At 41.8% G+C, this 141,172-nt stretch overlaps 2 protein-coding genes and 2 pseudogenes across 4 annotated transcripts; 2 read left to right on the forward strand and 2 right to left on the reverse strand.

Moving 5' to 3' along the window:
• Positions 1 to 1,000: 1,000 nt before the first annotated feature.
• On the reverse strand, positions 1,001 to 3,420 carry LOC116470991 (putative uncharacterized protein encoded by LINC01554; annotated as a pseudogene).
• A 21,601-nt stretch (positions 3,421 to 25,021) lies between these two features.
• LOC116470993 (gamma-glutamylcyclotransferase-like) lies at positions 25,022 to 25,668 on the forward strand (annotated as a pseudogene).
• Positions 25,669 to 36,105: 10,437 nt separating this feature from the next.
• On the forward strand, positions 36,106 to 45,958 carry GLRX (glutaredoxin). Its single transcript, XM_032156805.2, has 3 exons — positions 36,106 to 36,579; positions 42,406 to 42,525; positions 44,652 to 45,958. The coding sequence occupies exons 1-2, from the start codon at positions 36,373 to 36,375 to the stop codon at positions 42,517 to 42,519; spliced, it is 321 nt and encodes a 106-aa protein (XP_032012696.1). The 5' UTR covers positions 36,106 to 36,372; the 3' UTR covers positions 42,520 to 42,525; positions 44,652 to 45,958.
• On the reverse strand, positions 42,564 to 121,605 carry RHOBTB3 (Rho related BTB domain containing 3). Of its 3 annotated transcripts, none has more exons than XM_032156795.2 (12): positions 120,869 to 121,605; positions 120,469 to 120,694; positions 115,464 to 115,650; positions 103,924 to 104,078; positions 99,798 to 99,909; positions 96,384 to 96,749; positions 88,183 to 88,295; positions 83,630 to 83,750; positions 70,672 to 70,845; positions 67,159 to 67,325; positions 62,270 to 62,366; positions 42,564 to 42,611 (listed from the first exon to the last, which is right to left on the reverse strand). In XM_032156795.2, coding segments are annotated over exons 1-12 (1,740 nt in total). In that variant the 5' UTR covers positions 120,871 to 121,605; the 3' UTR covers positions 42,564 to 42,591. The 3 variants fall into 3 exon arrangements, with proteins under 3 accessions (XP_032012686.1, XP_032012687.1, XP_032012684.1); XM_032156796.2 differs by lacking the exon at positions 42,564 to 42,611 and adding an exon at positions 49,181 to 49,318; XM_032156793.2 differs by lacking the exon at positions 42,564 to 42,611 and adding an exon at positions 54,818 to 58,122 and having other exon boundaries at positions 120,869 to 121,603.
• Between the last annotated feature and the right edge of the window lie 19,567 nt (positions 121,606 to 141,172).

A 141,172-nucleotide genomic window follows, 5' to 3' on the forward strand; every position in this document is an offset into this window, starting at 1 on the left:
AGGGCAGCCAGAGAGCCCACACCAGTGAGGCCAGGAAAGAAAACAGAGCTCAAGAGGGTCCACATGAGGGTTTCCTTCCTTATCTAGTCCCCAGAGGCTTTTTTTCTAAGTAAAACTCCCAAAGAACTAAAAACAAAGGAAACACAAAAAATTCAACGTGGTATAGAAATTTCGATAGAACTTTTATTGAACAGTAAGATTTAAGATTTCACCAGGTGAGAAGGGGAATTGAAAATTAGTAGAAAAATTCCTAGGGGACCAGTTAGCCACAACAAAGAATGGGGTGCAGGGAACTTCTTAGGGATGTATCTTCCCCTCAATACGGGTAGAGGAGCAGCATCAGAAGCAGGGCTTTGGAGAGAGGCATAGAAGAGAATCACCTTCTCCCGGCCCAGGCAAGCTACCTGGTGTACCTTCAAGTTCAGGCCAGCTGCTGTTCCTGCCCGCTCTTGGAGATGAAAAGGTTTCCCATGCTCCCACCGCCTCCCGAGTTAATTCTCTCCAGGTGCTTCTCTTGATGTAAACCCAGGGTGCTATTAGCAGGCTCCTTCTTGTTCTCTTGCTCAAATCCTTTCCAACCTTTCCAACCTGTGGAGCTCTGCTGTTTCTAATTTCTAATTTCTAACCCCCATCTTGTTTCTTTCCCCCAATATTGAATTCTGCCATAATCTTCAGATCACCTCTAGTTGTCTCCATTTTTTTTCTGAATGCTAAAACCTTCCAGCTGTCTTCTCTTCCACTCCCTGCCCACCCACGAGTCACCTGCATTTCTTACCCCAGTCGTCATCCTTGTTTCCATGAGCGATCCTCCCCAGGGCTTCGTGCCAGAAAAGTATTTTACAAGTTTCACTTGAACTTCTACACAGTATAATTCTGAATATGTTAATAATATATAAAGCCAACCTATGTTTGGAGCTAAGAGTGACAACAATCTCTCACACTACAGATCAGTCCCAAATTGGTAATGCCCTAAAAATACTAATAAAAATAAGGTGCTTGTGAAATACTCAAATCCCTTCAGTTAGTACAAAAACAACTGGTGACCTAAAAATTCAAGGAATGGCCCAGAGTAAAGGGAAATGTAATGTTGACTCTGGTTTACAGAAAGTGAATCTGAGTCATGGCAGATCCTGAAATTTCACATGAACTCATTCTGCCTGTAAATGCCCCGGCATCAATAGTGAGCAAACGTGCATTCTGGCCAGCCAGGCAGAAGCAGTTTGTTTTCCATTGTGCGATGACGCCAGATCCCCATTGCTTCTGACAAAGGCCCTCGTCAAGCCTGTGTGTCATCATTTGCGTTTGCCACAGCTGCAGCGGGGTGCGCGCAGACCCACTTCCCGACTGCGCATCAACCGACCTCCCTGGGGCCAAGACAGGCAAGCCGGGTCCGCGCGGGGTGCAGCGCCACCTGCTGGACTTCCTGCGATGGAGCAGCAGCCTGGGGTGGCTGCGGAGTCCAAGAAGTCCTGTCCTTGAGGTTTGCTTTCAGACAAGGGCCAGTCCTGACTGCAAGAACAAAAACACTAGCAGAAATATGCACCCGTTACGCAAACCAGTCCTTAAGGCTGCATGTGATCGTTTCCTCACTACAGAATGTGGTGTGGCGTGTATGTGTGCACCAGTGAGTATGTGGTTGGGGGAGAGGGGTGCACCCATTTGTGGTGGGGGGGTATAATGTGGTGTGTGCATGTGCGTGTGTCTGTGCATGACCTCTCAAAGGTAGGAAAAGTGGCATCGTCATCATACTCCTTGTTGGATTGGTAAGGAATTGTTCAGTCGACAGAGATTTTTATATAACTTGTTCCATTTATTTCCTCCCTATGCCGTGCAAGTAGATAAAACGTTCTCGACCAAATGAATTGCCAGTGCTCTGGCTCTCTAGAAGAATTACTCATGACCTAACCATGCTGGAGGCTGACAGCTAACTAATGATCTTTCCCTCTTTTCAAAAGACTTTGCCCATATGGGAACAAAGACTGTCATGATCCCCCAGCCAGGCAGGGCTGGCCCTAGGCTTGGAGGAGGCGATGAAGTAAGACACAGCCAGCTATGGGAAGAAGTCAACCGCTTCCATGAGGCCAATTGTGGGTGTCTCAGGAAACAGACAAGTTGCGAGTCTATGTTTTTGCCAGATCCTCTGCCCCTTTAGAGACGTGCTCGCATGTCACATGCGTGAGGCAACTTTCCCTGCCTAGGAGGTTACTGACTTAAACCCAGGGACACTTGTTGAAGTGGGAGGCCTGACAGACAAAAGCAAAGGTGTTTGAGGAATGGCCCTGCTGGTTGGTGATGTGGAAGTGTTTGCTGACAGTTCTAGAAACACCAGGGAGCCAACAGATTGAGTGTTCTGTATTTTCCTGGCTACTAAATAATAACAACTACAGTTTCCTGAGGGCTTACTCATGCCAGGCAGAAGGCTAAGCGCTTTACCTTTGTTTTTTTGTTCATGAAATCCTCAAAACTGCTCTATAAGCCATGCACTATGATCAGCCCTGCTTTCCCGATGATGAAACTGAGGCCCAGAGGGGTAAGTTCCCTGCCTAAGCTTACACAGCTCAGGAGTAAGGGGAGGACTCAGGTCTCTGCAGGCCAAAGGCCAGGCTCCTGATGCTGACCCTCCTGCTTCCCTGCCGTTAGTGCCCTCCGAGGCCCGGACCTGCCCTCTATCTTCCTGCTCATTTCAGGGCCACAGCGACTCACCAGCCACATGCCCATACCACTCATTTTCATGGAGCCCTTGAGTATGAGAGCAGGGCTTGAGGAAAGAGCTTTCGTTCACTTTGTTTTGAGCCAGGACAACAGACTGGGAAGTGGTTGAAACACACAGTTCTGGGTCAGAGGTCAGAGAACAGACAGGACTCCAAAGGCTAAAACAAACAAGACTTCTCACAGCCGCTCTGGCCGTGTTGAGACCCACGGGCTGGGGCTGGCCAGTCTGTCCCCACGTGGGATAGACTGTGTCCAGAAGGGTGGCCTGGCCTGCTCCTGGCTAGAGCAGATAAGGAAACCACTGTCCTGGATTCAGCTCCCAGTTCTGTCACATTCCAGCTGAGGGCCTGTAGGACAGTCGTGAAGAACCACATATGGCAACATCATCTCTCCGGAACCCGAGATGCCAAGGCTCCTCACTGTAACATGGCAATAATGCCAGCTAGCATGCAGAACTGTTGTGGGGTAATGAATGGAAGCTAATGTATGAGAAGGAGCTGTTACACTCCAGGACTCTAGATATCGAATTTTATGGTTATCCGTTTCACAGCAAAAAAAAAAAAAAAAAAAAAAAAAAAAAAAAGAAAGTACTCTTATTCTCATATTATTCTTATTAGTTCTGGTGTGCAATTAACATGAGAAATGGCAAAGGGATATTCTGCTTCAGTCTTTTGCCCTCTGGCAAAAACTTTCCAGACAGGGTGTCATCGTGTGCAGCTTCCGTGATGCAGTTTGATCCTGATAGGTAACAAGAGTGACACGTTTTATCAAAATCTTCCTACATGGCTCAAGGTCACTTCCACTGACACCAGTGCTATTAATACTTCCCCCATTAAGCCAACCTGTCCTAAGAGCCAAAGAGAATACCATAGTTCCAGGTTTCAGTTTGAAGGCACTGATGGATGAGAGTAGAAGGGAGTGAATGAGGAAGCCCAGACCTTCCTGCAGGAGCAGGGAAGCTAAGACCCAGGCCAGCACCGTCCCCCCCCACAGCCTTCCTAAGGGTGCGGGGCAGCCACGCGGAAACTGGCACTCACTAGGCCAAGACAGCACAGGCCTCCAACCTTTAGACAAAAGCCTTTTGTCTAGGAGGTGCTGGGGGACACCATACAATGCTGTTTCTTTCTAAATTACTTTCTTCCCCGAATGCTATCTAGATCCTGGAAACCTATTTCCATGAAATGATTTTAAAATATCCTATATGATAAATGAACGCTTGTCATCGACATGAATGTCCAACATTAGGGGCATGGTTAAGTATAGAATGGTGTATCCCATGATGTTTATGAGAGTTTATAAACATGTGGAGGAAGGGTACAATAGCATAAAGGAAGGCTTGTGTTAGGCTCACATATGAAAAATAAAGAAACAAGAAAACAAGCTGCAGGCAGGAGTGTATGATGGTAGGGGCTGACAGTACAAAAGATAAATGCTGAAACTATTCTGTAGGATACTGAAATGATGGATACTGACCTGCATTCGTCAAAACCCACAGAACTGTACAACACAGAGAATAAACCTTAAAGTAAATGATAGACTTTATTTAATAATAATGTATGAATATTGGTTCACTAATTGTAACAAATATATGGCACTAATATGTTAATAATAGGGGGAACTATGTGCAGGGAAGGAGGGCAGAGGGAAACAGCTGTCCTAGCTGCTCAATTTTACTATAAACCTTAAACTGTTCTAAAAAATGAAGTGTATTAATTTTCTTAAAACTAAAAATAAAGAAATAACCAGAAGGCAATAAATCAAAATGTGAATAGCACCATTTTTGGACAGAGATTATGACTAGCTGCTTTTTTGTTTTTTACTTTTCTGATTTTCTGCATTCTAATTTTATCAATCAGGTAAAACTAATGAAAAGTTTTAAAATCTTGTCTGGATGACTATTCTCTGAGGCAGGAACTGTGTTGGCTCACAGTGCTCCGTGGTCTAGTTCCCTAAACACATCAGGAATTTAGTAAGTTTTGCTAATAGAGCATAAGCACTTTTAAATACATCTTCAACCCTGTCTGCCTTGCAGCCTACAAGCTTGTCGCCTCACAGCCCGAGAGAGGACAGCAAATTAAAGTAATAATTGTGAGAGGAACAGATCAGTGCATCTAACGAGTGGTTGGTTGGGTCACTGTAAATTGAAAATCTCTCCTTAAGTGGCTAGAGCCCTGCGTGGGCATGTCGAGAAGCATCTATTAAGTGGCATCGACGGGTAGAGTGGTGGGTGCTGATATAAGACCAAACCCAAGATATCATGTCATCAAACAAGGAGCATGGGCAAGGCTTTGGCATGTAGAAGTTGCTGCAGTAGGCTGGGCACGGTGGCTCACACCTGTAATCCCAGCACTTTGGGAGGCTGGGGCAGGCGGATCATGAGGTCAGGAAATTGAGACCATCCTGGCCAACACGGTGAAACCCCGTCTCTCCTAAAAGTACAAAAAATTAGCCAGGCATGGTAGCGGGCGCCTGTAATCCCAGCTACTCGGGAGGCTGAGGCAGGAGAACGGCGTGAACCTGGGAGGCGGAGCTTGCAATGAGCTGAGATCGAGCCACTGCACCCCAGCCTGGGAGACAGAGCGAGACTCCGTCTCAAAAAAAAAAAAAAAAGAAAAAAAAGAAATTGCTGCAGTGGGATTGGTTTGAGAATTGGGAAGAATTATACCAAAAGAATTCCTAGCTGAGTGCCTGATTCTTGATGAACAGTCAACAAATAGTAACTGATACTTGAGAGCATTAGAGGGATTTGTTAGATCCTGGTTTTAGGATTATTTAGGAATAAAGCTCAGAGATAAAGCAATCCTTCATATTAAAATTGTTTTACAATTTACAATGCTTCTTGACACTGATCTCATTAACTGCCTTCATTTGTAACCTTGTATGACTGCAAGCTCCTTGAAGACAGGGCCATGTCTTGGTTTCGTATCTCCCCCTCTTAACACTATGTCTGGCACATAGTTGGTTCTTATAGTGGATTAAAGGCTCTTAACCGCAAATTCACTGATGCCTCCCATCCAGAGGTGATGTCTATGTATTTTATTTCCCCTTTTGAATCTGGGCTAACCTGTGACTGCTTTGACCAACTGAGTGTGGTGGAAGTGACATTATGACACCTCTAAACCTAGCCTTAAGGCAAACCTGGTCTCTTGGAGCCCTGAGCTTTCGTGTAAGAAGCCCAGCTACCCTGCTGATGAGTCCATGTGGAAAGGCCTAAGACCACATGGAGAGGGAGTGGAGCCCAGTGGAGTCCAGCCTTCCAGCCATCCCGGTCAAGGGATCAGATAAGGCGGCAAAGCCATTTTGACAAGTCCAGATGAGATCAGCTGCTACTTGAATATCTCAAAGGACTCCAGCTGACTCTACAGGGAGCAGAATCACCCAGCAGAGTCCTGTGTGAGTTCCTTACCAACAAAAGTCATGAGATACCTTGAAATGATTGTTTCAGCCACTAAGCTGGGGTCATTTATTATGAAACAATAGATAGCTGGAACAGCTGTTACTAAATGTTTGCTGTGGATGGATAAACGGATGGATGGATGGATGGATGGATGGGTGGATGGATGGATGGACGGACGACTTAGAAGGGCCATTATTTTTCCTAGAGGAATAATGCTCAGAGATAAAGCAATTTGCCAAAGTTCCTGTAGTAAGCATTTGTCATTATTTCCTCCTCCCTTAGTATCTGAACCTCCTTCTCCTTTTGGAGAATTTTCTGTCTTATTAGGTAGAGCTACTTCAAATTACAGAAACAAAAATGCCATATATGCCTTTCCACAGCCTTCTTTAAAGCTAAGGTACAGGCCCGTGGTGCAAGATCTTCCAGTGAGACACTCCTGCCTCAAACCATGAATCAGAAACTGGGGCAGGCTCCATTCCTGTGGGTGGGGGCAGCAGTTGGAGTCTCAGCAACACAGACCCTCCAGAAGCCCTGCAGCCACAGCCCCAGCAGCAGGGTCCCGTGTCCAGGCTCCCTGGTACGAGTCCCCCAGCCGGGTCCCATGTCTAGTGATATGAGCCAGAGCTGCTGTGCCCGGCAGCAGCAGTATCTTCACTGCATTGTGAATCCAGGCCGTTCTCCCTACCTCCAAGCTTGTCATCTCTCCCTCTCAGGGGTGGGGTGAGCTATGCTATCCTATCTATTTTTAATAATTCCCTCTCTGCTGAAAGCTAGGAACCCTGGCTGACAGTACCAGATGTGGATTTCTCATTCTAGGATGCCATGTTCTCCATAATTTTCAAATGGTGTCCTGAAGGTCCTCGGGTTCTGCTGGGCATGGTCTGTAGTCCCAGCTACTTGGGAGGCGGAGGCATGAGAATCGCTTGAACCTGGGAGGCAGAGGTTGCAGTGAGCCGAGATCACACCACTGCACACCAGCCTAAACGACAGAGCAAGACTCCGTCTCAAAAAAAAAAAAAAAAATCCTTGGTCTGTTTGCTCTAATATTTTTGCTTTGGGTGCTATGTATTGTTGTCTTGTGCAGTTTTAATCTTTCTTTTAATGTAATTTTCCTCCTTAAGTATTGACTGTGAGCTCCTGTTGAAAGGGGGTATTGGCTACTCTGGCACTCTGCATCAGGAAAGGAGTATAAGGGAGGGAAGGTGGTGAGCCCCAAGCATTAGAACCACCATTCCTATTGCCATTTGCTAACATTCCCATTTGCAACTCCAGCCAGAATTTACCTTTAGCTTTAGGAAGAAGAGCAATAGGGGTAAGTGGTTTGTTGTCAGTTTTTAGAATCCATGCTTCCTTCTTGCTTCCATAGCTTCTTCAACATTGCTTTGCAGGAAGGAGCTACAGCCACGCCAGCTGGACAACTAGCAGGAAGTGGAGATTCTGAATAAATGATTAATTTCACCTAGCGGGACAATTAGAAGACGAATAACTTACATGTGAAGCAGAGCTGGGTCCCAGCTTGTCATGGCCTGGACTTCTGGCTCTCTCTAAGTGATCCCACTGTGTCAGGAATTGGTGGGTTCTTGGTCTCACTGACTTCAAGAATGAAGCCGCGGACCCTCGCGGTGAGTATTACAGTTCTTAAAGGCAGCGTGTCCGGAATTTGTTCCTTTTGATATTCAGATGTGTTCGGAGTTTCTTCCTTCTGGTGGGTTCGTGGGCTCGTGGTCTCGCTGGCTCAGGAGTGAAGCTGCAGACCTTCACGGTGAGTGTTACAGCTCTTAAGGCAGCGCATCTGGAGTTGTTCGTTCCTCCCCGTGGGCTCGTGGTCTCGCTGGCTTCAGGAGTGAAGCTGCAGACCTTCGCGGTGAGCGTTACAGCTCATAAAGGCAGTGTGGACCCAAAGAGTGAGCAGTAGTGAGATTTATTGCAAAGAGCGAAAGAACAAAGCTTCCACATCGTGGAAGGGGACCGGAGCGGGTTGCCACTGCTGGCTCTGGCAGCCTGCTTTTATTCTCTTATCTGGCCCCACCCACATCCTGCTGATTGGTAGAGCCTAGTGGTCTGTTTTGACAGGGCGCTGATTGGTGCATTTACAATCCCTGAGCTAGACACAAAGGTTCTCCAAGTACCCACCAGAGTAGCTAGATACAGAGTGTCCATTGGTGCATTCACAAACCCTGAGCTAGACATAGGGTGCTGAATGGTGTGTTTACAAACCTTGAGCTACATACAGAGTTCTGACTGGTGTATTTACAATCCCTGAGCTAGACATAAAGGTTCTCCAAGGCCCCACCAGAGTAGCTAGATACAGAGTGTTCATTGGTGTATTTACAATCCCTGAGCTAGACTAATAAAGGTTCCCCACGTCCCCACCAGACTCAGGAGCCCAGCTCGCTTCACCCAGTGGATTCCGCACCAGGGCTGCAGGTGGAGCTGCCTGCCAGTCCCGCGCTGGGCGCCCGCACTCCTCAGCCCTTGGGTGGTCGATGGGACTGGGCGCAGTAGAGCAAGGGGCGGCGCTCGTCGGGGAGGCTCGGGCCGCACAGGAGCCCACGGAGGGGGTGGGAGGCTCAGGCATGGCGGGCTGCAGGTCCCGAGCCCTGCCCGGCAGGAAGGCAGCTAAGGCCCGGCGAGAAATCGAGAGCGGCGCCGGTGGGCCAGCACTGTTGGGGGACCCAGTACACCCTCCGCAGCCGCTGGCCCAGGTGCTAAGCCCCTCACTGCCTGGCCGGCTGCTCCGAGTGCAGGGCCCGCCAAGCCCACGCCCACCCAGAACTCCAGCTGGCCCGCAAGCGCCGCGCAGCACAGGTTCCCGCTCGCACCTCTCCCTCCACACCTCCCTGCAAGCTGAGAGAGCCGGCTCCGGCCTTGGCCAGCCCGGAAAGGGACTCCCACAGTGCAGCGGTGGGCTGAAGGACTCTTCAAGTGCCACCAAAGTGGGAGCCCAGGCAGAAGAGGTGCTGAGAGCGAGCGAGGGCTGTGAGGACTGCCAGCACGCTGTCACCTCTCACCACTATCATCTTCGTCATGTAGCCCCTGATAGTCCTACCCTTGACCTCCAGAAGCTGATGCTCCAAGCATGAGGCAGGGGCGCCTGGAGTTCCTGACCTCAGTGACCTCATTCATTCCTGTGTTTAAAGTTTCTGAGGAACCTGAAGGCTGACTCAAAACTGCCTGAGATCTTTCTTCATCGTTCAGTTCAAACACAAGCCACAATTGCCTGGGCAAGTAGAAAGGGAAGGCAGATGTCAGCAAAAGCCTGGCTTGCCTGCTGCCACTGTAATGAAGACTGGCCAGAGAGGCACAGACAGGACCGAAGAGCTTCACGTTGTACAGAACAGCAGGTCTGGGAAACAATATGGCCTTGCTCGGTGATCACTTACAGAGAAGTGTCCTCAATATCTCCTTCCTCAGAGAAACAAAGCCATTTCCTTGGCAACAAAACCCCATACTTGTGTACTTTGCTAAAAATTTACAGTGCAAGGCCAAGGCTGAGTGCATGTGTGCACTCATGCTGAGCTTTCGAAACAGGCTTTGCTGATGCCCATCTGCCAACAAACCACCTTTTAACCCTGTGTCCTTAAAAAGCTCAGAGTTATAATTTTCAAAAGTTCTTAAGTGCGGCTGGGCATGGTATCTCACGCCTGTAATCCCAGCATTTTGGGAGGCCAAGGCGGGTGGATCACCTGAGGTCAGGAGTTCAGGACCAGTCTGGCTAACATGGTGAAACCCCGTTTATACAAAAATACAAAAATTAGCTGGACATGGTGGTGGGTGCCTGTAATCCTAGCTACTCGGGAGGTGGAGGCAGGAGAATCGCTTGAATCTGGGAGGAGGAGGTTATAGTGAGTCAAGATCACGCCATTGCTCTCCAGCCCGGGCGACAGAGCGAGACTCTGTCTCAAAAAAAAAAAAAAAAAAAAAGTTCATAAGTTGGAGAGAATCAGAATAAACAGTCTTTCTTCAAACTAAAAAAAATAGTTTTTATTTTATTCAAAATTAAAAACTCTTTATTTATTAACTTCAAAGACTTTGACTCTGAAGTTAGACCTGAATATGCCAGCCTTTTTCCCACTGGAGAAGCTCAAAATCTTCCCAACCATTCCCTTAGATGCCAGATGAAGTATTCCTGAACATACATCATTACTTAAAACTTGGGTTAGAAACATTCTGATATTGAGATTTATATATTATCATTTATGTATGCTCTTATAGAGATATAATTAAAATATTTCAGAGATACATTGTTCTAATACACGCAAGATACTGGTGAGTTACTAGATCATAAGGGCTATCACATATTATGCTTACCATGTGCTAAGCACTGTTTTAAGTGAGTTTTACACATACTAATTTACTTAGGCCTATCAACAAATAAAATAAAGACCAGAGCTAATAAACAAAAAAAAAGCATGGGCAGATGGATGCATGGATGAATGGATGGATGGGTAGGTAAGTAGCAGGTAATAATAGACTAGATCGATAGATAAAAATTAAAAGTTGAGGTCAGGAGCAGTGGCTCATGCCTGTAATCCCAGCACTTTGGGAGGCCGAGGCGGGTGGATCACTTGAGGTCAGGAGTTCAAGACCAGCCTGGCCAACATGGTGAAACCCCATCTCTACTAAAAATGCAAAAATTAGGTGGACATGGTGGCACATGCCTGTAGTCCTAGCTACCCAGGAGGCTGAGGCAAGAGAATCGTTGAACGCGGGAGGCAGAGGTTGCAGTGAGCCAAAATGAAGCTACTGCACTCTAGCCTGAATGACAGAGCGAGACTCTGTCTCAAAATAAAATAAATTAAAAGCTGAGTCTATTGACTTGCTAGCCACAGGAATACAGGATAGGGAGAAATTTACTGAATTAAGTAGTAGCTCACTGAGAGGGAAAATTCAGAGTTGTTCAAGGGCTTGCCAGAGTAGGTTCAAGTGGTTATTGCTAATTAAGTGTTGAAATCCAGTACTTTGGAAAGAACGGAATGAATCTAAAGTTGTAAATAGAGTTGGTTAAAAGAAGCCCCATTGCTCGCTGTTGGGAAAAACTCTTCAGTTAGGACCAGTAAGAGCCTAGCATCCCACAGTCATTCCAAGTTCACGGTTCTTTATTCAGCTTCTGCTGGTTTGGAGCCAACCTTTAGAAACACAATAGTCAGTTATGATCCATCCTTGAGAAATGCTCCTGTACGGAGAAAATGTTCTTTTACATTCCTCACAACAACTTTTTAAGGGGGTGCAATTATTATCATCCTCATTTTCCAGAGCTGGAGACTAAGGCACTGAAATATTATGTAATTTGCCCAAGGTCAAGCTAGAATTCAATCCTGGGAAGTCAGAGCTCACACTCTTAACCCCTCTTCTCAGCCAGCAAGCACAGATTTGAAACCAATTGTTGATATGTATGTTGCCTATTTAAAATAATTCATTATTAAAATTATACTTATAAAGTTGTTTTTAATTTCAACTAAATTAAATGAACAAAGAGTACTCTGTATGATTAGTAGTATGGCTACACACCAGGTTTAACCTGAGATCCGACTTTAACCTTTGCAAACTGCTGTGAAATTTTGGATATTTTATGAAAAAAATAGGAATATTTGCCTCTTTTTTTTTTTACATCTGTTGTCGTAGGAACCAAGTCTGTCTCTACAATCATACACATTATACCAAAGCCATCCCGAAGGAGTGAGTCTTTTAATAGTCCCCCTGTTAAAGACTTCCTCATTCTCATTACCCTCACTCACCCTAGTCTTACCTTCTTCATCACTTTAAAACTTTTCTAATTAGAATTAGAGGAATATTTTCTAATTGAAAATGAATTGCACTTCTTTGCCCATCTATCTCTCTCCTTGTATCTGCAAACCATTTAAAGGTCATCACCTTGAGCTCTTTCAAGGGTAAATCATCTCCCAGAGTTTGAGAGGCACAGAGATGTACTGCAAAATCCGCGACCATCATCTTCTTACCTTTTGGAAAGATTTCGTTTTGAGAAATACAGGATATCTGATCAATTTGATAATTAAGAAAGTTGACTGAGCTGTGTAATGCAGTTTTTTGTTCCAAACAAGTAGGACCCAAAGTAATGTAATACGATTTTCATGTCACCAGTATAAACTAATACAAAGGCAATTTTAAAAGAGAAGTCCCCAAATTGTCTCAATCAGTTGTGGTTCTATTGGCATAAAAGTACTGCCTCTGAAGATGACGCCTTTAGTGGTGATAATTTTTTTGTACATGTTTTAGTAGGTTTGTGGAAAAGCTCAGTATGACCACAGCATAAGCTGTACCTCATATGTACATCAAATTCGAACATATAGACAACTGCATGGCTTCCCTTGTTGACAGTTCTAGAGTTTGAAGGTAATACAGGTGGCAGAATAAGATTTTATTAGAAGAAAGAGTTCCATGGCTAAGAAAATGTTCAGCACAGGGCTAGTGTATCCTTGAGATTTTTCACAACACAAAGGTTCTAAGATTCAATATTCCAAAAGATCTGTGGCAAACTGAATAATTTTCAGAAGTGAGTTTCCACTGAATTAGCCACATTCTTTCTTCTAATTCCTCTTTAAATGATAGCAATCATTTACAGGCTAATATTAAGCATCTTATCACTGAGAACTCTATAATAATTAGTCTTCATTATGACGACACTGATATATTTGGAATAATTAATAAAAGACTAAAAATTATGTCCAGTATAGTTTTTTCTTTAAAGTATATTTTAAATGGGATTGTTTTTGGAGAAAGGGAATCCCCGAAAGCGATTTAACTTAATATTTACCCATTTGCACTTCATTGGGAAGATCATTGGTTCATCACACGCACTGTTCCTCACTGCCACTAGGTGGTGCTCCAGCCATAATGTCTCTTCCTGAGCCTCCAGAACCTGTTCACTACATACTGTCCTAGGGTAGGTCCCGCTGAACATGGCTGGTCTTGCAAAATCTTAAAAAAAAAAAAAACAAAAAACAAAAAACAAAAAAAAAACCAGTGTGAGGTATGTTTCTAAGCTCCCTAAAGTTTACACATAACCCCAGAGTGAGGATGACAGTAAAAAAGCCCGCTATTCAGGAAAGCAGAACTCGACCCACAGTAGAAAGAAAACAACTAAGGCAGGTGGGGTAGTAGAGACAAGCCCAGGCTTTTCCCCCGACGGCGTCTTTAGCAGTAACCTTAACCACCTACTGCAGTGGCTGTTCCAGTGACGCTGAAAGGTGAGGCCATGCAAACATCTTCCGTGGACTTCCAACTACCACAGCTTGGCCAACACGAGCACCAGGAAAAAAAGATCTGGGAGACGGACCAATTATGGGGACCTTAGGTCTGTGCCCACCCAGCTGTGCCTGGTACCCATGCTTCATATCTATCCAGATTTTATTTGCTTGGGGCTAGCAGCTCAGCATTTGCCAGCACAGGCGACTTGCCCCAGGAGGACAGACCTTTCCCTGGACTCTGAACAAAATTTATCTCCCCGTTTCCTTACTAGTCAGTTTTGAGTCAGTTTCCAAAGGAAACGCATAGAGGTACAAACTTCAAAGAAAGACAATCTCCATACGTGGTTCAGTGTACAAACACGCGCAGTGTGTGTGCATAGTCACAAATGCAAAGTGGCACAGAAAAAGACACAATCTTCATGAGCCAGGGTATTAAAAAGGCTTCACAGAAGATGTGGCACTTAAAAACAGGACTGCATTGTTTGGAGATGGAAAAGATCTTGGAGAACATCTGGTCTGAGGCTCTGAAATAGTTCATCTGAGTCTTTTTTTTTTTTTGAGATGGAGTCTCTCTCTGTTGCCCAGGCTGGAGTGCAGTGGTGCAATCTCAGCTCACTGCAACCTCTACCTCCCGAGATCAAGAGATTCTCCTGCCTCAGCCTCCCGAGTAGCTGGGACTACAGGTGCCCGCCACTGCACCTGGCTAATTTTTGTATTTTTAGTAGAGACTAGGTTTTGCCAAGTTGGCCAGGCTGGTCTCGAACTCCTGACCTCAGGTCATCCGCCCTCCTTGGCCTCCCAAAGTGCTAGGATTACAGGCATGAGCCACCGGGCCTGGCCATTCATCTGAGTCTTAAAGGCTCTTGAAGTTACCTCAAGAGCCATCCTTGAGGCCAACCAAGGAGGCTTCCAGGTCCCACCCACATTTCAATAGCTCCAGTTTTTATCTGTTTACTTTATGGGGGTTCGGTGTAAGCTCTGTTTGAACAAAGAATTCTACTCCTTTTTTATAAGTTGGAACCATTGATCTAGTCCAAGCTGCTCATTTTACAGATAAGATCACTGAAGCACATTGAGAACTTTCCCAATCTCACACATGGCTTGAATTGAAAAGGTAGGGAACATTTTGGATATGTAGAAGAAGGATGATATGGTTTGGCTTTCTGTTCCCACCCAAATCTCATCTTGAATTATAATCCCTAAATGTTGAGGGAGGAACTGGTGGGAGGTGATTGGATAATGGGCATGGTTTCCCCCATGCTGTTCTTGTGATAGTGAGAGAGTTCTCATGAGATCTGATGGTTTAAAAGTGTAGCATGTCCCCTTCACTTGCTGTCTCTCTCTCCTGCCACCATGTAAGACACGCCTTGCTTCCCCCTTTGCCTTCCACCATTATTGTAAATTTCTTGCAGCCTCTCCAGCCATGCTGAACTGTGAGTCAATTAAACCTCTTTTTTTTAAATAAATTACCCAGTCTCAGGTATTCTTTATAGCAGTGTGAAAATGGACTAATACAAAGGGAGACCAGGGTGTCTGCAGGGAACAAGAAAGAACCACATCTCCATCTGACCCACAGGTTAGAAAAGCATGTTTGTCAAACTACATGAACCTAAAGGCAGTTTCTATTTGCTGCCCAGGTTCTATTCAGAGATATATATCCTCTTGCCAGAGACACAGACATGCAAACTGTATTTACTACTTACTAAACCCCAAACCCATACTCATCAAACTTGAAAGGTAATAGAATACTAATTTCCATTGTCCAGATGACTCTTCTCCATCTTTTAACAAAGTTATTTCCTGCTGTGTCTCAGAATGGCTCCCATGCAGTTAAGAAGAAGACAGTACTCCATGCTGGAGATGATAATCCAGGCTCGGCAGTGGATACACTGGTGGATGTTTAGCAAATTTTATATAAATCGATCTTATTGTAAAATGTTGATGCTTCCTCACCAACTCCTGTTTCCTCCTTATTTTACAAAATGTGGAATTAATTTCAGACTAGACCTTGAGTCAAGCACCTGAGTTGGGAAGACCAAAAGTCAACACAGAGGCTAACCCTTGAAAAGAGCTGTGAAATCTATAATTCGGGTCACAAGGAGGACTCTGTTGCCTTTCCACTCTGCTGGTGAAGAGATAACAGAAGGTATCCTCTCAGTTTCCCACTGTATTTAGGGGAAAGATGCCCACCTCAAACCCACTTAAGCACAAAGAGAATTTACAAGCCCATGCAATGGGAAAATGCAGGGCTAGCTCACACTCAGCTGGAGAAGGAGGAGCTCAAATGGTGTCAGGAGGAATCCATCTTTCCCTTTCTTGTTTCTGCTTTATCCTGTTGTCTTCATCCTCACTCAGGCTTTCTTGGAGAGAAGGCAAAACCCCAACAGTTGCAGATATACAAACTCCAAGTCTCTGGCCCAGGGGCTCCAGGTATTTAGTTGCATCTCATTGGCTCAAATTGCCTCCCATACCCCTCCTTGGATACATCGCCTTGATTGCATGCCTAACCCTGGCACTGGGATTTGAGAATTTACCAGAGGTTACCTCCTGGTAGAACTGAGTCTTAAAAGAGGAACCTAAGCCAAGGGCTACAAGTAAGGGAGGAGTGGCTCCCCAAGAAGAAAAGATAGATTCTGTTTCAGGAAGAAGAGATATCGAGCAGGTCAAACCACAGCAGTGTACTCCCTTCACCTGCTCAGCCCTGTGCCTTTCTGTGCTAATGGATAAGGCACACCTGATACCTTTGGAGGGCTCTGGAGTAGCTAAATCATAGATACTATTAGCCAAGCTAGCCTGCGCATTCAGTTGTGTTCATTGAACAAATATTTATTTATAGTAAGCCACAAACTGAAACTGAGCCCATGCAGGGAGAGTTATTGGGTAAATCAACTTCCCAGAACTACCGTGTCAGGAATTGCCACAGGTTTCTTGTTGGCCAAGCCCCTGGGGCCACACTTTGAGTCTTCGCTGACTGTCAGCTACTATTTTTTTTTTGCCTCTGGTTCCTAGGTGTTTTCTCTTCTCCTAACTTTGGCTAGGCACAGGACACATCTTTCCAGCTACTTCTGACACTCTCAAAAACAAGAAACAAGATTTTTTTCTTCATCAGGACTGGAGATTTACTGGGGACAGGGAAATCTTCGAGGATTCAGAAGACTTCCTGCTTCCTTAGGATCATTATTCCTGATCATCACCCTTTTCCAGTTCTCAACCTTCATGGCATTTCTGCCTCCTCTTCTGTGGCTGAAGTGGAACTCACAAGCTCTCTCACTCCTGTGCACTGGCAGTGCCAGCTACCACTTACTAAGCACCTACTCTAGGCCAGGCCCTGTGGAAAACACATTATCAGTATATCATCTCAAATGCTCCTCCTCTCTCCTCTGCGGTGAGTCCTATGACCCTCACCAAAGAGGAAACTGGGGGGCAGACAGATTAAGTCACTCGCTTGCATTCTGTGGCCAGTGAGTGGCAGCCGAGGAACCGGGACTGGGTCTGCCTGGGACTGAAACCACGCTCTTCACCACCACACTGTAGTGCCTTCTGTGGGCCTCTACTTCAGGAAGCCCTTTTCCAGCACGTGAGCCTGAAATCACAGAATGGTGAGAACAAACCAGGGTGCCTGGAATACTGCTCAGGAGCCCCCAAAGACTCGGGAAGGCCATTGGCACGCCTCATGACCACAAGGCTGAGTGATTTCAATCTCTATGTCTGACAATGCACCACCCCGCAATGGCATGCACAGAAGATTTATAACAGGGGTTTTCTTCGTGTATCCCCCCTGCTGGTATCAAACCAGAACCACCTCTATTTTATATAGTGTTTCTCAACCATATTTTACTCATGTGCCCTTCTGATACGTGCAAAATTCTTACTACCACCGTCCCAAATGCTGGGATGGTCCCCAGGAATTTCTTTCCTCCCACCGTGATTTTTGCATTTCTCCATCTCACCTACCAATTCCTGTAGTTTGAATTACAAAATTCCCTTCCTTTATTTTCCACATATAAAATGTTTATATAATATTAAATATCAGAATACACCTAGACATATTTAAAATATTAACGCCCCAGATCACGTTGGCCCCAACCAATCAGAACTGCTACTGGTCCTTGCCGCATGCTGCTGAACTGCAGCCCAGCATTAGCCCTGTGTATACTTCCAGGAGTCCTGCAATACTTCCTGGGGGCACCTTTCCCACCACCGCAACTGGGAATCATGAGCTAGGACCTAGCGTTTCTGCTAATATTGCTATAGAATTCAACTAGGTGAGGAAGAAACAAAAATGGAGATTGCATCATTCTCTTTCTCCTTTTATGTAAACCTTCCTTCCAACCAATTGCTTCATCATGGTGGGGCTGGCCTTGCTCTCAGTACAAGGGATGGAATAATCCAAGAGGAGTAACAACAGCCAGGTGTGTCACTGTGTGTCTGAATAATGCCTCATGTGCATTAAGTTGCTATCAAGGGGCATCACCCTTTCCTCATCTCAAACTCCGGCTGTGAGGATATCCAGCTGGTGTCTATATGGCAGCCACCCACTTGTTCCTCCTGAGGGAATTGCCTTTGGTTTTTCAGATCATGAGGAAATGAGGCACCTAGTTTCATAATTCCTGAATGTTGACCCAGTCCTGGAAGAAGCCAACACCCAACTGGAACATTACTGCTCTTGCCTGTGTCAGAAGAGGAACAGGATGACATGGCAGGAATCTTAAAGTGCCTCCAACACCGCCTGTGAATCAGTGCTCACAGGTCAGAGCCTTCAGGATGACATCGAAAGGCAGGAATACTGCTCAGCCCAGCAAAACAGCAGGGCCTAAAAAAGACAGGGCCAGAGTTGGGGGGAAGGAAAAAACAAATTAAGTGCATGTCGGACACCATCTGCTGATTCCCAAAACTAATAGGAAGGCCTTTGCAAGGATTGCCATTCTCTACTGGAAGATTCAGAAGAGAAAAAAAAAACTGTGCAACAAATGCTATATTTTTGTTCACAAAAGATAAGGTATATTCAATTCAATCCAGTTTTATGAAGAGCCTCTGGGTCAGACTGCAGGGCATGTAAAGGTGCATTCTCTTCATCCCTCCACTAATGCACATAAGGGAGCTTAGTCCAGAAATTTCTGGGATTCAGAGAAGGGAAAAAACTGAAATATCAACCCTTGAGATATTTTTAGTATCGCCTCAAATCTCCAATGCCTTGGCTGGGGAAACCCCAAAGTTCCCCAATATTAGCAATCCCCCAGGATTTCAACTCTCTGGGTCCTCTGACCTCAAGCTCCTGAGTCCCCCCCAGGTACCTCTGAGTTCTCCAAAAGAAAACACTCACACAGAAAGGAAAGTCATGCTGGAAACTCCAATAACAGGAGACTGGTTGAATGTATGAGGGTACATTCACAAAATGGAATCGTGAGTAGCATTCTAAAAATGAGTTAGGGGTACATCCGCTCAAGGTCAATTGTGAAGTGACCAGGGCTGGGGCGGAACAGCAGCAGAAATGATACTGTTTAATAAAAACTACATGAAGGGCATCGCCAGAAGGAGACACGAGAAACTGGTAACAGTGGTTGCTTTTGGTGAGAGGAACTGAAGCTAGGGGTCAGGAATGAGAGGAAGTACACATTTTCATAGGAGTTTTTGTAACAATAAATCACAGTTACTTTAAAAAATTTCCAAGGAGGAATTGGGGTAAGAGAAGCCATCACGTGTAAACGTTAGGGAACCAGGTTCAACTTCACTGAAGATGCCCTAGAGGAGGAAGAGAAGAGCCTTAGATCCATATTCCACAGAAAATGCCAGTTATTGCTGGTTCCAAAGTTCCTTTTAGAACACCTCTATCAGGATCTCCTCCCCTGGCTTTCCTGCATCACCCCTTTGGCTCTGTTGGGTTTTTTCATGCCATACACCAGACTTTAATTCTACCCTCTTCTTCAAAGCCACTGGATGGAAACTCCCTCCCTCAATGATCTGCTTAAACCAACAAATCTATATAGGTCGTGTGAATCACTCCACTACCCTAGAGCATAAGAATTGCCACATTTCAGCTGGGCGCGGTAGCTCACGCCTGTAATCTCAGCACTTTGGGAGGCTGAGGTGGGCGGATCATGAGGTCAAGAGATCGAGACCACCCTGGGCAACATGGTGAAACCCCGTCTCTACCAAAAATACAAAAATTAGTTGGGCGTGGTGGCGGAGGCCTGTAGTCCCAGCTACTCAGGAGGCTGAGGCAGGAGAATCACTTGAACTCGGGAGGCGGAGATTGCAGTGAGCTGAGATCACGCCACTGCACTCCAGCCTGGCCACAGAGTGAGACTCTGTCTCAAAAAAAAAAAAAAAAAAAAAAAAGAATTGCCACCTTTCTTAATTTCTCTAAAGAAAATTAAATCTGGCCCGGTCCCCAATCACCTTGTGCTTATCCCTCCCTTGGGAAGATCAAAGAAGTCTAGAGTCCTAGAGTTTCCACCATTCAGGAACATTGGGCAGAGGCCTTTTAGTGCAGCATGGTAGCCAGTGAGCTGCTCATTGTCCAGGCCCCCAGGACGATGCCCCCATCTGCAGGCTCCTCTGGTGGCCCCCACCATCTCCAGGTCAGGCGAGGTCCTTGACCCTTTCACTTGGCTCCAGTTCCTGAGACTCCAGGTCTCATCCCCAGGTATCCATGGCCTCAGTTCACTCAGTTCACCTAAGATGTATATCTCAACTTGGGTGCTGGATGGTGAGTGGCATGCAAGTCCCCACCACTCAAGACTGGCCACCCTCTCTCTACCATCAGAGCCAGGCTACTCCCTTCTTCTTCTCAAAGCCTAGTTGCCATCCCCTACCTCTCTCCACCTTACATTTCAAAACAACATCTCCATTCTAAAAAGCAAAAGAGCTTAGCATTTGCCCATTCCATACCCAGGACAAGGCAATCAAGAACTCAGAACACAAAGGCCTGTCTGTTCATGCCGTAAGGGGGAAGAGGAAGTTACCTGCACAGCAAAGCAACTCCACTCGGGATTAACCCACCACTCTGCTACACCCTCCTCTCGGTAAATCTTTGTGCTTCACGTGGCAGAAAATACTTTCCATAAATAAATGGGGATACACCCAAAGGGAGGTGAGGGCTATTGTTAGCCAGGGTCCCTGCGACTCAGTTTCCTGGATTGAATGTCACAGGGGAGTAAATTTCATAGTGAAACAGCACCTCACAGAGTAGGTAAACTTCCCAAGACTTGGCAGAGAAGCCTGTGTGCCAAGTGAATTTTCTGCCTCCCAGCAAAGATGGAAAAGACACCTCTGAGTGGGTTTTCCTCTGAGGAAGAAAGGTCTCTGGAAGGAGTGTAAGTCCAAGAGGACCCCCGGGGTTCCAATTTAGTTGTTCTGGGTTGGGGCCCAGACATGTATTTTTAAAGCTTCCCAGGAGACTCTCCTGTGCAGACAGATTGAAAGCTGGTTATGTAAAGGCCTAAGGCGTTGTGTTTCCTCTGTTCCATGGGTTGGTTTCCCAATCCCAGTCTCCATTTCCCCATCGCCCAGCCTCACATCAACACCTGCTGTGTGTTCTCCAAGCTTCTATGCTCCCCACAGTCTCCAGGCCAACACATTTGGATGCCAAAATCCCCTGCTCATGTTTAGGGCCCCTTCTCCTCCTGGGTCCCCCTTGTGGTATCCCAGATGCTGAAGTGGAGGCCTCAGAACCCTCACTTAGGCATTAGAGGGAGCATGGCTGGCACTAGCCTAAACAGCTGAGACCCTTTCGCCTTGGCAGCCAGACAGGATGCAGAGGGCAGCCACAGAGTACCACAGCAGGCTTTGGGGACGCTGCAGAGTAGTGGCCTAGGGTTTCCACAGCTGTGCCTTATGTCCCCATCTCCTCAGCTGGCAGGGCCTGGACTCCCTCTTCCATGCTGTCCGCCCCTCATTGTGGAGATGGACCCATTCTCACCTCTCTTCTGTTCCTTCACCAGCTTCACTTGCTGTGAGGTCAAAGATTTCATTCCTGCTACTGAGACATGTGACTGATTACTCTTGGAGCAGTGAAGGCCTGGGAAGGACACGGAGATCAGTCAGGCTGGTTTAGATTAGCCTATGTGACTCCAGGTTGCCCTGTTGGTTCTATTGTAACGGACAGGCCTGGTCCCATGGTTGGCTCCAAACCTCCCCAGTCAGCATCCTCTGTATCAGTGTTTCCAACCCTCATTGTAAAAAGCTACCTTTCCCAGATTTTTGATAGGGGATTCAGAAGACTGACTTGTTGCTACCACCCCGCCCCACACCACCCCTTCCTCAGCTTGCCCTGTGCCTGAGTGTTTTCAGGAACCCAGATAGAGCCAGGCAAGCAGGGCTCTCACCTTGAGCAGAAGGACCTCGGAGGCTGCGTCGTGAACTTTCCATCGGGGGCTGTTGTTTTGCCCTTTGAGACCAGCCGCTCTGGCAGCACCTTAGTGTGAGCCAAGAGTCAGATGTTCCTTCCCTGTGGGATGATGGTGTCATTGTCAGAGAGCGCCCTCCATTTCTGATCATCTGCTGCTTCTGTCACATGCAGACTGGCTCTCACCAGTGCCAACGCCTCTTCCTGCATGTCAGCTATGGCACAGGGCCTGGGGACCATCTCACGCTCCAGCACTTAGGCATCACCAGCCACACGAAGACAGCCTGTTTTCTTCCTTCCTCCCCACTGCCATGTCACTGCTGAAGGGCAAAGACCTTTTGAGATGGACTTTCAAGCTCAGTCTCTTCACAGTTCTCTGGTATTCCTCAAATATGCAGAAGTAAGATACTTGGGTCTGCCATGACTACCAAATTCTCTGTCCCCTCTTTCCCAGTGTGGTCATGATTAGTAGACCTGGATGTGTCATTTCATGTTTGTATTAACTCCTGTCTGGTTCTCCAGTTTCCCAAGAAGGCCTCAAAGAGTTGATTACACACTTTTCATTGTTGGTGCTTACTGTTTCTCTTTATTTTCTTACATAAGTCATATAGGAATATATCCTGATTGTATAAGTTTCAAATAATATAGAAGTTTACAGAGCAAACTGAAAACCTGCACCATCCCGCTCCAGTTCACTCCTCCTCAAGGTCGCACTGCCCATGGCTGGCTGTGCCTCCTCCTAGTCCCCTGTCTAGGCACCCACACTGCACAGCACATGCGTCTATGCATGTGTCATTTTTTTATTTTTCATCATTTAGATGTAGACATTACTTTGCAAAGTAACAAATTTAGTATGTTTTTCGCTTGGAAATGTTTCATGTTAGGATATACAGCTCTATCTCATTCCTATATAACCATATACACACACATATAATGCTTTCATACCCTAGATTTTTATATTCATAAAAAAGAGATTGTCCTATACACATGGTTCTGCACTTTGTTTTTTGTTTTCTGTGAGTGGTTTTTTGTTGTTTTTTTTGGCGGGGGGGGGGGGTTTGAGATGGAGTCTCACTCTATCGCCCAGGCTGGAGTGCAGTGCTGTGATAGTTCACTGCAACCTACACCTCCTGGATTCAAGCGATTCTCTTGCCTCAGCCTCCCAAGTAGCTGGGATTACAGGCACATGCCACCATACCCAGCTAAGTTTTGTGTTTTTGGTAGAGATGGGGTTTCACCATGTTGGCCAGGCTGATCTCGAACTCCTAACCTCAAATGATCCACCCACCTCGGTTCCCCAAAGTGCTGGGATTACAGGCGTGAGCCACTGCGCCCAGCCTACTTTGATTTTAGACACAGAATACTCAGCACATACATGCCTTCCTTGGTTTTATCAACAATTGTGTCCTCTTTCATAATTTGGATGTGCCAAAAATACATTAGCCAGAAGCCCACTGGAGAACATTTTGTCACAAGTACACTTCTCATCTATCTGTGTGAGAGTCCTGTAATTGAACCTCATATTCTGTGGAGGAGTAATGAAATATGAAAGCCAAAAGTTATTAAACACAGAAAAAGTGCTGGATGGAAAGGAATGGCAGAGAGGATTCTTGGGTGAGGAAGGGCTAAGCGGCTGTTGTTTCCTCTTGATTCGTTTCCAAAACTTTCTGGTGATGTGGGTCAATAGTTATTATTAGCTCAGAGTTTTATCTTTCAGTTTCAACTTTAGTTTTACCTGAAGCCCTTTTGACAAGTCATTCCAAGTGACAGTTCCATCTACACATGAGCCCAGAGATTGTTTCTGCGTGGGACAAACTGTCCTTTCTAATTAGAGATGCTCTATCCCTAAGTGATTCATTTCCTTTGAGCATCTCAGCTCATGTTTAATTTCTTTGCAACCAGGTGTGTGAAGGTAGCTCTTACTTCTGTATAAGACAGGTGTATACCCATACATCTGATATTAATAAACTATTGATTTCATGTTTTGTTGCATTGCTAAATTGACAGCCTAGGCAATTTGTTTTCCTCCAGAAGTACTGCCTCCCTAATTAAATAGACCTCATTTCATTGTGAGGTCTTGTTAACAAAAATTATATTTCCCAAAACCTTGAAAGTATTTTTTAAAAAACTTTTATTGTTTTGTTTCAGCATTCGACATTGCTACACAAATTTAGTCATGTAGCCCAGCAGCCACCGAGTGCCTACTGAATTTCCTGTCACCCAGAGCCTGAATTTCCTGTCACTGGGCATAACGTTTTAAAAATATTATTGTTTCTTTAAACCCTGGCACTGAACCAGTTTTTATTCTTCATCTTGACTTAATGCCTCTCCATTCTGCTCTCTTATCTTCTTCTCCTGGCTCCACTCACATCCTCTGTAGCCAGGAACCCACAGTTGGCTATTTCGGCCATGTGTCCAGAGTGTGGAATCCCTCGTCCCCTTGGGCTTGCACTGTGGCCAGTTAGCTTGCCCATCCTCAGCCTCAGCATCCTCCTTGTCTGTCCCCTCCCCCCCCGGGTGCACCCTCCAAAGGTGCACCCCTCTTCTCTGAGGTCAGCCCCACTGCCTGGCCCTCTGTCCCCTCCTCCAGTGCTGTTGGTGACTTTGCTCCATCAAGCAACCTCTTTCTCTCTCTCTGTCTCTCTCTCTCTCATATTTTCCCCCTCCAACTAGTTGCTTCCTCTGCAAAAGGAATAAAATAAAACAAACATAGTCAAGGTTCCCTTAAATGAAAGATGCTATTTCTCAATCCTGCTATTCCCTCAAGCTATTATTGTATCTCATACCCTTCTGCCACAGTTCCTTAAAGTCTAGTCCAAACGGGTTTCTCCACTTCCCTACATCCTAGTACCTACTTTAAATAAATAAAAAGATTAAACAGACAAGTGAAAGTGCATATGGTAAATATTCAATGAAGAAAGATGGAAAATAAAAAGCCCCTTCCCCATCTGACTGATGGGGAAATTATTAATTAATTAATAGAGTCATCAGCCCCTTTTTAGAAAAAATAATATATATTGCTTTTATATATTGTGTATATGTATAACATATTATATATATTGTACACATACCCACACCTGCAAATATATATGTAATCTTCTAAATTTTACACATATGGAATCATATGCTGGTCTGACCTTTTTAAAAAAATTTAATAACATATCCTAGCACAAGAATCCAAAAATAGGGGTTGCCCCTGGTGAGAGGATCTGAACTGTTGAGGGATGAGGTAAAAGCGCAACTTCCTGGAGGCGGCGGCGAGGCAGTCACTGGGCCTGGGTCCCGGGCCGCCGCACTGCGCTCTCTGGCGGCTCCTCACAGCTCTGCTCCAGGCTCCCGTGCAGGCAGCAATGGGACATGGCGAACTCGGGCTGCAGGGACGTCCCGGGCCCGGATGAGGACAGTTTTCTGTATTTCGCCTACGGTAGCAACCTGCTGACGAGAGTATCCACCTGCGAAACCCCTCGGCGGCGGGCTTCTGTGTGGCCCGCCTGCAGATCGAGACCATCCTGGCCAACATGGTGAAACCCCGTCTCTACTAAAAATACAAAACAGCCGGGCGTGGTGGCGGGAGCCTGTAGTCCCGCTACCCAGGAGGCTGAGGCAGGAGAATTGCTTGAACCCGGAAGGCGGAGCTTGCAGTGAGCCGAGATTTCGCCACTGCACTCCAGCCTGGCGACAGAGTGAGACTCCCTCCCAAAAAAAAAAAAAAAAAAAAAAAAAGGAACATATGTTGTAATAGAAGTTAAAGTTTCAACTCAAGAAGGAAGAGAAATAACCTGTCAAAGTTATCTGATGACAAATTACGAAAGTGCTCCTCAGTCTTCACAGTATAAAAAGATTATTTGCATGGGTGCAAAAATAAAAATGGTTTGCCACTGGAGTATCAAGAGAAGTTAAAAGCAATAGAACCAAATGACTATACAGGAAAGGTCTCAGAAGAAATTGAAGACATCATCAAAAGGAAGAAACACAAACTCTTTAGAACAAAACAGTATATCTAATGATGCTCTATGTGCTAATATAAAATATTTTTAACACTTGAGAACAGGGATCTGGAGAATCTCCACGTTTGATCCATTTTCAACAGTGCTCTGAAGGAATATCTCACTTGGGTGACTTCTTGTTTTCAGACTATAAAAATAAACTGGGTTAGGAATTAGACCGTTTAGAAGGGGGAAATGGGGCCCTGAAATGTGTGACAAATGGATGTGAGTACCCCTTCTGTAAACACTGAAAGCTCTTCTCTTGACTTGATCTTAAGTGTCTCCTTGCTTTGGTAAAGGATAGATTTGTAGCTTGCTTGATGATGGTGCTGGTGAATTGCTCTGCTCTATCTGAGATTTTAAAAAATTAGATTAATGAGAGTAATCTGCAGAAAATTGATAATAACATTTTGGAAACTGGAAAGATGGTATACTGTTTTTAGAGGAATAAACATATTTGTGGTTTTTAAAAAAAGAGCAACTTCCTTTGCACTGTATACCCTTTTGTATTATTAGGATTTTATACTATGTTTATATGTTGCCTATTTAATAAATCACTTAAAGTTATATATCTTGAATATCTTTCCATATTAGCATGTACAGACAGAACTCATGATTTTGTGGTTATGGGCAGACTATCTCTGGAAGGATACAGAAGAAATGAGGAAATGCCTCTTGAAGAATGACTTGCAGACTGACCCCAGGTCAGGTATACTTCCTGCATACTTTTTGTGCTGGTTTTTGTTTGCTTGTTATCACGTACAAATATTACACAAAATAGGCTTCAAAAGAACTACTTATATAGATGTACCATGATTCGTATAATTAGTTCCTTATTCGTGGATATTTAGGCCATTCTCAAGTTTTAAAGTTATTATTATTATTATCGTTATTACAAACAGCGTCACAGGGAGAATCCTGTACATATGTCTGTAATACCGTGGTGATGTTTCTTCTCTCCCTGTCCCAGACCCCTTTCCTCTGTTATTATCTGTACACAGATCTCGTGATGGCGCTTTCTGACTACTCGTCCTTGAATGAAGTGAGTTTTCCTTCGCAGGCAGTCTGGTGGGGAAGGCCAGGGTCAAGTTCCACTTTCTGGAATGTTCTCATGACCCAGGACGTGGGTAGGAGACTCCTTTAGGCAGAGAACAGGCAGGTGGAGGGCTGTGTGCATCCCAGCGTCTCTTCTGTCTCCTGCCACCTGGATAGGCCAATTCTAGCATGCAACTTGTCTGTGAGTATCCTCATTTATTCTCACTTCATCTGCCCCTCAGGAGCAAACCATGTGCAGAGTAGCTTCCATCACCCCAGCACCCACTCCTTCTGGGGCAAATAATAGATTTGAGTTTTGCACCTCAGTGTGAACCTGTTACCTCAAAGTGATAAATTTGGTTGATTTTTTCTGAGATATAAGGGTCCTGTCTCCATTCTTCCATCCTCCCTGTTCCCTCTCACTGCTTTGGCATGCCTTCTGCCTGTTTTGTGTAATATTTGTATGTGATAACAAGCAAACAAAAACCAGCACAAAAGATATGCAGGAAGTATACCTGGCCTGGGGTCAGTCTGCAAGTCATTCTTCAAGAGGCGTTTCCTCATTTCTTCTCTATCCTTCCAGAGACAGTCTGCCCATAACCACATATATGGAGCTGTGGGAAACTAACCTAAAATGTGGGGCGGTGGGGGGGGTTTAACTGATCACAACTTACAACTGTGCTCTGTCCAATCTCCCATCCCTACAAGGGAGGCAGAAAATGAAGGGGTCCCATAGCTTTCTTCTCACTTTTAGCTGTTAAAAATTCTGGTCTAATCTAGTCTAAAATTATAATCATATCTACTCAAACCACCCACCCCCATCATGACCTGGGGGCACCTGCAGTGGGCAGGGGGCATATATGTCTTTTACACCTGTCCCTTCACTTTTCCTCTTGGAGTAGAGAGGGATGGGTCATGATCAGGTTCAATGACAGCTCCTGCCTCTCCTTTATCAAAGTTGGGGACTGGGAGAGGCAATGGAGAGGGAGGGTAACTTTCCTTACTGAACTTCCCATGTTATGGTTCTTTCTCTGTGAATGCTCATGGCCTCACTGGCCAACACTAACCATCTTAATGGCTGGCACCCTAAAACAGGCTGTTTGAGGCTGCCAGATAAGTTCTTCAAAGAGGCTCTCTCACATACATGGCTTCCCCAATGTGGCAGATCCAGCTGCAGGTTGACCTCCTCCAGCCCCTTCAGCCTCTGCCTCTGTGTACACCCCACAGCCTCTTATGCTGGGCTCTCCTTGCCCAGTGATAGGAAACAAGACAACTCAAGGCTGTCACCTTCCATGTGCACTTGCCCATGGGAGACTCACATGTCCCTTTCAAGCCAGACTCTGCGATTTCTCCCAAGGCTCTTTGCCCCTGGTCAGGAGGCACAGGGCAGATCAATGCGTCAACTATACCTAAGCAGCTGACCAACTGGTAAATGAGGCACCAGCCTCCTCTTCTTGCAAGTAAACTCCAATCTTTAATGATGTTTCTCTTGGGGTCCATTTCATGTGGCTTGCAGGGGGGCGTGGTGGGAAAGGAAAAATTCCAACACTCCTTACTAGGCCAACTAGGGTGGGAAGGTGGGGAGTGTGTGCTGATAGCTGTAAGGTCAGTTGTTTCATCTTTAAGAAAGCCCTAGAAAGGAATTCTGGCCTGTTGTTGGTGGCTTTCTATACAAGGTGCATTATTTATCCTTCATAATCCTCAGCTTTCCCCTTCCAATTCTACTCTAACAAGCAAGAAAGTCCCACTCAATATACCATTTTTTAAACATAAATGGTAGCTAGCATACTGATGCCACTGTGCTGCATCTTAATAACATATCTTAGAGATTATTTCATATCAACTGACTTAATTCTGCCTCTTTAAAAAAAATTTTTTAAGTATTTAATTATATTGATATATTTCTAAATTAGTGCCCCTTTAAGGAGTATTTAAGCTGAACACTTGTCAATGCTTTATTTTTTTATTTACAACAAAAAGATATCCAGTTCATAGATTGTTTGGGGGTTGGACGTGTATAGACAAAAAGAATTATCCAGATAAAAGTTAGACTAGGAATAAGATAACAGGAATGTCTCATTTTAGTTGTGGGTCGAGTTCATGACAGGCCTAGTTAAGCTTTGCTGAGCCTCTATCTGCTGTGTGGAGTAAGCCTAGCTTAGGATGGAGCTGGTGCTCAGATAGACCACCAGCTGGTAGAAACATCACCAATAGATTTCAAACAGAAATGTGCTCAGGTGTGTTTTCAGAAAAACCTTGCCATGTGAATTTAAATTCACTTCTGTTTGGGACCACTCTTTTTCTTTCTCACAAGCAAGGCTGGGATTCTATCTCACATGCTGTCGTGCACACAGGTGCTGCCTCTCCCTGATCCTGGATCTGAGATCCTGAATGACACTATGACATGTTCCCTCTAACTTGAAAGTTGTGTGTGCCTTGGGTGCAGGCACTCAGTTTCCCTGAGGAGTGGGCTCCTGCTCCATGAGGGACACTCAGCATTCTTTTCATAGATATGAATTCCTGCCTGTTCCATGGAGGGGTTCAAGGGGAGGCTGGACAAGCGCCTAGTGGGAAAAATGCCATGGCATGGAGGCAAGCTCACGAGGGGGTTAGAATAGATGGTCTTTGGGACCCCTTTCAGGCTTGTGTTATCCTTCCTTTAAGACCTTGGAATTTGCTCTGTAGAGCAGCAGAGAGAGCATCTGCTTTGGACCCAACACCTGAGCTTGAATCCCACATCTGCTGCTTTCCTTGCTGGGAAGCCCGGGACAAAGTCTCCTAACCTTCCTGGGTCTGTTTTCTTACCTGCAAATGGCAGGTACTGATACCTACTGTAATGGGATACTTATTTGTTAAATAAATATCATTTCGATAACCTCATTGAAAAACGTTTAGGCCCGGAGTAGATAAAACCTTCTTCCCAACAGCACAAGCCCCACCTTTTATTTCAGTGTTTTCAATTTTGTCTGTCTAAGCAAGATAAAGTTCCTACTGGTGGCTCGCTGGTTCTAAGAAGTTTGTGCTAGGAGTTGGCAATGAACACTGTTGGTTGCCTACCCCACAACCATTTTTCTCTTCTTCCTTCCTAGGGAACTCCTGTTTGCTAAGGAATCTACTTCTCCCCATCAGAGCTCTCCCTTTAGAAGTCAAACCATTTCTAATCCAGCAATGGGCCTCATTTTCTCCAAAAGTGGTGGTCACTCCATTCCTTTTGCTAGTCTCTGGGTTAGGAATGAGCCTGTGATGCAATTTAACCAAGAACACAAGGTGAGGTTTGCTGTGGGAAAACTTTAGAATAACACTTTCCCATTTCCTCTGACATGGTTCTTTGCAGAGTCGGGGCAGCACCATGCATACTTTCCAAATGTACGGCAGAACCTGTAGGGAGGCAGCCCGTACTCCTGACCTTGGCTGAATTTCAAGTCCCTCAAGTTAGAAAGATTTTCCTTATTCTTCTAGTCAGTTTGGGATCCAAAATACCAACTTTTCAAAGTTGCTGTGATGATTAGAGATCATGCATATAAAGCTCTTAGCACTGAGCCCAGCACACAGTAGGTACATAGTAAATGGTAGCTGTCAGTGTTACTGAGTTCAGTATCACACAGCCCTGCATAGAGGTAGAAGGCAAGGAAACATCTGTCCAGAGAGACTGCAGTTAGAGCCAGAGTCAGTGTCCCCCGCAGTCAAATCTGGAGAGGGCCAGAGAGAGCTTCTTAAAGAATTAGACTCTGAAAACAAGGCACGGCCCCAAACCAAAAAACTTCATTCTCTGAGGTTGAAAAGGGCGGCTGGTACCAAGGCTCTCTCACCTGAGCCCCCACAGCAGCATGCCTAAGGGGCCACGTGGGCAGCCATGCTTAGTGTAGCAGCCTTAAGGGCAGCTGGAGCAATGGCAGCCCACCACCCCCTGAGCCGCCCCTTCGTGCCACTTCAAGCCTTGTGGAAGCCAGGACTGGTCCCACGGTGAACACAGAGGGACCCTGAAAGTTTTGCCAGCTCCAAAGCATTGCTGTCACTCATTAGAGCCCTTCTGTGTTCAAACTGCATTTAGGTACTCATTGTGTGTCTTGGGAGATGTGACACCATCATTAATACATCAAACGTTTGACTACAAATCTATCCATGTGTAAAGTATACCTGTTCCAGCTCCTCGGTGCCTGTGTGTGAACTCCTCTCTCTGCAGTGTATGGTGAAGTTCCCCTATTCTCTGCCTGCTCTCCAGTTGTCTCTCCTCTCCCAACTCAAACCCCCAATGCTCTATCCATGTCAATGTCGAGCACCGTTTATGTTGTTCTTCCTCTTCCTACTCCTTCTGCCTGCAATGCCCTTCCCTTCCTTGTACACTCAGAAGCTTCTTCTTATCCCTCAAGATTCAGCCTAGCTCTCCTTTGATATGGGCCCTTTCCCCAGCCACCCTCCAGGTGGGAGTGAACCTAATGCCCGTACACACTTCTGTTAACTAGAACACTTTCTAACACTTGTGTCCATTTTCCTTGTTTATATTGCCCACGAAACTATAAACTCTTAAGACCTGGGGCTGTATCATGGATGTTTGTGTTTGGCTGAGAGTAGTTGATTAATAAATGTTTGTTGGATGGATGGGTGGATGGATAAGAACCAGTGTGTATCTGTTGGGCTCTGGTAATGCAGAGATAACAGCCCTTTCCCTGCCCTCAAGGAACTCACTGTAGATGACAGAAAATTAATACAAAGGAACAATGACATGTGATGAGTCAGGGCGCAGTATGACATGTGAGCTCCATGGAGGGGCACCCATCCCATGGGGGAAAGAGGTGTGTGTTTTGGGGTACTTCCTAGAGGTGCTAACACACCATCCTGATCTGGATCCCTTTGGGCCAGCAGGAGTCAGCCACACGGAAACAAGAGGAAGGACACCCTGGGCACAGGGAGCAGCAGGTCCAAAGTGTGAGTGGCAGCAGTGAGGAAATGGCTCAGAGTCCACACAGTTGGAGCAAAGCAGAAATTGTTGCAGAACTTTCCCGTTAGTTCAGGTAAAACTGGGCTCTTGTCACACGACCAGGAAAGATTAGGCTTGCGGACACATAGAAGGGTGAGGAAAATGGAATTTACTGGATGAAAAGGAAAAAGGAAAAGTAATTCTCAGCAAAGCAAGAGAGAATCCTGATAGCAGGTTTCCCGGCTCACAGATTGAGTTCCAGGTCAGCACATAGGAACAGGAGAGGCCAGGCTCCTCCTTGCTGCAAACGGTGCAAACTTCCCAAATTTCCATTCTGCCTTCCCAGTGCACAGGTGGGCATTATTCAGAAAGAATCATTCGGGAAAGGGCGGGCCTCATCCAGGACCAGCAGTCCAATTTTTGTCTTTGTTTCTGGTATTTTCTGAGACAGAATTTTGCTCTTATTGCCCGGGCTGGAGTGCAATGGCACGATCTCGGCTCACTGCAACCTCTGCCTTCCGGGTTCAAGCAATTCTCCTGCCTCAGCCTCCCAAGTAGCTGGGATTACAGGCACCTGCCACCACGCCCAGCTAATTTTTTTTTTTGTATTTTTAGTAGAGATAGGGTTTCACCATGTTGGCCAGGCTGATCTTGAACTCCTGACCTCAGGTGATCCACCCGCCTTGGCCTGCCAAAGTGCTAGGACAGCAGTCCAGTTTTTCAGCCTTCAGGTTGTTTTAGACTTGGAGGCAGGGTTTCACCAGGGACCCTTGGCTGCCTCCTGTCTCTAAAATGTTGTGGGGGAGGCTGGGATACGACGAACAAGGCAGGGAGGACCCATCACACAGGGCCACATCCCCACAAGGAAATCTGGATTTTGTCCTGGGGAAACATGGACTAGTTTTTTGTTTGTTTGTTTGTTTTTTGAGATGGAGTCTTGCTCTGTCATCCAGGCTGGAGTGCAGTGGCACAATCTGGGCTCACTGCAAACCTCCGCCTCCCGGGTTCAAGAGATTCTCCTGTTTCAGCCTCCCAAAGAGCTGGGACTACAGGCACACGCCACCATGCCCAGCTAATTTTTTAATTTTTAGTAGAGATGGGGTTTCACCATATTGGCCAGGCTGGTCTCAAACTCCTGACCTCATGGTCTGCTCGCCTCAGCCTCCCAAAGTGCTGGGATTACAGGCGTGAGCCACCGCGCCCAGCCCATGGACTAGTTTTAAGAGGGAACAAGATAGGTTCTGTATTTTTAAAGATTGCCCCAGCAGCAGTGTGGAGTAGGCAGTGAGGCGAAGGTGGAGGTGCTACAAGAGGGAGTGAAGAACTAATGAGGGCTGGACCAGCAGGAGCAGTCAAGTGTTCAGACTAGGGAGGCACTCGGGGCAAACTTGGTAGGGTTTGGCCACTATGCATAAGTGAAAGCAGAGGCCAGCACAGATACCTGCCGGGTTTCCGCCCTGGCCAAAAAGGTACATGAAGGTGCATACGGGCTCAATGAGCAGGTGTGGAGGAAAGAGGGTGGCTTCAGGGGAGATTCGGTTTTGGTTTCCTAGAGGCTGAGAGGCCTAAGGAATCCCCAGGTGAGTCTTTTCAGTAGGCAATGAGATAGCCATCCCTGAAGCTTAGGAGACAGGTCCGGATAAGGAAAAACATGTGATGCTCATCAGTAAAAAGCTGACAGCCGGAGTCATGTGTGGAGCTACGACCTCTCAAGGAGTGGGTGTGTACACAATGAGAAGATCAAGCCCCAAGATAGACCATATGTGTAGGCAAAATTCTTAACAAAGAGACTGAGACAATATCCAATAGAAAGAGCAAAAAGATCATGCTGCAATGGGCACTGGGAAGAGAACTTCCAGAGGCCTTCAGCGATCTACAGGTCAAACCCTGCACAGTGGGTAAGTAAGGAAAAACCTGAAGAATGTTCATTTGTGGCCACATGTTTTGCAGCCCTCATCAGCCTGCGAGTACAAATGAAGTCACATTGGCCAGGCGCAGTGGCTCACGCCTGTAATCCCAGCACTTTGGGAGGCCGAGGCGGGCAGATCACGAGGTCAGGAGATCGAGACCATCCTGGCTAACACGGTGAAACCCCATCTCTACTAAAAATACAAAAATTTAGCCGGGTATAGTGGCGGGCACCTGTAGTCCCAGCTACTGTGGAGGCTGAGGCAGGAGAATGGTGTGAACCCGGGAGGCGGAGCTTGCAGCGAGCGGAGATCGTGCCACTGCACTCCAGCCTGGGCGACAGAGTGAGACTCCATCTCAAAAAAAAAAAAAAGAGAGTAACCACACATATTTCACTAGCTTGTTGCCAACCATCTGTACAGCAGGACTGATTCTCCCCTAAAAAATGCCCTTACTTCCCACCCTCCAAGGTGTATTTTCTGAGAGTGCTTGGGAGTGTCTCACACAAGCCAAAGGAGAGTCCACATGTGTTACTCCACACACACACCCTCTTTCCATCCACAGCACTTGAGGCATCTGCAGCCCCCATGGCAGCTTCCCATTGAGACGCCCTGAGGTCCGTGCTGGGTTTCAGCTCCTGCTGTACAATGCAGCAGAGGCTTCTATGCTCGTCATTTTTCACTGAGTTGAAGCCACAGCATTTTCTGAGAAAGGGAGAGGACACCCCCTCTTTGCCATCTCTTTGTCTCCCATTTTCCACATGGTGCCTCACAAAAAAAATGCCTTTAGCTTGTGCCTTATGGCCATCTATCCTAAGGCTTCAGACACCAGGCAGTCCCTGGGACTGAGTGAGAGGCAGACAATAGTCTCCCTGGATCCCAGCCTCTTGGGGCAGATGACTAATTTGCAAAAGGTCAGGATACCTAGCTAAATGGTTATTTGGCGACATAGAGGCCATGATTGGTGTCGGCCGACAATTCAGCAGAATGGTTGACAAGGTCAGATCGCAATAAGATGAGAGAATGGAGGTGAGAAAGGTACAGACAGTAAATTTCATGAAAGGGCAGAGGCAGGAAAGCAGGAAATGGGAGAGTGGTGGTGGTGGTGGTGGCTTTTAACTTGAACACAGTGGCAGGCTGAGGAAGATGCAGCAGGAAGGGAGGAGCCACCAACAGACCGGAGAAGAGAAAGGCTCTGAGTGATCAGCAGCTGCAAGTCGTGTGGATAAACCTCAGGCTGAGGGAACCTAAGGCAACAGCCTGAGGGCCCTGAAAGAGATCCTGGACCTCCTGGCAGGGGCCTCTGGAAGGAGCCTGGCCACAGGGTTCTGAGGTAAAAGAATAAAAAAAGAGAGGAGGCTCAGACTCTGTGGCAGAGCCTACTTTGGAGGGAAGTGGGAAGTCCGGAGCCCTGACCCTGTAAGGGGCCTCCCAGCCCCGCCACATCCTTTTCTCTGGACAGAGCTGTCACTTAGCCCCTCCTCTGTGACTCAGAATCTGACTTTCTCATTTTGCCATTTTAATTTTAGTAACGATGAGAGTCACAGTAAAAAGCTGCTTCTGGGAGTGGATTTTCTTCCCTTCCCTTGATCGCAGTATGCTTGGGATTCCTCTTATGTGGCAGTGGTGGTGTCCAGCTCTGGCCTTGGCCCCGCCTCTTTGAAGATACTCTGGTTTCACCGTAAAACTTCCTGGGGAAAGGATGATTCACGTTTAAAGGACATAGTTTTTCCTTGATTTGTTTATTTAAGCTACCATACACTAGAGGGGGCCGGAACTAGACCCAGTAGTAGAAGACTTTGCTTCACGGGATAAGGAGAATGGGCACCCTGGGGAATAGCGAAAGATTTCCTACTGTTAGAACCCGTGTCTTATAACACTTGAAGTGAATGTGGTGTCTGAGTTACAACACTACTTCCCCTCACAAACAGTTAAAAGCAGAGGGTCACAAACAGAGGCTCAACCAGAAAAAAAGATTCTCATTTCATCTGTAGTTTTGTATCAGGGATTGTGTTGGAATTTGCCTCCATATTAAACTGCCGTTCAAGGGTTACCAACTCAAAGGGTTATGGAGTGAAGCAGGTGTCTCAGGCATGGGCCTGTCGTTGGGACCTGTGGCAAACCAAAGCCACTACTTGCCCTATGCAAAGGGGGCAACAGCTGTCAGCCCCAGCAGCTTCCACTAAAAGGTGCAAGCTCTGTATTGCCTGACCTGACTTTTCAGAGAGAAGTTGTGAGTCCAAATTGTTTTGTGAGACCTCCAGATTTTTAAATACTGAGAATGAATTCCATCAAAAAGATCACAACAAACACCCACCACACAGTCCAAGCAAAACGCTCTGACAGCAACCTTCCTGAGGACTGCAAATTCACAGTTTCAATTTCACTTCCTCTAAAGAGATTTCAAAGTGTCCTGTTTCTTAAGTGATTCTGTTTGCATTTTAAAATACAACTCTAGCTCCTAAAGGGAAAACAAGAATTTGCTCTAAGAAGTCACTGCCTCCGCAGCCCCTTTGTGAGTAAGCACTTTATGCTTCCCCAGAGGTGACTAAACTCTGATCATTGCCAATGGGCAGGCAATCCCCAAATGTCCAAGGACAACAAAGATACCCAGAGTGTCTTTCATAGCTACCAATGATTAAATAGCAAGTATTGCATTCCTAGGCATTGCTAACTAGTGAAGTATACCAGATGGAAATGTCTTCGAAGCTGTCCCTTTAAAACTCGAGCAAGCTACCAGGCAAACTCCGCCTCCGGGGAGGTTCCTTATTAAATAGAAGCCAACTGGCTGGGTCAGGGCTCAGTACCCCAAGCAATACCTGCAACTGAGGATTCTTCTCGGGGAGATCGCAGCCCATCGGCATGGCTCAAGAGTTTGTGAACTGCAAAATCCAGCCTGGGAAGGTGGTTGTGTTCATCAAGCCCACCTGCCCGTACTGCAGGAGGGCCCAAGAGATCCTCAGTCAATTGCCCATCAAACAAGGGCTTCTGGAATTTGTCGATATCACAGCCACCAACCACACTAATGAGATTCAAGATTATTTGCAACAGCTCACGGGAGCAAGAACGGTGAGTTTCATTTTAAACGGCTAGGGAAAGGCTCCCGGATTGCCTTTTCTTGTCAGAGCTGTGCCTTTCTTTAGGATAAGGCTGTGGCTCCGTCCTTCAAGGCGTCCAGAGGGCTGTGCGGGGCGGGGGGTGTGGGGGAGGGCGCCTTAGAGAGGATCTCGGTCACTTGAATGAGCGGCGGCACTGCAGCCAAAGGTCTTCACAGAGCAGAAGAGGGAGTACAGCTGATGTCTGCTGTGCAGCAGGGTAAGTGGGACCAGCAGCTTGCCAGTGAGTCCCTGGGGAATTATCTAGAGTCTTTGTTTTAAGCACTGCCAGGAAATGACAGTTTTCAGCTGGCAGGGCTGGAGGTGGAAGCTGGGGTAGAGGGCCGGGTGTGATGTGTTTGTTGTTTAACATGAGATTCATGTCCTTCATTCTTTTCTCTAGGCTTTCTTTTTCTAATTTACTCATTCTTCCTTATCTAATTCCTCCCACTGGAAAACTCTACCATTATCTGCCCCTTGTTCTAAATTAATTATGGATGTTTCCAGGCCCCACATTGTAGGGAATCATAGCCTGGAGTTCTGGCCTGGCTCTTATAATGGCTGGCTGTGTGATCCTGGGCAAGTCATCACCCCAGTAGTCCTCAAAGATCCCAGTTGCAAGACCAGATTAGGAGACCTCAAAGTCTCATTTGCTACGAATAGACTGTGGGACCCTCTAAAAGTTGCTCTCCTCCATCTGAAAGACTTCCTCTCTTCACCATCCTTGGCTTTGCATCCTGGGCTTCAGGAGGGACGCCAGCCACATCACCTGTATCAGTTCTGCTGTGAGGTGGGATGAGAAATGTCACACCAGCTCAGCTAAGTTCCCTTTTAAGATGCACATTCTACAGCACAGTGTTGGGCCAAGCACATACCCTGTTTCAGTTTTAGTTTGACTTACAAGGTTCTCTCTGGGTTCTGAGTATAAAGCATTGGAGGTTGTTTCTCCCCTTCTCTCTAATAAGAAGTCAGCATTTTGGTGCAGAGGGGGGCTTAGTGTGTTACCCTACTGCTGTGTGCTGAGGTCCTGGAGTATACACAATGACTAGAGAGGCTCTTGCTGCCTAGTGGGACCACCAGCTGCATAGGATGCCCAGGCCCTGAGAGGTGTAAAGGGCAGTGCAAACACTACTACGGGCCCCACTGTGGCTGCCACCCTGAGGACCTTTTAGCCATTGGTTCCCAAACTTTGCTGCACATTAGTATCACCTAGAGAGCTTTTAAAACAATCCTTATGCCCAAATTATGCCCCTCAATAACTAAATCACAATGTCAGAGGTGGGAGCCAAGCATTAGTTTTTTTGTTTGTTTGTTTTGAGACAGTTTCACTCTTGTCACCCAGGCTGGAGTGCAATGGTGCAATCTTGGCTCACTGCAACCTCTGCCTCCTGGGTTCTCCTCAACCTCCCAAGTAGCTGGGATTATAGGCGCCCACCACCATGCCCAGCTAATTTTTGTATTTTTAGTAGAGACGGGGTTTCACCATGTTGGCCAGGCTGGTCTCAAACTCCTGACCTCAGGCGATCCACCTACCTCGGCCTCCCAAAGTGCTGGGATTACATGGGTGAGCCACCACACCTGGCCAGCATTACGATTTGGAAAAATCCCTTGGGGATTCCAATGTGCAACATAATTTGGGATTATTGTTCTCAGCCCAACAGCATCTATTCTCCAGTAGGTAAAGCAAACCTCTTCATGTGTTCATTTAACAATTGCTTTTTTTTTTTTTTTTGAGATGGAATTTCGCTCTTGTCGCCCAGGCTGGAGTGCAGTGGTGTGAGTTTGGCTTACTGCAACCTCCACCACCCAGGTTCAAGCAATCAAGTAGCTGGGATTACAGGCACCGCCACCACACCTAGCTAATTTTTGTATTTTTATTAGAGATGGGGTTTCACCATGCTGGCCAACCTGGTCTCAAACTCCTGACCTCAGGTGATCCACCCACCTCAGCCTCCCAAAGTTCAGGCATGAGCCACCACACCTGGTCAACAATTGCTTTTTCATTTCTTTGTAGAACAACAATATTTCTTGTAGTGATCTTTTAAGGTTTTTTTTTTTTTTTTTTTTTTTTTTTTTTTTTTTTTTTTTAAGAGAGTCTTGCTCTGTCACCCAGGCTGGAGTGCAGTGGTGCAATGATAGCTGACTGCAGCCTTGAACTCCTGGGCTCAAGTGACCCTCCCACCTCAGCCTCCCGTGGCTGGGACTACAGGCATGAGCCATCGTACCCAGCTAATTTTTTAAGTTTTTTGTACAGATGGGGGTCTTGTTATGTTACCCAGGCTGATCTTGAACTCCTGGCCTCAAGCTATCCACCCACCTCAGCCTCCCAAAGTGCTGGGATTACAGATGTGATCTACCTCAACAAGCCTGTTTTTCATTTTTAGAAAAATGTTTTTCACAGATTCTTGAATCCTGAGTCCATTCCTCCTAGGGGAAGAACAAGTCTTTTAAAGCTGCATGTTTGATCCCCAACAGGGAAGTGTTTGTATTCAAAGGGTCTGAAAGCTCCTGAGGGTTTTTTTTGAGACAGAGTCTCCCTCTGTCACCCAGGCTGGAGTGCAGTGGTGCAATCTCAGCTCACTGCAAGCTCTGCCTCCCCGGTTCACGCCATTCTCCTGTCTCAGCCTCCCAAGTAGCTGGGACTACAGGTGCCCACCACCATGCCTGGCTAATTTTTTGTATGTTTAGTAGAGACAGGTTTTCACCGTGTTAGCCAGGATGGTCTCGATCTCCTGACCTCGTGATCCACCGGCCTCAGCCTCCCAAAGTTCTGGGATTACAGGCATGAGCCGCTGCGCCCGGCCTGAACCTGCAGTCTTAATTGTTCTATAAAGTAGCTGTATCTAGTAAGTAATCAGCAGGACATGATTATGGAAAGTTAGTGCCTTCAATCAAGCCATGTACTTCGTAAAACCTGTTTTTGTTTTGCTATAGTCACAGCTCCTAAATTAGTGTCTTCATTTATTTCTCCTCTAAGGCACTTTTCTTTACATAGATCTGAGTTTCTGACCTATATCATTTCCCTTCTCTCTGAAGAACTTCTTTGGGCATTTCTTGCAAGGTGATTCCATTGGTAACACATTCCCTCAAGTTTTGTTTATCTTAGAAAGTATTTCTCCTTCACATTTGAATGAGGATTTTACTGGATGCAACAAATATTTTTAAGCACCTACTATGTACCAAACACTTTTATAGACAGTGGGGAAAAATTTCTGCCTTTTCTGCCATAAAAAAAACCTTCTGCCTTTGTTGAACCTATATTCTAGTGGGGGAGACAAACAAATACAGTAATAAAACAGTATGTTGGGAGGTGGTAAGTGGCACATGCTATGAGGAAAAGTAGAAAAGGTAGGGAGGAAGCAGCAGGGTCCAGTTTTAAATGGAGCCATTGGGTCTCACTGAGAAGGGAACATTCGAGCAGATATCTATAGGAGCTGAGGGAGATGGGTGTACACAATTTACAGGTAGAGTGAATGCAAAGGTCCTGGGGTAGACGTTTGCCTGGCAGGTTTGTGGAATAGTAAGGAAGCCAGTATGGTTGCAGCACTGTGAGCCTGTAGGAGAGTTAGTGGAGGTGAGGTCTGAGAGCTAATGGGAGCTTGGAAGAATTGTGACCGGTACTCAGTGTGAGATGAGATGCCCCTGGTGGATGCGGAGCAGACGAGTCACTTGATCTGACCCCATTTTGAAAGGGCCACTCTGACAGCTGTGGGGAGAAGAGCCAGTAGGGCAAGGGTGAAGGTTGAAGCTGGGAGACATTGGGAGGCTATAGCAGTTATTCAGGTGACAAATGAAGGAGGCTTATACCAGGGAGGTACCCGAGGAGTGTTGAGAAATCGCTTTTGAGTAGTTGCATTTGTGTAACCCTAGCTAGCGTGCGGGAGATGCTGCCTGACTGAGGCTGGGGAAACCTACTCCAGGAGAATAAGAACCACAGGATTACCAAACTCGTTTTGGGGTTGCAGTTCCTTCCTCTGCTTGACAGTAGTGGACTCTCAAGTTCCTCTAAAGAGGAGGCTTGGACAGGAAGGGACAGGAGGGGAAGCAGCACAGGGTATTTCCTCTTCTTTGCTCAGCTTTATCAACAGTACTTCTTGCTTTGGTTTCACTGCCACAGCCCCCCGTGCCGTCCTGTATAGCCTGCCATTCAGCTCCGGTTAGGGGTACCATTCACTGATACGATTTAAGGCAGTTTTGCAGTTGCCCAGACTAGAGGATGGGTGTGAGGGTAAAGGAGCCTTTCGCTTCTTTGCCAGACACTGAGCACAAAACTCCACGCTGGGAGCAGCCTGGTCACATTTCAGGGTCTCCTCAGGAGGCTGGGGGGCAGCTCCAGGGCTGTGGGTTTTCAAAGCCTCAGTTATCCTGTGAGAGCACAGGAAATAGCCATGGAAATGTGCAAGATTTGTTTTTAATTTTTAGACTTTATTTTTAATGCCTACTTTCACCCAGACCCCCTTTTTAATAAAAGTGCTGTAAGAACTTATCCACAATAATTAAGCCCCTTTTCTCATCTTTCTCACTTTTTGGACAATTTGCTCCAATTATTATGCTTTCTGAGGAAAGCCCAAAGCTTTGAAAAGTAGTCTCACTGCTTTCTGCCTCCACCTCTCCCTCCCCTCCAGTGTGTTCCTGGTACTCGGGGAGAGGCCCGCTGGCTCTGATGACGCCGTGACCTCCATGGGGCTAGTTTCTTCACTGCCAGGCAGCCTTGGTGGAACACCCTTGGCCTAGAAATTCAGCCACGTTGAGGGTATTTCCTCCTCCCTCGCGATTCTAAAAGCCCTCTGGAATTCTGGAATGTGTCTGCTGCTAGCAGCAGGGAGGAAGCGTGTAACTAGAGAGGAGCCTATTCAGCAGGTGTCATGACTGTGGCTTGGCGTGCGTGGGTGACGCACCCACGTCCGGGGTGACTTAACCGTCTTATGATGACCAGCGATTAAAGGAGACTCAAACACCACTACACCTCCCTGGTCGAGGACAGAGCTCACCTGTGTTGTTTTGTTTTGCTTTCTTTGGTTTGCTCTGTCGTCCAGGTGTGAGTGCAATGGCACCATCACAGCTTACTGCAGCCTCGACCTCCCGGGCCAAAGCAATCCTTCCACTTCAGCTTCCTGAGTAGCTGGGACTACAGGCATGCACTGCCATGCCTGGCTAATTTTTGTATTTTTTGTAGAGACGGGGTCTCACTATGTTACCTAGGCTGGTCTTGAACTCCTGGGCTCAAGCGACCCTCCCACCTCAGCCTCGCAAAAGTAGTAGGATTACAGTCATGAGCCACCGTGCCTGGCCCTCACCTGTGTTCTAACAACATAGAGAGATGATTATATTTAATAAACCGTGGACCTGAAAAATCAGAGACCTAATGCAAATACTTTTCCAGCTGTATTTAGAAACGAACTCCTTCCTTCCTGATTGCTGTGACCCAGTTTACAATCTTAGGTGTGGTCCCTGATGCAGAGAAAGCAGAGTTCAAGCTAGGTGGTCTGACTGCAGCCAATCAGAATTCTCCTTCTAAAACATGTTTCTGTAGAGTGAAATTTTTAAATCCCTTTGACAAGTTAGACAAGCTCATGCATAGCACACTCAACTTGAAAACTCTTCTGGCATAAAAACATTCTTGAGTTAATAATGTTACCCCTTATAACAGTAAGGAAGTCCTGTCCTGTAAGCATATACATGAGGAGGTTGTAAAGTGATTTGAAAAGTTTGGAATCACGGGAAATATTCAGTGGTAGGATAGAAATGTTTTTTTCTAATCTAGTAATGTAGTAATGTCCTGGGTCGTGTGCTTTTTTAGGTGCCTCGAGTCTTTATCGGTAAAGATTGTATAGGCGGATGCAGTGATCTAGTCTCTTTGCAACAGAGTGGGGAACTGCTGACATGGCTAAAGCAGATTGGAGCTCTGCAGTAACCACAGGTGAGTGGCAGGTGAGGTGCTGGGCCAGGAACATGGGAGACCGTGGAATTCTTCTGTTATGGTTTGTTATACTGTAGGACAGCATTCTGGCTGGGGAAAAAACGATTTGGGGTGAGTTGAGGAACAGTGATGTCAATCGCTTATGAATTTTACACTTTACAAAGAGATAGTGTCAATGGGAGAAATCCTTTCACTCAACCTTCATTTAACAAATATTTATTGAGCATGTGCCAGACACATGAGAATGTAATGCATAAAATGATAACCTGGAACTTATATTCTAGAGAGGTAGACAGATCAAAAACAAGCAAATCCTGGAATAGAATAGAATAATGTGATAGAATATGTCAGGGGGTGGGGAGAAAATTGAGCTAACATGGTAAGGGAGGGCCTTTCCCAGGAAGGGTTGAGCTGAGACCTGGTTGACAAGGAGACTGCTATGCAGAGATGAAGCAGAAGAGCTTTTCAGGTAGAGGGAATAGCAAGCGCAAAGGCTCTGAGGTGGCAACAGGTAAGGGATGTTCGTGGAACAGAAAGAAAGCAGGAATAGAGTGAATGAAGTGCAGCGAGAAGGAAGAATAGCGAGAAAGGTGGGCAGGGGCCAGAGCACCCAGGCCATGGTAAGCAATTTGGATTTATTCAAAATGCAATGTGAAACTGAGGTCATTTTGGCTTTACCTGTGTTCACTTGTCAAATCAACTCTATTTAATTGGCTTCCCAAAAGCCAAAACAAAGTTTTCTAAAATCAGTAACCTAAAGGAGATCTTTGGCTCTGTAGAAAACCACAGGGCGATGAACATTTTAGAAAGGAACCGTGATGGTTTTGGAGTCTGAGCTCCTCCCTCCCCCAGTTCTCCAGCACAGCTAGCACTAGCTAGCTCCCAAGCACGCCAATTCAGAGACCTGTACACAGAGAGACGTAAATGCTGCTTTAGTTGACGGAGAAATGAATGGTTCTTTAAGCAAAATGTTCTTGGAGGGGTATCTATTGCCTGCTGATTAATAACTCATCTCTTGGGCAATGAGTATACATTATTTGTGATGGTTACTCAACATAGCAACAGAAGGGGGAAAAGGTCTGAAAAAATACCACTGATTTCCCTGAAATGAAATAGTCAATGCTATAAATCTTCTAATCAGAATTCTATGCTATCATCACAGCAGGTGCACCCTATGTCTGTCTGAGTTCACTTCCTGGCCTTACCACTGGTACTAAATGCCCTCAAACCCAATTAATGGTGGTACCAAATGTTTCCTATTCTGGGACATGTTTAGCAATTTAGGCTTAGATTAAGAATGAGAGAAGATGGGAAATGTTATTTCTCCAACTGGTTCTATTTTGGCGTGGGCATTAGAGTCCCCCATATTCAGAAAGTCTCCTTATTTGCATTTGGCCTTTTCCTTCAGTGTTCTATGCTGTCAGTATTTTACTGGCAGCTGCATCTCAAGACCATGTGCAACAGAGTGTGTTTATATGGCAGGTGTAAGTGTTCTGGTAATGAGAGAAAGGAAGGATTTTGCCTTACAAGGAGATCCCATTCTTTCTTTCCTGGCAGAGCAGGCCCCATGCTGACATCCCTCCTCAAGAGCTGGATGGCATTGCAAATGATGACAGCACTTCCTGGTGGATGAATTTGGGGGCACAAACAGCTTTTTTCCTCTTTTGGCTCAGTATTTAAAAGTGGACCAACTTGCTCTTAAGCACAGGGCCAAGAAGGTTGACGGGCCATCTTGGTTTTCTTCTGGATGTGCTCTTTGGTTTTCAGAAGACTGTGACAAGTTCTGGCCCAGGATTCTCTCACTGACCCTCAATTGTTCTCTTTGGCATGCATTTCTTACTGTTCTCCATGTGTCAGCATGCCTCTACCTCTAAGCCAGTGTTTTTCAACTATGTTTATCCAGACTCCTTCTCCACAATGATGAATCCACAGTTGGTTATCTGCTACTGCTCATTAGCTGAAATCATTTTGCTGCTTGACTTTATGGAGTTTGTATTATGAAATCAGTGGGTATTTTGAATGTGTTCTTTCTAACTACATACATCTCTCCACTCAACTCCACCCCATCCCATCCCACCTTGAAAATCACTGCTCTGAACCAGTGTTCTCCACCTTGTCCTCCACAGATCTCATAGGAAATGTTCAACAATTCTGTGAAAGGTCACAGGACCCAATTGGAGAAATCATATGAAAAGCATAGTTGGTCTTGGTGTCATATGGATCAGAGGCACAAGTGCAGAGGCTGTGGTCATGCAGAACACTCTGTTATTTAAGATGGCTATCCAGATATTCCTGAACACTGTGTATTTATTTGATTTAGACTACCAGCGAAGATTAAAGCATGAAATGTAAAACATCTGAGAAAACTTACAGCCCCCTACACCAACAGTGTATCTGTGAAACAGCTCCTACACTTTGAAAACTTAAGAATCCCTTATCATGAAGTTTGCCTGTTCTAGAATTGTAAGATTGTTAATTTCCTTCAGTCTCTAGTGACAACACTTAATTTCTTTTCTAATAAAAAAATACCTATAGATGATTCAGTGATTTTTGTCCAATTCGTTTCCATGTTCTCAAGACATTAAGGAATGTTATGTGAAATACACTAACTTAAAAGTGTGTTTATGTTTGGCCCTGCCATTATAAATAAAGACACGTGTTGCTGTCACTGAGTACAAATGGTTGATATAATTTTGAAATTTCATATTGAAATAAATGCCAGCCCCGGCTTACTGAATAATGCTTAGGGTTTAATAACAGTCTTTTTTCATTTCATATTCCTTTTTGCCATTTCCCACTCAAGGCCCTTGTACTTCTCGCTTCTTTCTTTTGTGGGCTGTAACCACTCCCTTCAACCAGGATTGCCATGGATAATTTTTCCGTTTACACACTGCACAATATGAAAGCCCCCCCCACCAGAGGTTATAGTATCTGATCCACTCTGGACCACTTGCCTGCACTTTCACACTTGTCAGTGTTCATTGTGTTTCTTTCTCCTGAGATGGCTTTTCTTCTTTGTTTTACTTTGAAACTCCTCCTCGTTCAAGGCCTGATTTACAAATCATTTCCCCTATATTTTCTCTCTCCTCTCATGGCCTTTTGACTGAAAAATCATCGTTCCCTCTTCTGGAATTCAAAAACACTGTGCATGTAGATACTTTACAGCTCTTATCAGGCTATGTTGTAGTTAATCATCTGTATTGGTCTCTTGCCAAATTCGGAAGTACCCGAAGGCGACTGGGTGCGGTGGCTCACACCTGTAATCCCAGCACTTTGGGAGGCTCAGGCGGGTGGATCACGAGGTCAGGAGTTTGAGACCAGCCTGGCCAATATGGTGAAACCCCATTTCTACTAAAAGCACCAAAATTAGCCGGGTGTGGTGGCACATGCCTGTAGTCCCAGCTACTCGGGAAGCTGAGGCAGAAGAATTGCTAGAACCTGGGAGGTGGAGGTTGCAGTGAGCTGAGATCATGCCACTGCACTCCAGCCTGGGTAACAGAGTGAGACTCTGTCTTAAAAAAAAAAAAAAAGTACCCAAAGGCAAGAACCTAGACTTAACTATGGAAACCCAGTTCCCAGCATAAAAGAGCTATTTTATCAAAGCAATGTATGCGTATGGTTTAAAAAGCCAAATAGTACCAAAAGTCTTGCCTGCTCTACCCGCCTCAAACCCAGGTCCTGGTAAAGTACCTTACAGGGCCGTGTGCCCCTCCCCAAGGGTATTCCCTCTCTCCATCCCTCCATAGAGGTAACCACTAGTTCATTTTTCTTGTAATCATTCTGATACTTTATAGTTTTACTCCTTATAATATCTCTAAGCAATACGTTTTACTTTTGAAAAACAACACCGACCTAGCTGTGTAAGAAAAAGGTGATATCACAATTAGACGAACAATCCCAAGAAACAGGTAAACTGAACATTGAGTTATAGACTGGCGTCAGCATCCCTCGGAAGTTTTCCAGAGCCTCTTCTGGGGAAGCAGAAGCGGTGCTGAGTGAGTCCTTGGAAACATGGCACCCCACGATCAGGGAGGCTATTGTGTGAGCCAAGCACGGGGTGTCCCCCAGAAATATGGTAATGGCAGAGGGCTGCTCTGCATTTTCTGCTTCTAAGCTCAGCATGTCCCTGCCCCCAGCTTTCAGGAAGAGATCAAAGCACACCCACACCTCCTCAGCTGGCCAGCTGTGTAGCAGGGAGAACAGAAATATCATCGGCACCAGGCAAGCTAAGTACAGATAAGGATCTGCTTCAGGCCCATTTCAGCTTTCTGTCCTCAAGTTAAAAACTATGCAACTACAGAGAACCCTCAACATGGAAAATTACACTGCTCCAATCTGGACTGCTGCGCTCTGTCCTGAGGCAGGCAGAGTTCTCTACCTGGGATATCCCTTCACTGTCATTCTAGGGATACCCTTTTTCTCTCCTATGTTGGATCTCCTCTTTCCTGTGACCCACATGTATGAGTTAGAATATATGTGAAGGGGGCCAGCCCCTCCACACCTGTGGGTATTTCTCGTCAGGTGGGATGAGAGACTGAGAAAAGAAATAAGACACAGAGACAAAGTATAGAGGAAGAAAAGTGGGCCCAGGGGACCGGCGCTCAGCATACGGAGGACCCACGCCGGCACTGGTCTCTGAGTTCCCTCGGTATTTATTGATCACTATCTCTACCATCTCGATGAGGGAGATGTGGCAGGACTATAGGGTAATGGTGGGGAGAGGGTCAGCAGGAAAACGTGAGCAAAGGACTCTGTGTCATAAATAAGTTTAGGGAAAGGTGCTGTGCCTCGATGTGCACGTAGGCCAGATTTATGTTTGACTTTACACAAACATCTCAGTGCAGTAAAGAGCAGTATTGCCGCCGGCATGTCTCACCTCCAGCCATAAGGCGGTTTTCTCCTATCTCAGTAAATAGAAAGTACGATCAGGTTTTACACCAAGACATTCCATTCCCAGGGACGAGCAGGAGACAGATGCCTTCCTCTTATCTCAACTGCAAAGAGGCCTTCCTCTTTCACTAATCCCCCTCAGCACAGACCCTTTACGGGTGTCGGGCTGGGGGACAGTCAGGTCTTTCCCTTCCCACGAGGCTGTATCTCAGGCTGTCTCAGTGAGGGGAAACCTTGGACAATACCCAGGCTTTCTTGGGCAGAGGTCCCTGCGGCCTTCCGCAGTGCACTGTGTCCCTGGATACTCGAGACTGGAGAATGGCGATGACTTTTACCAAGCATACTGTCTGCAAACACATTTTTAACAAAGCACATCCTGCACAGCCCTAAATCCATTAAACCTCGAGTCACCACAGCACATGTTTCTGTGAGCACGGGGTTGGGGTTAGGGTTACAGATTCACAGCATCTCAAGGCAGAAGAATTTTTCTTAGTACAGATCAAAATGAAGTTTCTTGTCTTCCTTTTTCTACATAGACACAGTAACAGTCTATCTTTCTTTCCCCCACAACATGCTAGGCTGCTGTAACAAAGATATAATGCCTGATAGAAGCTTCTTTATCAAAAAATTCCAGAGGCAGGCAGGTGGCATTTGCTCCAAGGGGTCATGACTGACCCAGGGGTCCTATGTACCACTTCTGCTCACATCCCATTAGCCAGGACTTAGTGTCATAGCCCCACCAGCTGCGGGTAGGTTAGGCAGAGGGGACCCTGCCTGGGAAGCCTTTTACCTAACTAAAACTCACTAAAACTCGAGGAGATCTATATCAAAAGAAGGGGAGAATGGCTATAGTAAGAAAATTAGCAAACTGAGTCTTTCTCTTTTTTATTGTTTTTCCTCTGAGCCCCAATTTTCTTTCTCCGTTTTACATTTGAAAGCCTTCCTCAGATGTCTGGAGCTCTATCTGTAAATATTTAAAGAATGAGGCACTAAAAAACTGATTGGAAGACTTGTGTGCATAGATTAGGCTTGCCAACTGATAGCTTCACCGTAGATAGAGTCTTTGTTCAAATGTCACCTTCTCAGCAAGGGCTCCCCCATCCCCCTATCTAACACTCTCCCTTCCACTTTCACTTAGCATTCCCTATCCCTCTTTTTCAATTTATTTTTTTCTATAGCATTTATCTTTTTTTTTGAGATGGGGTCTTACTCTGTCATCCAGGCTGGAGTGCAGTGGCACGATCTCAGCTCACTGCAACCTCTGCCTCCTGGGCTCAAGCAATCCTCCCACGTTCAAGCGATCCTCCCACCTCAGCCTCCTGAGTAGCTGGGACCACAGACACATGCCTCCATGGAGGCTCACCTAATTTTTTTGTATTTTTGGTAGAGACAGGGTTTCATCTGGTTGCCCAGGCTGGTCTCGAACTCCTGAGCTCAAGTGATCTGCCTGCCTTGGCCTCCCAAAATGCTGAGATTACAGGCGTGAGCCACCACACCCAGTCTATCTTTTAATATATGGTATGATTTATTTAGTTTACTGTCTCTTCACTATTAGAATATAAGTGCCTTGAGGTCAGGGATTGGTGTCTACTTACTGCTGTATCTGCAGCATCAAGACTGCTTGGCAGATAGTAGGCTCTTCCTTGAGTGAACAAATTAAAGATAAGTGAACAGGTATGGATCTTGTTGCCTCACTGGGAGATCCCCCAATTATTGATTCCTGGACACCTTTTCTTTTGAGCCATTCAGTCTTTCAAGCTTCACAGCTGGGGGTTGGGCCTCATCCTCAGGGTTCTGGCTGCCAAGCAGGGAAAAGGGACTTGGCAGCTTCCTGGCCGGTGTGTAGACTCTCATGTAACCTCCTGTTTTCTGCCCTGCTCCTTGCTGAGTTATTCGGTGTGATCTGCAAGGGTAGAAAGAATGATCTTTCAAAGAGTATGGAGAGAGATTGGCACTGGGGGCTGGCAGAAAAAAACAGCAAAAATTAACAACCAAAAAATTCACAGCCAAAGCTCTACTCTTTCTGTTTACTGAAGAAAGCAAGTGATCCAATCTCCTGTGAATGTTGTTGATTTTAATAACCACCTTCTCTGCTTCCTCTAGCCTGGCCCTTTGGGCTGGACCCCAGACAGCCATTTCTTCCAATTCAAGGCTGTCCAAAGATGCCCCTTAAGGAGAAAGAACTGGTAAATTCTTAAACTGATGGTAAGTTCCTAAACTGGTGGTAAATGGATCTATGTGGCCCAGACCACACTATTTATATCCCCAGCGAGTATTATTAGGTCGTTATCTTGACATTTGGTTGCCAGAGAAAGCCATGCTCCCTAATTTACTACACCATAATAATTGTTCACAGGTCGTCGGAAATATTGTAAAGAACTGGGATCCTGAGATATTTTACTTAGAATTCCTTTCTTACATTAATAGGGGTCTTCTTACCAAATACACCGAATGTTTGAAGGGGCAGAATTTAATCTTGCTCATTAGGGGAAGAGAATTCTGGCCTGGTCCCTTTAAGCACAAGTGATATTTTAAAATGGGTCTATATTTATGCACAAGTTTATACTTCCTGTCCCCAGGCGACTTTTCTGGTGAGCTGTGTAGAGCGGAAGGTAGGAGAGAGAGGGGAACTAGGAGAGCCAATGACATCGTGCACAGAACATCGTGCAAGCTGAGGCTCTGGGTTTTTTTACGGGCTCTTCCAGCATACTCAACTCCTCCCTCCTAGTTGGCTGGGCTCAAGCCTCTGGGGACCTGCAGCTGAGCTTTCTCAGAAGCAAGAAGAGATGCCTCCTTCCTATTCTCTTGTGTGCCTTGTGAAACTTAAAACATTTCATATGTAAAATTACAAGCTGTTTATGGGGTGGAGATTTTGCGCTTCCTCCCATTATTAAGTCATCCTTGAGAACTGAGTGTGGACGATCTTTAAACACAGTCTGCCCAGGGTTCTAGAGAGATGTGTTAAATGGGGACCAAAGGACTCACTCTGGGAATGGAGGACCAGCAACTCCTGGGAAGACAGAACTAAAGAGCGCAGCTGGAACCTGTGGCCACAGGGGCTGTCCCCCAACATCTAGAATGCGACCCTTGTGTAGAGGGTGCCTTCATCCAGCCCCCTGCATAGAAGATCTCCTTTAGCCTCACCAAAGCAGTCGCTGTACGATTACAAAGTTCAGGGGGTGGCAGGGACTGCTGCCCCCAGAAAGGGAACAGTGTGTGGGCATCTCCAGACAGGTAAACCACAGGAAAACCAAGGAGCCCTAGTTCTCCTCCCCATCCAGGAAGCCTTTAGCTGGCAGCACAAGGGAGGGACGGCCACACCTTAGGTTATTTTTGAGTCCGTCTCCCCACCCCTGTGTGAAGGTGTGGCCCAATGGCAGATAGACTGTCTTTAATCTAACCAGAGGAATCCTCGTCCTCCAAGTGAGAAAAGGAGCAAAGGATTGAAAGCACCCCTTCAACACTCCCTGAGCTGGAAGGAGAAGAAAAATCTCTCCTCCTTTATAGGAATTTGATAAGTGAGGGATAAGTGATCCCCACTAAGGAGCATGAGCTTTAGTACAAGGACTTTTTCTCCTCTGATTACTTTTTGACTACAGGAGATTGAGCCGCTGTGCACTGTAGAACTCTGGTGAGGAGCGCGCCTCAGGCCTATTGAGAGGATCAGAGAATACACATATCCTGTTTTCCATTGTATATACATAAAGCGGTACGAGTCTACAAAGCTTCAACTGCATCTATTTTTTCCTTTTTTTTTTTTTCTGAGATGGAGTCTTGCTCTGCCATCCAGGCTGGAGTGCAATGGTGCCATATCAGCTCACTGCAACCTCCGCCTCTCTGGTTCAAGCAATTCTCCCGCCTCAGCCTCCCAAGCAGCTGGGTGTGTGCCACGGCACCCAACTAATTTTTTACATTTTTAGTAGAGACAGGGTTTCACCATGTTGGTCAGGCTGCTCTCGAACTCCAGACCTCAAGTGATCTGCCTGTCTTGGCCTTCCAAACTGTTGGAATTACAGGCATGAGCCACCATGCCTGGCCCTTTTCCAATATTTCGATAAAGGTGAACAGCTGACTTACCCCGTTAGAAGTTTTTCCTGGTTTATTTTCTGTATGGCGGCAGCAGCAAGGAATAAAATATAAACTCAGTTCAAGGATAACTGCCATGTACATATAATTATCTATTCAAAATATTTAATTTACTTTTTTTAGAAAAGTATCCCAGCATTCATAGTAGCTTTTGACCAATTCTGCTTTTTCAGTTGATGGCAAAAGCACACCAGTATCTGTGGAGAGGCTGTGGTCGGCCCCATCTTTTACTAGGGCCAAGAAAAAGGGTCTACAAGCTTGGAAATGTTGAAAATTACTGCTCTGAACCAAAGAGGTGTCTGACACTGGTGGTTCTGAAGTTTCCTACTTACAGAGAATCTAGCAAATCACTGCCGTGTGAGGATAAAACCAAATAATGGTCTACTCTTACCAAGGTCAGTGTATATGGAATCTTTAGCAGTGTTTCCCAGGCATTTAAAGAGGCTATATACAGCACTTTGGGAGACCAAGGCAAGTGGATCGCTTGAGGCTGCCTGAGGTCAGGAATTCAAGACCAGCCTGGCTAACATGGCGAAAATCCATCTCTACTAAAAATACAAAAATTAGCTGGCATGGTGGCGCATGCCTGTAATCCCAGCTACTCGAGCTCAGAGTCTCCAGAGTAGCTGTCTCAGAACACTGGGTCCATGGCACATCAGCAAGTGTTACATGAAAAAATGGGCTCCATGAGTTTGGAAATGCTGGGCTATACGATGCTGGCCTGAAGGACTTGTGCTCATTTTTAGAGTCTATGCCTTTTATCTGATAAACTTTAAAAACAGATACTCTTAGCCTCATTAAACCCCACAAGCATTTAAAATATTTACCTCTTTCCCTTTGCTGAGATATAGGAAAGGGTAACAGAGGATGGATGGAAAACAGCATCCCTGAGAGGCACCTCCAGCTTAGAGGGATGAAGAGGGGATCAGTCATGTGGAGTGGTGATGTAGGTAGTAGGGGAAGAAACAGAATCTTGCTTGGGCATGAACACAACAGGATAGGCACTAAGTCAAAGATGAGGGACTGGGCTTGACCTTCAAGGCAAGTTAATGTTTTGGACTTTATTCATATGTTTTTGAGTTAAAAAGTTCTTCAGATCTTCTAAGTGCCCAACAAAGGAAGAGGGGTTGAGATCCCCATTCCTTTCCCCTTAATTAAAATAATAGATTGTGTCCACTAAATGAAACTGCCTTTGCAAAAATTATAGTAGTAAGGGAAGTTTAACATAACTGACTCCATCTTGCTTCTAACAGTCTAAAGTGCTTTTGCTCATTCTTGTGTGGAAATCGTTAACAGTTCCTTCCCTCCTTGAACTTGATCTTTTCCTTGTTCAAAAATTGAAACCATACAAGGTCACAAGGTTAGAATTATGGTAGGGGCCTGAACTTTGCTAAAGAATAGGCATAGGTGAACAATAACCATCCATTGTTTGCTTAACTTGTTTTTCTGTAAGTTGCTTACTGCCCCAGGGTTATGCAACTGAAGGCTGCAAAATTCGTAATTTCCCCATCTACTCCTATGGATAATACCACTATTTTGAAACCTAAAGAACTGGTTTTTCAGGTATTTTTCAGATTTAGCATTTTGGCAGACCAAGAGATACCACCTGGTCCTGAGACCCCCTTTTCAATGCATTGGTTTTTTGGGAGGCAGCAGGCAGGAAGAACTTGTCGGGCTGTGGCATAAATTGCATGCTATTTTCTTAAATAATTATAAATAAGAGAGCTCTTTGCTCTGAACATGTGAGAGAATGCCAGACACTTTTATGCTAATGCTGATCATTAGTTTACTGTTGAACATTAAGCTTTAACAGTAGAGGACAACTGAGATTTTGAGACACAGACTGCCTCATGACATGGAAAATTAAGTGCATGCAGTTAAAGGAACATCTGCCTACAGTCAAACACTGTGTATAGCACTAAGAGAACTCCCAACTTCGTTATGCCCAACAAAAACTCTTCTGTCTCCCCATCTCATCTTACTGCCCAAACTCCAGTGAAGACTCCCAGTCAAAGATGTCTCCAAGGACTATTTTGTTCATGTTCTGCATCTCCTCAGTGGTCCATCACTTATCACTTTTCCATTCTACATGTTCATCAACTCCCCACACACTTAGCCTCCCTGATCGCCCTGGTCCCACATGCTGGCTGATACTGGCTACTCCTGACATTGAGCAAACAGTTTTAAGTGTTAGCATGCTTTTCATTTTCATTTGCAAGTTTGCAATTACTGTTCCAGCCGAAGCAATCTGGCCTTTTCAGTCCCATGTATTACACAGGTTATGCCAGGCCCTATGCTAGATGGAGGGTTGGGAAGCAGGTCACGAAGAAAAATCAAGACATGGTCCCTGTCCCTCAAGTAATAGCCCAGTAGAGACCACCAATACCCAAATACCTAGAAATGCCATAAGCACCATAATAAAGGTATGAATAAAGAGCTAAGGAAAGACACATACAAAAGCAACAAATTCTTCTTGGGAAAGTCACAGAAAACAAAAGAGAAATGATATTTAAGATGGCCTTTTCAGGATATGCAGGAGTTTGCAAAGTAGACAGGGAATGACAACCCAACCCAAGCCATAGGAAGAGTTTAAAGTCTGCCAGTACACAATCTTAATGGACAATGCAGTGTGTCAAGATGGCAGTACCTTTTCTGCCTGGGGGAGGAGTGCTCAGGCAGAAAAGACAGGGCTAAGTTATAAAAGGCCTCATGGCAAAGAGGACTGTGGAGGTAACTAAAGGCAATAGAGCTCTTCTATGAAGATGTGTGTCCAGATCAGGTCTGTGTTAGGAACATAATTCCAAAGGAACTGTGGAGCCCTTCATGAGTTTAGTAGGCTTTACTGAAAATTTGGGAAGCTTCTGGGGAGGGGCTGCATCATTCCATGCACCATCCATTCTCATGGTATGGCTGCCTTGTCTCTTTCCCCTCCCTACCTGGGCTCCTCAGCCCTGGGAAGTTCCAAATTCTTTTCCATCTGTTATGCAGAGCAGCTTCTCCACTTCCTAAGCCTTGGTCCCAGGCAACACTCAAGTCTACAAGGGGCTCACTTCTATGTTTAATTATCAAAGCATTTTTCTAAATAAAGGCAGTTATTTTGCTGAGATAAATTCTGGTCTTGACTTTTAAAGATAACATAAATTTCTTTATCTCACCACACATATGAGTCAGCTATAGTATCAGCAACATTCTAGATATTTTACACATAATGAAAATTATCTATGAAGCATAATTATGCTTGAGAAGTACAAGGCAGCATTCTCCAAATCGTTTCAGTATTTCAACATCCAAGGTAAAATAATTACAGGACAGTTCGTTAAACTTGTTTTAAAAAAGGTTTATTTGTTACAAAAAGTTAAATACTAAAGCTAAAAACATATAAATTCAGGTCAGGCTATATTAAAATACACACATACCCTTCTTTGCAAAATTATTAAAGGTTGAATTAAACAGATGCTTTAAATAAAATAAAGTACTCTTTGAGGACATTTTTGTCAGATTAACTATAACAGTGTAGTGTAGTTTTTAAAATTGCAGTTGAAAAGTTTAGCTGTCTTGGAAGTCAAATTTATCCAATTGTTCAGACTTCTGTTACTACTCAATATGAAGCCACCATGCTGGCTTGGACAGAATTAATTTCATTCGTGTTATGGAGAGTTCTATATTACAAATCTAGTCTCCTATAATATGAACAGTGAGCAGTCAGAAATATACAAAGGGTTAAATAGGGTAAAGACTTCGGCCAAGAAAGGAAAGGCCTTAGTTCTACCATAGAGTATCTTCTCTAATTAGAACGACTGGGAAATATATGGAAGTAGAAACCGGCACAAAGCACTACCCATCTAGAAATAATCTTTCAGTTAAAAAACAACTCTCAAAACCAGCACTCATTTCTCTAAGATAGGTTATAAGTATTTTACAATTTCTTGTTATCTGAGTTAAAGGTACTGACGAGTCAATATGCAAATGGGTTTAAACACTAATTTGATTTCTCTTCTGACTAGCTCTGGAGAGCTGTGACATCTGGGTGTTGGTGTCACTCACACAGGTAGGTGGTAGAGAACTTTCATAACGAAACTACACACTCCACACCAACTGGGCACCAGCTTCCAAACCCAACTCCACTTCAGGTCAAACAACCTTAAGGAACTACCTATAGTCTAGTTAAACGTTAAATAGTATTTTCAAGAAAATACCTTTTTTTGCTTTGCAACTTATATTTTTCAATTTCCTAGATTAAAAGTTACTGATTTTGAACTTTAAATGCTGTAATTCACATAGGGGTGCGAATATGCTCATGAAAAACAAAAGGCTATTACTGCATTTTAAAAGTCTTAAATGTGAATGAATTTCTAGAAATCTACCACAGTATCTATTTTTTACAATGCTAATCCTTGTCAAATGGGATTTGCCAGTGGTTGATTAACTCAAGTGATTAAAATACAAAAGACATAAAATCGATTCCAGTAATCTTCACTGATACAGCCTAATTAAAATCAGCCCAATTAAAATATTTCCTGGAATATATCTATAGGGAATTTTTAATGTTTCACTTTGGTTTTTTTTTTTTTTTTTTTTTGAGATGGAGTTTCGCTCTTGTCACCCAGGCTGGAGCGCAGTGGTGCGATCTCGGCTCACTGCAACTTCCACCTCCCAGGTTCAAGCAATTTTCCTGCCTCAGCTTCCTGAGTAGCTGGGATTACAGGTGTGCACCACCACACCTGGCTAATTTTGTATTCTTAGTAGAGATGGGGTTTCACTGTTTTGGCCAGGCTGGTTTTGAACTCCTGACCTCAAGTTATCCACTTGCCTCAGCCTCCCAAAATGCTGGGATTATAGGCCTGAGCCACCATGCCTGGCCTAATGTTTTACTTTGGCAGTGTTGGTATACATACAAGGGCTAACGGTATGGGGTCCCAATATTATACCATAAAACCATTTAATCAAATTTTTGAAAAGTTGGAAAAACTGTGTATTCTGAAGTCACTGGAAATTAAAAGAAAAATATATTCCAGTACTGACTTACAGATGAAAATGATGCTGACAATAGACAGTCATCTGTTTTTCCGTCTCTAGGTTTGTGAGTTTCTGATATAATTATTTCTCTATACATGTGATATGAAAGAAAGAAACTATCATTCTGTCCTCTATCCCAGTCCATTCTCCCTCTATGTAACAAGTCTTTGACTTACATCCTTTCTTTGAACTTACTGTGTAATCTTAGAGGACAAGATTCATGCTATTCTTTATCAAATAATCTTGCAGTCCTTGAAAAGAATTCAAAGAATTTAAGCCACTGACATCCCAATCTTGGTAAATAACACTAAAAAAAATTCTTGAGCCAACTTCGGTAGCAAATTCTCTACAGAGCATCTTTCTCTGTGAACATCTTTATACATGTGTATTAAAGTTAAGCTGGTTAGTCACTCTTACCAACCTCCTGGTCTTATAGAATGATCAAGAAAGTATTTGTTCATCTATGATAGAGCAAGAACTGTGACTGTTTTAAAGCTAAGACAACACAACACATTTCTCCCTTGCCAGCCGAGGTGGCAGTGGAGGCCCTGGGTGGTTCAGAGCTCCCCAAAGGCGGGAATCTTCACTATGTTCTCTTCCCTCCGGTGAGCCTCCTTCTCTTCCCTTTATATCAGTGCCTCTTTTCTGCTTTCAGAGAGAAAGCTGTTTGAGCAAGAAAACATAGGATATTTCCTGCCACGAAATAGACACAATTTTGAGGGCTCAGCACAAAATGAAATCACGGGGCCCTTCTTCAAACATTATTAAGAATTTCCGCTATAGCAGAGCCTTGAACCAAGTGCGGGGTCCTTCTAAGTGTGGGCCCTGTGCTGCTACACAAGTTACACGCTAAGAAAGCCAACCCTGCCTAGGTTCCCTGCCTACTCAGATTGCCAAAAGGAGATAAAGTGGCTCAATTGGGTTGTCCAGATGAAAAGCAGGTTTTTTTTTATGATGATTCAAACACTGTTACCAATTGGGAACTAAGTGGCATTTCACTTTCCAAATGGCTGGCAAAGTTCTATTCCTAAAATCTCACGTTGGACTGATTGGTTTTCCCCTAGATTTCTCATTATACAAATGGTTATGCTGGGTCTTTAAATGCCCCTTATTTTAATAGAGCAATTAATCAGACATGATGAAATTTCTGTATTAATCCTATATAATTTTTTTTTTAAATCTAAGCATTTCTTAACTGAGAGGGGTCTAAATATCACTAAAGCAACAGGACATCTTTAAGGGAAAACATAGCTGCAAAACAGCTTTGCATTCTAGAGTGAAAGCCTTAGTTTTAGCCTATGGTATATTTTGTTCCCTTTTAAGACCACAATGGTAGTTTTTTTCCAAAGAGAACTAATAAACATATTAAGCTATATGGTAATTTTTCTAACACCCACATTGGTTTCGTTCAGAAGAATTTTACTGGAACCTGGAGGTATCCCATTCTTCATAATAATAAAAAAGAAATGTAGTATATAAAAGCTCCAGGTTACATTACTAAGCAACGACATTTCCGGGAGTGAATATACTTCCTGTATTCCGCAAGCTGCTTCAAGTACATATTCGACGGCCATCTGTGCTTTTCAACAAAACTGCGTTCTTCCACTGAAGTTTTAAGAAAAAGAATGTTAACTGAATATGTTTTATTGTGGATCAATTAAGATATCAGCTATTGATTTCCTCTTTAATAGATGAGATCCAAGCTCTGTGATACATCTCTTACCATTCCCACAAGTTTTCCCAAACAATTTACTACATTTTGGTTAAATTAGTATCAGGATTTAAGTTATTATGTGACTTACAATTATATATATCTCATCCACTACTTCGATTAGTATTTGATTATTTTCCTTTTCTTTCTTTTTTTTTTTTTTGAGATGGAGTTTTGCTCTGTCGCCCAGGCTGGAGTGCAGTGGCGCGATCTCAGCTCGCTGCAACCTCTGCCTCCCCAGTTCAAGCAATTCTCCTGCCTCAGCCTCCCAAGTAGCTAGGACTACAGGCGTGTGCCACCACGCCCAGCTAATTTTTTGTATTTTTAGTAGACATGGGGTTTCACCTTGTTGGCCAGGATGGTCTCGATCTCCTGACCTCGTGATCTGCCCGCCTTGGACTCCCACAGTGCCAATAAAGCTTTTGTTTTTCCTGGATATAACAGACTTATTTTTTTTTTCCACTTACAATACTTAGTTTTCTTCCCTTTTTTTTTTTTTTTTTTTCTGAGATGGAGTCTTGCTCTGTCGCCCAGGCTGGAGCGCAGTGGCGCAATCTGGACTCACTGCAAGCTCCGCCTCCCAGGTTCACGCCATTCTCCTGCCTCAGCCTCCCGAGTAGCTGGGACAACAAGCACCCGCCACCATGCCTGGCTAATTTTTTTGTGTGTAATACTTAGTTTTCTTTGTAGCTAACTTAGTCTTCCAAAGTCCTTCAAGTCCTCTCAGTTGTGCTTCCCACCCAGACAGTCATCAGATAAGTTGTTCTTTCCTGTTGCTGCTGCCCTGCCTGCTTTCTGGACCTGCTTCCTGCCTTGGGGTTGGATCCCTCCATTCCTGAACTCCAGGTCCTTCGCTTTGTTCATTCTCTAGTTTTGGTGAAGCACAACTGTCAGAGGCATTTGAAGTACAGCAACTGCATCTTGAATAGGGGCTGGGGACAATGAGGCTGAAACCTACTGGGCTGCATTCCCAGACAGTTAGGCATTCTAGGTTACAGAATGAGATAGGAGGTCGACACAAGATACAGATCATAAAGACCTTGCTGGAGGCCAGGCACGATGGCTCATGTCTGTAATCCCACCACTTTGGGAGGCCGAGGCAGGTGGATTATTTGAGGTCAGGAGTTTGAGACCAGCCTGGCCAACATGGCAAAACCCCATCTCTACCAAAAAAAAAAAAAAAAAAAAAGGAAAGAAAAAAAAAATTAGCTGGGTGTGGCAGCGCATGCCTATAATCCCAGCTACTGAGGAGGATGAGGTAGGAGAATCACTTGATTCTCCATCTACTGTTTAACCTCATCTATTATAAGTCAGACTAATAGGGTCTTGATTCAGGCTGCATGACCATACAAACTAGCTGCTCAGCTCTAAGTTTCAATAGGAAGCAAAGGTGACATGAGGCTACTCCCTCAGTAAATATTAAAAACCAGAGAAAAGTTATTAGAGATGAGCTCTAGCAGCCAGCAAAACAAAACAAACAAAACCGCGTAACACATAACACATAATATCGAGCTAAACTGTGAGAATAATGAATCCATAAATGCCAAGGGTAACATATTCCTGTGCACTGCTGTTTGTGTTCATGAGTCCAGTATATAAAAACCTAATACTTACTGACCTATTTAACTGGGTTCTGATGTATCTGTGCCTGTACTGACATGACATCTTTTCCAGTCTCACTTTTTGATTTCTAAACACCTCTAAAAATGAAAAATTCTCAGTCAACAGAAAACAAGTCGTAGAATTCCAATAATAATTTGAGAACTTTTGAAACTGAAGATGGGCAGTTCTATAAGGAAGCTGTAGAGTGACTGTGACGAGAACATTTCCCAACTTCAAGTGACCGTGTGCAGTGGACAAGGTGTAAAGCACTGGACAGAAGTGACTGCGACCCTCTAGAGAGGGCATGCTCCTTTAGGTGGGCCGCCAGCACCAAGCCACATGTTGCCACTAGGATGATGGGCCTGGGGTAGCCAGATCTTTCAATTTTTCAAAAGAAGCCAAAATATGGTTATTTTTAAATACCAGTACTATATATTTTTAACTGTGGGGTCCCAATAAAACACGTTGACAGGCTACACCTAAACCATAGATGGCCAGTTAGTCACTATTGATTTAGACAATTAAATTCTCCCTTATCCAAAAGGCGATTTTTTCCTCTGCCCAAGAGGATGACACCTCATAGCAGGACCCTTGACAGGAAGAGGCACTGCAGAATGAGAGTTCTCATTATTCCCTTTTAATTCCCATCAAAGGAACAGAAGGCAACATCGACACATCGTCTCCTCCCTAGCCTGCCACCTCACATCACACTGGAAGTCCTGCTTTGCACCATGCCAGGTGTCATAACGTACTTTATAGGCAATTGGACAATACCATATAATGAAAATTCATAACTAAAAGGATTTATAGAGCATCTTTCTCCCAAGGTTGTAACAGTACTCCATATATACCATATATCTATACAAGATAGTAAGTAGAAAATAATCTTATCCTTCTTTTACAAATAAGAGTGACCTAAGGTAGCATAATGAAAGTGGCTCCAGGACCAAAGTGCAATTCATTTAACTTTTAGCTAGCTTCTTAAATGACTATAGAAGCAGCTACTTAAAGAATAACTATAGAAGAATGTTCCTTCTGACAGCAAGCATATGCAAGCCTTATCTTTATGAACTGACTTTGCTTTTTCCTTGCACAAAGTACATAGCTAATAAATACCAGTTGTTTTGTTTTGATGTGATTACGCTTCTCTACTGTACTAATAGTTGCCTTCTATGTACCAATAGACATATAATGTTTGTTCACTGGCTGAATACATCTCCCAAAAACTGATTGTGTGTTCCTGGGTTTCCTTTAACTGTACACCAAGCAGCTGAATAAAAACAAGAGATTTTTACTCTTTTTTCTTTTAGAGACAGGGGTCTTGTTACGTTGCTCAGGCTGGACTCAAACTCCTGGGTTCAAGTGATCCTTCAGCCTCAGCCTCCCAAGTTGGCTGGGATTGCACCGAGGTGGAATCACCATCTCGACCATATGATTTTTATGTCTTTTACCAGGAGAGTCTTTTTTACGAAGTAAAATTTTAGGTAGAACTCAGGATATGAAACAGATAAAGTGGAACTACTATGACTGAAGGAGGGAGGGAAGAGTCCAAGAACTGTAAATTTTAGCCTTCTCTTTCCCTTTCCCTTACTCCCTCTCTCTCTCCTTCTCCTCACCTACTCCCTACTTTCTGTCCCCCACCCTAGAAGACACTTTGGTTATCTCCACGGAGATTTATTTGTCCAGAGTGTGAAACTCCTTGATCAGGTAATCTTTCACTTGCTTTTCTTTTTAGCTCAAATTTTCCTTGAGTCTATGCTAGATAATAACATGAGCAAATCACTGCATCTAAACCGTCTATTCTGACAACTATTATATTTTCATTTTTTTCTTTTTATGCAGTACTCAGTAGTTCACATTTTGGTTTTAATTTTTATAATTTACCTTAGAAAGCATATTACATATACTCTCAGTAAGTTTCCAAACATTTTTTATATATGAAAAACTGTTATTCCAAAGTAATATAATGGACTCCCATATAGATATACTCAGTAAATACAGACATCCAGTACAATAAAGCTATATATCATATAGTTAACAAGAGTTAAATTCCTTTATAAAAATTTTTAAAATCTGTACTGTTTAAACTTTGCTACTGACTTAGGTAGTTAGAACTAAGATATCATTTTTCACAACCAAATGCCACCTGAGGACACATTTTGTCACCTTATCTATTTCAGAGAAAGAAAATGTGTTTAAAAATGGATGGCAGCTATAAAATAATCATTAGAAAACTTCTTGTGTAACACAGGTTAAGCCACTTATGTAACACAGGTGACTATAAATTGTTTCCTCAATTACCACACTGCATAATTTACAAGAAATTTATTACACGGACTATTCTTATTTTGCTAAAAGTACTACTTCTACAACTTATGTCTCAAATCTAAGAACAAAGAACATAAAGTTTTCTTTTCAAAACAGAAATTAGCAACCTACCTGAAAGATCCTGAAATTCAGGCTTTTGACTGAAGATGAGGTAGTTAGTAGCAATGAAATGAAGTAGCCAGGTTGAAAGGCAATCAGAGTGGTGAAACTGCAAGAAAAATGAAAAGTGGAATAATATTGCACATAATGGCCACCAGTATGATAAGATCAAGAGAATGGCCTCGGAGCAATCACGGAGAGCCCATATTCATGTTTAATGTGCCTTTACCTGATGCAGCTTTCAGTCTACTGTGACAGCAGACAGGATGAGGGAGCACTATCAGCAAATAATGTTAAAAGTACATTCTCGGAAGAAACCAAGCCAACAGTGAATAACAATCTATGGCTGTCGGAGTGGCCAAACATCTTTAAGCAATGCATGGCTGCATCTGTTTGAGGTTCTTGAAGATTTAATTTAAGCTTTTAATCTAAAGCCACGGACTTCACTAACTGCACCTGTATCTGTGTAGCAGATGATGGTGAGCAATGTTAAAACAAGTTCACCTGAGGAGCAAGCCAAACAATGTTTTGAGGAGGAAACACCATCGGCCGAAGGCATGGGTTTTAACGTGTAAATGTTTCTAAGGGAAAGCTGTGTCTAAATATTTGCTTTTAATGAGATGTACAGTAAACTGAGCAGGATTTCCAGCTCCATTCTCCTCATTCTGAGTTCCAACAGCTGCTAATGGAGGGAAAACTCCAAGCAAGCAGGCCACTGACATCATCACCTTGGTGCCCATCCAGTGACACTCACTGATCCATCCAACCACCAATGCAGATGACAGTAACTTGCTGGCAGGCAACTTTGGTACATAAGCATAGAACTCTTTTTTTCATTATTATTGTGGTACAATATGTATAACATAAAATTTACCATTTTAACAATCCTTAAGTGTACAGTTAAGTGTCATTAATAAGTACAAACACATGGTGGGGCAACCCAACACCACTATCCATTTCCAGACCTTTTCTATCACCCCAAACTGAAACTCTGTACCATTAAACAATCTGTTTTCTCCCTATCCCTACCAGGTCCTAGCACCCACTGTTTTACTTTCTGTCTCCATCAATTTCACTATTCTAGCTACCTCATATAAGTGAAATTCTAAAATATTTGTCCTTTTATGTTTGGCTCATCTAGGGTAATATTTTCCAAGTTTCATCCATGTTGTAGCAGATATCAAAATTTCATTCCTTCTTAAGGCTGAATAATATCCCATTGTACATATATACCACATTTTGTTTATCTCTTCACCTGTCACTGGACATTTGGGTTGTTTCCACCTTTTGGCTAAGTATAGCTCTTCTAAGGAGATGCAAAAATATTAAATAAGCAACAAGTAATGCTAAATTGAAGAAAGATTAGTAATCTCAAACCTTAATAAAAAAAACTCAAGGATTTGCTTTTTTTTTTTTTTTTAAAGCTGTATAGTGTGAGAGTATTTAAACACAAATTCACAGGTCCCTCATATTCATTATATAAAATCAGAATTTTTGAACTGGAAATAACTTTATAGTTTATCTAATCCCACATAACATTTTAACAGTTTTTTCTCTCCTTATCTTTTAGCAGATGAATGTGTGCAATCTCAAGGGAACAGAGTAAGAACCTTCAGCTTTTTAAAGAAGCCACCACTACTATTAGATGATTAACCCAGAGCAGATAACAAAACACCAGGAGGTTAGGACATTGCCTTAAGGGCTGTGATTGAGAAGGAAAAGGGAGGTCACAGAAATAAACAGTTGGCTACAAAGCATGCTTAAAAATGAAGAATTTTATTTTTGACCAAGATTTAAGATATTATTATTGTGGACACTTTTGCAAAGAATAAGCTTTCTGCTTCCAGGAATGAAAGAACTGAGGAACGAGGAATTGGTAGCACATGTGGGGGTTTGGGAAGTAGATTTCAACACAGCAGTTCTAGCTAATGTACAGACCTGGCCCAGATTCATAATCTAGGGACTCTGTAACAGGAATGGAATATGTCTCACTATAAAAACTAGGTTTTAGAAGGATATGTGTTGACGTAAGAAAATGGATTCAAACTGAAATAAGCAACAGAATTTTTAAAAAGGCATTAGAAAGCCATAAACCAAATGCAATAGAACTTAAGAGCTACAAGAAGAACGTGGAGAAAATACCCATAAACTCACAAGAAAGTACCTGGAAACTCTCAGAAACACAACTTGTGCCTCAGATAGCCAAATATTAACATATAGATTATAAATAAGAAGATGCATTAACATTTTTAATACGAGAATAAATACAACTTCACAGGAATCACCAAAGTTTGAACAGATAGGGTTTAAACAGGAGTAGAGATAAGGAATCCCCACCTCAACTCTTGTATTTTAAGAGTCCTCCTTGATGGAAACCTGAAGGTAAATCATGGTGGAGAACTGAGAGAGGTTAGGGGAAAATGGACAGAGAAGTGAGAGAATACCCACACTGCTCATCTATCTAAGAAAGTATGAATGATGTTTCCTGACATACAGTACAAAACTGTCAGAGTGTTCAGAAATTTTGATTATTTGGAGAGCTACTGGGAGTCTAATTGTGCTAAAAGACAATTTCACTCCTAAAAGTCAGAGAAATGGCAAGGGAAAAGTTAACCAAATTCTGACCAACAGGGTGAACTGACTGGTGAAGTGAAACCTCAAACTAGGAACTTCAAAGAAAACTTGGGAAGAAAACTTCTGTTATCTGGAATTCACAATTGCCAAATTAGGAACCACCAGGAAAAGAATACAGGAAAACTGGCAAATTTAGGGTTAATCTTAGAAAATAAAAAGTCTTCAGAAACAAAATTCAAAATGAGCTGGTATCTTAGATTGTTTTAAATTCAAGGGGAAAAGATAAGGATAATCACAGAGTCAGAAACCAGAGAATCAGGGAAAACAAGTCAAGAATTTCTGACAGTGCAATCAAAAATGATTCTGATGAGGAACCAGGTGTAGGTGGGCAGTGAGGGGAGGCATCTAAAGAAATCAGTGGGACCACACGGGAAGTTCTCTTATACATAAACGATTTAAGAGGATACTAAAAGATAAGGAAAAAGAAACTTGTGTCCAATTTTTAAAAAAGTATGAACAACTTGTTAGAATAGTATGAAAATGATACATCAAAAATGAACTGAGATTGTGAAACTACTAGAAAGAATTTTAAAAACTGTAAACTAAATTAGGAGGGGAGCTATTTATTTATCATGAGATGAATGTAAACATATTACAAAAAGAGATCAGTGTTACTCAATTTATTTATTTATTTTTTTGAGATGGAGTCTCACTCTGTCACCCAGGCTGGAGTGCAGTGGCACGATCTCGGCCACTGCAAGCTCCACCTCCCGGGTTCACGCCATTCTCCTGCCTCAGCCTCCTGAGTAGCTGGGACTACAGGCGCCTGCTACTACGCCCGGCTAATTTTTTTTTTGTATTTTTAGTAGAGACTGGGTATCACCGTGTTAGCCAGGATGGTCTTGATCTCCTGACCTTGTGATCCGCCCGCCTCGGCCTCCCAAAGTGCTGGGATTACAGGTGTGAGTCACCGCACCTGGCCCTACTCAATTTTTAAATTTATTTTTAGCCCTAATTAAACACAGGTGATCATAAGACTTGATTATGAGAGAAATGAAGTCCAAAATAGTTAAGGAGATAGTAGGAGAAGACCTAGATGCTTTAAATAAATTCCCTTCTATAAACAGAAGTGTTGATGAATGAAATCCTCTCAGCTTGGAGGCAAGCATTCAGCTGTCACAGATCTGGAATTTGCCCCATCATGTGGCTCCATTTTAGCAATGTGGATGGAGATAAAAGTTGTCATGCTTTTGTAACCCTGGATGTCAAAGTTGATAGGTATAGATATGTTGGATGCCAGATAATATTTCAAGAAGTACTGACACTCTGTAGTGATTGAACAAATACACTCCTGTGAAAAAAACCTAGAGGGCTTGGCTTACCACAAGTTGAGTACACAAAAGTGTGCCATAACTACCACAAGTCCTGAAACTGTCTCAGGCAGTGGATGGAATGGCAGAATGGCCAACGGTAGGATGGCCCATCTGAATAAGCTTTCTGCTTCCAGGAATGAAAGAAAGTGGGAATAAGGATTTGGCAGGTTTTTGACTGTGAGCACATCTGGGGGTTTGGGAAGTAGATTTCAACACAGTAGTCCTAGTTTATTTACAGACCTGGCTCCGATTCATAATTTAGGGCCTCTGTAACTGCAGTTACTTAAAATTAACTTAATTATGTAACTCCCCCACCCCTGTTCTCTAAAATCAGTAATGATATAATTATTGAAAACAAAAGACTCTGAGCTTACAAGAGGCCCAGAAGAAGCATGTATATATACGGCAGTAATTGCTAATACGGTGAGACATGAAAACAAAAGGCATTCTGCAAGGATAAATGAGGCACACCAATATCTCCTATATACAACTGAAACTTCAAAATGTGTTCATTATATGGATGAAAAAATGAAGAAGTAAATTAGTTTAGCTTAACCATTGCTATCAGTATATATGGACCAATTCTGTCATTTCCCTTTTAGGAACCTGAAGATGTGATTGTTTAGGGAAATTCAACATAAATTCTATTTCCTACAATGCCTATGTGACACAGTATAGCACCTCATTCAAATGACTCTGCTAAGGGCCACTATTTAGTTAAAAAAATTCCGTATCTGGACATTTTGCCTCCTTATAAAGGGACTGCACACAAACCCTAATGCTTCAAAATTATCTAGCCAGATAAACTGTTGTGAAGGCACTTTAGCCTCATTAGCCAAACTTCCAAACTAAGACTAGTATTAACGTATGTTAAAAAAGGATAAATTTTAAAATAGTAGAATTTGAAAAATATTTTATAAAAAATTGGGCTATCAGATACACAGAGTCAATTACCTTGGCCTTTTTAAGCAGGTCAACTATATCAAGGTTCATGGATGCCAGTTCCCTGCTTGGCATGCTCTGCAGCTGGGTAATGATGAACAGCTCACAGATGTGCTGCAGTCTGGACACTTGGTACATCTCGGCACAGATCAGGAGACACATGGCCTGGAATATGCCAGCTGATGAGAAAAGGGACATGAGGGAAAGTGGATGATAAAACCATTTATTTAATGACCTAAACATCCCCCATCAACAAAAACCAACAATTAAAAAAACATGCTGACCGTATCATCAACCATAAAATAGAATGCTTAGAAAAAGCCTTGAGGGAGTCAGCATTCTGCACTTTTACTCCATTTTATCTTTTTTTCTTTCCTTTCTTCTTCTTCTTTTTTTTTTTTGTAGAGACAGGTCTCACTATGTTGCCCAGGCTGGTCTTGAACTCCTGAGCTCAAATGATCCTCCTACCTTAGCCTCCCAAAGTGCTGGGATAACAGATGTGAGCCATCACACCCGGCCTATTATTCCATTTTAAAAAGAAGGCCTAGCGCAGTGGCTCACGCCTGTAATCCCAGCACTTTGGGAGGCTGAGGTGGGCGGATCACAAGGTCAAGAGATCAAGACCATCCTGGCCGACATGGTGAAACCTTGTCTCTACTAAAAATACAAAAAAATTAGCCAGGTGTGGTGGTGGGTGCATGTAGTCTCAACTACTAGGGAGGCTGAGGCAGGAGAATCACTAGAACCTGGGAGGCGAAGGTTGCAGTGAGCGGAGATCATGCCACTGCACTGCAGCTCTGGGCAATGGAGTGATACTCCATCTCAAAAAAATAAAAATAAAAATAAAATAAAATAAAAGTAAATAAAAAAGTAAAAATAAATTAAAAGAATCCATTTAAGCCTTCATACTCAGAAGTGAATCTATTTTTTTTAATTCTTCAGAAAAGGTGATTCTATAATTGCCCTTAAAAATTAATTCCAGGACTATCCGGTAAATCTTTCCGTTAGCTAAACTAGATCCTTGCCATTTTTTTTTTCTTGACTTTAGTCTTCAGGTTGGTTGGTTTGTTGTTTTGTTTTTATTGTGATAAAATAAATATAACATGAAATTTACCATTTTAACCTTTTTTTTTTTTTTTTTGAGATGGAGTCTCACTCTGTCACCCAGGCTGGAGTGCAGTGGTGCGATCTTGGCTCACTGCAAGCTCCGCCTCCCAGGTTCACGCCATTCTCCTGCCTCAGCCTTCCGAGTAGCTGGGACCACAGGCGCCCGTCACCACGCCTGGCTAATTTTTTTTGTATTTTTTGTAAAGACGGGGTTTCACCGTGTTAGCCAGGATGGTCTCGATCTCCTGACCTCGTGATCCACCCGCCTCGGCCTCCCAAAGTGCTGGGATTACAGCCATGAGCCACCATGCCCGGCCCATTTTAACCATTTTTAAGTATATGATTCATTGGCATGAAGTACATTCATGCTGCTGTGCAGTCATCACCACCACCATCTCCAGAACATGTTTCTTCTTCCCAAACTGAAACTCTGTACCCAATAAACACTAACTCCCTGTTTCCCCTTTCCCCAGCCCCTGGCAACCACCCAGTTTGGCTGGGGGTTTTTTCAACACTTCCCTAGAAATCTGGTTTTTCATGTAATTCTCTTTCTTATCCCTCCTTACATTCTTACATTCTTTTGCAGCTATGGAACCAAGAACACTGTGTATGGTGAATATTTAACATAATAACATTACCTGTCTTCTGTGATCTTCCCAATGCATAGATTCCAGTATCTGGCTTAACTTTTTGATTATTCATTTTGACTCATTTTTCCCTAACACACTTTTGCCAATTTTTAAAAATTCTATCATTATTACTGCTTTCCTCTGTAATATTTTCTAATTAGCAAGGTAAAACTTAATATTAGCAGCTTCAATTACTTGAGTGAGAGGATGACTGAAAATCAAATTTTCCTATTATTCCAAATCTGGTCAATTTGTAAATTTAATATACAAATTTGCCAACAATGAAATAATAAACAATAAGCTTTATTTCCAAAAAGAACAAATGCTTTCATTTTTATCAGGCAAAAATACTAAGTCTTTTTTTGAGACGGAGTCTCACTCTGTCACCCAGGCTGGAGTGTGGTGGCGCCATCTTGGCTCACTGCAACCTCTGCCTTCCAGCTTCAGGCGATTCTCCTGCCTCTCCCTCCCGCGTAGCTGGGATTACAGGCGCACGTCACCATGCCCAGCTAATTTTTGTATTTTTAGTAGAGACGGGGTTTCACCATGTTGGTCAGACTGTTTTTGAACTCCTGACTTCAGGTGATCTGCTCGCCTCAGCCTTCCAAAGTGCTTGGATTACAGGCATGAGCTACTGCACCTGGCCATAAGTCAGTCTTTAACACTGACAGAAACAACTGCAACTGGCTCCAAAATACTCTACAGCAAGCTGCAAGCCCAGAGTTAATTTAATCAAAACAAATAAATTTGCTTCTTTTTGAACTTCTAAAATCTTTCGCTAGAGGGCTCATGACTTGTTTAAAACTTATTTCAATACCCAATGTAAGAAAACCTTTTCATTCCAAAAATTAAAGCAGTGAATCTGAAGAGAGGTCTGGCTTGAAATATGTGTTTGCTTTTTATGTTTATTACGGTGCCTGACCAGGTTCTCTAATCAAGGTCTCAGGCTCCTGAACTGAGCTCCACGGCGCCGAATCTAGTTGTGCTTGTGGTGGGAGCCATCTGGTGGCCAAAGGCTGAAGACTACTCACAGAGGGCCTCCCTGCCAGCATCCCAAGCAAGGCTCTAGGCCTGTAGAAAAAATTTTGCTATTTCTTCAAGCGCCTCCAGCTAGAAGAACCCTGCTGGATTTGTTCCAACCTAGAGCTGCCACAGATGTTTGGTTCCTGGTCAAAGATAGTCCTTGGTCAGTGAATTTGGAAATGAATCCTATAGTCCACTGGGCATTCTAAACATCTCAAGAAAAGTTTTCAGAGAAGTCAGTTTGAGGAGTTTCTGACTTTAGCAGAAGTCAGAAGGCCTTTACAGATCCCACATCCTCTGGGCAGAAGGAAGACCAAAAAAGTCTCGGAATATTGAAAGTCCTTAAAAGTGCCCCAATCAGAAGTCACAGACATCAAAGCAGTTGCGCAACCCTCCTCTTCTTGTGGAAGAGACAGCGCTCCAAGTAACAATCTGCCCCGATCTCTAGAATTACAGTAGCCATGGGTACCACAAGACACCTCCATTTTCGGTTGCCTACAGTGATCCCCATGCTGTAGGTGCTGGCTGGGACATGTGAACTTGTGCCGGCGTCGGAGACCCATAAAAGGCACCCAATCACTGCACTTCCACTTGAACTGAATGAAAATTTATTGTTGTTCCAGCACCACCTCTAACTGCTAAGTACATTCCATGATGTCAACTAATAAATCTTAAATGAAAATAGATTTCACAGAATGCAATTTAACAAAATGGGCGGCAACAAAAGAAAGAATTCTGAGATACTATCAACATTTGTATTGCTAACCTGGGCAGCAGGAGTCTGTGTACAGGTATTCTAAAAATGACAAGAAAGTCTCTTTGGAAACACCATAAACAGGAATCAGGACACTCTTTGCTTCCATGTAATTTCCATTAAACATGGCTGCCATCACTTCACAACGGGCCACCAGGATGGCCCTGTGGGCTGGCACTGTCGTACCTGAAAGGTTCAAAAGGGAAACAAGAAACAAGTGAGATAAACCTGCAGGGTTATTCCAGCAATTTTCCTTCTAATTAGACTACTACATTAGAGACAGCTAGGCTGATATGCAGGATCTGAATTTGGGAGTGGTAACTACCATTAATCCAGAAACTACTTAATTTTAAAGGGAGCAATAAAGAAAGTTCAGATGTTGACCTTGAAACCAACAATTTGCAAGTCAGACAACTATTTGTTACTTAGTTTGTATTTCTAGAAATAGAAACACTGAAATGAAATATTTTGCTTCATATTTTTATAATGAAACAATTGTATATATATTTTCATTATATATATATATATATATATAAAATGAAACAATTGGATCCTTTCCAATTGGCTTGAAATATTAATAATACTACCCGTGCCCATGTGCCTCCCAAGAAAACCCCATTACCCTTCTGGGCCTGACTCACAGAACCATCTTGGCCATGCTTCCCCTTATCTGAAACAGGAAACTGTAAGAAGTAAACCATAAGCAGTCCATACACCACAGTAGAATAGCAAGAGGATCTCTCGTGGAGCCAAGGAGAGCACTTCAGACTTGAGGAAAATCTGGAAGAGGATGACCTTAACCCCTGCAGTCTCCCCAGCACACTACTTCCCCAGGCAACCATTCTGTCTCACATGAACAATGCCTGCCGCTGGCAGAGCCAGCGCTACGTTGAATTTTGAGGGCTCTCTCAGCCCATACTGCTCACTGAACTCACTGAACTGAACTGACTCTCTAGGAAAAGCTTGCTAGGCTCTCTAGCTACTGCTGCACCACACAAAGGCAGCTCTGGATAGGGCCATGGGTGGCCAGGGCTCTCTACTTCCACCACCTTAGAAAACCACGAATACACACTGCCAGCCTTCAGTTCAGCCTGGATCACTTCAACAGATGATTACCGAGAATCAGCATATGCCAATCATTGCACGTGGAATTGAAGATACAAAGAGGAGGAAGACAAAGCTACCTCTGCTTTGGAGCAGTTTTTACTTTCATAGAAGACACCACAGCCAGTGTGAGTGACAAAGCTGTCACATTCCAGAAAGTAACTCTCCAACCAAACCAAACCACTCAGCCCTGCCCAAGAGTTTACCTACATATCTCTAAAATCTCATACTCATCAGGGATATATAGTCTTCTCTAAAGCATTTACAATTATTGGGTTCTTCATCCCTTTTAAATCCAAGCAAAACATCTCCTGACTCAGGAAAGAAGAAAAGAGTTACATCTAAGCCCAGTGGCTTTTTCCAAAGCCAATAATCACTCAGGATCTATAAGCAACACCTGGGACTGCCAGCTCTGAGCCTACTGCTTGGCACTGCCATTTGCATAGCCACACCTACCTGAGGAGCAGGGAAGTAACTTGGGAAGCCCTCCCACTCAGTCAACACTCACCTCCTGGCAGGCACACTCCCCTCCTCGCCTCACTGTGACAGTGTCCCTCCACCGGGAAGGACCAGTTTCCATAATTAAAGCAGGCTGGCTATATTTGTATACAGCAGTTAATAAAGAATACAAACAGGTCATGCCATTTGACTTGTAACTGTAAGGTTTTAAAATGTTAAAGATAAATAGGGCACTATTCTTTTAAAAATTAGAAGCAGGACTTAAGTAAACTGGATGATCTATCACTTGGGTTAAGCACAGGGATTTAAGATCTACCAAAAAATACCAAGTAGATAGTTGATGGGGGTAGAATTTGATAAGTAACCTTGAAATTTTAACAGAAATTGTTGATAATGTGGTTATAACAGAGTTGCAAAACTCAGCAACAAAACACTCAGTACAGTTAGCTCTCTGAATCCATGGGTTCCACATCCACAGATTGAACCAACAGAGAGTAGAAAATATTCAGAAAAAAAAAAAAACCCTGCAACTGTATTGAACATATACAAAGCTTTTAAAAAAGTGTCATGATTCCCTAAACAATACAGTATAACAACTATTTATATAACATTTACATTGTATTAGGTATCGTAAGTAATCTAGAGATGATTTTAAGTATGCAGGAGGATATGCATAGGTTACATGCAAATACTAAGCCGTTTAATATCACGAACTTGAGTGGAGCAGATCTGGGTATCTGCAGGAGGTCCTTGGAACCAATCTCCTACGGATATTAAGGAACAACTGTACTTTTTTTTGAGACAGAGTCTTGCTTTGTCGTCCAGGCTGGAGTACAGTAGCACAATCTCACTCACCACAACCTCCGCCTCCCAGGTTCAAATGATTCTCATGCCTCAGCCTCCCAAGTAGCTGAGATTACAGGCATGCGCTACCATGCCTGGCTAACTTTTTTGGTATTTTTACTAGGGACAGGGCTTTGCTGTGTTGGCCAGGCTGGTCTTGAACTCCTGGCTTCAAGTGATGCTCCCACCTCAGTCAGACTCTCAAAGTGCTGGCATTACAGGTGTGAGCCACTGCACCCGGCCAACTGTGCCTTTAAGCATTTTTAAGCCTATTTCAAGGTTGGAATTTAGTTTGGAAAACCATTACACTTCCTGTTAAGAAAACATCAACTTCAGTTTTTCACCTCTTTAAACTACTGTTTTGATGTTATAAATCGTTCTGTTGTGAAACTGTAATACAATACCTTAGTATGGTTAGATCTTTCAACACTGTATATAAAAATGTGCTGAAGGAACATAATGCGGTTTATGGTTTACATACTAACTGGCAATAGGATACAGGTAAAGAAATTACTTAAGGAAACGGCAGATAGCATTTTCTAGTTAAAAGATAATCATGTTCCTTAAAACGGTCAAGGTCAAACTATCTTTTCTTTGTAGTATTCATTTGATGTTACAATTTTAAGAATTTTTTTCTAAGGAAAAGAACTACAAGAGTGAAACAAAAATGAAAAGCCCAAGTTTTCTAGTCACTTTACATAGATTATCAAGGATCTTTGTTTTGACTGTTTACTAAAATAAAATACATTTGTCACACTTTCTTCATACTACTTTCCAGGTTTCAAAAGTGAAATTTTTAGAACTGTTTTTGGTTTCATTCCTAAAAAATGATACCTACCTAGCTCAAGAGACATCCAAAATATGTACTAGCTAAGTAAATGGCGAGGGAATGTAATTTTCTAAAGAACTCTTCATGTGACAGAGACTCATATCAAAAGGACATCCGTACCTCTCTAAATATTTACCAAGACTGACTTTAGAACTGCTATAGTAACTTTTTTTACATGCCAAAACAACAAATTGGGAGTGGTAGAGAAAATATATATATTTGATGATCACCTATCACAGGGATGGTATCCCATTTTCTATCCTAGGCTAATTCCAGCCAGTTTTTGGTGAAGGTCTGGGACAATTTAAAAGAAAGATTGGCTGCGAACGTGGATTCAGCAGGAAAAAGTACAGCGATCCACCGGTACTAGCTGCCACTGCAGGTGAAGAGGAGTGGAGTCTGCAGGTGAAGCCTCTGCTAGTCCTTTGTATGCACTATCTCAACCCCCGTGACCACGCCACAGAGTAGAAATTAGTATCCCTATTTTATAGGCAAAAAACCAAAAGAACCAGAAATGTAAAGTAACATAGCCAAACCTACATAGTAAGTATGCAACCAAGCAAAGACCTTAACCAGGTCTTTCTGACTCATGGCACTACCACCTCATCAAGGTGCCTCAGTATATCAGTTCTGGTCTAAATTGTTCCATAGATTCCATTCTCATTTAGTTTTCCTTAAACCTCTCATGAGGTTAATATTCATGCTCAAAACTGGAGTAAAGAAGCCAAAGACTTATTACATGTGACTTCAAATTTATTATTATTGTGTGAAATAATTACAAAATATAATTATAAAATAAATTGCATTTTTAAAATTTTTTTTTGTTTTTTATTTTTATTATTGTTTTTTGAGACAGAGTCTCACTCTGTCTTCCAGCTAGAGTACAGTGGTATGATCTTAGCTCACAGCTTCCTCTGCTTTCTAGGTTCAAGCGATTCTTGTGCCTCAGCCTTCCAAGTAGCTGGGATTATAGGCGTGTGCCACCTTGCCTGGCTGATTTTTGTATTTTTAATAGAGACGGGGTTTCACCATGTTGGCCAGGCTGGTCTTGAACTCCCAACCTCAGGTGATCCACCCAACTTGGCCTCCAAAAGTGCTGGGATTACAGCCATGAGTCACCATGCCCAGCCAAAACATTACATTTAAATGGATAATCATCTAATTTTTAAATTATTATTCCAATTACTTCACATAAATTTGTATTGATAATATCAAAGTTACATTCCAATGTGAATTATTTCACAACTATGAATCTTTTGAAGTGTGTATTTTGCATCATAAATATTTTAAGTAAAGTGTATAGCAAAAAAAACTGTAAATTTATCTGAAGACTTCACTGTAACTTAAAAAAAAGTTTATAATTAAGATTTGAGACTGGTTACCGACCCTTACTTTGAGGGTCTGTCTTAAGTTTGACATAAATTTAAAATATAAAAATATTTTCCTTCCCAATTTTTTTTTTGGTTTGGTGTAAAACATTTAGATTACACATCAATGATAAAGTGAGAAGTACTTTCACACTTCCAATTGCTATTCCCATTTACAGCCCCCAAAATTAGACATTCATTTTTCAGAGTGACATTAAAATTTAGCTGTCTGTTAATAATTTAGCTACAATTCAAAACCATAGAGCCTAAAGGCTGTCACACTGAGAGGCATTAACATGATCTAAAAAGCAAACCTTCATGCCTGGCACAGGTTGAGTAGCCCTTATCTTAAATGCTTGAGACCAGAAATGTTTCAACATTTCCATTTTTTTTAGATTTTGGAATATTTGAGAGAAAGAGAGAGATATGTATATACATATATTATTAAGAATGTTTAATAGTATATATATATATTTTTTATATATATATATATATATACACACACACATTCTTAATAGTTTAGGATCTCTAATCTCCTTAATAGTTTAGCATCTCTAATCCAAAAATCCAAAATCCAAAATGCTCCAATAAGCATTTTCTTTGAGCACCACATCAGCACTCAAAAAATCTTGGATTTTAGGGCATTTTGGATTTTGAGTTTTAGATTAAGGGTACTCAACCCTTAATGACAAGAATGTAAAATAGGATATATGAGAGAATGCAGTTTGACTTTAAATAGAGCAACAGTTATGATTGTGCCATTCTGAAATCAATCTAATTTTTCTAGGTGCACTAACCAGGTGTTTTAAGCACTCTCATGCTCGCCTTTGAGTTAAAGTGCAAATCTCTGCTCCACCATCATGTGGCAAGTAGGGCTGTGAATACCAATACCAAAATACAACACTGTTTCAAGACTTGAGATTAACATATACAATCTCTAGCAGAGTTGCGGCCAGAGTCAATGCTATCATATATATACGTATTACAAATGTCTCAATACTAAAAGATTCAATGGATCTGAAGAGATTTGGATTTTGATTTGCACAGTCTGAACTTCTTGATTCTAGACTAGAAGATGAAAAACACACAGTTGTATCAAATTTGCAAGAAAAATTAAGATATAAGCATACTTAATGCTGACGAGGATTTGTTTGTATGAAAACAAGCACTTTCATACACTGCCAGTGGGAATGTAAATTAGTACAATGTTTCTGGACATACACAATTTCATAGCATTTATGATGTCTTAGAGATGTTCCTATTCTTTGACAAGGAATCTATTCCAAGGACATAATCCTAATTTCAGAGTGAGATATTTACATTAAATCTTCAATGCAGCTGTTATTTCTAATAATGAAAATAAAGGAGATATCTAAATTTACATCTATAGTAAAAAAATAGGATATAGCCATATAATGACATTAAAAATGTTAGTTAACAAGGGGTTTTTAATCCAGTGTAAAGTGCTTAAGACATAAGTTTAAAAATAAAAGACACACAATTGAGTACACAGTATCTATTTTCCCAGCCCCTTTTTCTAAGCAGAGGAAAACTGACTTGAGGGAAATTATGCCAAAATCAAACTGTGATTGTTATTGGGGCATAGGATTATGGGTGATTTTTATTTTTTTTTTTTTGCATCTTTATATATTATCTGACTGTCCTACAATGAGCACATACAAAATTTTTCTAATCACCATGCCCATTTCATTTTCTTTTTTTTTTTTTTTGAGACCGAGTCTCGCTCTTTCACCCAGGCTGGAGCGCAGTGGCGCGATCTCGGCTCACTGCAGGCTCCGCCCCCCGGGGTTCAAGCCATTCTCCTGCCTCAGCCTCCCGCGTAGCTGGGACTACAGGTGCCCGCCACCTCGCCCGGCTAATTTTTTGTATTTTTAGTAGAGACGGGGTTTCACCGTGTTAGCCAGGATGGTCTCGACCTCCTGACCTTGTGATCCACCCACCTCGGCCTCCCAAAGTGCTGGGATTACAGGCGTGAGCCACCGCGCCTGGCCACCCATTTCATTTTCTAAAGATGACCACTGTTCACAATATGGAATATAACTTTCCTGACCTTTTTAATTAACTTATAAACAAAACAGACATTTTCTATAAGTGTGATCATTCTGTGCACACTTGGTTAAAACAATCGTATATGACTTTCATAAACAGAAAAAATTAAAGTTTCTTCATGAAATTCAACTATTTGCTATTCAAGGAGATGAAACAGATTGGTGATTTGCTGAGTCATCTGCTTATTTCTCACTCAGAATGCCTCTGGTTTTTCTACTTCTCCCTATACATTTTGGAAGAATTCCAAAGGTACATCAGAGAAATGGCCCTGGTAAGCTGAGCCTGCTTCCAGAGTGACCACAGTGAGGCAAATTCAAACATGCTCCAGGCCGGGTGCGGTGGCTCACGCCTGTAATCCCAGCACTTAGGGAGGCCGAGGTGGGTGGATCACAAGGTCAAGAGTTCGAGACAAGCCTGGCCAACACAGTGAAACCCCGTCTCTACTAAAAGTACAAAAATTAGCTGGGTGTGATGGCGGGCGCCTGTTATCCCAGCTACTTGGGAGGCTGAGGCAGGAGAATCGCTTGAACCCGGGAGGCAGAGGTTGCAGTGAGCCAAGATCGTGCCACTGCACTCCAGCCTGGGCGACACAGTGAGACTCTGTCTCAAAAAAAAAACAAAAACAAACAAACAAAAAACACGCTCCATTCCATTCAATGGGCTGGTGGTCACATATTTTAACCATGAAAGGAGCAAGAATTCACTCAACTTCTAACTCAAAATTTCTTCTTAGTTTTCTCACTGCTACCCTGCAAGTAGTGCAAGAAGAATCAAAGAAGGATGGCTATTAGTTACATAACTCTTACCACTAAAAAGAACCTTTTGTTATCTGTGTGGTTCGTCACCCTCTTCACTTCACAAACGAGACTTGAAGACAAGAAATGTCAGGTGACTTGATCACAGACACACTGGTCAGGACGCAAAGCCAAAGCTGGAACTGGGGCCCATCCTGACGAAATGACACTGTTGCTGCTGTCTACAGCTCCCCTCCCCAACTCTCAGGAGCTGGTGTGCCTCGCCTACAGCTGGCCTTAGAGAAGCTGCTGCCAGATCCTGCCTCCACCATTCCTGCTGTTCCCTGATTCTGACTCCCAAGAAGACTTGGTTTTAGAGCTAGGGAAGCAATGAAGAGCACCACAGCAGCTGCTGCACATCATCAGCACAGACATCCAGCCAGCCCTTCCTGACCCCAGCCCCTGTATAAAGGGTGAAAGGGGAGCAGGTGCCTGTAGTAGGTAGCATCATGGAAGAAAAGCACGAGATTAGGAAGAGCAAGGATTCACCACATCATTGCTTATCTCTCTTTTTTAATATGACATATATTTTCATGTGTTACATATTCCCTTCGAAAATCTTTTCAGTGAGTTATGCTAACATAATGTTTGATGCCAATGCCTCCTATGCAAATTATAAGCATATTTGGTAGCTATTTTATAACACAGCAAAAGAGAAAAGGTGGGGATGGGAGACAACCCCTAATTCATCAATGTGTGATGGGGCCAGGCATTCATATTCAATTTACTTGAAAAAGATTGCTCTCAAACTATGCTGCAAAATGAACATCCCTGGCAAAGAGATGGACCCTCTTTCCTTTCACAAGTTTATTACAAGGCAAAGTCTTCTTCAAGTGCATTTATGCTTCAGTGGTGGATTCCCAAGTTTAGGATCATTAATCTTACTACCAATAGCCATTTATTAAAGGCAAGTCACAGTTCTAGGGACTGTAGGAGACACAGCAATGTAACAACATAGATCCTTTATTAGTGGAAATTTTAAGTTTCCTCCTGCGACCAGGAATTATGGTTTCCTTCTCACAGTTAAACTTCTAAAGCACACACACAAAGAATGAGATTAGTCATTTAGAGAATAACCCAGAATTCCAGAGTCTTAGGGGATGACTGAGGGGTTTGGGAACATCCGAAACTCCAATCAAGAGGACCTAGGATAAAAAAAAAAAAGGAGCAGACAGAGGACTAAAACATACTCATGACTTGGGAAGTAAATACCTAATCGAGTACACTGTACCTAATTTGTATAAAATACTGTGCAAATGTTAAGAGATTGGTCAGCCCTGGCCATAGAACCAGTAGCAAGAACATCTAGGAAGATCAGAGATGCTTGGTCTGGTTAATACAAACACTATGTTATAGGACAGAAGACATCTACCAGAATGTACCATGCCCTGGATCAAACACCACTAGACACTACTCTCACGTGTTCACCATATAACCTTCAGATTACCAATTCTTTTTCTGGTTATGAAAAGCAGTGCCCTAGGTTGTTATAATGGTCACTGGAATGGTTTTCCCCCGCCTTATCTCCATCTTGCGGAGTCTGCTCAGTGTGAGTCCAATCAACCCTAAATCACAGGTGACCCCAGTGCCCCCCAGGAAGTCATCTGGAAGACAGCATTCAGCCGTCTCCAGCGGCATCATTCTCCTTCTTTCAGAATGCAGAAACTGATTCAATCTCCATAAACTAGACTTTTTTTTAAAAGCTAATTTTAGAAAGGTGGAAATACTTTTTAATTTACCAATCATATTTCTTCTTAACAATGGATGTAGTCTTTTCTGTTGAAATGAGAAGTTTCTTAGATGATTGTACAAAATTATCTATTCCTGTGTTTCTCTGGTATGGATAGAGCGTACCAAACACTTTTAGTAAATGTCTTCATCAACAGACAGTTCTCTCCTAGAAGCTAATGAGAGAATTCTGTAATCGCCAGGAGCTTTATCCCTGACTAGGCGTGCCCTACCTATAATGAGCAATTTATGAAAGCTGTCTTTAGATAGACACTTAGGATCTTTATTTAGGCAACAAATAAATCAAGGTGTGATCATATGAGGGGCTTAGAGCCAGTTTTAGGTCTCTCTAAAATGACGAAAGCATGATATAAAGTCTGTGTCCTCTTGTTAGCTTTTTTTCCAGTTGTTTTTCTGTATCTCAAGGTCACTCTTGCTGCCCTACTTTCAGCGTCCCAGGTTCACACTGCACACGGGGCTGGGCTTGGCTTCTCGGAAGGTACATTGGGAAGTTTCCATTTCCCTGTCTTGGCAGATGACCGAAGTTAAAAGTAATGTGCATCTTTCTGAGGAAATATTTTTAAAAGTAAATGACTATTACTAGCTGCTACACAATTCTACCATTAGATTAGATTGTATCTTCCTTTTAGTAATTGCCCATCTAAAGTTCTACTCAGATTTTCACTGGAAAACAGCTCCTTCGATCTTTCTTGCATAACTGAAGGTATCTGACAATTCATTCTTTTTTAACTTTAAACAAATCTGTATTAAATAAAGGTTGTCACATAATTGGGTATTCCTCTACTTTGTACACAATTATTCTTACTCTCCACAGAAAAGCTGCTTCTTAACTTCTCATCTGCTGTTAACAAGCACTAAAATCCTGATTTTAACAGCATAGTAGTAAAAATGCCTCAGCGATTTAAGCTGAAAGCAGTACACTGGTACGTGGCTCTTTCACCCAGTATCAGGAATGTAAAAATGCCTTTTTATTCAAAAATACAAAGTAAATTATTTGTAGGCATGAACAATGACAGCAGTAAACTGCTATTTATTGTCAGCTGAGATCAGTAACTGATGGTTGTAGTGATTTTTTAAAAACATCACCCAGTGTTTTCCTCAGTCATTTTCCTCAAATGATTTCTCTGTAGTTACTGGTGAGAAATACTGCCTTGAGCTTCCTATCACAGTTCATTAATAAATGTCAAGCCCTATTCTAGGAATCAGAAATGCCACCTCCCATCCCACCTACCGCACCCATTCCGGGGTCCTTCTCTTCTTTAGGAATTTCTGTGACTACAACTTCTGCTGTAATTAATGGAGAAGCCACCCAAGCAGCATCTAATAAAGCAGTTCTCACATCCTTCGTTGGGCCAATGATTCCTCTTCCACCATATTCACAAAATCCCCAACCATAGCTCATAACCAGCTTCTGAGGAACGCTGCGCAATTGTTTTAACTACCAAAGATCCTTCAACACCTACATTCTTAGCAGTGGTCACTGCCAGAATGTTGAGTATTCTTTTAATAATTTCTATACAAATTTTTTATTTTTATTAGTTGGAGTTAATGAGTCCAAGGCTGGAATGCACTGAAGCAAGGCACAACCCCATCCCAGAATGGTGTCTTCTTCAGTAGCAGCTCTTATAGCATTAAGGGCATCTGTAACTCTGTCTTTCTTTTCATTAATTTTGACATCACTTGTCACACCAACCTTCAGCACAGCTACTCCATTTTAAAGTTTTGCCATTCATTCACTTTTACCTTTTCATATTCACTAGCTGTGATATCTAACTGCTCAATGATTTCTTGAATACAATTTTCAATTCAAGACTCGTCACCATTTCCTTTAAAGAGCATAGCATCACCTTTGGTCACAATGACCTCTCCAACTTTTCCTGTGTTATGAGGCCTACCCCTCTTCTCCAAACACTGCACCACCAACAGCAAGAGCCATATCTTTAAGCTGGTTCTTTCTATTGTCAACAAACCTGGAGCTTTTACTGCTATAACCTGAGGACCAACTTTTAGCCTATTCAAAAGGAAGGTTCGTAGAGCTTCTCCATCAATGTCTTCAGCAATGACAACCAAAGGCTTATAGTGAGCACTGGCAATTTCAAGAGTAGGTACAATAGACTGGGCACTAGACATCTCTGTTTCACTCAACAGAACATAGGCATCCTTGAACTCACGTTTTTGACCTTTTGATGTATTAATAACTCATGCAAAAATTTAGCCTAATTATTCGATGCATTAATAAGATACACAAAAATTTCAATGTATTAATAAGGTAGGCAAAAATTAGATATGGTGATTCCAATGCATCATTCAGTGTTTTTCCACCGTTTACTGTGATGACAACCCTTTTCATTGTTTCAGAAATGATGTTGCTGATTTCTTTGTCTCTATTTGCAGAAATTATAGCAACCTGAATAATTTCTTCAAGGGTTATCACAGGTTTAGACTGCTTCTTAAGTTCAGCAATTAGAGCATCAATAGCTAACATCATACCTTTCCTGATTTTCACTGGATTAGCACCTCTGCTAATCTTCTCAAAGACTTTCTTGACCATAGGGAGTGCAAGCACAGTAGCAGTGGTGGTGCCATCCCCAGCCTCTTCATTTGTGTTATTGGCAACATCTTAGTGTTACCGGCAACAAGCTTAGCTCCAATATTTTTATATTTATCCTTTAAGCCAATTGACTTTGCAACAGTCACACCATCTTTTGTTACTCTGGGACTTCCCTAGCTTCATTCAATAATCACAGTTCTTCCCTTCGGCCCCACTGTAGCAGCTACGGCATCGGCTAAAAGGTCGACACCTTGAAGAATTAAGGCTCAGGCACCTGCACCAAATTTTACATCTTTGGCATAAGCCCAAGTGAGATGAGGATCCCAGTATCCCGGTCTCGTCTGCGGAAAGACTGGGTAATCCAAGTATTTCTATGGGGCAGCAGCAGCAGAGCTTGTGCAGTCAGACAGGTCAGCGGCCAGTGAGGGACAGAATGCAAGACACACATGGCGATGAGCCACGTCCCCTCCCTCCGCCTCTCCCCCACCTGGTGGCACCTTGTGTGCTGGCGGCTCCCACCACATTCCTTAGATCTTAATCTACTAAAGTGATAAAATTATCCAAGCGAGTAATCAATAATGGGCACTCAAACAGCTCATCTTCATTAAAATTAGGTAGCCTTACTTTCTTAGAGAGATAAGCAGCAGCTCTCAGTTGCTCTGGTGATAAAATTCTCAGAGTGCTAGGAGGAATAAATGTAGCAATATCCATGAGTGCCTGAGGTGGGCCAGGCATAACCCTCAGTCCTTTTGCTCAAAAGAAACAGAAGACAGCTGAATTAAATAATGGTCAATTCCTTTTGCTCAAATAAAAAGGAAGAGAGCTGGATAAAATAAGCTAGAGATAAAATAATTTTAAGGTGGTTAGCTCCAGATGCAGCAAACACTAGGATCTTAAAGAAATACACACAAAAACATATAATAAAATATTATAGATCATCCCATCACTTGCTAGGCCCTAAAAGTTGATGAAGCATATGGCAAAGGAAAAAATACTATGGGAAATACAAATTTATTTTATCATTTTAATAAAATACTTCCTATTTACCTAGAAGATTTTGTTGACATTAACGTAGTATTAATCTACATCCCTCAATAGGGAATAATCATTCGTTCACACCAAACATTCAAACCTGAAGTAGAAAGCAAGGAAAGAAAATAAGAAATAAAAATGAATCATAAACTTTGTAAAAGTTGATCCATACCTTGAATTTCGAAGACAACATCAGCAAGCATCGGCTTATTAAGGAAAAACTTGAGGGAAGTGTTATAAAACCACAGAGGTTTTCTGGCTTGATAGGTTTTGCAATTCCTTAGGCAATTAATCTATAAGGGAAAACAAAAATACAGGGGAAAGGTTGTTTAATATGCTTTGATAACATATAGGCTAGGAATTTGGAAAATTATGCTAAATCTCAAAAGAAATATGATTCCCTACTCTATGGCATCTCTGATCACAGGTTTCAAAGGAACTTACCTTTAAGAACTGTATGGGCTGCCAGTCAGTGGACAACACTGCTCTCTTCGGCATTCACAGCAGTAAACGAATTGCCTAAGTGAAAACTCAGCTCCATGGCTGAGAAGCTGCAAGGTCCTGAAACCCTATGACTCTTTGTCGAGAAACAGACAACAGTAGTCCAACTCCACACAAATGCCTACTAAAATATGTTTACACGTACAACCTAATTTGTTCATTAAGACAGTCCTTGATTTGTAATTAAGAAAAATACATCTTTTGGCCAGGCGCAGTGGCTCACGCCTATAATCCCAGCACTTTGGAGGCCAAGGTGGGCACTTGAGGTCTGGAGTTTGAGACCAGCCTGGCCAACATAGCAAAACCCCGTTTCTACTGAAAATACAAAAATTAGCTGGACATGGTGGCACGTGCCTGTAATACCAGCTACTCGGGAAGCTGAGGCAGTAGAATCACTTGAACCCGAGGGGCAGAGGCTGCAGTAAGCTGAGATTATGCCACTGCACTCCAGCCTGGGCGACAGAGTGAGACCCTGTCTCCAAAAAAAGAAAAGAAAAATACAACTTTCCCTTATCACGCCATATCCTTCTTCTGCTTACTAGCTTAACACTTTCTCTTAAAGGAGTGAACATTTAAAAAAATAACCAAGAGTGATGAAGTGGTTCACCTCCATCTTTTTTGAGATGGAGTCTTGCTCTGTGGCCCAGGCTAGAGTGCAATGGCGCGATCTTGACTCACTGCAACCTCCACCTCCCAGGCTCAAGTGCTTCTCGTGCCTCAGCCTCCCGAGAAGCTGGGACTACAGGCATGTGCCACCACGCCCAGCTAATTTTTTGTAGAGACAGGGTTTTGCCATATTTCCCAGGTTGGTCTCAAACTCTTAACCTCAGGCAATCCGCCTACCTCGGCCTCCCAAAATGCTAGGATTACAGGTGTGAGCCACCGGGCCCGGCTGGTTCACCTCCATCTTCATCTCCAATCTTATAATCCTAATTGTCCTTCCTACTCACAGCAGAGCCCACTAGAACCTATAAAGAGTTTCCTGGGTTTCTGATCTGGCGTTCTGGAGACTCTCTCCCTTGATAACTTGTCTATCCTGTCGTGCCTGGCTGGAGCTAGTGGCTCCGGGAGCAGCCTCTCTGTCTAACTCAGGCCTCAGTGCTTTATCCTTTCTGTGGTCTTCAGGCATCCCCTGTGTGCCAACCCTCCTGGAAGTCAAGGGCCAGCCTCCCTTTCCATACCCTCCACCCTTTTTTCTTTTCTTTTCTTTCCTTTCTTTTTTTTTTTTTTTTAAATTTTACTCTATTTACAGTGGATAAACAAAACAAGCCTGAATATTTTCAGGTAGTGTTACCCAAATGATGATGAAATAATAAGTCATTTTAAATACTAGGATTCATTAAGACCACAATCTTGCCTAAAGCCTATGTTGTTCCCTAATTTGGAATGATTTAGTTATGATTTTTATCGAAATATCATATTTTATTCACTTTAAATTCTGATGTCTCCACCCATTCCCCCTGCTGAATCTCAGAGCCCCAGCCCTGGTCAGAATGCTAATAATCCTCTGCCTGGCTAGCTAGGAAACTCTGAAAGCTTTATCCTTAAGAAATAAACATACAACATTAGCAGTAATAAGAATACATGACACCTACTTCTCACTCTAAATTAATCTACTATGGTGGGAAGTTTAAAATCTTTGGTGAGGGGGGGGAAAATGATATTATTTTTCCTCCTAAGGCAGAAAAAAACATTCCAGAATGGTATCGATACGCAAAACAGAGAGGCAAAACAGAATCATACAAATCCTGGTCCTATAAAGTCATTCTGAGATCCTATACACAACATACCATCATACACATGGAAAGAATTCGGGCATGGGAGTCAAGTGACTGCCACGCTTAAGGAGAGTAACAGTCAAAAAGCATCCTGGGCTGGGCACGGTGGCTCACGCCTATAATCCCGGCACTTTGGGAGGCCAAGGAGGGAGGATCACGAGGTCAGGAGATCGAGACCATCCTGGCTATCAAGGTGAAACCTCGTCTTTACTAAAAATACAAAAAAATTAGCTGGGTGTGGTGGTGGGCGCCTGTAGTCCCAGCTACTGGGAGACGCTGAGGCAGGAGAATGGCGTGAACCCGGGAGGCGGAGCTTGCAGTGAGCCGAGATCGTGCCACTGCACTCCAGCCTGGGAGACAGAGCAAGACTCCATCTCAAAAAACAAAAACAAAAAGTGTCACTGAATTGGAGAGCTCGCAGAGGCTTCAGAAACCATCCAATTTATCCCTCATTTTATAGGAAGCCCTCACTTGCGCAAAGCCACAGAGATGATTTGTGGCAGATTCACAATTGTAATCTACATTTCCTGAGTCCCAATTCAGGGTTACATCCCTGTGTGGTACTCAGTAAATGAGAGAGCCCCTTACCCTGGGAAAGCACAGGAAGAAGGGGTGAAATAACTCTTCTTTCCCCTTGTGCAGAGGAGGGAATTCAGTGCAATACCATGGAATCGTATCACCCAGCCTTCCCTTTCCGCAACAAGAATTCATTTTATTCTCAGTATTCAAAGGAATGTGTTCCAAATCAGACTCAAGAAAAGGTTCAGGGTTAGAAGAAAAGGCAAGATTTCTGTAATTGTCAGCCATATAAAGGTTATGAATTTGCATATTGTGACTATTTTATAGATGTATATTACACATGAATGTACGAGAGAACTGGAGAGGGAGAGAATCTATAAACAGATTCCCTCATCTATTCTGTTTTGAATTTGAAAAAAATGGGAGAGCAGAAGTTTGAGAGAACACAAATGTACGTGATGTACATTTTCACTGGTCCATAAACAAGTTAATCAAGACAACTAGATGAACTGTTTTGAAAATGAGAATATAGGCATATGTGCAAATTTTTACAAATGATTCTTTGGTTGAATTTGATGGTAGCAAGAGCTACCATCCTGCCATATACTTGTAAAACTGGACAGCTTCTGTATACCTGCTTCAATGTGTTACTAAAAAAAAAAAAATCTTACCCCTTAATTCCATGTTACTTTGTTTACAAAAAAAACTATTTTCTCAACTAAAGAACAATCAAGAATCTTCACTGAAAGCTAGTACAGTTTTATATTTGTAAAACATTAACTTTAAAATGTTAACAGGTTTTAGAAAACAGAAAAGTCATCTGTATTAAAAAAATTAAAGGAATAATCATTTTTCTTATAGTTAAAAATACCTTTATTCCGCTAAGCATTGCATATAACTTACCTTATTTATCTACTGCAGCCAATTTGTTTATCACAAAATCAGAAAAAAAGAATACACTGGCTAAATTGTGTAATGGCTTAAAGTTTTGAAATGTTTTTTAAAGCCCTTACAGACTACACAATCCCAAGTTACTGTTTTAATGTGTACCAGTCTATGGCAATATACAAAGTCTGTTTTTATAAACTTGAATCTAATTTATAATTTTGAACCTATAATTGATGAGATAATACTTAACTGTCCACCTTGTTGAATAGATTTCTCAGAACACTTGAAAAAGGGACATGCAAAACTGCTTTCCTCTCAAAAACTATTTGAGACTTAAATTGTGAGGAGAAGGCACCCTCTCTAATAACCTTAACTGTACCTGCACAAATTAAACAGCCTTTTATTCTTGATATAGATGGTGTATTCCCAGAGCTCCAGGGGAATGTTTCAGAAGGCAGAATTCTAAACAAGCATTTTAAAGACATGACTCACATGTATTTTAATTCTTACATAAATTAAAGTCTAAGATAGGGTCGAGTATGGTGGCTCATGCCTGTAAACCCAGCACCTTGGGAGGCTACAGTGGGCAGATCGCTTGAGCCCAGGAGTTTGAGACTAGCCTAGGCAACATGGAAAAACCACATCTCTACAAAAAATTTAAAAATTAGCCAGGTGTGGTGATGCATATCTGTAGTCCCAGCTCCTTGGGAGGCTGAGGTGGGAGATACCACTTGAGCCCAGGAGGTGGAGACTGCAGTGAGCCAAGATCATGCCACCGCACTCCCACCTTGGCAACACAGTGAGACCCTGTCTCTCTCACACACACACACACACACACACACACACACACACACAAAATCTAAGATACAAGTAACCCATGTTTATGTTTTAAATATTTAAATGGCAAAATATACTTAAGGGAAACATTTACATTTGTATAGCATTTGACTCTTCTAACGACTCAATTTTATATTCATCATAGTATGTGAGTTATAATTCAGAGGGTCAAAGTAAACTAACTTACAACAAATTAACTTACCTTTCCTGGTGTTTTTAAAATGCATTTAACTTTCTCAATTACATTTGAAACATCCCCAGAATCTTTCAACTTCTTCCTGATATCTTCTTCCAATTCTTCCCACTGAAAAGCACCTGTAAACAAATTAGTACATGCTGGATTTTTCTGTTAAATGAGGAAGTAACAAAAGTAAATCTCTTATTAAATACAACATTCCCTTTTTTAGTGCTTTCAATTTTTCTTTACCAGATATATATCCTTATAACTATACTAAAACATTTAAACAGCACTCACATTTCAAGAAAATCAGTTTAACTCCCCCTAAATTATTTCTCAAAATCTGAAGTCTTCCTCCCCGGACTGCTGCTACCTCTCTGCAATAGGTGGGCAGCTAGTGATAACAGCAATGGTCAGAATATGAATTCCCATGACAAGTGGTCCAGCACCCAAATTATTTACTTGCCCTGAGTAAAAAGGTAGATGTGGTCTTTTCCCAAGGGTGAATTAAATCTTACCAGTTATGGGCAGCAGTGACTACCATCAGGTAGAGGAACATGCAGCAGCAACAGAATGCATTCAGAAGGTCTCATGCATTGTCAGGGGCAGACTGGGATGCTTGAGAGCCAACTCTACAAAACCAGCCTGAGGAAGGGAGCTACATCGTCCATGTAGCTCATGTCATCGGAGCAAAATCACCCCACCGTCCCCAGCCCACTTCAAAACTCTCTTCCTAAGCTCATTTCACTTCTCCCACTCTGTCAGCCTCTTTTCCTCTATGTCTTGCAAAATCCTTATTCTATGGTCAGCAAAAGCTGACCTCTTCCCCAAGGACTTCTCTTACTTGGCCTGCAGCAACCTCCTATCCAACATCCCTGCTCCCTAACAGCCTTTTCCCCATCAAATCCATCCTATTACTGAAAGCTGGTGAGTTTTCAAAAGCACGAATCTGATCATGATATTCCAAGAGATTACCCACATCCATCCTATGATTTATAGAAGGTCCTATCCCCTAAAAATATAATTCAAGAAGCCTAGTGTGGGCGGTATAGTTAGGAGACCTAGGATCCAGTTCTACCTCAGCTATTAACTACTAGTGTGACAAGTCACTTCACCTCTCTGGGTAATTCGAGACCCTTTTTTATCTGCTCTCAGTTTATTTCTTCTGATGTTTTCATTCCTGTGCTCAGCACTCACCAGATGCCTTCATGGATACTGGGGAATGAGGCAGGCACATAAACATTTATTAAACCAATGAGATCAGGCAATTGCAGCCAGTCTGTACCAACTGGAACCAAATCCAATTGGAAGGGGCAGATTGCAAGTCCAGAAGCTCTCAGGCTCATTACAGCTGAGCCCTGCAGCACTAAGCACTAATGCATATCCTTTCAACTTCTCCCCACCTGGCCTTCCTAATACTTACAGTGTGTCTTGGGGGAGGGAGTCAAATGATATGTAGCATTTGCCATTTTTGTGATGCTACCAATATGACATCACAGAACAAGGAAACGGGGATGATAAACGCAACTGGGTTCTCACAAGCTGGTGCCAGCTCCAGCACACCACTGCTTCTTTCTGCCTTTGCTAGCTCTTTTTATGCTTTCACTGATTGCTCCCCTGCTTCCTCAAATTCCCAAACCTGTGAAGTGTAGAATAGCTCTATGATTTCTGTTTTTCTCTTTCTGCATGAACGCTTTTTAACGTTGTGGCCACATCCTCTTTTCCCATCTCATAAATTCTTTGGATTGTATCACCAGAAAATTTCAAGTGCACACAAACATTAAAGTCAGTATAACAACGTCAGAGTGTAAGAATGCCTTAGAAGCCAATGGATCCCAGATGAAGAAAATTACTCTATGCCAGTGATTATCAACTATACCTGTGTATTATAGATACATGGGATCTTTTATAAAATACCATCAGAGGAGGTCTCATCTCCAGATCAAGTAAATTAGAATTTCTGGGCCTGAAGCCCCTGGCATCAGTGTTTTAAAATTCTCCCTGGTGACCCTAATGTGCATTGTATGCTGCTGATGGCCACTGCTTTCCCTTTAGAAATTTCAACCACTGAGTTCGAGACCAGCCTGGCCAACATGGGGAAACCCTGTCTCTACTAAAAATACAAAAATTAGCTGGGCATGGTGGTTTGTGCCTGTAATCCCAGCTACCTGGGAGGCTGAGGCAGGAGAATTGCTTGAACCCAGGAGGCAGAGATTTCAGTGAGCCATGATCATGCCACTGCACTCCAGCCTGAGCGACAGAGTGAGACCCCGTCTCAAAAAAAGAAAAAAAAAAAAAAAAAAGAGGAAAAAGGAAAGAAATTTCAGCCATTACCCAAACCCAGTGTCCGTGGTATCCAGGAAAGGGAATATGTAAGTATTTTTTATTGTCTACACTCATCCAGTCTAAAGAAGAACATAAGTACTGTCTGTGTGTTCTTTTACCTATTTATATATGTAAAAGTTACATTGTTACTTAAGTAAAAGCATATTAACTAAAAAACACCTATAAAATATCTCCATTCAGAAGATCATCTAAAAGCAAGCAAGCATCAAATAATCTAAACAGATGGAATTAGTAGCAGGTAAATCCCCACAGGCCACTGAACTGTCTGAGAACACACACAGGAAGAATCACTCACTGAAAATGAAAGTAAGACTAATTCTCAAGAGCACACTGCTGATTGGGCTGTTTTCATAATTAGAAACATTAATCAAGTCATCTTTGAGACTTTTAGGTCCTAATAAACCAATAATCCTAAGGCTGGGACTTTCCTTTTATTTTTCTGGTGGTAAAAACATTTAACATCAGATTTACCCTCTTAGCAAACTTTAAGTATATAATACAATATCATTAACAATAGGCACAATGTCATACAGCAGGTCTCCAGAACTTACTCATCTTGCATAACTTTACTGATTGATCAACTGCAGACAAGGGCAGGATGACATGTTGCATCACTGACTGGGATTTTCTTTAGTTAACTTCTTAAAGCACTGAATTCACTTAGACTTTTAGAGCGCATGGTATACTCATGTATACCAGGCTGTGTTTTTATGCAATACAGAAAAGGGCATGCCACGGAATAATTCTAAGAACTGGAGAATGCTACACAAACTGAAGATGAAAGCTTGCTTCCACATATTTGTCTACTCTGATGGCATTTCAATAAGTGATGTGAAACTCTAAGGGCCATCTGTGGCAGGAAGAGCTCAAAGCTAAATTCTTGAGGTTCTTACAAATACTTCACTTCCTAACCATCTGAGATCATATGACTCAAGAATGTGCAACCGTAAGAATGTATCAAGTATTATAAGAATGTTACAATTGTATGCCATGTAAGAATTACTCCCTGAAGACCAGGAAAGGGCTGGCTTCACTTATCACATTACTCCTTGTTCCTTAGGATTAGTAGTTAAGTACTTATGCATTATGCAGTGTTTGTTGTTATTCAATAGAAAACTAACATATACAAAACAGATATACCTTGACTGTGTCTATTGAATCAAAAATTTGGATCGGAATAGATAGGTGTAAAATGTTAACTGGACTGTTGTTAAACAGGTCGCTCCTAAATAACGAACCAAATGTTCATAACAATTTTGGTGACGTAACACACACCAAATTTCAAATTCCTAAGGGTTAAAAAAAGCATGTTATTTAAAAAGAATTAAGATATTCTTTGGGCCAGGCGCGGTGGCTCATGCTTGTAATCCCAGCACTTTGGGAGTCCGAGGCGGGCGGATCACGAGGTCAGGAGATTGAGACCACAGTGAAACCCCGTCTCTACTAAAAATACAAAAAAAAATTAGCCGGGCGCGGTGGCGGGCGCCTGTAGTCCCAGCTACTGGGAGAGGCTGAGGCAGGAGAATGGCGTGAACCCGGGAGATGGAGCTTGCAGTGAGCCGAGATCGCGCCACTGCACTCCAGCCTGGGTGACAGAGGGAGACTCCGTCTCAAAAAATAAATAAATAAATAAATAAATAAAAGATATTCTTTGTAATTTGGTTCTTTAAAAAAAAAACAAGGACAGGAGATAGGCTTATTATAATTCTCTAGCCCATGTTTGCTCAAGGCAAATATTCCTGAGCACATGATGGAGTTCAACCTCTGCTTTACCAACCCATCTGATGGGAACACAAACAAACAACTCCTGTCTTCAATGGTTCTCTGGCATAACCCAAGGGCAGTCCACAGTACTTCTGTGGGAAAACCACTGCATAACCGTGCCTTAACACTTGTGTTCTATTCATAGGTTTAAAAATGTTAAAAAAAAACCAAAACCAAAAACAAAACAAAACAAGCCTGGCCCATTTACTGAAGTCTCTGAGAAAAATGTAGGTTTACAATTTTTGTTTGATTTGATTACAAAATACATTTTTTCAAAAACAGTGTCACTTATTCATACACAAACAAACGACTAGAGGATCAAACAAAGCAATAAATGTTTAGACATTTTCTGTTGATAGTGGAATCTGGGTAAATTTTTTTCTCTTAATTTTCAGCATTTTTCAAAATTGTCTTTTTAGTGCAAATACAGCTTTGATATCTCTTTTTAACATAATGTAAACGAAACTTTTCCTTGAGCCAGAGGTTGTAATCTGTAAATAATTAAAGAGTAATAAGTAGATACCTGCAGAACCAGTTATTTTCCCTTTTCCTTAACCAGCATCTGGATCCCTGCAGCCCCAGGTCAGTGGCCCGTGCCCCTGCTGAGACCAGACAACACCTCCGGCTTTGGCTGTGACATACAAGGAGAGATCACAGCCGAAATGGGACAGGTCAGTGTCAGGTTAAGAAGCCAGGACTCTGAACTGGTTGAAGACCTGTAGCTCAGCAGGCTCTCCACACAATCATGCCTGCCTGCCTGCCCTCTGATCCCTATTCCAGGCTTACTTAATTTCCACCCAACCACCAGGCATCCACTTTTCCTTGCGTCGGGCAGGGGACACACAGGGCACTGAGAGCCCTGTTCCGAATAGCTCTGCATCAGTCAGCCTTGCAGCTCACCCCATTTTTACTCTGAATCCTAAGCTGATAACTTGGTAGCCTTCCTAGGCCTCTGCACTGAATTCTAGGCTCTAGTTTGCTGGCTTTGGCTGGTTCCCAGTTCTTCCAAAAGTAGGTATTCCAGCTGGTTCTGGTAGTCCAGAGATCCACCATCACCTGGGAGACTACTGGAAATGCAGCATCTCATGCCCCACTCCAGGTAACTGAATCAGAATCTCCATAGGAACAAGATCCTCAGATGATCTGCACACACTTTAAGGTTTGAAAAGCACTGGCCTAGACGATGAAGGGCCAATGGCAGGGCCACCCATTGTCTGAATGTTGGCCTTCCTGAGGCTGATTGCCAGAGTAATGGGACCTCCTGATTGAATGCCTGTCTTGGCTGCACTGTTCCACCCTCCAACCATCACCAGAGATGAGCTTTCTAAAGCCCAGTCTGATCATGCTTAAAACTCTAGCACAAGTCTAAGAGCAGCAGGAACAGCTTCCACAGGCCTTGCCCACCTCATCACCCATCAGCCATCACCTTTCACTCTATACTCCAGCCGTGGGAAACGGCCTGTGATCCCTGGAAAGCAGCAGCTACCTAGGATTACATTTTTATTAATGCAAATGTCCCCAGCATATTAATCTCTTTAAAACAGTATCAGAATGAATGCATTAAAAAATTACAACAGGTAAATGACTCCGGGGAAAGGGTCTAGGGTAGAAGGATAACTTTTTTCTTTTCTTTCCCTTTTTTTCCATCTGCCTGTATTAATTTTGCAATTAAATAAAGCAGTCCCCCTAGGAGAAAGCTAGGCAGGATCAGCCACTGGAGATACATCTAGCTATTTTACTGCTACTATGTTAAAATGGATATAAGACTTCAGAGTGCTCATATGCCTTTGAAAGTAGTCAAGAATAATTGTGGAAACCTACTGAATAATTCATGTAATTTCAACAGAAAATTATCATAAAAAGTCACATCCCTCACAGTTCCTTAAACATATGATTAAAAACAGTTTTTTCTCAACATGTAAACATGTTAGTTTTTCAAAATCTTAAATTCTGAACTGTGACATTCTAAGTTTAAATGTTAAAATCTATAGTACTCAATGAAGTCTTTTAACTAGTTTGGCTTATTGATATGATGATGCCCGGCTACTGGAGCCTACTCTTTAATTCAGCTAAAACTTATAGAGAACCCGTTGAAGGCAATGTGCTGGGTGTGTGCTGTACAGGTGCTTAATTTATGCCTTTTCCAAGCCAATATTTCACCAACCTAGCACCACATTCTACTCCAATATGTATTTTTTATCCACATAAATCTGCATGCTGCAACTGTACTTTTCAAAATCATAATTTAAGTTTTAACTTATAAAATTACATGACCACAACCCACACGAACAAAGTAATACCTCATTTTTAACATCAATTACTTAAATAAAGGCTGCCCCAAATTTCCCTACCTGTATGAAATGATACTTGCTTTGCAGACCTTAAACTTTTTATCTGTTCCCGATTAGGCTTTATTTGAAGCCTAAAAACAAATTAATTATAAATGTTTCTCCAGACACATTGCAGAGCAGGAGTGACCTTAGCCTAATAGGTTATTGATACATGATTTGAAGTGGGTAAAGAAAATTAAAGACAGGAGTTCTCAGAAAACTTATATTTAGATGCTTACATTAAAATTCATTTTACATCTGTTCTTTTCCATTCTTACATGGGACACTTAGATGTAAGACCTTCAATTCATTTGCTAAAATGATTCAGATAGAACTTCTATCTTTAAAATATAGTTGCTACTGAGTTTTTAAAAAGGCAAAGAGAAAAATACTTGATAAGCTAAATCTTAAAAAGAAAGGGCGCAGTAAGGAAAAAAAAAAGTAACGTCTATGATAGTCATAGCCACAGTTAATCAGACCTCAACTAACACTGGATATTGATTTCCAGTCCGTAAGCTGAATGCAATTCTCTCTTTGACGCCCTACAAAAGCTAAGAGTTGAACTGAAGAGTGAATAGCTAGGTTTTAAGGTATAGACATTTGATTTCATTTACTCTTGGAATATTTTATGTCTTTAAAACTAAATTGGACAATAAATTATCACATTTCATATTTTGGATGTTTTTTAAAGAAATAAAATATTAACATACCTGTATGGCAGATTATTGTTTTTACAAGTAGATATAAAACCAAGGCAAATACAAAAACATATGAAAAGATGCTTGATATCACTAATCATTAGGGAAATGCAAATCAATACCAAAATTAGATACCACATCATACCCATTAAGATGGCTACTATTAAAAAAAATAAACAGCAAGTGTTGGCAAGGACGTGGAGAAATTGGAACCCTTGTGCACAGTTTGTAGGCATGTGAAGTGGTATAGCTACTGTGGGAAATAGTATGGCAGTTCTGTAAAAAATCAAAAATAGAATTACCATGTGATCCAGCAATTCCACTTCTGTGTATATATGCAAAAAATAAAAGCAGAGTCTCAAAAGAGATATTTGTACACTATGTTCACAGCAGCATTATTCACAATAGCTAAAACAGCGGAAGCAACCCAAGTGTCCGTGGATGAATGAATGGGTAAACAAAATGTGGTCTATATGTACTACAGAATATTATCAACCTTAAAAGGAAGAAAATCCTGATACATGCCACAACTTGGATGAACCTTTAAGACATTATGCTAAGTAAAATACATCAATCACAAAATGACAAATACTGTATGATTCCACTTACATGAGGCACTTAGGAGAGTTAAAATCACAGAGACAGAAAGTAGAATGGTGGCTGTCAGGGGCTGGAAAGAGGTCAGAATGGGGAATCATTGTTTAATGGGTATAGCGTTTCCGTTTTATAAGACGAAAAGAATTATGGAAACGGATGGTGGTGATAGTTAGACAACATTATGAATGTGTTTAATTCCACTGAACTGTGTTCTTAAAAATGGTTAAGATAGTAAAATTTGTGTTCTATGTATTTTACCACAATAAAATGAAATTGATAGGAAAAAGATGAGGCAAGTACATTTGTAAGGAAAACAGAAAGCTTGGACCAATTCTTATATATAAAGCAAATAATATTTCATGTATAATCTTAATCTCAGATGGTAGGTAAAGATCATTGTAAAACTAACCAGTACCCTTGAGTGTCACAGGCACGTTTCATTTCCAAAGCTTATGAGACTGTAAGTAACCAGAACCACTTGACAAGATACCTGAATAAATGAAGCGAAGGATGTCTGATAAACAAGAACAGAAGAGGGCGTCTTTAACAATGACTCGTAATGGTGGGTTGCCTGAAGATTCATGGCTAGCACCTGGAAATGCAGTATCTCTGTTTATAGCAAAAAGATCCTGGGTAGTTCGGATGATACTGGAATCCTGAACGTCAGTGGGACTCTTCACATTGAAAAGCAGCATGAAAACATGGCTTACAGCGCAGAGAATGATCTTGTGGGCCTCTACAACTTCCTTTAAATTGGGGTTGTAAAATACCACGTCCACACACTGGCAGCAGAACAGCAAGTTATTTAAGTCAGAGTTATAATGTGACGCTTCAGCCTTTAAGACAGGCATTTTTTCTGTTTTGAAAAAGAAAATAAAAATAATAAATTCCTTTCAGGTTTACAGACCCAACAATTTCATGTTTACTTTAAATATAATCGTATAATATTTTAAAATATTATTAGGTTAAAGCATAAGAAACAGCCAATAACCATTTTTTGATACACAAAAACAGCAATTTTCTACTGCTTAACCTAATTTATAAACATATATAAACTAATTATTCAGGGACTGTAGAATTTTATAACACAGACACACAAATATTAAGTTTATTTACATTTTATAGAGCAAATGAAAAACCTATTAATGACGTATGGAGCAATAAAATAACATTTCTTCTTACTTGTGTGTCCCAAAATAAAACAATCCGCCAAATACTGAACTTTAGTATTTCATAGTCATCCTTCTTTACTTCTTTGATTTAAAAAATTCAAAGTACTGAATAAGTTCCGAAGAACCCAATCGCATATCTGAAGTCCTTTTCCTCGTGGGACCAGAAGTAGAGGTAGAGGGCTGAGCTGTTAAAATTCGGCAACTTCTCCAAGTCAAGGCTCAGAGTCTTGAACTCGACTGTTTGAAAACATTTTGACCCCTTTATTTGGATTCCAAAACTAGCATTTTTTCCTTCTAGTAAAACACTTCAGCAAAAGTGCTGACTCAGTTCTCTAATTTCTAAAAGAGAATATAACCTTCAGTTTACTAGTTTGATCACCAATAAAGAGAGATGAGCCCTCAATCAACTCAGAATACCTACACTCCAGGCCCTCACCACAGACCCTAACTGTAAAACATCTGCCATCTCATTTTTATCCAAAGAGGAGCTGAGGAAGGTGATATGTGTGAAGGTTGCTTGAAGGGTATGAAACTGTCTAAATCAGTGGAATTCAAACTTCTTTAGCAACAGAAATGCTTGATTCCAAAGCAAACCCCAGCCTATAAAACAGATAACAACAAAGTCCTTTGGAGGCCAGGCTCTCCCAGCACTATATTCCAGTCCACCCTCCTCCCTTCCACTGCCTGTGGTCCCTTCACAGAACCCTAAATGCCACGTGCCCCAGAGCCCAGGATCCGTCCTTGGAACAAATCAGCCCCAAATATGTACCCAGTACGTATTATTCTGAACCCCTGGGATATCTTTAGTGTTATACACACAGCTCTCTTAACAGAAGAGTACAAGAAACAGCCTTGTGAACGCTGAGGCTGCATTTCCTGAAGAGACACTTTTGAAGGCCCTGTCCACTATATCACTTAGTGCCCCCACATGAAGACTCACACAAGAGATTTATTTTTCTTTTCTTTTCTTTCTTTCTTTTCCTTCCTTCATTCCTTCCTTTTTTTTTTTTTTTTTGAGACAGAGTCTCACTGGTGTGCAGTGGTATGATCTCGGCTCACTGCAACCTCTGCCTCCCCGGTTCATGCAGTTCTCCTGCCTCAGCCTCCCGAGTAGCCGGGACTACAGGCGTTGCCATCATGTCCAGCTAATTTTTGTATTTTTAGTAGAAACAGAGTTTCACCATGTTGGCCAGACTGGTCTCGAACTCCTGACCCCTGGTGATCTGCCCACCTTGGCCTCCCAAAGTGCTGAGATTACAGGCATGAGCCACCATGCCTGGGCCAAAATATTTCTTTTAAAGCTAAATGACATGTAATGTTTTGCTTTCTCTGAGGATCTGGTATATTTTGTCTTCTTGATTAATGAGAACTAAGAACTAACTATCTACATTATTTATGTGGTCATTTCCCACTCATTTTCTAATCCACAAGGGTTTGCAACCTAATAGACCATGTCTCCCCTTTCACTTTATACACCAGGAAATTCAAAGCCAAGTGTGTATCATTTATATATATATGTGGTCTATATATCTACACTTTTTAAAAGAGATGAAGTCCCTTAAATTCCAAAGGACATTGATCCAACAAAGTGCTACTCTACTATTTCTATTACAAAATCATGCAGAAAATTCTGATAACAGTTGATATAATTTGTTTATTTATTTTTAAGTTTATTTGCCCTGAACTTTGTATTAAAAATATTTTCAAACGTTCAAAAAAGTTGAAAGAATGATGCAATGAACACACATATACCCTTCACATATATCCCTTACCTGGATTTTGCAATTATTAACATTTTTTATTTTCCCCTTATCTCTAGAGAGACAGAAAGACACACACACACACACACACACACACACACACACACACACACACACACACACAGTGGAAATATTTAAAAGTTGCAGACATCAGGATGCCTTGGCTCTAAAATACTTTTTTTTTTTGAGATGGAGTCTTGCTCTGTCGCCCAGGCTGGAGTGCAGTGACACAATCTCGGCTCACTGCAAGCTCTGCCTCCTGGGTTCATGTCATTCTCCTGCCTCAGCCTCCCGAGTAGCTGGGACTACAGGCGCCTGCCACCTCGCCCAGTTAATTTTTTTGTATTTTTAGTGGAGACGGGGTTTCACCGTGTTAGCCAGGATGGTCTCCATCTCCTGACCTCGTGATCCTCCCGCCTCGGCCTCCCAAAGTGCTGGGATTACAGGCGTGAGCCACCGCTCCCGGGGCTCTAAAATACCTTCACCTTCATCTCCTGGCAACAGGAACATTCTCCTATTCATCACAATACCATTATGATACATAAGAAAGTTAACAGTAATTACATGATATAATCTAATTTCCAGTCCGTATTAAAATTTAACCCATGTCCCAAGAACATCTTTTAGGTGTTTTTATTGAACCAGTATCCAATCAAGGTTCATGCATTGCATTTAGTAGTTATTTAGCATTAGACTTTAATCTAGAACAGCTCCCCACCCAGGACACATAGGATCTATAGGCTCAAATTTTAAAGCAGTATTTCTCAAAATGTGATTCAAGTATCAATCTGCTTTTGCATCACCTGGGAGGTTGATTAACACAGATTCTAGGCCCTATCCCAGGTTGACTGAATCAGAATGTCAGGTAAGCTCTGAGCATGCTCAAGTTTGAGAACAATTGCTCTAAGACTTGTGAGAAAGGATCTGTAATGAATGTTTAATGAATGTCTAGACATTGGCTAAGAAATGCACCTGGTTGTTCAAGTTGAGGTGGTCTAATTCCATGAAACGAGTTGCTCATTTTTCTTTTCTTCATTTTTTCACTTGTCTTCTGATTTAAGGCTTGAATCATAAAATACTCCAACTAAAACAGGAATCAAATTTTAACTGAGGATCCAACAAACCTATATATCCAACATGAAAATTTGTATCCGAAGTCACAATTGTCAAACATTTTAAATGTCAGTACCATTTATATGTATGCATTAGCAAAGACATATAAACAATTTTTTTATTTAAAAAAATGAATCGAGTGGAGCAGATTGTGCCTTCTCTGAACATAAATAAACTATCCACTCAAGAAGGAATTGTTATTAATCATTCTGCCACAAAGAAACATGCACTATTCACAACAGCAATGACATAGAGTCAACTTAAATGTTCATCACCGATAGACTGGATAAAGAAAACGTGGCGTATATACACGATGGAATACTATGCAGACATAAAAAGAATGAAACGATGTCCTTTGCAGCAAAATAGATGGAGCTAGAGGCCATTATCCTAAACGAACAGGAACAAGAAACCACATGTTCTCACTTATAAGTGGGAGCTAAACATTGAGTACATATGGACACAAAGAAGTGACCGGCAGACACCAGAGCCTAATTGAGAGGGTGGTGGGAGGGAGGAGGGTGAGGATCAGAAAACTACCTACCATGTACTATGCTTATTACCTGGTTGGTGAAATAATCTGAACACCAAACCCCTGTGACATGCAATTTACCCATATAACAAATATGTACCCCTGGACCTAAAATAAAAGTTTTTTTTTTTGAGACGGAGTCTTGCTCTGTCACCCAGGCTGGAGTGCAGTGGCGCAATCTCGGCTCACTGCAAGCTCCGCCTCCCGGGTTCACGCCATTCTCCTGCCTCAGCCTCTCCGAGTAGCTGGGACTACAGGCGCCCGCCACGACGCCCGGCTAATTTTTTTGTATTTTTAGTAGAGACGGGGTTTCACAGTGGTCTCGATCTCCTGACCTCGTGATCCGCCCGCCTCGGCCTCCCAAAGTGCTGGGATTACAAGCGTGAAAAGTTTTTTTTTTAAAGGAAGGAATTGTTGGTTCTCTTTTTTAAATTTAACATATGTGTATATATATATATATATTTTTTTTATTTTATTTTAGAAATGGAGTATTGCTATGTTGCTCAAGCTAGACTCAAACTCCTGGACTCAAGGGATCCTCCCGCCTCAGGCTTCCAAGTCACTGGGATTGTAAGTGCATGCCGTCCCACACAGCTACTCTCTTGAATACTCAAGAAAGCCAAGCACTACAATCGTGTGGCTGCTAATAATTTTCTCAGTGGGCAATCACCACAGTTAATATTAGTGAAATTAAAGCAGGAACAGAGCTGCCTCTCTGTCTACAGATGTTCCCATGAGCCAGGAAACTTCACTTTCTTCTCTTGAACAAATTTCTTTAAAATCTGTCCTTTACAAACTAAAAATCTCACTCAGGTGCATTTACATAGCTTCAGGCCTGTGCCCTAGCTTGCAAGGCCTGGGGTAAAAGTCCAAATGGAGGCCCACCCACCACACACCTAAATATTTAAATGCTGTAAATCAAGAAAACAAACTGTTATATCAAAGATATTCTATACTTCTGCTTTGACAAATACATCATCATAAAAGCCTGGCAGGCAAGATTTATATTAAAATTCTGAGATTCTTCAGAGGTCACAGAGCAAAGGGAGAGCTGATCCCTAATTCCTGAGCCCTAAGATCACCCATTCTCTTCTCACCTCCTGCTCTAACTCATGCTTTAAAGAGCTCTGCGCACACAAGTGGACATCCAAGCTCTGTCCACTGTCCCCTCCCCCATTCCCTATAAAGACTCACCCTTTGGCCACCCCGCAGGCCTAGGGGTGCATATACGAGCAATGTGGTCCACCATCAGGAAGATTGTCCCAGGAAATGGCCTGCACAGGCCAAAAGAGACCCAGGACCAGTGGCCAGAGAATTCTGGGGTACTGGATTTGGGAGCATAGTCCTAGCACTATTCCACAGACCTTTCTGTGCTGATAGAAATGTTCTGTAATATATGCATTATATAATACAGTAGCCACTAGCAACATGTAGCCATAGAGCACCTAAAATATGGTTCATATGCTTGGAGAACTGAATTTTACTTGGTTTTATTTCAATTCATTTAAATATAAATAGCCACATGCAGCTAGTGGCTGCCATACTGGACAGCACAGGTCTAGAAAGGAATGAAGTCCACCAGCTCCAGGTGGGCACAACCCTTGGCTCCACTGACTTGTGCCCTGTGGGGAGGTATGCAGCTGGAGGACGGACAGATGGAGCTCTCTAAAGCTGGAAAGCAGGCACCTTTCTCTCTGGCCTAGGTCTAAGGGTAGTACTGCACAGCTCTTCAACTCTGACCCTTAAATGCAGATTTTCAATGCTCCTTTTATTCTAACATTATCATCTCCATCCATATGTTTGCCAGTGCCATTCTATTTTACACTCGAGATCCCAGTTGTACTTTACTAGAAAGTAAAGCATCTAAAAAGAGATCATTCTGATCTTGTTTCCATATTCTCAACAGGTCTTGAGTTAAGGTAAAAAAACTGCCATGTCTTTCTCCCAACCTTGGCCACATCAATCCTCATCATGCCTCTAACCCTAACTGCAACATTAGATATTAGGAAGAAAGAGAAAAAAGGAGCCACAAGAAGAGAAAGAGAGGAGAGAAAGTGGGAGTGGGAAGGTGGGAAGAGTGATCCTGGGAATTTCAGGTTCAGGATCCTGGAACAGGGAGCAAGGAGACCTCTGGCTTCCAAGGCAACGGCCTCCCCTCAACAAATGAAACCAAATCTAACGCATAAAACTATCTGACAAATGAACCTTCACAATAAGCAAAACCAAACCATCGTTTTGCTCTCCAGCTCCCCAGGGATTTTAGGAAATGCACCATTCTTCGCCAAATTAAGATTTTTTTAAAAGCCACTAGAATATAATCTGCTTGACAGGAAGATTAAATTTCTCTTATCCACCTTTCTACTCACTGCTCATCACTATAAATGAATGCAACAAAAGTTTCTCACAGTCATCAATAATATCAATATTGTGAGCATATCTTCCTTAACATTGTAATATTAATGTTTCTTTATATTACTGAGTGAATAAAAGCCATTTATATTTGATGGAAATTGGCAGCATTTATATTTGGTCTTTATTTTACCCATTTACACAAATGATACTTCTGTAGTCATCTGTGGAACCTCAACATTTCAACATGAATTTACATAATGAATATTGGGGCATATTGGAAAGAGTACTTGGTGAAGAGCTAGGGAACTGATGGGGGATGCCAAAGTGCTGCTGCTTAAGGTAGGTTTTCTTTGCTTTTAACTTCTCATCCGTGTATATCAGATTTGTCTGTTGAGAGGAGTTACTTCTTAGAGGTTTGGAAATGTAGTTTCTATGTCAGCAAATTCTTAAATGATACAACTCCACAGTATTCTCCAAGGACATTACAGTCCTAATACTATATGGGAGGTCCTGTGTGTTAAGATCAGCACCAAAATGACTGCAGAACCCAGTATGCGCCACTGCAATCAAGCAAGCAAACTTGCTCCCACATTTCCAACAAGCAGCTATTTGTATAAGTAGTTCCTCTGAATCTGTCTGAGCTACAACAAGATTAGGAGGATATAAAATTCTGCCAAAGCACACACAGAGGAAGAAAAATCATTCTTTCCAACTAGTAGATGGAAATGAAAGAGAACTTTCAGGGCCTGCTGGCTCAGGCTGCCAGGCTCATTCAGCTGTATAAAGATGACTATTAAAAGTGGCATCACAGGTTTGGTTAAGTAAACATGCTTTTGATACATACAACAAAGACTACTAAAGATCACCAAATGAAAAATTCCAAAATATTATATTAGATAATAGAAAAGGTTTCATTTGGAGAGAAAAATAAAATTACAATTTTGTTCTGATAAAACCTTTGCCACTCACTCTCATTTTATTTCTCAAGGTTAAGTATGACAAACCATGCTCTTAAACCTGAAGTTCTAACTGATGTTCTAGAAAATACCTAAAGAGCCAACCTGACAAATAACTTTATACTTAATAGGAATGTCCACTTACCACTCCTCCAAAATACTTTCCTATGTAGAAGTCATCAAGGCTGTGGAGTTCAAGATAGGTTGCTCCTAGTTCTTTCGCAAGTTGGATCCCTTCAGTTGTACTAACACAGCTCCCTCTGTCTGAGGTACATAGTGGGCATGTACAAGGTAACTCTTCTGAGAAAACAAATTTTAAAACAAAGAGTTTTGAAATTAAACAGGAAAAAAAAGGTACACGGACAATCTGAACATTAAACAACAAACTAAGAGCTCATACCAGAGCCACAGTTCAAAAGCATTCAGTATATCCACTACCCACTAAACTCTGAATACAAAGTGTCAATGACCATAGAAAGGTCCGTAAATAAGCATTCACTGCAAGAATAATAAATAGTATTTTAGAAAATAGAAAAATTTAAAAGTAGGTGAACGGATATTAACAAACAACCAGTACTCGTGGGCCTGCTTCTTTTTACACAACCTTGACATCCTGAATATCAGTATTTCTAGGCCAGTAGAAAAGAAGATAAATGTAACAACTTGATTGCCATGGAGAGCATGGAAAACAGTGGATTTGCTTTTTTAATATAATAAACTTAAAATTTATTTACAAAGTTTGAGTAAAACTCATACTTCTATTGTAACAGAACCTTCAATTTGACCTGATTTTCCAGGCAACAAAATTGTCACTCTCTTTGTAAACTTCATATGAAGTACATTCCTATTAATTCAGACATTTCAATCATTAAACTCTAAAGCATTCAACTTCAGAGAACAAGTTCAATCATTCTTTATCTTTTCCTTTAAGATTAAAAAATTAAAAACTGAAGAAATAAAAAGTATTAACTCAAAAAGTGAAAGTCCCAAAATTCACAGTTGTACCATGTATAGATCTATGGCTAGGAAGGTGATAGAACAATCTATCTATAAGAACATCCCTAGTAAGGCTAAAAATGTATGTTTAACTCCATATTTGTCAGCCAGATTTGTTATGTATCGTGACCACAACATCAGATGTGTCACCATTCAAAAAGGCTGCCAGATCAAAAGAGGGTAAATTCATTTCTAAAAATGCATGTTGTTGTAGATTGGCTTCCCATGGGGAGGCAGACTCTAAGATGAAGAGTGGTGTGGAGAAGCTTAATTGGGGAGTGATCTTGGGAATAATGCTTCTCCTCAGGGGTGAGGAATGCGGGACTGGGTAGAGGGAAAATTGGAATTGCAGTACTGTTGGAATAGGGACCAAAGCTGATCCTACAGGGGGCTCTGGAGCTTAGATGGCCTTTTAGAGTTGTTCCTTGTGGAAAGGAGGTAGCTGAGCTGTATCCTATCCCTAAATCGACCAGTAATCAGACAAGGGCTGAGCCCCTGGAGCAGGCATAACTTGGGCAAGGCAGCTCCCATCAGCACAGAGTAAGGCATGGAAAGGGGCTCAGATGTGCACCAGCAGCAGCCAACAAGCCCCAATAACTGAGGGAGTAAGTACACTGGCCCTGAAAGGACATTTGAGCAACTCCCCATCGCATATGCAGCAACCTCCCTGTGAATGAATTGCATACAGATGGAGCAGATATATGTAAATACTGGGTATATGCTAAATATATTTAGTGCATATGCATACCATGTATGTAAAAATGCACATACACGTACACACAGACACACATGGCTTAGATAATTTTAGCTTCACTGAAAGCATTTTGGAGCTCAAAAGCCATATATTCATATTCTTATTTTGCAGAGGAAGAAACTGAGGCTCAGAGAGGTTATGTGACTTTTCCGAGTCTCTTTGTGGGTTAGAGATAGAGAAACAATCATAATACTGCTACTTGCTCTACCTGATAATAAAAGTGACACCAAAAGGAAAAATAAAAATATAGTTTTAGTAAAGAATTACTGATTCCAAAGATAGTGATTTAACAATTAAACGAGTTCTCTAAATTATGCCATAAATTCTAATTTGAGATTTTACTTTTACTTTTTCTAAGATCATTTGAAGTTTGGAGCAAATAAAGTTTTCATACAGAATTTAGCCTATCTTGAAAAATAACATGTTGGTATTTCACATTCTTCACAAAGCCTTCCTAAACAGTGCCTTTGATTTTCTAAAAACAGAGGCCTTCTTATACCTACAAAGGTCTCCTTATGTTGATGGAATGGAGTGGGTAGCCAGATCATCTTATTACACTTTATTTCTGGACGGAAATCAAGCAGAGACAGGAGTGTTTCAAGTGGAAAAGTGAAGTGAACACAATGTAAAATAATTTTTAACAATCTTGATTTGAGGGAGAAAATACAACTAATTTGAGGTTTATGCTAGCAGGGTGGTTTTTCCACTGTGCGTGATTGTAAGCAACTTACCTACACACATTCCTAGAAAGTGCCCCTGTATCTCTTCTATGTCACTGAAGACATTTGTTTTTGTTCACTCACCAGAAAGGAAAAAATGTCTAGTCATTCTACACCATATTATGCTGTAACTATGTTGCCACTTAGTTACCTACCCTTTATCTGGATTCTAAAATCTTACTTCTCAAAACCTTCTTGAGAGGCTTTTGTTTCTAAATAGTTACTTTGTGGTTCTCTTTTGAACCGTTCCTACATTCTTCAATATCAATCAGCTATATGATCTAAGAGTCCAAGTAGAAGTCTGGCTTGTATTGGTTATAGCAGGAGAACCGATTCTGAATTAAATTTATTTACATTAACCATTTAATTAGGAACAAGCAGAGGATTCAAACTAATTTTAAATTGTGGTGCTGCATGGTCATGTGACTCTGAATGAGTGCTACACTTCTAGCTAACATTATAGTCTTTTTTTCCCTTATATGCTTAAGATGTTATCATAAAATGCTGTCTATTTTTTAAAAAGCAAGCACAATGTAACTCTGACATTCTAATGGATAACATCTCTTTGAAAAGTAGTGGATTTGGGAACCTGCAGGTTAATTCTTACAACATTGCCACTGCTTGGAAGTTTTAGAAATTCTTTTAAAAACTTCTGGCCTAGTAAAGGACCAGGTTCTACCAGAGCGTCAGAAATAACTGAAATGATGCCTGTCTTTGGGAGCTTAAAGCTATGAATACATTCTAAGCACATTCTGAAAAAAAATTCTCTTTTCAAGATAGATTCAATATTTAGTATAAGCCGAAAATTTATTCAGAGCCAAGTATGATGAAGACATCCATAGGGTCAAGGTTGTCAAAAACATGTGTAACAAAGGAAAGAAATGAGACTGGATTATATTTGCTGAATTCTTTTTAATGTTAAAAAGAATTTCAAGAAGCTGAGCATGATGGCGTGTGCTTAATTCCAGCTACTTGGGAGGCTGAGGTGGGAGGATCCCTTGAACCTAGGAGTTGGGGGCCAGCTTGGTCGACATAGTGAGATCCCATATCCCTTTTTTTATTTTTTAAATTTGTATTTATTTATTTATTTATTTTGAGACAGGGTCTCCCTCTGTCACCCAGGCTGGAGTGCAGTGGCATGATCTCTGCTCACTTCAACCTCTGCCTCCCCCAGGCTAAACTGATCCTCCCACCTCAGCCTACCTAGTGGCTGGAACTACTGGTGTGCATCACCACACCTGGTGAATTTTTGTATTTTTACTAGAGATGGAGTTTCACCATGTTGCCCAGGCTGGTCCTGAACTCCTGATCGCAAGTGATCATCCCACCTCAGTCTCCCAAAGTGCTGGGATTACAGGCGTGAGTCACCGTGGCCAGCCCCATCTCTATTTAAAACAACAAACAAACAAACAAAAAGGTAAAAAGAGTTCCAAGGGAATTACCAGGAGAGCACCCAGCACAGTTTCATGTATTCCAAGGGATGGATGGGGGAAGCCAATAAAGGTCCTCTAGTTGAATAGCCAGATTTAGCTTTTTAATTACTTTGTAATTACATCTTGTATGGCAAATTAATTTCATCTTGTTAGTGAAATTGACTTTTTCACTTACTTAGATCATCCATAAAACCATTCACTCATTGAATAAACGTTTAGTGAATACCTACCACACATCAAGTGCCAGGGATATAAAAATGCAATGATTAAAAAACTCATAGTCTACTGAGAGAAGATAGACATGACTGCAAACAGTTATAATATAACATAACAAGCACTGAAATAAAGGTGTCCAAAGCCACCACAGAACAGAGGAGAGAAAGTTAACTGTCTGGGGGGGATTACGGAAGGCTTCACAGAAAGTGTAATGATTTAAAAGATAAGTGTGAATTTGCTATGCTGATATGATAGGGGCTGTGTAGAGGGGCACTACAGTTAAGAATACAGCATATACAGGGGACTGGATGTGAGAAGAAAGGAAAACATTTCCAGTTTCAAGATGGAAAACTAAGCCCACATTGTGATCTCCCCTCCCTGTCAAATCACAGAGATGATGAAATAAAGGGGGAAGGGGGGAGGAGAGAAAGAAGAGAGGGAAGGAGAGAAGAAAGAAGGAGGGAGGGAGGAAGGAAGGAAGGAAAGAAGGAAGGGAGAGAGGGGCCAGGTGTGTTGTCTCATGCCTGTAATCCCAGCACTTTGGGAGGCTGAGGCAGGTGGATAACCTGAGGTCAGGAGTTCGAGACCAGCCTGGCCACTATGATGAAACTCCACCTCTACTAAAAATACAAAAATTACTCAGGCATGGTGGTTCATACCTATAATTGCAGCTACTTAGGAGGCTGAGGCAGGAGAATCACTTGAACCTGAGGTGGAGGTTGCAGTGAGCTGAGATCGTGCCACTGCACTCCAGCCCGGGCAACAGAGTGACACTCTGTCTCAAAAAAAAAAAAAAAATGGGGGGGAGGGGAAGAAGGGAGGGAAGGAGGGAAGAGGGAAGGAAAGAAGGAAGGGGGAAGGAGAAAGAGAGGGAGGGAGGCAGGAAGGACTGAATACGCAGCAATGCTCAAAAACTAGAGGGGAAACTTCATCAGCCCAGAAACTAGGAGTGCTTGAGAGAATGAAGGCAGGCAGCACAGGACCGAAGAGGCCTCCTGAAGCTCTGAGTAGAGGCTCACACTGCAGCCACAACCAGAGTGCTCCCTGCTCAACAATGCAGGGAGCAACAAGGAGGAGGAGGCCCAAAGGCAAATGACTGGTGATTAGTGGGAGAACCCCTGTGGAAGCAGCCAGGCCTGTTGATCCTGGGTGTTTTCCTACTTACACCCCCATCCCCAGACAGCAGCTAGGCAGAGAAAGAGGAAGGCATCAATCCAATAAGGAAAGTCAACTGCAAAAGTAGGCAAATTAAGAATTCCCCAATGTTTAAGAAACATCCATACCATAAAATAAAATCTCATCAAGTAGAATGACTTATAATGTCGTCTTAAAACCAAACTTAATAGAAAAATCAAAACTGAATTATTAAGCATCATTAATTATCCTGAGAGTTTATTTATTTATTTATTTATTTTTATTTTTTTATTTTTTTGAGATGGAGTCTTGCTCTGTCTCCCAGGCTGGAGTGTAGCGGTGCGATCTTGGCTCTGCAAGCTCCGCCTCCCAGGTTCACGCCATTCTCCTGCCTCAGCCTCCCGAGTAGCTGGGACTACAGGTGCCCACCACCACACTTGGCTAATTTTTGTACTTTTAGTAGAGACGGGGTTTCACTGTGTTAGCCAGGATGGTCTCTATCTCCTGACCTCATGATCCACCCACCTCGGCCTCCCAAAGTGCTGGGATTACAGGTGTGAGCCACCACGCCTGGCCTGAGAGTTTTTTTAAATAAAAGTTTGCATCCTTAAGATTGGAACAAGAAATTATGAAAGCAGCCATTAGAGATCTGGTATGAAAAGCTTTTGAAATAAAAAATTTAATAAGGCAGAATAGCAGAACAGACCCAGCAGAACTAATGTGTGAACCAGAAGAAAAGGCCAAGGAACTCTCCCATAATGCAACACAAAGAAATAAAGCAATAAGAAATATAAAAGAAAGATAAAAGAATCAGAGAACAGATCCAGAAGTTTCAACATCAGTCTAATAAGAGTCCCAAAAGAAGAGAATAGAGAAAATGGAGGGATGGTGATATCGGAAGTCACACAGTTAAGACTTTCCTAGACCTAAAGAAAGACATTAAGTTTTTCAAGTAGTTCAGTGTGACTGACACATAAGACAGGGGACTATGCCCTGCAAGATTATAGAAACAGTCAGAGGCTACCTCATGAAGGATCTTGTATTTCAGGTAAAGATTTTACAAGGAAAAGTTATTGAAATGAGATACAAACACTGGACTGAAATAAGGGCATCAGTGCCCATAATTTAAATAAAAAGTATAATCCCTGGCTCTAGCCAATTAAAGGGTGCAGAAGTAAAGACACCTAAAGTCATGAGCATCCTAGAGCCCAGACCTTGGTTTCTAAATATCATTGCCCCCTAGAAGGAATGAGAGTTCCCTGAAGAAACGGCTGATTCTAGGACTGGGTTAGGCAAAGTCTGAGCCTGGAATATCTTGTGCCAGAAAGCAAGGAAGGGGCTAAAAACTGATTAGAGGTAGTTTGAAATGACTCCCTGCAAGCAAATATGGAGCAATGTGAGCATCCAAAAGAATAATCAAAACAGATTATAAAATACTGAATTTAAAATACAAATCCATGAATCATAATAATTCTAAGAGAAAAATTTGGGAACAAAGAAAAAGGAAAGCTCCATTTACAGAAGAATATCAACTAATAAGTATAGGAAGAATGATAGAAACATCACTATTTTGCAAGCACATTTATCATAAATGAAGGAATTACGCAAACTAAAGGGCCTGGGTTCATTAAAAATGTTAATATTACGAAAGACACGGTCCCTCCCCCCAAAAACCATTGGGGGTACTGCTCCAGATTAAAAGAGATTAGAAGGCAGATGTGGTAATGCATGCCTATAATCCTAGCTACTTGGGAGCCTGTGGCAGGAGGATTGCTTAAGCCTGAGCTCCAGACCAGCCTAGGCAACACAGCAAGATCCTGTCCCTAAAAAAAAAAAAAAAAGAAAGGAAAAAAAAAAAGAATTGAGAGCTATAACAACTAAATGCAATGTGTAATATTTAATTGCATCCTGGACTGCTTAAAAAAACAACAATAATAAGCCCCAGCTATAAAGCGCATTATAAAGAAACAACCGGGGAAATGTAAATACGGATTCTCTCTTTTTTTTTTTTTTTTTTTCAGTCGGAGTCTCGCTCTATCGTCCAGGCTGGAGTGCAGTGGCGCGATCTCGGCTCACTGCAACCTCTGCCTCCTGGGTTCGTGCCATTCTCCTGCTTCAGCTTCCCGAATAGCCGGGACTACAGGCGCCTGCCACCACGCCTGGCTGATTTTTCATATTTTTAGTAGAGACCGGGTTTCACCATGTTAGCCAGGATGGTCTCGATCTCCTGACCTCGTGATCCGCTCACGTCGGCCTCCCAAAGTGCTGGGATTACAGGCGTGAGCCACTGAGCCCGGCCGGATTATATCTTAAATAATAGTAAAAATGTAATAGTATGTTAGATTTCTTGATTGATGATTGTATTAGGCTTAATAGGATAATGGCCTTGTTCTTAGATGATGCGTGCTAAAGTAATTAGGAATAAAGAAATCTCATAATGTTTACAATTTACTCTCAAATAGTTCAGCCAAAAAAAAGTGTGTGTGTGTGTGTGTGTGTGTGTGTGTGTGTTTATAAAATCTAGGGTTCAATGTCTTATTCTTGTCAACTTTCTTAGGTTTGAAATTTTGCAAAATAAGAGGCAAAAAAGAAAGTTCTTAAGGAATTCAAAGCATTGAGTGCCATGATCTGACTTGTATTCTAGGATGACTATTCTGAGAGAATTTATTTCAGAAAGAGACAAACCAGGAATAGCACACCAGAGGCCAATTTACCATAAAGCTGATGAAGCTCAAGCTTCAAGACTCTTTTCTTGTGGATGCTTTCCAAGCCCCAGGAAGAACCTGAGCAATATATCTTCACATGGTCATATTCTTTTGCAAAATTTGCAAAATAAGATATTTAGTCAAGACTATTGTCTCTTTCCACTCCAAATCACTTCATCTTGTATCAGGCAGCTCTGGAGTAACTACGGGCATTTATGGGATGCTGCTAAAGGGAATTTAACCTTAGGCTTAATGAACTATTTGTGGTTTACAGTCACTTCCATGTATAGTTGAGTGTTTGATAACTATCCTAATACACGTATGACTTTTAGAAATGCTTCTGCCACCCACAGTGCACACTTACTTGGTGTCATGACAAGAACCCTGAGCGGAAATAGGAATACAACACAAACTCTGGTGCCCAGGACCAGAAAGATGTGGAAAGAGAAGAAATATGCTGAAAGAAAAACGATTATCATTCTCGTCTCTATAGAAAATATCATAAAGTGGTTGTATTAGTCTGTTCTCATGCTGCTAACAAAGACATACCTGAGACTGGGTAATTTATAAAGAAGAGGAGGTTTAATGGACTCATAGTTCCATATGGCTGGGGAGGCCTCATGATCATGGTGGAAGGTGAAGGAGGAGCAAAGTCACATCTTACATGGCAGCAGGCAAGAGAGCATGACCAGAACTGCCCTTTTATAAAACCATCAGATCTCAAGAGACTTACTCACTATCATGAGAATAGCACAGGAAAAACCCGCTCCCATGATTCAACCACTGCCCACCAGGTCCCTCCCATGACACATGGGGATTATGACAATTCAACGTGAGATTTGTGTGGGGACACAGCCATAACCTATCAGTGGTTATCATATGAAGAGATGACCAAAAACTATGGTCACCCAAAAAATATAAGAAAAGTTGAAGAAGTATCAGGCTGTTAAAAAGATCTGTTGCCAGGTGTGGTGGCTCACGCCTGTAACCCCAGCACTTTGGGAGGCTGAGGTGGGCAGATGGCTTGAGCCTAGGAGATGGAGACCAGCCTGAGCAACATGGCAGAATTTCATCTCTATAAAAAAATTGGCTGGGTGTGGTGGCACATGCCTGTAGTCCTTGCTACTCAGGAGGCTGAGGTGGGGGGAGATTGTTCAAGCCCAGGAGGTCCAGGCTGCAGTGAGCTATGATCATGCCACTGCACTCCAGCCTGGGCAACAGAGCAAGACCCTATCTCAAAAATATATACATATATTTTAAAATGTCTGCAGTATTTGACAACTTTTTAGTTGTAATTTGTTGTGCTTTCACTTATCATTCTAAATATTTACTTTTGTACATATATGTATCTGTTATTTTGTGGGTTTTTTTCCATATGAAGGACCTCCCGATTGTATAAGGTTGAGGCCCTACAAAATCTGAAACCATCCCTTAAAGAGACCAAAAAGAAGGCCACCATGACAAATAACTAAATGACTAGAATGTGAAATCCAATGGAGATGAAGAGAAAGTAATGAGTTTGAGATTTATTTAAAATGTAAAAGCAAAAGGGCTTCTTAATCAACTGGATATGGGGAATTGGGCTGGGTCTAGGATGATTCTTGTTTGGGTGAGTGGATAGGATTGGCATCATTCACCAAGACAGGAAATTTGGCCAGAGGAAGCTGATGTCTATGGAGATATGTGTCAGGAGCAAGACTAAAGCCAGAGAGACAGGCTGAACAGTTATCAGTGTTTACATAGGAGAAGCCAGGGCAACAGATTAGCAGGTTAATGGTTTGGCTGAAGAGTAAGAACAGGTGAGGTCAAAGGATGGAACCCTGGGAAACAATTCCGCTGTGTGTGTGGGAGGATGGGAGAAAGGTAAAGGAGACAGATAGTTAAAAGAACCAGTAGCTTTATTAAGTGGAGGGAGAGGTATGTTTCAATAATTTCAATAAAAGATAAGTATTATTATCTCTTATCTCTTCAATAAGAGATAATTGTTATTAAAGTGTATTAAATTTGGCTAACGAGGATATAAGTGATGTCTTAGTCCGTTTTGTGCTGCTATAATGGAACACCACATAATTGGGTAATTTATAAAGAAAAGAAATTTATTTCTCACAGTTCTGGAGGCCGAGATGTCCAATATCAAGGCGCCAGCATCTGGTGAGACCTTCCTGCTGTATCGTCCCATGGTGGAAGGCAGAAGTACAAGAGAGCTCACAAGACAGAGGGCAGAAGGGGGCCAAACTCATCCTTTTACAGGAGCCCACTCCCATGATAACTAACCCATTTTAAAGATAATAGCATCAATCCATTTACGAGGGCAGAGTCCTCTTGCCCTAATTACCTCCTAAAGTCTCACTGCCCAACACTGTGCCCATCACATGAACTTTGGGGAACAAATTCAGACCACAGCAACTGGAGACCCTGAGTAAGAAAAAACTTGGTGTACTTGTGAAAGTCAAAGTCAGACTGTAGTGGACTGAAGAATGAATAGGAAATGGACTCGGGAAGTGCAGATAACTCTTTTATGAATCATGACCAGAAATAAAAAGAAAGATAGGGAAGTAGAGGGGATATGGGGTCACGGGTAGATCATGTCTGCCTTACTTGTATCTACTAATGCTATATATATACCTGCCCTCTGACCCAACAATCCCGCTCCTGGGTAACGACCTAAGCATCTTCAAAAGAAGAATGGATAAATAAATTATGGCATATTCATACAATGGACTAATATATAGTAATAAAAAGAACAAACTACAGATAAACACAACATGGACAAATCTCAAAAGTATTATGCTAACTGAAATTAGCCTAACCTAAGACACTACTACATACCATACAATTTCATTTGTATGAAGTTCAGAAATAGGTATAACTAATCTGTATTGTTAGAAGTCAGAATAGCAGTTACCTCTGAGGAGAAGCATTATTAACTGGGAAGAGCATGAGGGAGCCTTCTCAAATGCTGCAAATGTTCTATACCTTGATCTGTGTGGGTTGCGCGGCTGCATACATAGGTAAAAATGCATTTAGCTGCACTCTAAGATGAGTAAAGTTTATGTCCTTTACTTTGCAATACCTCAATTTAAAAGTTTTTAGAATAATCTGTACAAATAAAATTTTAAAAATAGCTTTACTAGGAAATACCACTAAGAAGATCTGTAAAATACCACCAAACCAAACTGAATCCTGAGTTGGCCCTAAGATATCTGACAATAATATGCACAGCAGCAATGGCTGAAGCAGCCTGAACCCAATGAATCTATCAGCCACGGAATAAGCAATCCTTTCTTTTAGGCAGCACTCTCAGTGTTTCCAGCTCACTCATTGTTATCTACCTAAAAATCCTGCTCCCAAGCCCACATCTTTATGTGAACAATCTATCCTTCCCAATTGGGTAGACCTTCAGATCATCAAAAAGAGTTTTCTAGGGCTCAGCATCAGCCTAATACCTCTCCTATGTCAAAATAATACAATTGCTGACTTCCATCATTACTGTGGAAGAGCCATTTAGAAGACAGATTTGCACCCAGTGGAATCACAGCAGAAGTTCATGATCCTCCCCTTTGTTGTTTTTTTATTGTATCAAATGATGAAGCGATAGCAGCTGGCATTGAACCAAAGTCATTTTGGTTTTCAAAAACAAACCCTATTATCCATTAATAAACTTAGCACTATTTAAAATATATATAATATTTGCATGCTCACTACAAAAAAGAATATTAAATACTTACCATTTTGTCTGGTACCAACAGCAGCAATAATTACTGGAACTGAATTTAATGCTCTTTTTATCACTGGAATATAATTATCCTTTACTTCATGGAATGAAAACTTGTCATTAACGTTGTATTTGATCACAATGATGTCAGCACCCCCAATTAGATTTCGAGAAGTGTACCAATCACTGTCAAATATGTCCTAAACCAAAATGCAAATAGCAATCTTTAGTCTACTTATCTTCCAACCAATCCTGAAATAATTTATGACATTAATTTTTGGAATTCATAAAAAATTATTTTAAAATAAGTAACCACATAAAATTAAAAGTGTTGCAGTCTGCCAACTCTCTTTTTAAAAATGTTTACTTACTCATGTAGCCTGGACAATTATATAATGGTTAAACAGGAGAACCTGAGAATTCTTGAGAGTCAGATGAAATAAGCAACCTCTTTCACTATTTGCACTTAAAAATAAGCCCTTTGTTTTAAAATTACACTATATTTTTATCACCTCATAAATTCAAAAGTGTAACATTATGGCATTAGATGGAAGAGCAACAGTATGAGTAACGAAGCTTCAAAGGTTTTCCTGTGACCCAGTTAGACACTGCAGGATTTTCAGTGTTTTGAACTGCAATACATTTTAAATTCTGTGAAGTTCCATATACTTTATTCATATTTTGAAAATTCATGTATACTTTTCAACTTCATCCATCCTTTGGACAGTACTGTATATACACAGTATGAATGTGGGGTGAGGGAGAAATTCCTTTATTGAAAAAAGAGATACTGTGTATTACAAGGTGTTAACATGGTAAGGAATATATTTTCAATTCATGTATTTTGCTTACATAAATTAAAAATTCAGGATAAATTCTTCTAGTTCTGAAATATTTACTTTTGTGCTACAGCTAATAACATTTATATTTATTTAGAACTGGGGCCAGTAAGTAACTTATTACAAACACTATTCCTTAAAAATATAATGTTTTGATTTTTTTTCTGTCGCCCAGCATGGATTCCAGTGGTGCGATCTCGGCTCACTGCAGCCTCCACCTCCCAGTTTCAAGCAATTCCTGTGCCTCAGCCTCCTGAGTAGCTGGGACTACAGGTGTGCACCACCATTCCAGCTAATTTTTTGTACTTTAGCAGAGATGGGGTTTCAACCACGATGCTCAGGCTGGTCTCCAACTTCTGAGCTCAGACAGTCTGCCCACTTCAGTCTCCCAAAGTGCAAGGATTACAGTCATGAGCCACCGTGCCTGGCCTGGGTTGATATTTTAAATATAATTTTTCAGTTTCTGTATGAATAGTGATGTAAGGAAAATATCTTTAGGTATCTTAACTCCACTACCAAATAACGTGCAAGTAGTTTTCTTCTCACATTCTAGTTAACTATTAATCATCTGTCCTTTTATGTGGCCTTTGGTACATACTTCTAGGATGTAATAAAGCTAGATTAAGAAAATAGCTAGGTGTGACTAACAGGTCCAAAAGCTGTCGAGCTAAGAAAGTTCAAACTTTGAAATATGAGTCTAAAACAGGGTTAACAGTGTTTGAATCAGCCAACCAAGGTCTATGTGACAGAGCTTTTATCCTACAATGGCACATTCTGGAGGAGTATCACACAGCAATGCCCTTCTGAAGAGAGAGCTTCTTCTCATCAGTGCCTCCCCCAGTTCCCCATACCCTCCCAGCCACTCATTTCCCACAAGTACACTCAGAGTAACAAGAACTGCAGAATTTTTTGTCATGAATACCCTATCAAAACTGGGATGCGTATAGTATTTTTGAAGGGAGGTAAAAGAACCAAGAAAAAACAAAAAAACAAAAAGGCAAAATATGGACTATAAACAACAAAGGCAAAGGGTTGAACTTGGTAGAGGGTGCAAGGGGGGAGAAGGGAAGTGGGACACAGTGAAAAAAATGGGAAAGCTTCCCAGCAGAACTCTCAAACTGCCAAATCCCAAACCACACAGCCGATTCAGTTCCAACTGCATCTGTTATAGCGTTCAAATTCAAAGTATACAAGTATAACAGAGTGCGTAAGTATAACAAGGAAGGCAAATGAGATAAAAAACTAAACAAAAGTGGGGCCAATATTAAGCAGACATTTAACTCTGAGAGAATAAATCAAAAGTAGCTGCTTTTCGAATTCCAAATAGTTCAAAATTCCAGAGTTACTGGAGAGGTATGCAGGGAAGAGGAGGACCTTTAAGGGAAAATGTTATGAAAAAATGGGTCTGGGCATCTTTAACTCTGTGGGATTGAGGAGGTGAAGACTATAAATACTTCATTTGTAATCCAAATCAGAGCTTCAAACCCTGCAAAGAAAACTGTAAATCTATTAAACTACCTCACTGCTTTTTGTGGAATATTTTTAATAAACAGTAAAAGATATAGAAACGTGAAATGAAATAATAATGTACCACATCAAAAAAACAGATGGGAAAGAGAGAGAAAGACATGCTAAATAATATGCTACGTCTAATGAATCTGCAGTACATTTGTTTTAAAACTGCCAAGTATATAAGGCAAGGATCCAGGGTACGGCTAAGGATCTATAGAACAGAACTAGGGGAGAGAAACACAGCTATCTCGTTTCAACTTCAAGGCAACAACAACACATCTCTTCTCAAACTATGTCAAAGAGAAAATACTCCAAAGATTTCTAGAATTACGAAGGAAATCAAATTCTCCCACCCCTTGTAAATCAGTTCCAGGATTTCCTCTAGGGGGTTATGCAACACAAGGCTTGGAGCCACATTTGGAGAATTGAACTCATCTTTAAAAAAAAAAATCTGAATTTCTACAGTGAAACTATTTTATTTTACTTGATTGTGGGGCTGCATGTATGAAGTATGAACATCGGTGCCCCAGTGTACTGGTACTGTAGTTGTATAAATCTTGAATGACCTGTGAAAATCTTACTTTTGCTTAGTATTAATATAAGTGATACATAACTATACTAAAGTTATAACACTTTATTTTTATATTAGCTACCACTTATAGAGCATCTACTAAATGCCAGCCTCTATACTTAGAACTTGACACATGCTAGTTTCTCATTCACTTCTCAGCATAGCTCTAAGAGGCAGATTATTTTATAGATAGGGAAAATAAGGCTGAGAGAAGGTAAGTGATTTAACAAGGACACACAGACCTGAAATGGCAATGTGGGAATCTGAAATCAGATCCTTTTGATATCAAAGGCTATACTCTATCTGCTCTGCTATATTTAATATTCTGATTCCGTACATACGTCAAATAACAGTTGATTAATGCAATCAGCTTTAGTATCTCTGATGGGCTTTACTTACCACCAAGTGAAGAAAAGCACGTTATAAAGAACAACTCTAGAAATGGAATCTCATATCTGAAGATCATTATAACCTAGAAAATTGTACCTGGTTACAAACTTGGTGCCTTAAACAGGGCCAGAGTCTAACCAAACAAAAAGTGATTAGCAAGATAAACCATAACAACCAGAATATGGCAAAAATCCGTACTATAGGTGCTTATTTTCTCCATTTGGAAGATTTCATTTAACTAGACAAAGTTTATGGGATCACAAGCATTGCTGTTTGCGAAATTAACAATATAAACAGGAAAGTGTTAACAGCTCAAATTAAATACAGGGAAAGCAATGCTAACATCCTAATGTAGCTAATTTTATTTTCTCTACATTTACTGGATTCACTAAACATTTGTTCAACTGCATGTTGAACCGTTATGTTTTTAGGCTGTAAGATCTTTCACAACGAAAGAGCCCAAGTAAAAGAAATGTTTCATTTGCCTACATAGACTCTGGCCAGTAGGTTCTCCATCAATACTTCTTATGAACAGCGTCATCACTATCATAACTAGGGGTTTAATAGCATCTCTTAATTGAAAAGGCCTGTTTTTTATTTTACCAAATTAACATAACTTTCTTCTTTAACTGAAAACTTACAGGAGCGAGTGATCTTTTCTTTCTGTTATATGGAACTTTGCATAAGAAATTTTTCCAAGTACATTCTACACATTTTTTAGAATGGCATGATAGTTTCCTATAGCCCTAATTCAGTTTTTTTAATATTGCTGTTTAAATGTGAAATCTCACACAGTGATAATTTGTATTTTTTCAGGCACTTAACTTTCTTCTGTTATTAAATGTAACATTTAGCTGAAACATACATAACTCCAATATCAGTAAAGAACTGGAAATTTTCAAATAAGATTAAAGGAAATCATTCAAACATAATGTTATTGTATACTGAAAATACTTACATGTGTCAGAAAGTAAGTTCCTTTCTCCCTTAATGAAACACTCAAGAATCGGACTATAATTTATCTACTTCACTACAATTTTGTTCAATTATTACAAATTTTAATTTTTTTAAAGTTTTCCAAGCAACATTAGTAATATTATTTCTGATTTATGAGTCACTAAGACAAACAGCTAATACATAAAGAGTATTTGCATTATTAAAATTAAAAGTTTTCAGAGATCAATTAATAGTGCTATAAATGAGTCATTTAAAATTAACTCCCAGTCCTTGTCTTTTCCTCCGCTTTCCAGAGGAACTATTTCTGAACTGTCCCAGTGAAAAGTATTTTTGCCTGTGTTGAGCTTTGAGAGGGCTGTATTTTTAGAACACTAATATTACACTATCACCCATAGGGTAGGCATAAAAAAAACACTGCTTTTTGCTGATGAAACGTAGTGACCCCGTCCCTTGGAGTTGGCACATTTAACTGTCAGCTGCCTACCAAGGGACAACCCACAGTCGTGAAGTGTACCAGTAAGTGCTCCACATTCCCACTGGGGCCTTCTATCTTCCTAAGAGTGTTCTCTGACGGGGCTGTTCCCTGCCCAGTGAAACAAAAGACCAAAGATTTTCTCAAAAATGTTTAAAAATTTGACCCATGCAACGCGGACACTCCACACTCACGGAAGTGGGCAGAAGGGGGAGGGGGAAAAAAAAGGAAAGAAAAGCTTCTTCAGCCTTGGCGCGGAGCAGCTGCTGTTCCTTACCCAGACGGGACAGTCGTGGACCACCAGCTTGACATTCCCAAACGCACTGGCCTGATACTCGGTGAACACCGGACGCGCGACCGTGCTGGCCGCGTTCAGCAACAAGCTGCTCTCGTCCCCCGAGACGAGAGGGCTTTTCCCCAGGTAAGTGCGGATGAGCCCCGACGGCCGGTTGTCCTGGTGGAACGTGTCTCCCTCGTTCCCCAGCGCCACGATGTGGATGGACCTGCACGGACAGAGGGGGTGAGGGGAGAAGGGAAACACGGTCAGCGCGCGGGTCTCTCCTCAGAACAGGAAGTGCGGAGGACAGTGCGCGGCGAGGATGGGCACCAGCCCCCGTCCCTGGGGCGCACGGCACGCGCTGGAGAGAGACAATGGCAGGACGGCGGCACGTACGTACATGATCTCAAATCCAAGGGCAGGGCGGCGACTCGGAGAAAAGCAGCGGCTCACGGCCTCGCGGGGCCCCGGGGCGGCGAGTTCACCCGCAATCCGCTCATCCCTGGCCGCGTCCCCCCCGCGCGCCTCCACCGCGGCGGGGCCGATGCACAGCGGGGCCGGGGCCGCGCCAGCCAGCGAGCGAGCTGGGGACCAGGGCAGGCTAGCGGGCGGGGGACAAGCTGCTGCTACTCAGGGAGTGCCGGGGAACATCGCTGGGCGCTGGACCGCCGCGCAGCCCCGAGTGGACGCAGCTGACCGCAGTCCCCTCTCCGCCGTGCCTCCTCGGCTGGCAGCTGTCGCCTCCTGCTGCCGCTGCCGCTGCTCCTCCTTCTCTAGGCAGAGAAGGGGGGTCGGGGAGATCGGGGCCTCCGCCCCCTCGGCGGACCGGGCTCGGGCTCAGCACGTGCCGGCCCTGGGGGTCAGGCGGACGCGGGGGACGCGCTCCCCGCCGAGGCCCTGGAGCTCCGGCGGCGGCGGCTGGACACAAAGGAGCAGCCCGCGCGGGGCGCCGCGGAATATAAATTAATAAATACAACGCCCCAGCCCGAGAGCTCCCGGCCGCCAATCCGCCTGCAGCAAGTTTGTTCAACTCGCAAGGCCGTAACCAGAGCCAGGAAAGGGGGGTGGGGCCATGGGGCCCCCGCTCACTCCGGACTGGAAAAAGGAGGTTAGGGAAGCTAGGGATTCCAGCCCGAGTGCCGCCCCGGCAACCCGATTTCCCCCCTCCTTGGCCTTGACCGAAAGTGCTTTACCACGTCTGCCGCTTTGTCATTTGTCAACATGCGCTACAGCTGTTTTCTAAAATCATACTTGTGAGAAAAAATAAAGGCAACATTCATGCTGCTGCAGAAAGCGTTCTTTGTTCACACACCAATTAATTTGCTAATGTCGCCTTGGGGGGATTATTTACTATTTCAAGCTATATTTAGCGTATTTTACCGAAAACTTCAGGATTTTAAATGCTGGGATTTTTAGTGTGATCGTTTTTAAAGGAAGTTATGTATGGGGGTTTAACGTGTTGGTAAGTTAAATGCCAGTTTACTTGGAGATTTTTCTGTACACGTTATGGCCACATATTTAATAATAGCTCCGCAGACTAACTGAAAACATAATCATCTAAATGCAAAGATACTTTAGATTCTTTCATAATAATGCACTGAAGTAAAGGCTATGAATATCCCTAACGTGCTTCAAACTACCTCGATACAAGCGAACACTGGGATCCACTTACTAACACCAAAATGGGCCAGGGATTACTCTGGGGTTAAGACTCCTCCATACAGTATTAAAATTCTAACCAGTACCTTACTCTGTGTTGAAAAGAGTTCTTGCTTATCCTTTTATCTATTTATTTTTCCCTTCTGTAAAATTGGACTGTTTCTTTTCTCAACTGAGCTATTTTGAGGGTATGAAAGAGGGGGTATTGAGTAGGGCAGTAAAAAAACTAGGGCAACAGCTTTTTATTATGGGCCCTTATTGCTCGGTTGAAAGTAGTTTAATAGTTTCTTGTGCTCAGAGAGGATATAATCGGAGACATTCTTTATGTGGTCACTGTTTTTTTTTTTTAAATCTAATTTCCCTTTGCATTTTCTATGATTTCTCTTTTAGGCTCTAGAGCCTAAACCATCCTTAACAATTCCAGCATGCAGGATCACTTTTTCTCTTGGGTTAATGGAAAATATATTTTCTCATCAGTCTCTTCCAGAAACCCATAAGTCAAAAACAAAGACACTAGAATGGATGAATGGATAAAGAAAATGTGGTATACACATGTGATGGATGATTAGCATTTAAAAAAGAAGAAAATTCCTTCATAAACTACAACATGGATGAACCTTGAGGACCTTGTGCTAAGTGGAATCAGCCAGTTGCAAATCACAAAAAGTGATTCCATTTATATGAGGTATCTAAAGTAGTCAAACTCTTAGAAACAGAAAGTAGAATAATGGTTACCAGGGGCTGGGGAGAGGGGAAAAGGGGGGATTGTTCAACAGGTATGGTGTTTCAGGTTTGCAGGAAGAAAAAGTTATAGAGATCTATTGCATGAGGTGCATATATAGTTCATACTATACTAAACTATAGAACTGAACACTGGAACATTATTAACTAAACACTAGAATGTATACTGAATATTAGAACATGATTAACATGGTAAATATTGTTATATTTTATGACAAAATAAAAATATTAATACAAAAATGAAACAAAAAAAGACACCAAAGTTGCTGACAACTTGGAAGTGTCAGAAAGGGAGAAATTATTCATTTTTTCCTTAGTTACTGAATAGGTGAGCCAAGCCTGTGCTGGGTAGGCATAGGAGATCCCAAGATACATAAGACTTGGTCATTGACCTTAAGAAGCTAAGGCAATTTGTTACCAGAAAGGGGTCTCAATCCCGACTCCAAAAGAGAGCTCTTGGACCTCCAGCGAAGAATTCAGGGCAAGTCCATAAAGTGAAATCAAGTTTATTAAGAAAGTAAAGTAAAAAATAATGGCTACTCCATAGGCAGGGCAGTGTCATGGGCTGCTCGACTGAGTACATAGTTATTTCTTGATTATATGCTAAACAAGGGGTGGATTATTCATGAGTTTTTCTGGAAAGGGTGGGCATCTCCCAGAACTGAGAGTTCCTCCTCATTTCAGACCACAGAGGGTAACTTCCTGACGTTGCCATGGCATTTGTAAACTGTCATTGTGCTGATGGAGTGTCTTTTAGCATGCTAGTGCCTTATAATTAGCATATAATGAGCAGTGAGGTTGACCAGAGGTCACTGTCACCACCATCTTGGTTTTGGTGGGTTTTGGCTGGCTCTTTACCGCATTCTGTTTTATCAGCAAGGTCTTTGTGACCTGTATCTTGTGCTGACCTTCTATCTTATCCCGTGGCTAAGAATGCCTAACCTCCTAGGAATGCAGCCCAGTAGGTTTCAGCCTCGGTATACCCAGCCTCTACTCAAGATGGAGTCGTTCTGGTTCAAACGCCTCTGACATATTAATTAGTTTGTGAATATTAGCACACACAATCCTTTTGAAAACATTCTAGTTCCTTAAGTGATTATGACACAGGCCTAGGCAGTCAGTGAAAGAGATAGGTACAAAGTAAAAGATAAGTTCAGTGAATGTTAGGAAGAGATCTGTGCTTTCTGTGTCAGATAGAGGTTCATAAAGTAAACATTGTCTTAGGTCTTAAAAGATTAAGAGTTTGTTAGATTTGGAGGAAGAGGAGGTTAGAAGGGAAGGAGTACTTGAAAGAACTGGACAAACATCACATGCAAAGTTATAAAGAAATGGAAGATTATGGCTCGTCTTAGGAACAGCAAGAGATGAAGTTAGTGCTGGCACGAAGGTTTCTATATTAAAGCAGGCAGAAAAAAGAGTGGTGGAGGCTTCCCAAGAGATTTCTGGAGTCATACCTGGTGATACTCAAGCTACAAATTGAGTATCTGGTACAAAGCCTGGCTACATACTCACCAAACCTGTTTTCTCTTCCAAGACAGCTAAATGACGTTTCTCAAATTTTGTGCATATAGGTAGGGCCACATGATTAGTTCTCATCAACAGAATATGATCCCTGCTGAGCAGTAGAGAAGTGTGTCTCTCCATTCTCTTTTATCTTCCTGTCTCAACCACATGAAGTCAGGTCAACCTTGAAGCCAGGTGTTTGAAGCTATTAGCACTGCAGTGTGGAACCAGTCCTTGAATGACTAGTTACAGCAGAGCCTCCTCACAGCATGCATTGTACTGTGATTTGAGTGATAAATAGATCTTCAGTGAGTTGAGCCAGACATTTTGAGGTCAATTATTACAGCAGTTAGTGTTATTTATCTTGGCTAAAAGAATATCACAGATGGTCCATTTCCTGATATCTTAAAGATCTTTTCATAATTTTCTTATGACCACTTTTTAAAAGTTATTTCCCTTTTATTTTAAATTTTTATTTGGTTTATGTATTTGTAGTTTCTCTCATTAGCACATTTAAAAAATTTTATTTTACCAGTGTTAACAGAACAGATATCACGTGTCCTCCAACCTCAAGGTCACTGGGGAACACACAGGAAGGGCTTCCAACCCAAACAATATTTTTTTCCTATTTTAGTGGCTGAAATGCCACCATTTCATATTTACTCTATTAGCTGTTCTTATCCCTAAATAAGATGTAGCATAAAGTACAGTGGGGATGTGTAAAGTAATTCGGTGGGCTATTACTAGTCCCCAAATTGTGAATATTCATATACCAGTTTTTGAAAAACGTGTTGGTTCCTTAACAGCTGGAGAGGAAGTAAGCGTTGGTGAGGGCAGGCCTAGAGATCTAGGCTTGGCAGAAGATTTTTTCCAACTATGTTTCAAGGAAAGCTAGGTTTCCATAGAAGAATCTTCAAACCAGCTTGAGGAGGTGGCAGAAAAAGAGTAAGCAGTGAGACCTGAACTCTGGTCAGCTTAAAGCCAATCAGAGCAGTCTTATTGCTATCTTTTTAAAAAATATTAAAGTTTCGTATTCATTTTCATAAAAAAGATGGGTTTTCTAAGGTTAAAAACAAACGCAATTTTTAAGACCACTTATCTAGAGCCAGAGTCTTCAAGGCGGGGTACAGAAGATGATCCCTGAAATTCCAGAATAAACTTCTAATCACACACATTATTTTTTTGCCGAAAAAAAAAAAAAGGGAGAAAGAAATTAAGCTTTACTACTAGTTAATGTCGGGATTGATGCTCGTACCCCAGGTTGACCAGTAAGGGGGCAGACACAAGGAGTGCTGGGGGCATGGCAGCAATAGGATGCACAGAGAGGGGTAGCCGGAGGGCTGCCTCCTTTGTTCACTTTCAGTATATTGCCACATGTTGCAGTTTCTGTTTCTAAGGGGACGTATGAATGATATTTAAGTAAACTACTGTTACAGCAGGAACCAAGGGAGACAGTGTTAAAAATGCAAGAACAAGCAAAAACACCCAGCCAGGCTGATGTTTCTGACACTCTTTGGGAGCCACATTGCAAGGTAAAAAACCGACGACTAATCAGATTTGCCAAGAAGTTGACCATAATAATGGATTATAAAGAACACTGTTTTAAGTATGAATTTACGACCATTCTTGCTAACATTGATTTCATCCTAAGTGCATGTTACAGTTAATAGACGATGATATTCTGAACTGATTACAATTAGCTAGCAACTTAAAAACTAAACATCGAAGTATTGAAGGCGAACTCAATAAAGTTTCTAGCATGTTTAAGTAGTGTACTATATACAAGTCAATACTTTCAAGAAAAGTCACCAAGAATAAATGCTACAAAGTCTCTTCTGAGCTTTCTTAAAAATGAAAGTCAAAAAGCAACACACTGTTGGGGAAATAGTTTTCTTCTTGCCAAGATAAAAATATCTAAAATAATACATAGAACACAAATGGAAAAAAACAACTGCATTCCTTTGTTAGCAAATACCTTGAGAATATTCACATGAAGTTTTGCTAAAATTCCAGTCATAAGTATTTGAACAAGTTAAACAATGTGGGAAGTTTACTATAAGGTTAAACTGAAATCACAGATGTTTTTAATATGTTCCACTTTATGGTATTTGAGAAATTCTGTTTCAGTGTAGTATTTACTACATTGTGTTCCAATAAATGAAATACATTTTGAAATAACTTTTTTTGTGATCCACTAAAGAAAAGCTGTAGTAGAGAAGACATATTTTCTCTTCTACATCTTTTGACAATACTGTAAACAATAATTGACTGTTTAAAAATAAAAACTGTGTTTTATGCAAAACTTCTTTACGTGTAACCACTGATGGATTAGTTGTTTTGACTAAACATCAAAAAAAAGAAAGAAGAATTCCAAGCTAACATTACAATGAGGGCAACCACATGAAATTCATTCACAGCATATCTCCTATGCAATTTATTCTAACAAAGAAGTTGGAGCCAGAATACACAACACTGTAAGAGGTTATACAAGTAGTTAATTTTGTAGAAACAAGAATTTTATAGCAGCTTGAAAAAGCTTTTGTTGTGCAATACAACACACATAAAAAAAGTGCAGAAAAGTTATGCAGATGATTTAATAAATAATTATAAAATAAACATTCTAAAATCTCTCAGGTCAAAAATGAGAGCATTCTCAGTGCTCACGCAAAGGCGTGCGCTTGTGTGCGTGCACACATGGCGCCCCTCTTCAGCTACAGCCCTCTTCCTCTTTCCCTCAGAGATAATAATGAGCCTGGCTTTTGTAATTATTATTCATTTTTCATTAGATTTTTACAACCTCTACGTGCATTCCTAAACAGATATTTTGGTTTTGCTTCCTTTTGAACTCTTTCTAAGTGGGATCACACTGTATGTATTTGTGCTTTGATTCTTTTATTCATCATCATTTGTAAGATTCAATGGTGTTGATGTAGCTGTGGTTTGTTTTTCTCCTTTTCATTGCTGAATAGCATCCAATGAAAATATATGCCACCATTTATTTATCCATCCCATTGTAGACAGACTTGTGGGCTATTCCCAGGTTTTTGCCTATTACAAACAAGCTGCTAGGATCACTTTTGCTTCAAAATGTAGTATATTTGTGGGTGTGCTGGGTCACATGGCATGTGTATGTCCAGGGTTCTACACATAATTTTTTTTTTTTTAAGACATGGGGGTCTCACTTTGTTGACTAGGCTAGACTCAATTGATTCTCTCACCTCAGCCTCCCAAGTAGCTGGGACTACAGGTGCATGCCACCATGCCCAGCTCCATAATTCTTTATATACTTAAGTATACTTGCCATGTACCAGGCATTACATTAAGTGCTTTGCAAATATTGACTCATTTAATTCTCACAGCCACCCTATGGTAGGTTCTATTATTATCCTAATTTACTAGAGAGAAAATGGGGCACAAAGAGGTTAAGAAACTTGGCCACCTGAAAAAAAAAGGCAAGAAACTTGTGGATTACCTGCGGTCAGGTGTTCAAAACCAGCCTGGCCAACATGTTGAAACCCCATCTCTACTAAAAATACAAAAATTAGCGGGGCGTCGTGGTGGGAGCCTGTAATCCCAGCTACCCAAGTAGGGAGTAAAGGAGCTGGGATTCCAATTCAGACAATTGGCCCCAGGGTCTGTGCCCTTACCCAGTGTTTGAAACTACCTCTTTCATTATGTAATGTTTGTGATTGAAAACAATGCATGTAACCTATAAAAACTCTTCTATCTTATAGAATTTTCTAACTCCCTAAACATTTTCCAAATATAATTTCAGTCAGTTCTGAAACTATGTGTTAAACATGTAAAAATGTATTACACTTCTGATTAGTTTCAGAAACAGATGAGTAACATTTTGCAAGCGGGAAATATATTCATCAAATATCAACAAAAACCTTTGCATAATGGGACTGAAAAATGAGAACCATGAAGCAGCTCTTCATTAAATTCCACATATCTTTTTAAGTTCTTTTCAGAGAGCCTTTAAATAAACTAATCATAAAACCAGATAACTGTATTGCTATGTCATAAAGTATAAACCAAGATTTTAAAATGAGACATATTCAATTATCCTTCTCCCTGTAAAGCTTTATTCACAATAACTTTTGAGAGGAAAATTTCATAATGTTTGTATCATTATCAAATAATGTATCACCATTAATACATTAAACTATGATTGACTTGATCTTTATCTCATCTATTAAAAATTTTCTGTTTGTGTTTTATTGTATTCATAGTAATATATGCATGTAATTTATAGCCCTTGGGAGTGTGTTCACATTTTTTCCTGATGGGGTGCTCGGTCAAAAAAGTTCAGAGACTCCTGGCTGGTGCTTTGGGCTGTGCTCTGGAGGACAAGCTTAGAGACACCACAGTGAAGCTGGGACTGCCAGGATGCAGAACACAGCGCTGGGGTTGGCTACTGTGGTAAGGGAGGCTGCGAGACAGGAAGTAAAGGAGAGATAGGGAAAAGCAACACAGATAAACTGCAGACTCACTTGCCTAGAAATCAGCTCTGTGAAAAATGTATTTGTATTGTTTTAACTAATCTAATGGGAGATAAAGTGTGCAAATTTACACAAAATTTATAAAATTCAAGATTAGCTTTTTTAAAAAAACAAACAAACAAAAAAAAACAAGAGTTTGCACATACTTCATGAGAGTAACTAAGCAAAGTCATTCACCAAAGCCAATAACCATTTAGTCAGTCTTCAGCAAAGCTGACTTTACTCATTTTATTCCCTGGGTCATTATTCCCAGAGAAGGAGCCTACAGTCTTCTTCTAAATTGTCGATTTCTTTTAAATTGCAAGGCTGTAATCTCAGTTGTGTTTGGAGAAGTCAAAGTGAGAATCTACAATAGCCTTGTCCAACCTGTGGCCTAAGGGCCGCATGTGGCCCAGGATGGCTTTGAATGTGGCCCAACACAAATTTTTGAACTTTCATAAAACATTATGAGATTTTTTTTTTTTTTTGCTTTTTTTTTTTAAGTTCATCAGCTATCATTGGTGTTAGTGTAGTTTGTGTGTGGCCCAAGACAATTCTTTTTCTTCCAGTACAGCCCAGGGAAGCCCTGATCTAGAATGTTATGTGCACCTGAAATCCAGCTATCCCAAACTCTTTCAGAAAATGTCTATGTTTGTTTCTTTGTTTGAACTTCTGTTATCCAGCCACCTCTATCATTGTGCTCAGTGATGTTTAAAACGACTGTTTGGTTTTACAGTTAAAATATTACTTAAAAATAGCAGAACTTACGTTTCTTTGAATCAGAACTCCCTGTTTCTACTAGCATTTTTCAAAGGATTGAACTCCAAAGAAATCTGGTAATCTGGCCTTTAATATGCCTGCTCTGTTATTTAGCTGTTGAAAAGCGATAAGACTCTTTTAGGCTTGGCGCAGTGGCTCATGCCGATAATCCCAGCACTTTGGGAAGCCGAGGTGGGAGGATCAACAGGAGTTCAAGACCAGCCTGGCCAACAAGGTGAAACCCTGCCTCTACTAAAAATACAAAAATTAGCCGGGCGTGGTGGCAGGAGCCTGTAGTCCCAGCTACTTGGGAGGCTGAGGCAGGAGAATCGCTTGAACCCAGGAAGCAGAGATTGCAGTGAGCCTAGGTCGTGCCACTGAACTGCAGCCTGGGTGACAGAGCGAGACTCTGTCTCAAAAAAAAAAAAAAAAAACTCTTTTAAATTATAAAATACCACCCCCAGGGATGTATATAAATAAATACAAGTATTATTATCAAGCACCATTGATTGTGTATTATGTAGTTATGCATAATTTTTTTTGAAGTTTTCCATTTGTAGTCATACAGGAATACAGTATGTTAGCGTTAAGTGGTTTAATACTTTGCAAGTATATCTTCTTTTCAATGAACTCTAATATGTTAAAAGATAGATTTTGTTCAGTATTGCTATAATTTGACTCATGTTTTAACTGTATTAAAAGCCTTCCCCATCTCTTGCACTCCCTTTGCTTGCTGTGTTGTTTACATGCATCTCTGCTATGGCCATCCATTGGGTACTATCCCAGCTGGCACATTTTACAAATATGCTTAGAAATGTTCTCCTTTTTTATTCAGAAGCTATCACAGATAATTTCCCTTGACCTTGTCTGCCCTCACACAATACATTTGGTCCTCATTTTTCTCAACTTGTTTATAACTTTTCACTTCTCACTCTATAATCCTGTCTGCAGTTAAAAATTTGATTTCACAGTTAATAGTAATTAAAATTTTCTTAGAGATTTTTTTTTTTTTTGAGAAAAGCCCTGCTAATGCCATTATATATTAGGTTGGCAGTTCTACCCCTCATGAATTTTGGCATTCTAATAGATCACCTAGCTGAAACATTTAACAATTTTGGCTTATCTTACAGACATTTTTTCACTTTGTGTTTTTTTTTTTTTTTCCTGCTCATTACTCTCTCCTGAGATTCCCTTGGACACATTCTTACTTATTGTGATCTTCATGTTCCTTTTTTTTTTTTTTTTTAATGCTCTCTCTGAGTAGAAGCAGATATTCCTCTTTAGAGCACCTTAAATATTTAAAATATTAAGCTGGGACATAAGTAATGTCTCTGATTGATATTCTCTCCTCTTTTACCTTCAAATTAAAACATATGCATTTGTGTAATCATTACCATCTTTCCAGCCATACTACTAGTTTCTTTTCCCTGGCTATATTTAGCTAGATCCAAACCCCCTGCCCAGTCAGTAACTGTCACAACTCCAACAAGGCCCATTCTGTTTCTGCTAATGAAGGAGTGTTTTCAATGTTCATCTTCAGCATATTCTTGTGTTACCGGTTCTAGGACTTGGGTAGGACAAGGGCACTCTCCATCTACATTAAAAGACATTTAGACCTTTCTCAGTGATGTGATAAGTACGGACAGCCAAGCAAAGGTCGTTCTGGACTAATCTCAGTGGCAAGCAGAGCTTTTCAAACTTCTCCACTAAGTTAGAGATACCTGAACAAAGCCTCCACTATTCCCATCCCTAAACTCTCATTCAGGCTGCAACGTAAATAGTGCAGCGCAAGCCCTGATTTCTTCAAAATCTTCCCAAGGTTTTTTGCCTTTAAGTCATAGTGTACCCTTATTGATTTAATATAAAAATAAGGATTAATTACCACCAGGTAAAATTAAGGGATGTGCCATGTTTAGACTGTGACTTTTATTTATATACTTTGGTTTACCACCATAGAAATTGACAAATCATAAGAAGAACCTATTAAATTCTAAAGAGCCAGAAAATCTTTTTCTTCAGTAAAATATGGCAACAAATGACATTTTGTTGAACAAGTTAGTGCACAATTCTTTTTGTAGATGAACAGAAACAAAAGAATAATCAGTCATTGTTACTAGAATGCTTGTCATATTGGCAAAAATCTGTTTTTACTGATTATTATGTCTAACTGTTCAGAATCATGGGAAAAGTCTATGAGTCTATCTATGAATAAAAAGAATGAGACATTCAGAAATGTGAAGCCCTGGTATAACATAAGAAGCAGTGAAGTATAGTGTAATACAAATAAAACAGACAAAAAAAAAAAAGCAGAGTTTACTTTGCTTCATTTTGTTTCAGCACAAGCATTTTAGTACTCACTAGCTGTAGCCTTGAAATGGAACAGTCTGTTACTAGGCCACCACCCACAAACAGTCACAAACTGTACACTATTAGTAACTCTCCATGCTAGACTCTAGAATTAGGAGACATTTTCAGCCAGTGCATTTTATTAACTCACTATGATCTAATATAAATTCCTCAGTCCTTTTGCATTAACTATGATTACAACAATGTTTTGCTAATGATCCCCATCATAATCTCAAATATTTTTATTGCAGGAAGTGAAATTGATCTAAATAGAGTCACTATTCTAAACAACTGAGCTGGAAATATCGTGGGGAGAGGCCAGCTGGGCTGCTCAGGCTGGCCTCAGGATGACATTGCCTGTTAAGTCACATTATCCAAGACTCATTCTTCAGTTTTGCAAGTTCAGAAACTTTATTTTGTCAAGGTGCCCAGGGTTGATCTCACTCAGGGGACTAGGTTTGTCCCAATCCAATGCACAAGAGGCCAATGTGTAAACTAGAATACTAATTTGCTCATTTGTAATGGGACTCTCGGCTATTAAAGGGGTAGAAACTTATAATAGGTAGCTGTCTTCCCTTATGGGAAACTCTACATGGGAAGCCCATTATTATCTTTTCAGTTCAACACACACTTTTAAGCACCTGGAGTACAGGTCATTTTGATCCCAAGGATGTTTTGTATCTATAAACACTTTTATTAGAACTACCCCAACACCGAGTTATCACAGAGAGATATCATTTCCAGAGCAAACTGCATTAAGCCAATTTACGCCTTGACCAATTTTCTAAAATTTTCTCTTCTGATTGGCAGGTTCAGCCATTTAGGAAAGACTGGTGACCTATCTGCATGATGGCATTAACTACAAGGATCATCCAGGGGCCACAGTCACAAAGCCAGTCTCTGAATATGGTTCTTCAAAGAAATCTTACAAGTCTCTGAACAGGTATGCAAATAATTGCATGTAAGGTATATATGTTTTTTACTATTAGATTCTCATATCAAGTAGTGATGTAAAAACTTGGAATCTCCAGAGCTAGACCAATACTGCTCACTACCCAGTATCAGGGTATTACTAAAATGAATTCTTGAAAATTTTATAGCCAGTTTAACCTAACTTGCCCCATTCCCTGATAGCCTTATTACAGGCCCAGCTGTAACTTATCTTGGCCATCTAGGTTTACCCATCTAGGTTTACCCATGCTTTGCTTCCTGCCGAATCTTTCTAGTTCACCTTCTGGAATTCCATTCTGAGTAGAGAGGGAGAGCCAGTTAATTACTCTTTCATCTTCCTGAAGCACTTCTGTTCTTCTGAGATTCAAGGAAGACATTTACTATACTCCCGTCTCTCTCTCCTGTTGCTGTCATTTAGCAACCTCCCAGTCAACCACCTAACCTCATTCCGGAACCTCAACACACACATTGTTCATTAAATGCTCAGTATCTAGCCTCTGTCTTTCTCTTGACCCCAGATATGTCCATGTCCTCTATGATCTCAATGTCCTCATGAACTCCTTCTCAACATCTCAGCCTCTTTTTCCATGATGACCTTCACCTCTCCTCCATTTGATACCTCCTTACCATGGCCAGACCCTAGATCACTGCCTGCAACAGCTCCACATCTAAAACAACACATTCAATTATCCAACAACTTGGACAAGCAGCCTTCTACCCTGTTTTCATCATGCAGTTGCTCCCTGCTTGTGCTCTCTTGGGACCTCCTAACTCTTGACCCTCCTGCTTTCTCCCTCTCTGCTAGACCTCTTCTGTCTTCGTTTTCTTCCCTATCCAACTGAGATTTCATGCTGCATCTCTTGTTTCTGTTCTCATAGCCCTGTTCTATTGTTTTTCAGTCTAAAACCCCAACCCTGGATCAACCTTAGTGTGTGATTTTTCAATATCCATATCTGGGTTGTAAAATATTGCTGTAGAAAATCTCAAAATAGTGCGTATTGATGGCACTATAAATTCATGGCCTCCAACTTCAATTGAGCATTTGGTATTGCCTGGCTCTCCAAAGTGGTTCAAGTCTTCTCACTTACCCCTGTCTCTAACTTTGAAATCTCTTCCCTCAGTCTCATGTTTTCTGTCAGAGAAAACGGAGGCATCAGCTGGGGGAACTTCTCTCAGCTTCCCACAATTAGCTAATGAATTTGCATGTAGCCACATCCGTTCTTTACTTTTTCCTCCAGTCAAAATGCAATAAGAATGCCTTATCTGATTTCAGGCTGATCCCTCTGATAGTGCCCTGTGTAGACCTTTTAATTTGGAGGGACTGCACTGCATCTATTTCCCCTTTCTTCTCCCATCTTCAACTTTTATCTCTCTACTGCTTTTGCTGTTAGCATTTAAACATATGCAAGTCTCTAGCTGTTATTCTTTCTTCCCCATATGGCTAGAAGCAACTTTTTTTTAAAGAAAAAAAAAAGAGAGAAAGTATCTTTTAGTTCAGGGTTATTTAACTTTTTCACTTGTTAAGACTTGTATAATGGTCTATAACATACTTTCTAGTGTTTAAAGCAAACTGGCTTTAAATGCTACAAAATTGCTCACCTGGAAAATTATTTACCACTTAGCATTCAAATATATTATAAGTTCTTAATTACTCAGCATTGTTTTCCTCTTTAAACTTTTAAATTACAAAATATACAAAAGGCATAAAACATAAATGTATAGTTTAATGAATAACTATAAAACAAATACCTACTTAACTGTCATTTAGGTCAAGGAAATAACCCCATCCTATATGTCCCTTCTAAATCAATCTTCTCACCCTTCTAGAGATAACCACCATGCTGAATTTTATTATAATGATTCCTCACCTTTTCTTTTAACCCTTTGTTTGTCCCTCCAGGCCAGTTCTTCCTCTTCTCCATCCTGCTGCATCCACTGGGAAGCTAGCTTGTATATCGACAGATTCCTTTGGCCTCTGGCTTCTAGTTAGGTTTAGTCAATGCAGAGATCAGAGGGAGCAGAATGAGACAGGATATTTTCTTCCCCTGGCTCCTCCCCTGCAGAGTCTCCTTTGTCACCAACTGTATAGGCTGAGTTATCTGGAGTAATAGAACCAACATGATGTGTGTATATATATGTGTGTGTAGTGTGTGTGTATATACAGACATATACATATATGTATATAATGTAAATAGATACATGTTTGTGTGTGTACCCACACACATATGCACACATATACACACACATATCTATATATTGAGAGACAGAGAGAGAGAGATTTATTTTAAGGAATTGGCTCATGCAATTGTGGAGACTCAAATAAATCCACAGTCTACAGGGTAGGCTGGCAGGCTGGAGATGTAGGGAAAAGTTGCAGTTTGAGTTCAAAGGCAGTCTGCTGGCTGAAATCCTTCTTGGTTGAGGGAGGACAATCTTTACTCTGTTAAGGCCTTTGGCTGGTTTGATGAGTTCCATCCACATTATAGAGGGTAATCTGCTTTATTCAAAGTCCAGCAATTTAAATGTTAATCTCATTCAAAAAATAACTTCACAGAAGCAACCGAATATATGGACCCCATGACCCAGCTGTATTAGTCTGTTCTCATACTGCTAATAAAGACATACCTGAGACTGCATAATTTATAAAGGAAAGAGGTTTAATGGACTCACAATCACGGCAGAAGGTGAAGAAGGAGCAAAGGCATGTCTTACATGGTGGCAGGCAAGAGAACGTGTGCAGAAGAATTGCCCTTTATAAAACCATCAGATCTCATGAGACTTATTCACTATCATGAGAACAGCATGGGAAAAACTCACCCCCATGATTCAGTTACCTCCCACTGGGTCCCTCTCATGACACGTGGGGATTATGGGAGCTTCAATTCAAGATGAAATTCTCGTGGGGACACAGCCAAATCATATCATTCCACCCCTGGCACCTCCCAAATCTCATGTCCTCACATTTCAACGCCAATCAAGCCTTCTCCACAGTTCCCCAAAGCCTTAACTCATTTTAGCATTAACTCAAAAGTCCACCAGTCCAAAGTCTTATCTGAGATAAAGCAAGTACCTTCCACCTAGGAGCCTGTAAAATCAAAAGCAAGTTAGTTACTTTCTAGATATAATGGGGGTACAGACATTGGGTAAATATACTATTTCAAATGGGAGAAATTGGCCAAAATGAAGGGGCTACAGGCCCCATGCAAGTCCTAAATCCAGTGGGGCAGTCAAATCTTAAAACTCTAAAATCATCTCTTTTGACTCTATGTCTCACATGCAGGTCATACTGATGCAAGAGGTGGGCTCCCATGGCATTGGGCAGCTCTGCCCATGTGGCTTTGCAGGGTGTAACCCCCCCTCCTGGCTGCTTTCATGGGCTGGCGTTGAGTGTCTGTGGCTTTTCTAGGTGCATGGTGCAAGCTGTCGGTGGATCTACCGTTCTGGGGTTTGGTGGATGGCAGCCCTCTTCTCACACCTCCACTAGGCAATGCCCCAGTGGGGTCTCTGTGTTTGGGCTCCCACCCCACTTTTCCGTCTGCATTGCCCTAGCAGAGGTTCTCCATGAGTGCTCTGCACCTGCAGCAAACTTTTGCCTGGACATCTAGGTATTTCCATACATCCTCTGAAATCTAGGCAGAGGTTCCCAAACCTCAATTCTTGTCTTCTGTGTACCTGCAGGCTCAACACCACATGGAAGCTGTCAAGGGTTGGGGCTTGCACACTCTAAGCCACAGCCTGAGCTGTACCTTGGCCCCTTTTAGCCGTGGCTGGAGCAGCTGGGATGCAGGGCACCAAGTCCGTAGGCTGAACACAGCAGGGGGGCCCTGGGCCTGGCCCAGGAAACCATTTTTCGCTTCTAGTCCTTGAGCCTGTGATGGGGAGGGGCTGCTGCAAGGTCTCTGACATGCCTTGGAGACATTTTGCTCATTGTCTTTGTTAGTCACCATATTAACATTTGGCTCCTCCTTACTTATGCAAATTTCTGCAGCTGGCTAGAATTTCTCCCAGAAAATGGATTTTTCTTTTCTGTCACACTGCCAGACTGCAAATTTTTCAAACTTTTATGCTCTGCTTCCTCTTGAACACTTTGCTGCTTAGAAATTTCTTTTGCCAGATACCCTAAATCATCTCTCTCAAGTTCAAAGTTCCACAGATCTCTAGGACAGAGGCAAAATGCTGGCAGTCTCTTTGCATAGCAAGAGTGACCTTTACTCCAGTTCCCAACAAGTTCCTCATCTCCATCTGAGACCATCTCAGCCTGAACTTTATTGTTCATATCATTATGAGCATTTTGGTCAAAGCCATTCAACAAGTTTCTAGGAAGTTCCAAACTTCCCCACATCTTCCTGTCTTCTTCTGAGCCCTCTAAACTGTTTCAACCTCTGCCTGTTACCCAGTTCCAAAGTCGCTTCCACATTTTCATGTATCTTTATAGCAGCACCCCACTCTACTGGTATCAATTTATTGTATTAGTCTCTTCTTAAGCTGCTAATAAAGACACACCTGACTGTGTAATTTATAAAGAAAAAGAGGTTTAATGGACTCACAGTTTCACATGGCTGAGGAGACCTCACAATCATGGCAGAAGGTGAAGAAGGAGCAAAGGCATGTCTTACATGGCAGCAGACAAGAGAACGTATGCAGGGGAATTGCCCTTTATAAAACCATCAGATCTCATGAGACTCATTCACTATCACGAAAACAGCCCAGGAAAATCCTGCCCCCGTGAGTCAATTACCTTCCACCGGGTCCCTCCCGTGACACGTGGGGATTATGGGAGCTACAATTCAAGGTGAGATTTGGGTGGGGACATAGCCAAACCATATTACCAGCCAAGCTGACACATAAAATTAGCCATCACACCAACCAAAGGCCACATTTCTATTTCTTTGAGATGGAGCCTCGCTCTGTTGCCCAGGCTGGAGTGCAGTGGTGCGATCTCAGCTCTCTGCAACCTCTGCCTCCCGGGTTCAACCGATTCTCCTGCCTCAGCCTCCCAAGTAGTTCGGACTACTGGTGTGCATCACCACCGTGCCCAGCTAATTTTTTTTTTGTTTTTTTTTTGTATTTTTAGTAGAGATGGGGTTTCACCATATTGGGCACGCTGGTCTTGAACTCCTGACCTCAGGTGGTCCGCCCGCCTTGGCCTCCCAAAGTGTTGAGATTACAGGCATGAGCCACCGCACCTGGCCCAATTAAAAATTTAATAGGCCTTTTTAGAAATAGAGAATTCTGCCTTTTATTTTTAACACACACACACACACACACACACACACACACACACACACACACAAACACACTCCTAATTTAGGGTCCTGAGAGCTTTGCATTTTTTGCAAATCTTCTCCCTAACTAAAATGGCTTAAAGTAGCTAATATCTGGACCCCTTATTCAAGTATTTTGGCATTATAACTGTTATTTGTTTGTTGTTGTTTGTTATTTGGGATTACAGGCGTGAGCCACTGCTCGGCCCAAAAGGCCACATTTCTTATGAGACTTACCTTTCCATGCAACTCTTCAGGCCTAGGAATGGTTACGGCTCTGGTTATTATGAGCCTGAGGGCATGCACCATTCCTTGTAGTTTTTCCTAAACTCCGCCCATGCCTTTTATTAAATAGTCCTTGATTATTCAGCTTAAGTATGCCAATACACTTTCCAAGCACGCAATACTAAGCAATATAATTGCCTGCTTTTGAATTTGATATAAATGGAGTCATGGTGTGTATTTTCCTGTGTTGTGCTTCCTTTGTTCCATGTTATTTACAGAAGCTTCATCCATATTGTTGTATGTAACAGTTCATTCATCTTTGTTGCTATATAGAATTCTAATACATGAATATACCATGATTTATGTATCCATTCTAGTATTGATGAATATGTGTGTTGTTTCCTGATTTAAGCTATCATAAACAATGCATCTAGGAACATTTTGATATATGCATCTATATACACAATTTTCTCTATGGTATATATGTAGGATTGGAATTACCACATCATAAAATATACATATATTTAATTTTATGAGAGAATGCCAGACACTTTTCCAGAGTGGTAGCTTCAATTTACACTGCACCCATAGTACACAGTGATTCTGTTACTCTCTCTCCTCTCTACTCTCCATCCTCACCAAAGTAACCATCCTATTGTTTTCACACTTTTGTATTTTTGCCAGTTCTGGTGGACAGTGAGTCATAGTGATTTTCATTTGCATTTCCTTGACAATAAGAAGAATGGCTTTATCAGCCATTTGGATTTGTCTTTTTATGTGGTATCTGTTGAAATCTTTTGTCTGTATTTTACATTGAGTGGTTTTTGTTCTTGATCTGAACAAATTCTTTCTGTATTCTAGATTTTAGTTTTTGTTAGCTATATCTGTTACATATGGCTTCTCATTCTGTAGTTTATCTTTTAATTTCTTTGTTTTGCTGAACTGAAGTTCTTTAGTTTAATGAAATCAAATTTATCAATATTTTCCTTTATAAGTAGGACTTTTTCTCTCTTGTTAAAGAAATTCTTCCCTACCCTGAGATCATAAAATTTTTTCTATATTATTTTTAGTAGTGTTATATTTTGCCTCTCACATGTAGATATTTAATCTATCTGCAAATAATTTTTATACATAACTCCAGACAGGAAAACAATTTTCTTTTTCTCCATGTGGATATTCTATTGTTTGAATTTCATTTTTTGAAAAGTTTCCTTTCCCTGTTGCTCTGCAGTGCCATCTACTTCACATGTTAAGTGTCTGTGCTTTTCTATTCGTCTACTTGGTTATCCTGTCAATACTATGCTGCCTTAATTATTTCGCCTTTGAAAAATATGTTTTGTCTTGGCCCTTTGCAATCTTACATAATTTTTTTTTTTTAATTTTTTGAGATGGAATCTCTCTTTGTCCCCAGGCTGGAGTGCAGTGGCGCGATCTCAGCTCACTGTCACCTCTGCCTCCCGGGTTCATGACATTCTCCTGCCTCAGCCTCCTGAGTAGCTGGGACTACAGGCACACACCACCACGCCCAGCTAATTTTTGTATTTTCAGTAGAGATGGGGTGTCACCATGTTGGCCAGTGTGGTCTTGATCTCCTGACCTCGTGAACTGCCCACCTGGGCCTCCCAAAGTGCTGGGATTACAGGTATTAGCCACCACACCCGGCCACAGTCTTACATAAATTTTATAATCAGACTGTCAAGTTACACAAAGAAGTTAAGATTTTAATTGGGATTGCATTAAGTCTATGAATTAATATGGGATTCAGTTTTCCAATTTATAAACATAGTATATATCTCTTCACTTATTTAAGTCTTCTTTAATGTTTTTCAATAATGTTTTATTCCTACATACTGGATATTTTTAGATGTTATTATAAAGGGAATATAAAGGGAATCCATTTGCTATTTCATCATCTACCTCTTTCTTATTGGTGTATAAAAATACAGTTGTTTTTCTGAAATTGATTTGCCCTCATAACACTGCTAAGTCCCATTATTAATTCTAATAATTAAGACAAACTTCCTCAAAGTTTGTTAAAAATGATTCTCTCTTTCTTAAATGCCATTCATTTCTCAACTCACTACAAATGAATTTTCCTCCTCCACCACTCCAGTCACACTGCTGCTTCAAGGTCACCAACAGCCCTTAAATTGCCCAATCCGAAGGACACTCCTTAGCTTTCTCAAGAGCTTGCAGACCTTTCCCCCTTTTTGAAATGCCATCTTTTTTTCCTTCTATTGCAAAACGCTCTTGTTTTTTCAACTTCTCTGCTGCAGGATTACTTGTTCAGTCAGTCTCCTACATATTGATTTTCTTAGGGTTCTGTCCTAGACTCTTTTCTCTCCTCTTGCTATACATTGTTCCTCCTGGAGCCCTTTCATCTGCTCTCATGGCTTCAGTGATTGCTCCTACATTGATGACTCTCAGATTTCAAATTATCAGATCCCCTATTACTCTCTTGAGCCTCAAGCCTGTATATCCAATTGCCTAGTCATCCCCAGTTGATCCTTCCCCAGCAAGCTTAATAATAAAAATTTGCTGACTTTGTCTAAAAATAATATTTTTATGCAAACTTAACATGTATAGAATTTAAATTACCCAAGGCAAACATAAAAGAAAAATAAAATAGAGATATAATAAATTAGGGAAAAGGGATAAAATCATCATTTTCAGATGATATGATTGTATGCCTGGAAGTCCCAAGAGACTTTAAAGTCAAAATATCAAACAAATATTAATAAAGGTATACTTTGCATACAAAATTATATATAT

Source organism: Hylobates moloch, unplaced genomic scaffold (assembly GCF_009828535.3).
Source record: "Hylobates moloch isolate HMO894 unplaced genomic scaffold, HMol_V3 SCAFFOLD_6, whole genome shotgun sequence".
NCBI classification, from domain to species: Eukaryota; Metazoa; Chordata; class Mammalia; order Primates; family Hylobatidae; genus Hylobates; species Hylobates moloch.

Bases quoted from the DNA above. Each gene is read 5' to 3' on its own strand.
- GLRX (XM_032156805.2), top strand. From the start codon at position 36,373: ATGGCTCAAGAGTTTGTGAACTGCAAAATCCAGCCTGGGAAGGTGGTT. The intron at 36,580-42,405 runs GTGAGTTTCATT...GTGCTTTTTTAG, and splicing joins AGCTCACGGGAGCAAGAACG to GTGCCTCGAGTCTTTATCGG.
- RHOBTB3 (XM_032156793.2), bottom strand. The intron at 99,910-103,923 runs GTAAGTGGACAT...TTCCTGTTTTAG, and splicing joins GAAAGTATTTTGGAGGAGTG to TTGGAGTATTTTATGATTCA. The intron at 83,751-88,182 runs GTAAGTTAATTT...TTTCCCTTATAG, and splicing joins TTTTAAAAACACCAGGAAAG to ATTAATTGCCTAAGGAATTG.